General features: G+C 43.4%; 1 protein-coding gene and 1 long non-coding RNA gene across 3 annotated transcripts; one reads left to right on the top strand and one right to left on the bottom strand.

Annotated features, from left to right (window-relative positions):
• Positions 1-24,817: 24,817 nt before the first annotated feature.
• Positions 24,818-80,262, bottom strand: LOC133279870 (uncharacterized). Its single transcript, XR_009747000.1, has 3 exons — positions 80,222-80,262; positions 27,869-27,931; positions 24,818-25,170 (listed from the first exon to the last, which is right to left on the bottom strand). It is a non-coding gene; the product is annotated as an uncharacterized LOC133279870 (long non-coding RNA).
• A 760-nt stretch (positions 80,263-81,022) lies between these two features.
• On the top strand, positions 81,023-101,051 carry GPR139 (G protein-coupled receptor 139). Of its 2 annotated transcripts, XR_009746930.1 has the most exons (3): positions 81,076-81,214; positions 83,993-84,148; positions 86,542-87,953. XR_009746930.1 is itself a non-coding variant. In XM_061473501.1 (2 exons), exons 1-2 carry the CDS (start codon positions 81,094-81,096, stop codon positions 99,958-99,960), a joined length of 1,056 nt encoding a protein of 351 aa, XP_061329485.1. In that variant the 5' UTR covers positions 81,023-81,093; the 3' UTR covers positions 99,961-101,051. The 2 variants fall into 2 exon arrangements, 1 of the variants encoding a protein (XP_061329485.1); XM_061473501.1 differs by lacking the exons at positions 83,993-84,148; positions 86,542-87,953 and adding an exon at positions 99,026-101,051 and having other exon boundaries at positions 81,023-81,214.
• Positions 101,052-107,258: the final 6,207 nt, after the last annotated feature.

The raw sequence follows: 107,258 nt of genomic DNA, 5'->3' as shown, positions 1-107,258 counted from the left end.
AATTTTACAGTGGATCCATAAATCTGTTACGTTTCAGAATAACTTACAAAAATCTCATTCCTGTCTTTTTCTGAATCAAAATATTTAATAGCACATTCCCAAGCACCAGCTATGTTTGCCAAATGTATGTCATGTAGGCACTGTACAGTCAGTATTTCCTGAATACTGAACTGACTCCAAGAAGTAAAAGTAATACATGAGTTATTACAAGAGTAATACATGACAACAGCCATGGAAGAATCACCTTAAAAGCAAAGAATAGAACAGATCTGTGACTAATTAAGCGCATCTATTGATGGTCCTATAACAGTATTAACTTGGCCCCTTTGGTTGGCAAAGGTTTTTCAGATGAACAGTATAGCATGGGGAATGTGCAGACACACAATTATGGCACAGCATAGCTGGAGTACAATATACCCACTATCTTTAACAGACCTAACAGTGATTACATCTATTACTCACATCAGCTATCATTTACATTATGTGTTGTCCCTAAGTGCCTAGCATAAGCACAGAGAAAGCCAAACTCAAACCCCCTTTTCTCCTCTAAAGTTACCAGAAGATCAAACATAGTAACTGGCCAGCTGATGTGGCTACACTATTAAAAGGGAGCACCAATTTTCATTTAAATGTACAATAAAATAGCAAAAAGGCTGCAATGCTTTTCTGAGTTAAGATGAAAAACTAAATGTGAGGGCAAGTGTATGTGTGTGCTTAAAGATAAAGAAGCAGTTAGCCTAAAGGGTGAACCACATGAACTCTGCAAGTTGGCAGAAGATTTAGAGAGAGGCAAAACTCCCAATTTACAGAGCTCACCTCCTGCGGCATACAGTCTATGGCAGTTATAATTTCTGAAAGAGACTGTGGGAGTGCTATTAGACCAAAGTGTTATTTGGAGAAAAGAAACAAAAAGCAAGAAAATATATTTGAATATGTAGGTCTGCTGATGGTAGATGTCTCTGCTGATCAATACAAATACATTTTGGAGGAAATCATGTTAATTTTAATGTCAAAGTAAAGGCTGATAGTAGCAGCAAGAAGATGCAACTTCTTCACTTTCTGAGTGACATGATACTGTTGACAGTGTTACATGGGATAATCTCTCCCCCTGTGTCTTTTGGAGCTTGACACAATCTCCCACTGGTTTTGGAGTAGATAAATTCGCCTGGTGAGCCATGAAGACTTTCATTGAGGTCACAGCTGGTTATGTAGAACGTCGTGGTGCAGCTGCAGTCACTTGCACTTTCCAGTTTGTTTCTGACTCCCTCTGCAACCAGACCTCAGTAGCACACATCACTTTGAAAATATAAGACAACCTAGAAGCAGGAGGCTCATGGTATCAACCCACCACCAGTAGTGCTCAGTGAGGCATGCAGGCTGCTGGTTGCATCAGACATCCACAGATACAGCTATGCTATTCCATCCCTAACATGGCCTGCCACAACTCACCTAGTGCAGGAAAAAAACAATCCCTCCAAACTTGTAGCCAAAGAATGCTCCTTCCAAGCCATTCATACTCCATACCCTGTGATGTCACACTCAGTATAACAGAGCTCAGGGAAGAAGGAAAAGGGAACATATGTTTGGAGCAATGGTGTTTTGTTTTTCCAAGTCACTGCTACACATGATGGAGCTCTGCTTTCCTGGAAATGCTAAACTGCCCAACTATGGGAAGTGGTGAATGGATTCCTTGTTTAGTTTTGCTTGTGTGTTAAACCACAACAGCTGCTCTCAACTGTGCAAAGCCTGCGATGGAGTCTCTGCAGGTCTTTGGAGTAAAGTCTATAGATACAAGTGTCCTATTAACATGACATACTCAGACAAGTTCTGTTATCAGAGGCACACATTACTTTCTCAGGCACTTTATACATCTCATTTCCCGTATCTGGCCTTCGATATATTCTACTTGCTGGTAAACATGTAATAACAGCCAGGGGAATGGCCACTGTCAAATATCCAGGAAAAGGAAAAGAATATGATGTTTCCTGAGAGGACAGAACATCCACTGAGATGGGGGGAATCTGGAACAACAGGTTTGTCTCAGATGATACAGAGAAACTCCTATGTGAGCATAGATGTGCCTCTGGGAAAATGAGAGGGTACAAGTGGAGTAGCTCTAGGCTGTACGGATGTGATCATCAGCTTTGTATCTCCCAACCCCAGAGAGCTGTTTTCTGGCTGTGTATTAACTCCCAGGGAGACTGAAATTATGTGGTTGGAACTGTTACAAGTAACCTTATCAGAAAAAACTCTCATACCCAAAATGATTACTTTCTTAAACAAGCTAAGGACTCTTCTTACCTCCCTGTAACACCTCAAACGGTAATCCTGCAATTTAACAGATTACAGTGCTTGCTGAAGAGTCTGTTTTCACTTCGAAAATGGTCCCTGACAGTTTCTGAACTCTCATTAAGAGCATGTGTATATTCACAGTTGGGTGGGCACCTCCTAAACTGGCAGGTTAATACACCATCAGACTTTTCTACACCAAGATTTCACTTTTCCTTATTCAAACCTCAATCCCAAAAGGGATTTTCTGTTACCAACCTTGTAACAGTGGTCTGGACCAAAATAACTTGGTGACTGCAGCCAGATGGTCTGGTGGGAGGACTGCAATCACATACTCAGCAGCTCCTGTGGAGCGAGGCCTTCACTTACACATGGCAATCACAGGAGGGAAAGTTACTTTGCTGTCTAAATGTATGCACTCGAGGTAGGATACAGATGAGGTAACACTGGCTGAGATCAATAACAAAACAAAACACTATTGATTAGTGTTGGTCAGTGGCAGTATTAGCATTGGTTTATCTATACCTCTATTACACACATAGGGCACAGCTACACCCCAAACCAAGTGCAGTGCAGAGAGCTCTGAACAAGTAGCTGTTTCCAGAAGGCCAAAACCAGAAGCCAAGTAGCAGCATTAGCAAGGTGCTGGGCCTGAAATCATTAAGCCCTGCTGACTGCAGCTGATTTTAACCAAACCAGTGCAAGGGGACATGGCACCAAATTCTACCCTGACTCCATGTTTCAAGCCACTGTAAGTTAGTCTGGTTTGCAAGGTGGATGGCACTGATGGATCACCTCCTAACTTCTCCAAGCCAGACTACCTGGCAGCACTGCAGTGGTTACTATGCTTCCCCGGATGTGAGAACTGTTCCTGCCAAAGTCTTCCCTGTACCAAGACCATGCTGAGAATTAACGTTTGCTAGACTTTATTATTACAACAGCTCATGTCTTCAGGGCACAGCACTGGATTATTACTGCTGGTATGGTCTTCCTCCCATTTAGGATCACTGGACCAAAGATGCCCTTGTAATATCTGTGCCACAGAAGCTGCCCTGCAACAGTCCTCAGCACAGCAAGATGGGGAAGCAGTCCCTTTGCAGTTTGGAAAATGTCCAAGAGGCAAACTTGTAGGGAGCCCTGGGGACTATGAGGTGCTGTGGTGGCAAAATGCAAGCAGAATGAAGTTTTAGCTGAGAGATACTGCTAAAGGCAAGGAAGCTGCAAAGAGGTTCAGAAAGCACTTTCTGGAGACTGGTTAGCAGGACAAAGAGGATGGACAAATGGATCAAAGTGATGAAAAGTTCACCAGCTCTAGTTTTGAATCTGAACTCTGTTCCTAAGTTCTATCCGTGTGGCAATCATGCACACTGACCACAAGGCATCAGGAGACTCTATAATCCAGGTGGCAACCTGATCAAGCCATTGCCTAAAGGGGAGGTAGTTCCTGGATGCTTCAATACCTCTTCATCCGGGATGAAAAAGAAAGCAGAACTGTTTCTTTTACAGCCAGGCTACCACTGAGCCACATTTCCAAGCAAAAGCAGTGATGTTGAATACATTCCTTGAACACCTCACTAGCTGTTCCATATGCTACCATGACAGCAAATCAAAGTGAAAATATAAACTATAGTTGCCTTTCGTGCAACTATCACCCTCTGTCTTGCTACAGAAAAAGAAACAAGCACTAGCATTTCTATTTGGGGGAAAAATACAACAAAGTGAAAGGAACCAAACAAACAGCTACAGGCAAACTTTGCGGTACACTCTTCAAGTCTTTTGGGTCTTAGCAAATACCTTACACAAAGCAGAACAACAATTTGTGAATTCCTGCATTTTCTTTCAATTTGTCCTAAAATACTATCAATCACACCTCGGCAGACACACACACTGCTACAGCTCCACCTTACCACAGTGATCAACTCCATGCTGAGGCAACAGAGGTGATCAAATGTTTTGCTTTTGCAGTGCTTTGGAAAATCCTGTAGGTCTACCAGGAAAAGAAAATTCCAAGCTCGAGGTCCCTCAAACCATAAGCAAGCAGTAGAAACGGCTCACTCTAAGCTGTCCACAGCAAATGTTGCAGCAACATTTTCAGGGCTGCAGAACAGAAGTTTGGGCTGAGCAACTGAAACGCACTATGGTCCAGAGTCCAGCTTGTTTGGTTAACACACAGGTCAGGCCAGCTGAGAGATGTGCTTTCTGTCTCATGCCCTTTAACTCAATGATATTCTGGGAACACTAAGCCTCAGGAAAAAAAGCAGAAATTATTCAATTTAAGAGTGTGATGGCCAGTCTTTGCTGGCCCATTGGCAGTCGTACTGAGCCAGTAACTGATACAAACTGCTGCTGCTTATAACATGCTTTCTCTACTTTCTAACCTAGGCAGTATCATCACAGCAACCTCCAAGAGTCACAAGGCTGTGGCTGACAATAGGGGGCTGGGACAACAGTTGAGCGGGAGCGGAAAGGAGGATGGGCTACATTTGGTGCAAGCCTATTGACATGTCTTCTCCTTGCGGGCTGATCACACAACAAAAATACACATATAAATTGGTTTGATTCATATCCAGGACTCAAGAGCAGAAAGGTTAAAGTTAATATTTGCTCTGGACCACAGCTGCACCCTGTTACTGATACATTTACAGGGTAAATTTAAGCAGTTCTTTTTTACACCACTAAGTTCAGGAGAAGGATCATCTGTAAAGGGGTCAGTCAGGGACAGAGTATTTTTCATGAAGCAGTTATGAAAAATAACTGCAGCCTGGGAGGAAGAAAGCCTCCAGAAGCGTGAAACTATATTCCAGTTCCTACTGCCTTTCCTGCTTCGCTCCCAAGGCACACCACGCAGGCTGGCAGTCCTTCCCCTTTCCACCATTAAATAAGCCTCCAGGTAAGCAGACACAACAGTGCAACAGAGCAGCACACTGTCAGAATTGATTCCTCCCAGCCTTCAAGCTGACTTCTTGACTTTGCTTTATTCAGTTAATGCCTATGACTATTACAGCACAGTTACTACATGTATTCTCTTTTGATCTAAACTTCTCTACATAATGGTGAATTTAGGCTACGTAATGGGAGAAGAAAAAAAGAACAACAGTAAATAATTTTTTTCTTACAGAAGACTATTTGCTGGTAAATTGCTGCCATTTTGCTGTTTTGTTTGAATAATTTTCTGTAGGAGAATTTTAAATGCCTTGTGCATCGGGAAGGGGCAGCTGCTCCTTCTTCCAGATGGGTATTATGGTACGAGGCATTGATGTAATTTGGAAGATGGACTATTGACTGTTGTGAAATGATGCTGAAAATGATGCAATCAATTTAATTCTCTAATGGCCTAAGGAAAGGAGGGGAAACTTTCTGGGCATTGTTTGACCTGCCTTATGAGAGGCTGAAAATCCTGTTCTGAGTAATCAGAAGATGGATCTCATTTTATACAACTTTTTTCATTCAGTAGCTGAATGAGGAAGAACTGAATCTCAATTTATAATTCTAGTTCCTTCCACTATTACTCAAAATGAATGAAGATGACAATTTCCATTCTAAAACCCAAAAAGCTTCAAGCCTTTAGATGACTTTCAAGAGAACTGCAGGATAGTCTAACTACAGTCATCAAAACTTTGTTGGTTCAGCTGGATCTTGCAGAATTGTGCTGGTTTAGCAAATAATTTGTGGGAATTAATTAGTTTGAACTTTTTAAAAAAGAAAAAAATAAAACCAGAGATGACTATATCATAGAATGAAGGGAGACTGGTTCAGTTCCCTGTTCTGGCCAAGTCAGGATTATCTGGGATAAGAAATTACCTAAGCACATGAACGCCTATGTGCCAGTCAGAGCACATGGATCTTGGTGTCCCACACAAAACTGGACTTTCATCCTGGAAATTAAGTGACAGCAATTCCACATTCATATAAAAATAGAGTTCACATTGCTCCACAGCAGAATTAATGTGTTTCAAATCCTGAAAAGCTGCTGAAATTGGAGTTGCTGCCCTTTCAGCAATAAAATACTGACATCAAAAGAGAGGGAAATTGTCACTTCCTCTTGATCAATACACAATACAGGGTGCTTCAGAGAGTGTGTGTACTAGAGAAACAATCACTTCTGTTGCATCATTCTGTTCAGCAGAAGCTGAAGATCATGTTCCTCCTTTTTAAAAAAAAAAAAAAAGTAGTTTTTTAAACAGGGAAGCTATGAAAAGAGTTTTCTAACACCTGGTGAATTGAGGTTCCAGGGACACATTCAATATAGGTATCAAAATAGCTATCATCTAAACAAACCAGCACTAAGTTCAGAGTGTTGTCTGATGCTCTACATCTGAAGAGCTCCTGTGCAGCTGCAACAGGAGCTCCTGAATGAAACCCTGGGCACTATGACTGGATTGCCATTTACTGTATCATGAATTATCCCTTTGTTACAATCTTTGGACCTTAGACACATTAACATGAGCTGCTCTCAATCACAGCCATGTTCAGGGAGCAATTCTAATCCAGATTTGTTTGCCTGCATTAGCTTGGTGCTGTCTACAAAGGACAGGTTGGCTATAAAGTTTTGGGACTAGGATTCATGAATTCTGTTTTTAACTCTCAGATCCACTACATGTTTCCTGAGCAGGTCAATTAATTTCATTAGCACTTGCACCTACTCCAAACATACACTAACTGCTTAAACTGTAAATTACCCAAGAGCAGGACCACCTAAACACTGAGTAACCTGTAACAGCTGGTAGAGAGTAGAGAACAACTCACAGCTGGACTCCAGTGCAATGCTGCATTACAAACATGAAGATACCAAGCAAGCTGCTCCCAGTCTGCACACTCTGGGCATTTCTCCCACTGTTTCACTGGCAGTCACAGGCTGAACATGCAATGAGATGCTCTGAACTAAAAGTCAGGCTTGAAGCTTCAGAAACCTGATTTTTGCATAAGGACATGCAGGGGAAGCGTCCTGGACCTGATGCAACCTTGCTAGTTTAGCCTGCCTCCCCTGTATCCATCACATTCTCCCTCTATAATGAGCCTTCAGGATAAACAGTGCCTCAACATTTTTGATTAAATGCTTTTCAAGGTCTTAAAAGTCCCTAGCAAGCAAGTTAGTTTGGTCTGTGATACTGCATTATACAACAAGTATGATTGATTCAAACAAACCTTTTCCCCTTCCATTCCACAGCTATTTCCACTAGTATTTTGATTCTGGCAAGAAGTATGACATTATTGATTTACTCTGCAAAGCCTGGTCTGGAGCCTCATCTGCAAAGGCATTATTCTTTATTGCTTCAATAATTTCACTGAGTGCAGAGAACTCCATTGTATTTATTTTACTTAGCATTTAGTGATTCTTTAAATTTTTTATGTGCTCTGAAGCTGAGCATCAGCCATTAGCAGAAATGCACTGGAAGGTAACCAGAAATTCAGATTTCTCCATAGACATGGGACTACTACTCTTGCTGATTCAAAGTACCCCACAGATGTTTTGCTTGGTCTGGGACACTGACAGCAGACTGCATTTATGCAAGATTTGAAGTGATTATGAGGAACAGGCAAGGAAGGGAAATTTATTCTGAACTCAGGACAACATCAACTTCCATGCTCACATAGCTCCTGGTCAGCAGAAGTAAAAGCAGCATTTGATGCCTGTGGCAGGCCCACAGCAGATCCTAGCAATGGGTCTCAAAGCACCTCTATTTTACCTCTTTTCCTTCCCAAGTCCTCTGTTTATGGTGTTGGATGCACAGCAAATTCCAGGCCGCTGAAAGATCCAGGGGTGCCTTGAGTGTATGTTTCTGGCAGATTTCCTACTGTGGATCTGCCCATGAAGCCTGTGAACATGTGGGGACTCTGAGTACAGACTCTGCATTTTGACACAATATGGAATTTGGTTGTCTGCTGTCCCCTTTGATCTCCACATCAAGGCAGAAGTCAAGACTGCAGCTAATGCACTGATAATGAAGGGTGCCAAAAGGGTTCCTCAGACAGAGCTTAGGGTAACCCTTTATAAACCCTACATGACTGGAGTATCTTCTGCTTTTTGAGAGGTGAACTGTAAACCCAATGGGACTGGAAAATGGGTCCTGGGAAAAGGGGCATCTACAAAGCCAGGCTAAGAGGTATTCATCCTAAGAGCCACTTCCACATGAAGGAGATAACAGACTGACATTGGGCTCAGACACATGCTGGAGGCTCGAAGTAAAGACAGTACTGTATCCTACTCAAATAAAGGGAAGCCCAAGAACACATAAGTACAGCATGGTGTGACTTGAAGGAGCTTTGGTCCAGCAGTTTTGTAACAGGCCAAGATTTACCAGGAGAACCACTGATCACTCCTTATTTTCATTATTGCTATTTCTTTGTGTTTCTGCTACATGATTTAACCCAGCTTGCAGGCTGAGGACCAAAACTATTACACTAACACAGAACACCTCCCACTCTGATTAGAGATATGAATGAGCTGTGATCTTCACATTAAGTAACATTTTAAAGTTTCCAGGATACTGCAACAGATGGAGTTATTTAGCAGCCTGAAAAGGTCACATCTATTCTGCCTCACACCAGTGTTTACAGAGCACAGTTGGCATCAAAAGCAATAGGTCATGTATTTTCATGCTATAAATTTTGGGGGCACAGACATTAGAAAAAGGAATGTGTTTGCAAAATAACAAAACTGTGAATGGAGCAAGCGGACAGCAAATGCACCCTCTGTCATGTAACAGTGCCCATTCACTGGCCCTAAGAGGAATATTGAACATTTTCCACAGCTGAGGAATCAGACTCAAGACTTGAATACTGAGCGGAGAGTGAATCCCTAAACTAAGATTTAATTATACACAACATGTGCCCAGAAGCCATTCTGCATCTCAACCTTTGCTTTACAGCCAAAGAAATTAGCAGGTTTGTGTGAGGTGTCAGGCAAGTTCATAAAACTGAAACCCCAAAGCTTCTCTTTGTCAAGCTGCCAACTTGTCTGGTTTGGGTAGCAAAGGGTGTTTAAAAACAGACACACAAAAAAAAAAGAGGACAAGAAGACAGTGTTATACCCCAAGATATTGCACTGTGATGCTTTAAAGATCTATGGTCTTACAGCAGATTGTGTGGTAATTTTCCCATGCAGAAGATAAATATCTTTAGAGGTTATGTTTAGAGGAAGGAGAACACTATAGAATGTGCAATGCTGCATGCATATTCTGAAACTCAATATATAAAACCTTTTCACATACTTTCTCTCCCTCTGAGCATCTGGATGATCTGATGCAAAACAGCTGACTCATTCCCACCACCACTACCCTGCACTGTATTTCCACACAGGGTAGAGGTAGAACATCATCCCTGACTCACTTCAAGAAGTGCTTCATGATCCACCTCCTTCCCTACTTCAAAAGCAGGAGATCTGTTTTTAGAGCAATGGAAATTCCATCCCAAATCGTCAAATAAGCAACTCTCCCACGAAGGCACACAGACCTGATCCTGCCTGAACGCACAGAGCCTGGATTGCCAGTGTAACTGTGGTCCTCCAGCACAGCTCCGGCGCATCACTCACAGCAAGCACATACACAGGCTGTTGAAAGGTTCAGAGCAAAGCCAGATTAAAACACTAAGTTCTGGTTTTGTGTAAGTGAAAACTGGGTTAGCTCCACTGAAATGAGCAGAACACTAGTGAAGAATTAGGCTCAAAATTAAGTTTGTCATGTTCTTAAAGACTGTCCCAATGGTTTTAAACCTATTTCTTTGACTGTGCACGTACTGACCTTATTTAAGAGACTTTTCAGTAGTTCTATTCTGCACATCTGTTCAATGCAACAACAGGGCAATTACAAAAGCAATCTCCAAAGATACTTGTAGTATTTAGGACTGACAGATTCTCGCAGGTGACAGCTGTTCTGCCACGCTGCCAAGTCCACAGCAAGCTTTGTTTCCCACCCAGAACAGCTCCAGGAAAACAGTACACAAGCTACAAGTCACTGTAGTGAAGTGGAGACTTTGTCAATGGGTAAAACATCCCACAGTCCTGCCAGGGCACAGAGGAGGCTCACCTCACTTCCAGCACTGCAAGCTCTGTGGCACTGCCCTGCTCACATGCCAGCAGCCCATGCTTTCTGGACATAGAAAGCATGCCCTTTCTTCCAGACACATTTACCACATACAGCATCTTTCCAGACACCACTGGGAGAAATAGAGAGCAGAGGGGTAAAGCGAGAGGACATTATTTTTGTCTTGTTTCTAATGTTATGGATTTAGCCTAAGACTTTACTTAAAGGGGCACACTCCTGCTGATTTGAGGAAAATTGGAGACGGTTTAAATACTGTTTTTATTCTTTTCTTTAAATTAACACCCACATTTCTTTTCCATTATTTAATGCAAACCTTGCTGATAACAGCTGGATGCTAACTGCCATCCTGCAGGTCATCAGCCAGCACTGAAATAAGTGAAAAACATTGCTTGCACAACTGCAGTAGCTGGTACTGATAAGACCACACCAACAAATTGGGATGTGCTCTGGATCACAGCTGCTCTTCAATGTTCCATTAATGTCTGCACTGCTTTAAACCCTCTCTCTTCTGATTTTAATCCTTAGGACAGTCAATGTCATTATGATAAGTGATTTCCCTGTCTCCAACCCTGCTTGTACTGTACTGAATTATGAACTTTAAGAAACATCTTTCCAACTGACTCATCAAACCTTTCTTTGCTGAGGGAGCTCAGGCTTTTAATTTTGTATCAGAAACAGGTGAAGTCCTGAGCCTGTTGTGAATAAACTAAGTTTACTGAAATTTTCTAAGTGGCTCTTCTCTAAGAAGTCACTAAAGCAAATAAATTTCTCTGTTACGTAAAGAGGTATACTTCCTATGAAATACTAATAATTTCCTGCTTTCATTATTCCAGTATCAAAAGTATGCTGTAAGTAAGCTTTCTGATCTAACAGACCAGTCTGAAGGTCTACATGAAGCTCAGATGTAACGCTCCCATATCCAATGTAATATTTACCACTACTTGCAAGTGTTATTCACAGGTTATTTGACTTTGGATTTGTGAGTCAAAGGGATGTATCTGCTTGCTGCTTGCAATGTCCAACCCCTGTGAAAAGACTGGAATATACAGAGTGAAGTTAGGTGGTTACTTTGCTCCCTCTTTGCTGTTATTTTCCTAATGGCATTTCCCCCCATCCTAAACAGTACCAGCTGTAGGCAGCAACCTGTCAAACTCATTTCTAGAGGCCTCAGAAGTGCTGGTTACAGACAGTCAACTTCATTTGTTGACTGCTAAGTCCTGTAAAAAAAGAACAGCTCCACAGCTACAGCAGCATCTCTTCAAAATATGACTGCCAATACAGTGGCTTTAAAAGCTCTTGCCTCACTATTTTAAAAGGTCCAGAATATATACTTTAAATGCCCCAGAATATATATTTTTCTTGCTATATCAAACTGCTTTTAAAAAGGAAAAGAAAGTGAAATTAATTATTAGTGAGGAATTAGATAGGGGACCTATTCTACAAGGACACAGAAAATCACTGCACAACACTGGAGAGCAGCCACTCTCCTCTCTCACACCAGCAAGTCAGTTGACTGAAACCATCATTTATTATTGCATTTGCATCGTCTGAACTGAAGCAGTGTATTAATGTGCTTTTTCAAATAAGAAATGGTGGAGATCTGTTTAGCACTTTAATAAAAAGATGAGGCATGTGTTGACTTCTGAATTCAGTATGCAGGTAGCATTGAGTATTTCCCCTGCTCTGCAGCAGGAGGGCAGGTTGGGGCCTCTCCTCTCTGTCCCCTGCCAAACGTCTTCTCTGGAAGTTGCTCATTTCTCATAGAAGCTCATTACCTTTAATAAGACAGGAACAATGTTATTAGACTACAGTGAGCAGATTCATCACCCTCTTTGCTAGCCTGTGTTCCCCACAGCCTGTCCTCATTTGGCTGTTTTTCCCCCAGCAAAGGACAGCAAATCAAGTCCAGAAAGACAGCAGCCCTTGGATATTTGAGTTATTTTTTTGATGCTTAAATGACTATTTTCAAGGGGGCCAGCTTTCACAAGCTCAGTTCATTCCCACTACACTTGTGCTTTTACTCACAAGCATAGCACAAGCTCCTTTTGCATTTTATCTGACTTCATGTGTCATTTAGTTAGAAAGAGGTGCCAAGTGTTACATTTTCCATGGCTAAATATTTTATAAACTCTGTATTTCACCTAGCCAGGACACACTGACCAATCCAAAACAGAACCTCATTCTTCTGAAAGTCTCTGTTAAGAAAACAGGAAGAAAACAGGAGACCTCAAAACTACACTAATGTAGCACCAATCACCGTGAGTGCAAAGTGCTTTGGAGGCTCTGACAGCCCTTTCGTTCTGACTTCAAAATTAAGGGCATCTGAGCCCTCAGTCAAAACTCTTCACAGTCACCTATTATAAACTGATCTTGGAGGAGTAGCAGCAAGGACACAGCTATGCTAGATGAAGAATCTGGCCCCAGGAATACAGTGAGATACCCCAGGATGTTTCCTGTATTAATCTCCTTCAGTAAATTTGCCTCATGGTTTGAGGCAATTGAGACATTTTTTTAATCTGATGTCAAAACAGAAGAGATTAACATGTTTTCTGTCAACAATTTCTGTGTTTACTGCATATCCAATTCCTTGCTAGATGTGGGTAGTGTTATACCCAAACTACCAATGTCTGACTCTGTCTGGATTTAGAAGGAACATAAATCTGGTGACCAATAGCAGATCCATTCTGCTTGAAAAATCTGATTTTATTTTCAGAGATTAGTGCTGATTCACAAAGTAACTGAATTTTAAAGAGCACATTTTCAGATGTTTCGATCTTACGAGTGTTTTTAAATTTAAGAGCTTCATCCGCACTGCAGAAACATTCAGAGAATAAATACAAAAAAGGGAATATGAATTAATCAGGGCTTGGTTCCTGACAGAAGCTGAGCATCTGCTGAGCACACAGATCAAGTTTCCACTGGGAAATAAATAAAAATCAAACTCTAAATTAAATAATTCTGTGTTACAAGCACTCAGAACCATTCAGGACTCAGCATTTGTGAACTAACATAAAGATAATACTAAAGATGTTCAGAGCTAACTGCTGTAAGCAGCTTTTTCACAGGAGTCTTAACATCAGTAAAGCATAAGCATTAAGGAGCCTGGGACTACACCACAGAAAGCAGGAGCTGCCTATTTGCAGTAACCTGCATCATGCCCAGTTTTGACAAAGGACTGGGGCTATTTTACAGTATTCCATTCCATAAAATAGGTCAAAGTATGATAATTACTATTAAATGCAGCTGGGTTTGTTACAGAATTCTTCCTGGTCAACACACAAATTAAATTTTTGAGATCAAGTTATCCCAAGTAACAATTCTCAGTGATTTAGCTCTGTGATTCATTAGACTCCTTCTATGTTGATTATGAAATTTTTGCTGCTGCTTGAGACTTTCCTGTCATCTCTCCTCTTCACAGTTTATAACAACAAATCCCTTGCAAAGTCATCTCTGTGCTTTATGCTGTGTGTTAAGGACACCCTCCCACCTGGGCCACTCAAGTCATTAAGGGGAATCTGACAGTGCACATATTCTCTTCCCCTCTCTTGCCTCTACAGAAGTATCTTAACATGCCTTATAGAAGATGGTACTACAAACCCATGTATGAATGGGGCTGAGAAGATCATTTAAGAAAGCAGTCTCTCACTACAGGTGATTCATTGCTAATTAGACCTTGAGGGCAATATATTATTTTCTACCTACATACTGCTTTAGGATGCCACTGTTGCCGACTGATCCTTTCACCCTCCCTGTTTTCTTTCAAGAGAAAATCTCTCAACTAAGCAGCAGCCTGTTGATAACCTTTTAGCATATTCCAAGATATGATCAGAAAATAAAACCAACAGGGAAATAAGCACCATTACTAATTCATAATTGAAAAGAATGACCAGCCTAAAACTAAATCTCTCACATGACTCAAACAGTACAGGAGCATAATTAGTAGCAAAATGCAACATTATTACAGCATTAATGCAGAGCATTGTATGGGAATACTAAAATCCCTGGAATGATTTAAAAGCCAGCTGACTTGACTGTAAATCACCACTCAGTTACTGGGTCTGCATATATGAACTGTGCTGAAAACTGGAGAGTGGTAAAACTCCAACATCCCTTTCATCATCGCCTCTCCCCTTCCATCTCTCCCTCTTCCAAATATGAATTTTCATTAAGTTTCTGGCAAAATTTATGCCCTTTTCCATCTAAACGAACTATTCTCTTCTAGCCTGCACTAACTCTGGTATGACAATTGCCTTCTTGCTTTTTCACTGCCTTTAATACTATACAAGACTGATCAATTATTTTAAAACAGACTAATTTACAACTAGAATACAACAAAGATGGTGCACACCATCTTGCCAAAAAGAGAGGCTAACAGTAAAGGTGATCAGTTAACACAGGCAGGGACAGACCCATGATTTAGAGTAATTTTTATTACCCTTCCTTCCTTAATCAACCATTACTATTGATTAAGATGTAAAATGGATCCAAGGGCGCCAATCTGGTCAGAAGTTGGATCAAGTCACTGTTTTGTGAAGGTTAGAAAAATCTCACCTGAGCCACAAATGAAGATAAAGTACCAAAATGTCAGCCAGGCTGGGATAGCCTGTTCTTTTCAGAATTAAGTAACTGCAGGCTTCAATGAATTTTTAAGTGACTAAATTGGGCCCACTTCGATACAGTTCTGCCTTTCTAGTCTGCACTGCTGTACTTAGCTGTTCCTCCTCCTACTTTGGAGGAGTTTTATGGCCTTCTGGAAATAGCTATCTGCAAAGTTGGTGCTTGCAAAAAAGCACCTAAAATTCTCCAAGGTCATCTCTGAAAAAGTATGTAAAAGAGAAAAAGTCTTACACAACAAACCTCTTCCTACTCTATACCAAATTATTTCCATGCCCTCTTTATCCTGCCTAAAGGAAAACTTCATTTCAGAGGGTCATTAGTTCTCAAGAGCAGGAAGGATGCTCTTGGACTTACACAGGAGTTGCAGACTTAACAAGCTAGTGATGGCATGTTAGACCTGGTGTCCATGATCATCTGTTAAAAGGAATCTGAGGCTGGCAGCAATGGAACAGTAATGACTGGAGCACTGCAGCCAGGTTTTGATTTCCATTGCTACCTGACATCTCCCCACTTGTCAAGATCAGCTTCTTTAGGTAAAAGAAAAAACTACTTTGTCCCACTAATTGACAATCTCTGTGCTAGTCTTTTGCTCTCTGTACAGGATATTCCCTGCCTATCACAGCTAAAATTGTTTTATCATTTGTCTGTTTCAGGAGCATAATTAGCATGGGACAGGGATCAAATTTTCTTTTATTGTGCAGATGAAGTATTTTCTCAACATGAGATAACTGGCTGTATTAGTTACCAAGATACAACACCCCGAGAGGTTACTAACTACAAGCCAAAGCAAAACATCACTTCTCAGAAGCCAGGTTTGCCAGAAGTGACATCTATTGCAACGGTTTGCACAGGCACTTGCAATCAGTGAATGATGTTCTGCACACATACAAGCTTATATGAAATCAGGACCTAACTTCAGAAACACAGACTGAAGCATCCCCTATACTACTGAGGTATCACACAATGCCGAACACATTTTAAGATGCTCTTATTTTCTACCAGCATTCTATGAAAATACATGCACTCTTCATAAAATGAGAGCACAGCAGAACCTTGGGTTTACTCAGAAGTTTAGTGGCATTGCAGTATATTCCCAAATCCATGATCCCACCACATCAAACATACCACACTTCAGATTGGCATTTAATATTTGTAGCCTCCAGGAATAACAAATGAAACTAATGAAGTTTAATAATTCAAGAGGCCCTGGCATGCCTGACTGCTACAGAAAGGCTCATTATCTTTCTCCTCTTCCAAAGCTCTTCCTCCCCCCAATTTTTTTCCGGAAAACTTCATAAAATGTAAATACATCAAAGAAACATTTGGTTCATGTGTGTTGGCACAGAGTAACTTTCAATGACGATCTACTTCAGTCTTCAGTGGACTGTTTAAAAGCATGAGTATTTTTAGAAAATTATTGTTCTCTTCTTTCCCCACATTTCCCAGTCAGGGCTATTATCAAAACACAAGTATAAATTAATTATTTAAACCTGTACTAGTATCTTAAACTGACAGAAAAACAATTCAGCAGTTAAGAGAACATAAACTTGAAAAAGTTTTATCAGAAGCACTAGACTCAAGAGGGTAAGTACACATGTGTAGTTTGCCCTGGATGCAAGCTATTTAGTGTGAAGTGCTCCAGACTGGCAGGTACCAGGCAGGAAGCAACATGCAGCTGTTTCTACCTATGAAAGAATGTACATCCAAATTAAAAAATGTAATATTTCCAGCTTCACCTATTCACTTTCTTCCAAAATCTATTTTGAATCAACACTCTTGCCAAGGTGAAGAGTTAAAGAAAATACTCTTTAAGAGATGATTAATTTCCTTTACAGTACAGTGAAAAAATCGTTAGAGCCAGAGGTTGACTTAAATTACTTTGCTAACCAATAAAGAGAGCAGGTTTTTAATTAGGTCTCCCAAAGCTCATTCTTCCTTCATTATTTATAATTCTTCTTTTGCACAGTGTAATTACTACCACTAACGTAAGTATATCATAAAGAAACACCTACACACACACACACATAGGTATACAGGTGAGAACATCATGTCATGTTTCCTCCTCCTGCACAGGCATTTTTACCTAACAGTAACTGTGCAAAGAGACTTTGCACGTGGAAACATCAGCTTTGCTCTTCTTCAGATCTCTCTTTTCCTGCGACATCTACAAGATACATTTAACAGACAGGCTGCTAGGGCACCCAGTGTAACCATTACCACAGCATTTCTTTCCATTGCCTATTGCCATTTGGCATTTATGCTTTGACTGGAAGCTCTTACAGGCAAGGCTGTTTTCTCTTGTACAGTGCCTTGCTCACTGGGCCCTGACCAGCAGCGACAGATTCTCAGCAGCATCATTAAAACCACAATTTTTTGTTTGTAAAATATGTATGTTTGCTTGATAGAATAACACTGAACGAGGCTGGCTCCCATTTTCATGTTTGAAATTACTAGAGATGGTAGGTTTCACTACATATAGTGTGGGATGTGCAAAGAGATAGATAAAGGCTGTGAATTATTTACATATTTACTATTATTCATTTCAAATGAGTCGCCTTTGCTCACCAAGTCCCATGTCTGCTTATTTACTATGAGCATCAGGGAGACTGTATTAAGCCAACAAACATCAACCCAAGGAACATGTCAGACTTGCGTCTCACAGAGGACCAGATGTATGGCAGCACTGAGGAGCAAGCTGGGGGAAACAGTGCTGCGACATGCAAGAGAGGTACCTAAGCCAAGCAGCTCTTCTTGAATTTCAAGCTATCATTCTTTGCAGGTGGAGATGGCTACTGAATACAGGAAAGTAGAATATAAGCCTACACACCACTAAAACAAATTTACTTCCCATGCTAAAAGGACTGTTTGCCAAGTATTCAAGTGTTGAACCACTGCTTATCAAAAACCTGCAAAGGCTCTGCACTTTCCACAGTACTTGTTTTTGTTAAGAGTTTTTTGGACAGACTTTGTTGTTTTATGCATTTCACCTCCCTGTAGTTCTGTTGTGCAGGTTTATTCCTTCTTCCTGTGCCCAGAGAGAGAGCATTTAAGGGCAGTAATTACACAGGCACAGCACATCCTCCTTCTATTGTATACTGTGCTTTTTCAAAGTTTAATAAGCCTCTTAAAAAAAAATGAGCATTCCTGTTCAGTTGCATCTGAGTGTAATGAAGTTGGGTTTATTTTTCTCTTTTTTTCCCCAAGAGTTGAATTAATTCACACTAGTACCCTGCCTATGCAGATATACTGCTGCCTCTATCTATGCACAGGGAATAAAAAACAACAGTTCACAGAATCATTCATTCATGCTGTAGCAGTCCTAAAAGCCTGACACTGAGCAAGCATTGCCTTTGTATCTAAACAGATCAAGCCTTTGTATCCAAACAGATCAAGCAGAGCATCTCCAGCTAGTGAGCTCACATTCTCACAAGAAAGTTTTTAGTTTGGGTTTTTAATCTTTGGTTTGGGGAAAAAGTTTACTAGGCTCAGGAATGACTTCCCTCCATGTACTCTGCATGCACAAATCAAAAAAAACTGATACCAGGCCATGGAAAAAAATAAATCCTGGGGGAAGAAGAAACAAAACCACATTTGCTTTTTGCCTTAAAGTATGTATAAAGAGGGAGTAGAAGGCAGGCAGGCTATCTGAGCAGCTTATAAACATATGGTACAACAGCTTCCCAGTGGGAACACATAGGTTCAGTTTTCTGCTCAGATACGCTGGCATGCAAGGTCCCTCCTGCAGGAAGGACACTGACAAGGGCCATTTCTTTGCAGCGTGGATGCAGAGGAGCAATTCAGGATTATCAGCCCCACAAAACAGGCATCTTCATAGCTACAGTGAAAAATATACTTAGAGGCTTTTCTGACACATACCCACCACAGATCCAGGGACCCACACAACATTCTTATGGCTCTGGCTATCTACACCTGAAGTAAAGGCCTCTGGGACCACAGGTACAGGCATCAATTAGTACAGATCGGTGCCTACATTGATGCAGAGGCCTCCCTTTTGTTCAGATCAGCATATTTAGGTTAACTGGGGGTAAAACTGGACAACAGAGAGGTCAGACTGTGAGGTGGCCAGCAGCAGGACAGACACACTGTTTCCAGGAAATGCAGGGAATTGCTAGAGATCTTGACTCACTCAAGAGAGCTTTCTCCCCATGGGGTTTGTAAGATTTATCCTACCTAATTCCCAAATGATTCTTGTTAACAATCTGGTTACTTGCCTTCTGTCAAAGTCTGATATAAGGTTTCACTGCCTGAAGTGGGTCATATCTTTATGCAGAAGGTTTTATGTTTCTACAGGGAATTACTCAGCAGAAGTTTGGATTCTCAACAGAATTACAGTACACTCAGATTTTCCCCTCAGTAATTCTGTAACAGGAGCCCTGATCCTTATTTTGGCAGCCTGCCTCATCTGACTAGTAGCTCCTCACACATTTGAATTTTGCATTCCTAGAAATCTCATGTTTAAGTCTTCAAAATATGCCATCTTTTCAGAACGTATCTATTTATAAGACAGCAACAAGAGCCTTCTCTACTTAACCCTGATATGTTAGAGCATAAACTGCTACAGATACTTAACAATCAGACCTTGCAGGCACACTTCAAAAGAACAGTCAAAAAAACAGTTAATACAAATGTATGATGCACTGAGATACTTCCTAGCTTACTTTGCTCATGAAGAGCCCTGATACAGAGCTTGCGATGACCAGCAAGTCTTTTCTTCCTGACTGAGCAGAGGTAACTAATACAGAAACCTGCACATGTACACACACAGCTTAAAGGAGGAAAGACCTACTTGCACTATTGAGATCCACAGACATCCAATGCACAGTATGTTCCTGCCTACGAGCATTCAGTCATGTGCTTGCAGCTCCTGGCAATGCTTGTAATCGCCCTTAGTTGATTTGCATGTCACATTTTAAGCACTAGAGATGAGCGCAGAAGTGGCCTCCAGGATGGAATCCTTTTGAAAACACTGTATATCATGGCAGTGGGGATAGATGAAGCAGTTCTCTGACAATACAACAGCAAGAAGAAAGTTCCCTCCAGTAGTTCTACTGCTTCTATTCCATAGATCAAGTACCAATTTGAACAATGATAACTTCACTTAATCCAATACAGTTGCACTGGGAGGAAGAATTATGCTACTGTGTCTATACAAAGGCCTGTTACCTGCTTGTTGCAAAACCAGGTGCCTTTTAAAAATATATATTGCTGAATTCAGATTTGGCAAGAGTAAAATTGATATTCTCATCCAGCCACCATCAATGGGACAGATTCCAATAGTGTTACTGATATGTTTTTGATAGTCTATTACTTCTGCAGGGCTATTGTTTGGAGCATTTACTGCTCAGTATAAGTAAGGTTATCCAGAACCTAAACCCTTTATTAGTTATTCACCTACTAGATTTTGTAAATGGCCATCCTTAAAACTGCCAAAAGTATACGCAAAAGTAAATATCTATGAAGAGTTATAAGTGTAATGCTGCCAAGCACTGGCATACAGGCTTCACTTCCTATTCAGGATTTAACATTTGTAATATCTGCTTAACTTTAAACACATGCTTAAGTCTCAACAAAATTAGTAAGCATCAAATGCCATACCTTGAATAGATGCTTCTGTCCAGCAAGTCCCTTGGATCAGAGCTCTAACATTTACCAAAACAAGTTAATTCTTATCGACTCACCAGAAAAAAAAAAAAAATTAATCCCTTCAATACTTTTTCATGCAAATTTTAATTACTTTTTCAATGTCAAACCTTTAATTAGGCCATTGCTAGGAAGCAGGGTGCACAGGCCATTAGCAATGCAGTCACAGAACAAAACCCTATTAAGAAAATAACACTTTCACTTCAGTAGACTCAGAAATATTCCAATGTAGTTAATCTGACTCTCAATATTCTAAATAAAAGCAAGGAGATACAGTAACAGCACTGAGTTCTGGATGCCCTCGATGACTGTTCATCAGAGCTGTAATTTCTACATTTATGCTACAGTAAAATTGTACAGAAATGCCAGAGAGAGTCTAAGATTACTGCAAAGAAGATAGAATATTATTTCATTTTTGCTATTGTTATGAAATTTCTGTCAGAAGAAGCACTTTCTTCATTTGCCTCCACTGCAAGGAAACAAACTTTTCTCCATTTTGATACTAGCAGAACCATGAACCTGCAGTACTGAAACACTGAACAAGCAGATGAACCACTTTAACAATCGCTTACTTGAATTACCAAGTTGATAGGCAATGAACTGGACTTTTCCAATGCACACAGTAGTTTGTAGTACCCAGAAATAACTCTAATCAGTATTATAAGCAGTGCTATACTCTTGGGTATTGGGAAATGCTATCCTCTTACCTGTTTCTTCAGACACACTTGTGCTGTCTGCAGGGTTCAAGTTGACTGAAGAGAATTCAAGCAATAAACACCATCATAAGGGTATAGCAAAGCAAAAAAGATGGAAAGGAGAACAATGATTAAAAGAGAAAAATATCATTACATTCAAGTTATAAAAGGCTGAACAGAAAACAGATTTTACAATAAGTGGAAAAGCAAGAAAGTTATAGCTAGAGATTAAAAAAGTACAGTGCCTAGACCTTGATGATTCAGAGAGTTTACTTGAAAAGCCTGAATTGCAACAGAAGCTCCTCCATTTGTATCAGTAATGGAACAATAACCAAGCCTCTGGGCAAAATATGAGAGCAAGGCACATCAGAGCTGAAGTGCAAGACATGAAAATTTTGTGCTCAAATGTTTTTATCTGAGGAGGTTATTGTAAACAGTTTTATTTTAGGAACTGTCCTCTGAGAAGCTACTACACAGAAATGCACACAAAAGAAAGCAAGATGCTCCTCTCTATTTGAACTTCGCTTTAAGAGAAAAAAATGCTGTGTGCTATTTATAAAGAGTCAGAGAGCCAACAGCTCTTACAGCGTACTTTAAAAAATCCAAAATAAACAACTGATGCTCCTACAAAACTTATGAAGAGCTGCAGAGTCTCTCACTGTAAAGTTTTCAGTACAAGCCATGAGAGTTCATTTTTGCTTTACACTTTCAAAAATACAGACGAGTTCAATTCCAGTTTTAATACCCATGGTCAAACAAGTCTGTGAATCTCATGCACAAGAATTAAGAGTCTCCATGCATCTTCTATCTCTTCAATCAGCAATAAAATGCACCTTAATTGTTTTGGATATTAATAATACTATTTAAAATGGCACTGTCAAAATTGTCAAGTGGCAGAAGTGCAGACGCTAGACAACAGGGTGCAGTGAATTTTCTGGGCAACGAGTATTGACAATTTTAGGAATATTAAATTCCACAAGCATCAGTGCTCTGCTGTGACTTTGAGGCTAGCTGGAACAATGAACCAGCTCATGCTAAAGATGACAATACAGAACATTAATCCAAGTTCATCTTAGCTGTTTATGCGACTCCAGTGCAGAAGTTGCTCATGCTCTGCTCTGATATCTGGGAATCATCCTGAACCTACAGCACTAACAGAAGATAAACTCTATTTATTTAACAACCATTTTAACTTCACAAAACGCATTTCTAGAGTCCCACTCCCCTCTGATTTCCACCTGAGAGCAACTCACCTAATGAGGTACTGGAATGGACAGTGTGAGCTAAGGCATAGGCCCAGGGACATGCTTTCTCTAACGTAGCAGCTGTATGTTTCTCCTCTTGCCTTCAACAGGTTATTTGACCATGCTGAAACGCACCACAGTAAAAACAGTGTTTGCAGATTTATCTTTCCCACCACAGCATTTAATAATTCTTTTTTCCTACCATAAAGGCCTGTAAAAATTTTCCACCAGCCACTTCCCCCTTCCCCTCAGATGCTTTAACTCTAGCTTCTTGGTTTAGTCCAGGGAAGTCCAGAAAATAAAGAAGGAGCTGAACAACATCACCCCCAAACATTAACATGCTGAAAAATCACATTAGACTAAGGAAAAGCTTCAGACTCCTTCCTTCTGAATGGGCACTGGAAGCAGTGGGCACAGGCCAGTGGGCACAATCCAGCTCACCCCACCAGCACTGCAGCTGCCACCACAGCCGCCATGCAGGGCTATGTGGTGGGGGAGAGCCACGATGGCAGGGCTGCCCCCCCCTCAAACATCCCATGGGCATCATGGTGAAGATCTCACTGCTGGCAGGAACCCTCTGGGGAGCACGTGCCAGAGGAAGCTTGTTAATGTGTTGCACAAACAGCACTCAAGCTTTTCCTCTCATGTGAGATAAACAGCCACAGGAAAACAACCTGCGCAGAATGCAACCTGAGGGGCAGCTCACGCTCACAGCACATGCCTTTTGTAAAGCACACGGCAGCACTGCTGATGCTCACAGGTATGAGCGCGGCTGCCCTACCTCCACCCCGCCAAGCCCTCAGCACAGCAGCTGGAGCAGGCTGCCCCCTCCACACGAGGCCTCAGCAGAAGCCCAGCTGCCCTCAAGTACCACAACCCCGCCGTGGCCACCACAAATCGCACTCCTCAGCCCGCGCCTTTCTGGCCACGTTCTCCCCGGCATGCCCCATGCCCAGAGGGGCCCCATCAGCCCGCCCCACCCCTCTTTGCCGGCAGGGTCGGGTGCAGCAGCTGAGGTGATGTCGGCTGGGGCTACGGCCTTTGGCCGGGAGAACCCGGCTGAGGCGGGTGGCAGGGAAGGGTCGCCTTTAGCCATTACCATCGATTGCAGGTCCTGTCTCCGCTCTGCGTTTTCTTCACATCCCCCTTGCAGTCCTTAATAGGCTCTGTTGTCCTCTAAAGACATTTCCCTTAGCCTGTTGGCACCCTTCTGGTTCTAAGAAACCCAGGAAAAGTAGCAAGCTGAAGGGAGTTAAAAGCAAGCAAAGAGCCCAGTCGTGCTGTCCTAAAGGCTAAATAAAGAAAAACAGCCTGACACATAGCAAAATATACTGATGCATAGCAATTTCCTCCTAACTCCAGAGTTCCGGCTACCTTCCTGTGTTCCTGACTTTAAACGAGTCCTCAAGCACCACTAGTGACGGCCCTGACCCTTACCTGTTATTGAACAAACAGCCCTCATCCCCAGACCAGACCAAAAAGTGAGCATAAACAGGTATATGTTGATCTAAACTGCAGGCCCCAATGTACTCGTTATTTTCTCAACAAGGATAAGAAGATTCCAGTAGCTACAGCTTCCCTTGGAGAGGTCTCCTCTGTCTACTTACCTGCTGCTTACGGAATAGCACTCTGCAGAGGGTTTGCTGACCCCAAATATGAACCGAGATTTAATGACACCATCAAGCTAACCTTGCTGATGTCCCGGGGGGATGATGGTGTTCTGCCCTTGACAGTTCTCCTCACAGAAACGTCTCAGTTGCTCTATAGGAGACAGCAATAAATTCAGTGACATACTCAGAATGTACAGATCCTGAACCAAGTGTAATTTCACTGACATGCATGAAGTTACATCAGAACTGATTCACCCCAGTAAGTTAAGACTTCTGCTGTCTGCATCCTCATTGCCCTTGAAAAGCATGCGCACCGTCAGCCCACAAGGACAGAGTCATTGCTTGCTCAAACTCAAGCCCCAGAATGGGCTCCCATGGTCCCAAGCTCACCTGGTCCCTCGGGAGGTTGTAAATGCTGTGTTGAGGGGCTCACTGCACCACAATGGTATGTCCAGATAGGCTAGGCAAAGCCTCCGTCCTGCCACAGGAAGGCAGCGAACACATTTCCACTGTTCCTGAATACAAGCTGTGAAAAAGTAGCCTCTGGATTGGATCTGGGGGCTCTCATGTCACATAAAGTAGGAATTAGTGACCCAAAGGACCCAAGTTGTTTTGGTGGGAACACTTCCCTAAATGACCGATTTTTTATTATTTTTTTTTTTTAGGAGGAAGGAGATTGACTTTCCAAAAGCTCTTTTCTCGTTGGTGCTAAGGCAGTGTGCCCTTGGCTTCTTGTGATCATGGGACATTCAGCAGTAAGCACTCTCTGAGTTTCATTGATATTTTCAAGGGTAGGAGAGAACTTCACTCTGTTCGAGTACCACTCTGCCAAAGATTAAAAGCTTATGAGGGTGCCAATTATATAACCTGACTGAGCTGCATTGTCAGTGAAGAGCTTTGCAGGATGCATTCTGGCTTCACGGGATGGAAATTCAGCTTTTATTCAAGTAGTCTGATTTGGTGATTTTACTGTTTAATCCATGTAGCTGCTGTGATCAGTCAGAAGCAGTAACTGAAAGGGAAGCTGCTCAAATTAATTCTACCACGATTTTACTGTGTTGATGCTCCTGTATCTCTTGGGTAGCGTGCCAGAAAGACCATTTCAAGACAAGACTTGATGCATGCTGCACTGGAGACAACATATGCTTACACTGTGTGACAGAGCCCAAAGCTGAGATGTTGGACAGGACCCAAGTAGGTTCCCACAGTGCAGTGGGCACTTCAGATCTGGCCTGGAAGTTGCATAGCCACATTCATGCTGAATTATATGCAGATCAGTAAAACCTGTCTCCTAGCTTATTACTGTAGGCCCTGTACCAAGTCATATACAACCATACTGTAAGCTGACCGTGTCAGTTTAAGAGACCATTTCTTCTCTTCCTGATCCGTGGATACATGGACTGTATTAGACTGCCTTAGGTTGCCAGGCCTTTGGGACAGGGACAGTCCTTTGCTTACAGGTCTGGGTGATACCTTCCATCTTGTGGTCTCACTCTTGAACAGTGAGTTGCAAAGTGCTCCTGCAGTAACAACAGCTCCTCCTTCTGTAGCAGGAGGACAGAGCAATAAAACTGCTGCTTTTATAGGAACAGAGAAAAACTATCAGCAAAATGTATCTGAAGGAAAACCAATGCTGAGCTTATTAGCCAAGTTGCATACAAGCTTAAAAATATATCACTCTAGATCTGGAAATTTATGTTCAAAGCCACAAATTCAGAGTTAATTTATTATACAGTAGATTTCCAGCTCCACTGAGCTTAATGGGATTTGTTATTCTGTTAAATGGGCTTTTCCCTCAGAGCACCTTGTTTCATTAGACCATTTAACAGAGCTTTTCGTGAATAAGGTGTGTAAACACAACACAGCCACACCAGCTGGCCCTTTGTTTTGCACACTGAAGTGCTAATTCCTCTTACTGGCTGTGAGTGCACATGTACTGCACTCCGTGCATGAGCGTATGCATGTACTATGGTCATGGAGGCAAGGGAAGGTGGTGGGATTTCTCTTACCCGAAAGCCAAAGAGGAACTGCAGGGAATTTCACAGATCCCTGAGAGAAGGCTTTGACTTGCTAATGGTCTCCAGTATGTTTACAGCTCAAATTTGGAACCACCTTCCTTGCACTAACAGAGTCAACAACAGGTTCTACAAGAGCCAGTTAGCACTTTGGGACTTGACAATGTATACAGAACTGTCTGTAATTAATAACACTTAGATCTGTAGCAGGACTATGTGGACCTGACAAAATCAAGGCCTCAAGACTCCCTCTGTTTCCTGTAAAGTGTCTAAAACGTAAGCGTCAACACAGAAAAAGAAAACACAATGAAGGCAAAAGATCAAGCTCCCATTTCCTGCGAGTGAAACCACAGCATGGAAGCAGCACATGACCCTGGCAACAAACCCAGGAGTGAACCCAAGCTCTGCTTTTTCATTCAGCACCTGAATAAAACTCCTGTTCTGATGGTCCCACCCCAGTGTGCCCAAATTACATGCTGGCCTTCTCAATGTCTGTCTCTCTGATGAGAAAAGAGATCCTTCTATTCCAGGGCTAATCAGAATGTTAATTTTCTATCTACTTCAATTTTTCAAAATGAGAGTTCTTTGCCATTCTGACCAGCAAGTTGACAGTAAATGCTATAACCCTTAGTCAAGCAATACATCCATTAAGGAAACATTTTGCACCTTTTTTTGCTACAGTCTTATACTGCACAACTGACTGACCTCCACATCATTACAATCATTTAATTTTCAGATACAAGATTGTGATGTTTACCAAGGAAAACTTCAAAGCAATTTCAGCAGCTATTAGGCATTGTCAGTGAAACTCCATTTATGGTGAAGAACAAAATAAACCCCACAAAAATGTCAAGGCAAACAAGAAAGTCAATGTCTCAATTCCTGACAATAACAACAAATCTAGTGTGAAATGGCATGAGTTTTCCCCGGATATCCATTTTGTAACTTGTACAGAATAGACATCTTGTTGAAAATAAAATTAATGTACAGAGCAAGGACTGCACAAATTAATAAAAGCTGTGGCACTTGAAATGGTTTCTTTCTCTGTTGCTTTCATTTGTGTATGTATTCATGACTGTGTGTAAATCTAAATATATTCCCAAGCCTGAGGGCAATGTTGATTCAGAAAGGCAGAACACAAATTAAAGAGTCAATGAGCTGTTGAAATAAACGACAAAACTCTCTTGACTTCAGCAGAGACAGAATTTTGCCCCAGATGTTTGGGCCAAACTTATCAACAGCCAGAAGGCAGTAAATTTGATCTCTGAAATCCAGTGAATAGAAGGAGGAAAATGGTCTCCAGACTGTTCATCTGGTCTGTAAAAGTTTCCTGAAAATGTATCAGACAATGCTCAAACTTGCTTTCCTACCCCCACCTTGTCGTACATCTGGTGACACCTCTTTCTCCACTACCTCAGGGATGGTGTAAGCTCCTTAAGTAGATGTGTCAATCTAGAGTTAGGTGGAGTAATTACAAAGCTTCATGTGACATAGGCCAAATCAGAATTTACCTTCAAGATGTGACAAATGACCCCATGCTTACTTTGTGTTAAGAGCATGCAGTGGGAGGACTAGTGCAGACGAGCTCATGTGGTATATACATCCACCCATGGCACCATGTATTGTGCTATATACACAAGGCTATACTGGTTACGACTACTCCATCCTTGAATTTTCTCATCTTCTCACACTTACCCTTACAGCTGCCATCCTGAGATATAGAGAAGAAGCATGGTCTCACATTTCCAGATGGAGGCACTGAAAAAAACGGAGACCATAATTCAACCTTTTTAATGTATTAAAACTGGTTTCAGAGCCTGTGTTAGAGAGAACATAAATTTCATGAAGTGTGCAATGAAGCCTGCCAAGATATCTGTTGATCTCCCTTGGTGGCCCACCAACGCCTGCATGACAATGGTGTCCTTGCAGTTTATTTCACTCTAGCTGCTCTGGACCATGCACTGAAGAGCAATCTGGACATCACTGTCAGCTCCCTCAGAGACCAAGAAGCCTGGACAATTTCACTGATGTTGCCTGTGCATATTGTTAAAGGACTGTGGAAGATGTCCTTGGAGGTCTCAGGCATTGCCCTGACTCTCAGGTTTTGACCACCCCAAGTAACCTAACCACAGACTGACCACGGAGGGAGGCTGTGAGGCTGCACAGGAACAGCCATTCTCTTGAACCTGGCTATGGGTTCCTGAAGCATCCTGGAGGATGGGGACAGCATGGCATCAGCTCCTCAGAAACCCTAAATGCCCTTGCATTTCTGGATTTGCACCCACTGCCGGTGATCCAGTGGTCCCTGGGCAAGCTTGTCTACTGCACCCAGACCAAGGGGTTGGCTGACTGCATCGGGAAAATGAGGTGCAGCAGGACAGGCACTGGTTCCAGCAGGTTGCCTGATCCTACAAATGAACCTTCTTTCTATTGGCATGAGCACAGATCTTCTCTCTTCTTGTTATGGTGATAAAAAGCAGCACTAATACCCAACAACTACCAGACAGGTAGAATTTAACACCATCATTATAATAACAACAGTCTTCAAGCAGAGTGGAAGTCACAGCAGAAGAAAGCACCAGCTTAAGGTGGAATGATGCATGCCTGGGACAACCCCTACTGCTCTCATTTTTGTGGTATTTATGTTTCATTACCTAGTAGTTCAGAGTGCCTCTGGGAGTAAATCCCTCCTGGATGAATCCCAAGGTCACTTCCATAGCTGCAGGTTGGAGAAATGCACTGAAGCCTGGCCAGCTGATAATCTTTTGCCTTGCTTATGCCAACTGAATCCTTTCTTTTCTTGGACAAACTTATCTGGGAGCTAGCTAGACTGCAGGCCTCTGTTAAATAATGATGATTATGTTCTTTTTGCTCAATGCTGACAAAGAATTATAGCTCCTCATTTAGAGCTCATTTCAAAACCATGAGATTCTGTAATTGAAAGTGGCTGAAGCTAATTTGATAACCCAGTTCTGAAGACAGCCGACTAACTACTTTCCCTTTGTCCTTTCAGCAGTAATGGCCTTGTCAGGAAAGTCTTCTGTGCTACTTTTAAGAGGGCAGTTATGATGGAGGTTGAAAACTATTGTTCCGTGACAGGCTGCAATTGCAACATTGCCTTCAAGTTCCCAGCAAGGCCAGGGGCATGGCAGGAGGTTCAAATGCCTTCCAGCCGCAACTGCTATCTAAAATACCCAAGTGCTCACTCTCTTGAGGCTCTGGCTATTGCACTCACCAAGGTGCAGAGCTCTGACCTGGAGAGCATCTGACACTTCCCCAGTTGATGAGGATATTTGTTGGATTCCCCCAGGACGGGACAGAGAAAGGTGTTTCTGTGCCCATATAATGCCTGGCAGCTCCCTCAGAGCTGCCACACTCTATGTCACACGAGACAGAGTGGTCACACTGGACCACTGACTAAATCCCACATCAGGACACCCTGAAGGCTCCTCCTCACTTAGTGCTGCCATTAGCTGCTGTACTGGGAGGCTACTGGTTAGATACAGCAAATCCCCTTCTTGTGCTTAAGCCGTGCATTAAATTTCTACAGCACAGACAGGAAGGAGAGGAGCTCTGTTTACCCCAGTGGACAGCCTAGAGCAGGGACACATGCCCACACACTGCTGACTGCACTGGCAAAATACCTTCAGTAAGGAACACACGCCAGCAGGATTCCCTGGCAATGCTTGCTGCCCTGAGAAAGGTCAAAGCAGCCTAAACAGGCAATACAACAAAAGACGGAAGAGAAAGCCTAAATGCAATGTCTGCCTAGTGCTCTATCTGCCAAACTGCTGTCTCTGCTTTGCTCTTGTGATTAACAGCCCTGATCCCTGAACACATTTACCCCGCTACAAGCAGTAGTGCAAGAAGCCCCTTTTACTCTGATTCTTGTCTGTAGCCTGTTCGCATCTGCATCTCCGAGTGCAGTGGGCTCAGGAGATGAGTCTCCTTATGCCTCCTTTGCAGTGATCACCGAGGGAAACCTGCCCATTACAGGATGTGCATCTTTGGTATCTAAGTAAATATTTCCAGGTGTACTGTGGATTCTGGGCCTTCCCCCTGGTAAACGGAGGAAATGTAAATAACGCAGCAAACATTTCTCTTGCCATAGCCTAGAGCTGTGCTCAGAACTGCTCTAGCTGTTGTAGTAATTAGCATAAGCAAATTGCTAAATTGTGTGCTGTGATAAAATGATGGATTACAGCATGGAAGAAATCATTAACACATTGATTAGCAGCACATGCCTTCAAAATCACTATCTAAGCAAATTCTGAGGATTGTGGGGGCTTTGTAAATGTTACAAGCACTGCCTTCCATAAGCAAGAATCAGGAAATGCTAATGTATAAATTGCCAAAGTACCACCATCAAATTCTAACTATTAAAGTTGGTTCTCAAATGGTTTCTAATATTTACTGCAGGCTGTTCACATGGGGCTCCTGTTCTGTGTCTCCCAGTACTCAGAGGGAAATGGCTGTAACAGTGTCTGTCCAAGGCAGCATCTGACACTGGGAGCTTCTCCAGGTTTCCTGGTGCATGTCCCCCTGTATCTCTGCCTCTGCTGCATGTATTTTAAGCATTGCACAGCAGTGGATGGTGCAATGGTGTGGTCATACCACACAATGTATACCTCCTAGCAGAGCAAAAAGATCATTTATGTACAGCATGATAATACCATTGTAATTTTTTTGCAGAATAGTTTTGTTTTGAATGTAGTGGGAATCTCATTTTCTTCTGCTTTATTAAAGGAAATGTTTCCCTACACTTGCATATTGAAAGAAAAAAGTCTGTGTGGTTCACTGGCAGCATCTGCTGCTAGGTATTCCCTTATGGTGGCTTTAATAATCAAAATCAGCCTGTTATTGCCAGAGCTAATAGAAGTAGCTCTGGCAATAACTTCTTATTCAGCACAAGTACTCTGCAGTTTATAAAATTACTCATTTGAATGGGTTTCCTTTTATTAGGATTAGCAGGCCCCTCTACGCCTCCCCCACCTCTTATTTCAAATGAAACACACATATTGAATTTTAATACATCACTGTTACAAAAACGTGTGTGTCAATAATGGCTAGCTGCTGTGCAACAGGAATACAGGAACCCCCCCCCCACCACCATAGCTCTGTGTCAGCACATATACCTAATCCCAGAGGATTCCCAAATTCATTATCAGCAGAACATAAAATCAATACAAGGCTGTGATTTCACTTATTGACTTGGGTACTGCCATGGTAAGGAAGATTATACCTGTAGGTGCTTACTGCCAGAAAGTATGAACACTCACAACCACCGATGGTGGAGAGGATAAATCCATGTGCAGGGACACCAGAGGCTCTGTCTGGGTTGCAGAAATGCTCAGCTAAGTCCTTCCCTGCCTTTAACCATACTCAGAACTCAACTGGTGCAGTTCAGAGAACAACCCCACCTGAAAGAGATCTGGTTATCACAGCTTGGACCTCCAGAGGTCCCCCCTTTGCTCCAGTGCATCCCCCTGCCTGTGTCTTCTGGCATTTCCAGCACTTCTCTCTCTATGTATGCAGAACGCTCCTGCACCTTCTTGTGTTTTTCCTTTATTTCTGACACCATTCTGCCTTCTAAAATGTGTTGGTCTCTCCTATCAGCCATTTGCCCAGTAGGACCCGAGGTTTAGCTATTCTGATTTTACAGATCCCACAGCACACAGGTCATTAAACCTGTTTTGGGTCCTACAGTGGACTGGATGGGAAAAGATAGTATCTGAGAAATGTTTGCATTTGTTTTGCCAGAGGTAAATATCAGGGATTCCCTCTGTTTCACTGTGAGATTAAATTATGGACATGGAAATTAGTGACCAGTGATTTCATGGCCTGCATCCGTAAACGAAAGAGAGTTTCACTAAGAAGGTAATTTATTTCACTTAATTAAACCCACTGATTTGCAGTCTGGATCCATTCAATAAAATGCCTTTTAAATAAATAAAAGAATACCTTTTGAAATGGAAAGATTTGCAGATATGATCTTCAGTTCCTGCTGCAAGGCAGTTCTTGGAAATCAGAGGCAAAGCACTCTTCTCCAAGGAGAGTCCATTTTATGAGTGCTTCGTGGCTTACTGAACTGCTTACTGCTTCTCTCCCAAGATCTACCATCTAATTGGAATGCCTTTTTTAATTTTTTTTACTAATTAGGCAATTTTATACATAGTTCTAAAAGCACCTCTCAGGACAGCATTAATTTTAATAGCATCTTAAAATGACGAATTCAAGATATGCCACTAAGTGAATATATGTAGTTAATAGATTTTCTTCTTGCTGCACTTGCTTGGCACTGCATTTGTCACAGCAGTGTCCTGTTTTGGCACCATTCTCATCCATTCCTTGTCCACTGATTTTTATAATCACAACATATCATTCACTAGCAGGATAATTTCTGCATTACCATACAGGCAATGTCACATACTTAACAAACTCTTCATAAACATTTACATCAGGAGCTGTCTGTGTTAGACATCAAATGTTCTCTTCTGGAGGAGTCTGCAGTTTCACCTACTGTTATGGTAAATCATCTCCCAGAAACAGCCTCAGAAATATCCTGCACAAATTTAAGTGTCATAACTTCCACAAACAGCCTTCACATAACCAGACACAGAAAACTGTCCAGATTCTTCATCAGCAATAAGGAACCTGCAGGCTGCAGACAATGCTGATGAATACAGCAGCCAGCCCCTCCACTAGATTGCACCTCTCAGACCAGCCAGACTAATAGCATGAGTCTAATAGCATGAGTCCCTGTTTTCCTATTTTTAGTAGGATCTTCCCATTTTCGTCCTTCTTCAGGGAGTCTGAAGACACTTGACATTGTTTGTGGCTGTTTGAAGAATACATGCTGTTTCACAGTAACACAAAGCAGCACAGTACTTCCTAAATTTGTCTTCCATCCCCTTTGAATTTGGAAAGCTGGTTTGTTAAGCCTAGACTTTTGAGTACTTATTCAAATGGAGCTTGCACGTAAAAGCTATGCAAGAGCAGAAATGAAGCTTGCTGCCATTAGTCCCAGAAGAACACAGACGCTGAAAATCTGAACCCAGGGAGGATAGCTATATTTTCCCAGTTAAATTTGAGTGATTTCACTTGAGTACTTACACACTTTTTTTGTACTTCATGATAGCAGTAGCCACGAAGAGCACAACACTGCAGAGTTAAAACTACTTGCTGTGCTCTTCAGCACACTGAAACTATTTGGTTGTCAGCTAAACCACAACACTTGTGTCCCTTCTAGAACCATCTAAAATTTGATTAATTGAAGAAGAGGAAACAAAACCACTGGTAAGTCCTTTACAGCACACAAAGCAATTGCTTCAGTGTTTTATTTCAACTTGTCTCCCTGGAGCCTAGTAATAAAGACTACAACTGAAGACCTGCTATCCAGCTGGGGCCAGGAGTAGATATGAACAAGGATGGAGGCTTCAAAAGGGCTTGTGTTTTCTGGCCTATCTTCTCACTGTTGATAGAACATAGGGCAGTGGCACGGAACAAAGAGGAAGAGCAAAGCTGATTCGGCAGGTCTGGGAATAAGCCCTCAGGAGGGCCAGCTGAGAGCAGCTGTCCTAGGGACCCTTGGAGAAACCAGAATGGAGGACCTCATATACGGAAAGACAACATCTCTGTAGCTTTCAGGAGAGGAGGAAGACAACAGCTGGCCTGGATGCAGGAAACGGGAGGCATGCAAAGCTGTAAGGCTCGCACTGCACACAGGTTTCCCCTTCCCTGGCTGTTTGCATCACTTCCCAGCCAGCCCCTGACAGCAGCTACCTACCAGGTGCCAGCTTACACCTACAGCAGAGAGAAGGATTTCAGGACACAGCATCCTCCTTACTCAAAATGCCATAAAATTGTGGTGCATTAAACGTTATAGTTGATGAAACCCTTGTTCCACTGAAAGCGATTCCAAAACTACCTCTGACTTCAATGGAGCAAGTATTTTTCCCATCCCACTCTCCCTCTGAGCAGTTCTGTTTCCTGTTATCACTCATTCGATTTTTATGAAGCTCTTCCAAACATTTGCAGAGGAAGTTAACTGATTTCATATCTTCTGGTTTTAACACTTCTGTAAAAGAATTGTATTCTTTGACCTAAAAGGAATCTCTGTCAATATACATTTCAGGTTTTCCATCTTGGACAGTTCATTTTTGAAAGAATCAATAAAGGTCATACTATGTAAAAATGCACAGCCTGAGCAGAGTGCAGAAAAGACCACAGAACTGCTCAGTGTTTCCACAGCGATGCATCTATTTCTTTTTTATCAGCAGATGGTACGGCTGACATCTGCAAAAGCAAAGGGCACAGCTGGGTTACAGCTCAGGTTGTGGAAAGCAACAACATCTACTATGTGTCACCTGTCTGGACTACATAATTCATCCTTCTCTGAGAACAAAGTGCTTCCCCTATGAATAGAAAATGACCGTGTTTCCTATTTATGACAAAAGTGATGCCTCGACCCTTGTGGGGACAGAAGAGCAAGGAAGGACCTGTAGCATTAACAAACAGGTATGATATTCATAACAAAAAGCAAAGCTACCAACCTTCAAGGTGCTTTATACGTTCTGGAATTGAAACCCATTTTATGGAAAAAGTTAACTTAAAAGCAATAATCAGGATTTTGACAAAAAAAGCCAAGACTTTTTCCTGTGGGAATGCATTTGTTTCAGTACTGCATCATTTGTTAATGCAATGGCAATGTTTGCATTGAGGATGCTGAATGATGTGGCCTTGGAGTGGCTGGAGCACCATAGTGGCAGGGAGGGCTGGGGGAAAGGGATGCCCACATGCCACATGTCCAGGTGGCACCAACAACGTGCTCCCCCTGCTCTCTGTCCCCAGCTGGCTGCAGGTACTGATAGTCATTTCAAACAGAGAGAGAAACAGCTTTCAGTCCTGGGAAAAGAGTTAGTAAGCAAACCCAAAGAAGGTTTCAGGAAGTTTCCAGCCACTCTGCAGAAACTGGTGAATTTTAGATAGCACTAATTGTGTTTTTTCTGGCTTTACTGTCCAGCACTGCTAAAATGAGCTTTTTAAAGTTCTGTTGTGATTCAGTCCGTGCCAAGTGCTTCCCAGTCTGGATTCCACCTCAGGTATTCTACTTCTGTGCATTACTTGAATGTACTGACCCAATATACAATATTACAGATAAGGGATGTCTGTGGAGAAGGATGTTACTGAATGCAGAACAAACAGTTGCTGCTGTCAGATGCCCCAGTTCTGTGCATTCAGAGCAGCTGATAATTCAATTTGATGTTTCCCTGGAAGCAGGCAGAGGGCATGCACTTTCAGAGGAATAGATGGCATGACTGCAAAAGCACCCCAAAGTTCAGTCCCACCCTCTTATTTGTACTGTATTAAAGATACTCTGAATGTGTGCTTTCTGTCAGGGACTTTTCTGCATGCTGGTGATAATGTTGCCTTGTTCAGAGGGGTCAGCAAGAACAGTACAGAGTATTTTCCAATTAAATGGTCAGAATTACTTAGCTGAGTCCTTTTATTTAAAAAATAAAAGGGTTGTTTAATATCTCAGCAAAACAAGATCTCTTTGGCTTGATTCAGTCTTGCATCTAAAAGCAAAAAGGGCAAAAGTGCGAATGGCATCCTGTCCTTGGAGTGGGGAAAAACCCCAAAAGTGCTGTCACACCTTCCTTCACTCCTCTTAACTCAGATTTTAACTCCTGATGTTATAGTTCAGCACTGAGGTGCTCATGCCTTGAGCATGCTTGAGTTTCCATCTGATGTATGGCATTCTCTCAGCACTATAGCACTTCACAGCTTGATGTAAAACTGTAGGAGTGCTCACAGTCTTCCAGAGGGCCCAGAAATTTGTACAAAGTAGCACTGAGATTAGATATAAGCAATAAGCTATAAATAACTCACACTAAGGCACTCCAATCACTGCCTTGTTATCATTTTATATATAGCTAATATTAGTAACTATCAAAAGGGTAATACTATACTATTAGACAATTTATCTCTATCCCCTAAATCAGAGAGGCAGTTGATACCCAGCTCATGGATGCGACTGATTAGCAGAAATGACAAGGAACCATAAAACAGGACTTTCATGCATAACTCATGCCTGGGGCTGTCCTTGGCCTCTAGAAATTGGGAAGGCTCTCCCCATTCTTACTTGTCAAAGCAAGACCTCTGCGATTACTGCAGTGAAACCTGGGCTGGGGACACCCTGGGCACCTTTCTCAGGCAATCAAGCCATTGGTCTATAATCTCAAAAGAATATAGGATCTTTGTTAGAATGACACTAATTACCACAGGGAGTATCTCAGAACTGAAAAGGAAATACATGTATTTTAGCAGCCCAGTGACTTTGGAGCCAGTGCTGTCTCCAGGAGGAAGGGCTCCAGGACTGTGTCCTCTGGAGTTACAGAGTAAGACCCTGAATTCCCCAGGCACAGATCAGTGTGTGACTGACACTGCAAGGCATTTGAGGAACTGCAGAGTAGTCTCTAGCTGTTCTTCCTGTTTTCTCTGTTGGACAGAGAAACTTTTCCAAAGCAACTGAGACTGTACAGTAGATGGATGATGGCTTACAGGGTTGGGTAAGAGCAGGAAGCAATAAACTGGCTGGCTGGATTAATACTATCATTAAATAATAGCAATATGTATTTCAGAGCCTCATTTTGCAGGACTTCCAGACCTCTCATTTTCTGCTCTTGATTCACTCTCTCCTTTTAACAAGCCTGTATCTTACCTTGTGCTACCCTGTCTGACATTCTTGAACACTCCTCTTCCTGCCGGTTAGGGATGAAGAATAATGGACAACTAAGTGTAACTATCCAGTGTGATGCTATCAGATGCAGCATGGATTTAGCAATAAGCATTATGTGCTATCAGCATTCATTCTGTTTGAAAGGCAGGTCCTGCCTTTGAGCACTCCTTGTGTGCACTTCAAGAAGCTTGTGAGCAGAGCTACAGGAAGAAGACATGGGAGACTTCACCTTACATTGACACTTCAGTAGGAGAACAGTTACCTGCTAGGATAAGATGGCTGCTTCATTAAGAGGGACCCCCTCTCCCTTGTTCTGAAGGCATGAAGGCACTCCTGCTTGGCTGGGACATAGCGGCTCCTGGGCTTCAACCACTGCATATTGCAGTGTGGAGGGGAGCAGGGCCAGTCAAAAGCACCTTCGGGGACTGCAGCAGGAGCTTCCCTCAACCTCCACCTCACCTGGGCGGGATGCAGGATTGGGCTCCTGTGTTTGGGGAATGCTGTGAATTAAAGGCCATTTTTCAGCTGAAATCAGTGGGAGCTGTGATAGTGGCTCCTGGCCTCTGTCTTTCCCTAAAGCAGACCCATCCTGAGGAGAAAAATGTGCAGCAGCACACTCAGGTATTTGCCTTCTGGACAGATTTAACTGGACTTTGCAGTGCCCATCATCCTCCCTCCTCAGCTCCTGGTGAAAGGCAGGGCAGTGCTCCTGACTCTGACAGCCACATAATCATAATAAATGCATTTGCTGGTAGAAATTAAACAACAACAGGTGTCCTTCAGAGCCCTCAATGACTGTTAAAGGAATTTACATTTGTGAATAAACAGCAGTCGAAATTATTTGTCTGACAGCTTCTCATTATTAAAATTCAGGCCCCGCTTAATCCTGCCCACGTCAGTGGGACCCAAGATGACCTGCTAAGTGCGGTCACAACAGTTAATGTTACTTAAGGGAAGTTTTAATGGAAGCAGCCTATTTTTTAAAAAAATAAGAGTATAAAAATAATTTGGAGCTGTCTTTGTGGCTGTGGAAGTCAATGACAAAGTCCCCTGGCTTTCAGTGAAGCAACGAAGCAGAACTTTTAGACACTGTCTACAAATGCCCTATGCAACATCAGAGTTTTGGGGACTTACACCAGGAGGAAGTTTGGTCCTATGCAGTGAGATGTGCTCCACCAAACAGTGCCCAAACAGAAGCTGCACTTCCACTAGGAGGAAATTCCTAATCTGCTAGACAGCCTTCCTGTCACCTTGACAGTCCTTTTTTCCCCTCTGCCAGTGGCCCTATGTACCTCTAATGTGCTTTTAAAGCTTAATACTCTTGGAAACTTTCTCCCTAGTGCTGTAGTTAAATTACCAGATTTGTGGTGTAAGATAGCCCACAATGCCAAAATTTCAAGCGAGACCTTAAATGCAAATCCTGGTTACTTAGAAGAGAGCCTGTACCACATATGCTCAATGAGGCTTACTATGAGGAATATTAAGTAAGATGAGGAAAGTTTTATGCTGACCAGCTTTCCTTTTCTTCCCATTTCATAGGTAAAACAATGCATTTGCAACAGATCTGTCAAATGTAAAAGTATTGATTTTTGAAGAAGCTTGCCCACAGGTGGAAAGTAAGTCAAAGTTAAAATCAACAGGGATACCTCAGGACTTCTCCAGCTATATAAATATTACAATAACAGAACCTTTAACACACAAAAATCCTGTACATCAGATGACAAAAGCAGTTTAAACTTACTTTTCACTTAAATTTTAAAAGGCAAGGTAAAACATCAATCATCTGCCACTCTAGATTTTGAACAGTATGATATTTCACCAGAGTACCAAGAGTCCTACCAACGCCCAGTAGCCTCACAGGGTGGCACTCAGCCACTGATGTAGCAACACAGGACACACAGCTACTTGGGGGAGATACTCTTGTCCCAGTAGCACAGAGAAACACCAGACTGAGAAACATCATAACCTGTCTGCGGCCACCTCCAAACACTTTCCACCTGCCTGTAAGCCATTCGCCCAAACTCCAGAGTCACATCCCGCACAGACACATCTGAAGAGCTTGGAAAGTGTTAGTGCCCAAGACTAAGCCTTCCTGATGGTTTCTCACCTAGTGTTGTTCACTACTGTGGTTTGGTGACAGGATAACTCTGTTCTGGGCCTTCAATCACATCTTTGGTACTCCTGGACCCATATTACACCTTTTCCCATCTTGCTTTCCTTTTCTTGTTTGTCAGTGATTCCAGCAAGGGTCTAGCATAGCTCCTTATTTGATTAAGTTGCTCTGCGCTTCTGATTATTTTATCTCTGTGATGTCTGGCTGAGTTAGGCTGGAGGTAATAAAGAGCATGATTTTCCAGGGAGGAGCAGACATGGCTGCTGCTCTGACCTAACCCCATGTTTCCTGGAGATTGAAATGTCTCCTTGTCTCAGATCACTAAACAAAGATAGCTCTACCTCTCAGGCACCTTATTGTACCTGTATGAATTAAGTGATTATTTTGTTATTTATGAAATTCTGCTAGTGACCTAAAGAAACACTCTGGGATGTTGGGAATATCCCATGACTGACCACAGAAAGGGAATGGGCAGGTGATCAGCCTTGTAGCTGGCGTGAGAGTTCTGGTGTGGCACATATTCCTGGGAAGAAAAAGGACAAAAGTTAATCTTCCAAGTTTCTGCCTGTCTTACCAGCAACCTTACATTCAGCCAGAACTTGCTTGTGAGAGAAGGTTGGCAGCTCTTCTGTTCCCGCTGGGTCTGAGAAAAGATTGTTTTAAATACTTATGATGCGCTTTCAGACCATACATTTTTTGCAGCAGTTACACTATTCCTGAGAAGTTGCTCAAATGAGACTTTTCAATTGCTTATGTGGGAGGAAGTATTTGGCAACCGGACAAAGAAAAACAGATTCTTTTAGGACATGCTTTATCCCCAGAGTGCAATTGTTTTGTCACACATTTCTTTCACTTTCTCAAGGTTGAAAAGTTTTGGCAGCAATAACTGTAGAGCTTGCAAAAGACATGGTTTCCAGCACAGCGTGTCAGATGAACCTAATGAGACAGATCCTTGGCGGCTGTAAGCGGGTACAGCTCCATTGACAACAGTACAGCAAAACTCATTTACACCTGCAGAAGAAAAGCCCCAATATGTTTTAAACTTGGAGGTTGCAATTACTCTGAATACAGCTTAACGGCTCATGCCTTTACTCTCTTTCAATACTGTGTACAATGCCATTCCATGAACTGTGGTAATGGGATATTTTTGGTTGGCTTCTTCTTTCTCCTCATCTTTTTATTGGAAATATCCATGCAATTGCCTGTAAACTGATTTCTTTTTACAGCTCTTGATGTAAAATGACTTTTTAATGGTATTTTTGTTGCATCTGCTCCTGATGATGATCAGGCCTGAGAACAGTAAACTTTCTCCAGTACACTTTCTTGACTCGAGGCTGGTAATGGTCCTGATGCTCAAAGGACTGGACATATGCAGAAGTTGGGACCGTCAGCCTGATCTGTATAAGTGTGAGCATATTATTATGAATGCAAAAAGCCGTATGTTCTCACCTGCATGCAAACTGTCCTTTCTTAAGGGGCACAGGATATTTCCCTCTGTAGTAAATGAGGCTTTACAGCCAGTGTCACACTGGGTGTGAGATCATGTGACTATTAGTTCATATTGACCTGACAGGTAAGAGTCTAAATATTTTGCTTAATATACTCAGCATTCATGCCCAGGAGCAATCACACACATGTTTAGGAATTTCCCACGCAGGCAAATACCAAATCTGCCAGCGCAGCTTTATGCTCACTTCTACTTCAAAAGATGTACACAAACAGTTGCAAACAATCCTAAAGTGACAGGCACCAACAGCATATGCAGAGGCTTTACACCCACAACAAGATCTGGAGACGTGCTGTTAAGGGTTCAGTCAGACTGTGTAACTCCCTGGTAATATACACCTTTGAAAAGTGGACTCCGTGGCCTATTCTGCTTACCTGGAAAGGCAGGTCTCCCATTTCCTTAGTAGAAGGTAATAATCAGGTCCTGAGTGTTAAGCAGAATTCAGAATTCCTATTTTTCATATTTATTAAGATTTCCCAGTGTGTGGGCTCTCCAAAGAGTCATTAACGGATGTGTTCTTTACACAAAATTCAATTTAACTAATTTCCTTATAAGCTTCTCCATACAGAGCTTCCCAAAATGTTTACCAGTGCAATAAACCATTACAGGGACTGTTTCAAGTCATTTGCCTCCAGCCAAAATAGACATTTTGGGACATTTTGATTTCTGCTGTCTAATAAATGAAGTGCTACAATTCTAAACTTAATATCTGGCATCACCATTATTTTTCCTTGCTTTACATCCTTCCTAAAGGATGACATCCAAAGATAAATTGTTGTAATATTTTCTGCACATGGGGAAACATCTATTTTTTCCTCCAGGTTTGTCTTTCAAAATGACTTACTCTAGGTTGCCTTTTACTGTTTTCCCATGTTTAGTTTATAAAAGCTTGACCCCAATTAGAGGCTAATTCACTGAAGCTGAGAAATGTTCTGCAGTAAATGAGAAGTGTGGATTTTTGGACAGAATCCCACTGACTGTGAATGGACCTTGTCCTTGAAGAGCTTTAATAGGCTTGACATTTCTTATTTTATTTAAAACATTGATGCTTTTAAATATAATTCATAGTTTTTCTTGTATTTGTAATTCTAAATGCAATCATGAAAATGTCTTATACTATAGTATAAACACTCCCCACCATCACCAAGAATATTTTCATTGATGCAATCGAGGACCATACCAGCTCATTTCAGACTGGACACTTCAGCAGCTCATCATTTTATTACAATTGACTTAAGTTTACGGTCTCCAACTGCTAAGCCTGCAGGATGTAGCAAAACTCCCGGTAGTCTCTGACACTGAGTCCATCCTGTGGGACACAGATGCTAACACCTGCCACACATTCTCATGCCTCCTTCAGAAAGGATTCCAGTGTTTATCATTCATCCCTCACCTCGCTCCAGCCTTTAGTTGCCATTACCAGCACCAACACTGCCACTGTTAAAAGACATTTCAGCTGGAATCACCAGCCACTGCCAGTGCCAAGACACGTAAAAGCTCTTTGACCTTAAACCCTTAAACAAGGGTCAGAGAAATAGACTGTAAAAAAGTAGGGTTTATTTTTTCCTCCACTTTTTTTTAATGAAGGCCACTATGACGCTCTGGGGCTGGAGCAGCTCTGCTATGGAGACAGGCTGAGACAGCTGGACTTGTTCAACCTGGAGAAGAGAAGGCTCTGGGGAGACCTTAGACCTTCCAGTGCCTAAAGGGACTGAAAAGAAATCTGGAGAGAGTCAGGACAAGGGGGAATGGCTTTAACCTGACAGAGGGGATATTTAGATTAGCTATTAGGAAAAAGTTCTTCACTATGGAACAGGTTGCTCAGATGAGCTGTGGCTGCCTCATCCCTGGAAGGGCTCAAGGCCAGGCTGGATGGGGTCTTGAGCAACCTGGTCTAGTGAAGGTGTCCCTGCCCATGGCAGGGGGGCTGGAACTGAGTGGTCTTTAAGGTGCCTTCCAACTCAGACCAGTCTATGATTCTGTGATTCATTTAATGATCTTATCACCTTAGTCTTGCCATCTTAAACACCAGCAAAAATGAACGCTGCATCTCAGACATGGTTCCCGTGTCTCTCTATGAAGACCTATTGCTATGGAGCTGTTTAACCATTCTAGCTGCATTCATTCATTCATCACGTATTATGTCACTTATCTCTTGGGTTCTTGAAGCATTACACTTTTAAGACTCATATTGCACAAGTTGTAAATACATTTGATAGCAGTTTCCCTGCTACTGAAAGTAAAAGTAAGAATTTGGAAATGGAAAAACACTAAGCCCAAGCACACTTATAAATATCATACTATACCAGTGATACCCTGGATAACAAATAAATGCAAAAGTTAACCAAGTTTCAATGTGTGCTCACTCAGTACATACAATTTAAGAGTCTCCCTTTACAGGGAATGCCATATTTCAAAGCATTAGTTAAATAAAGTTAGAATATTTTATATCTTTAAAACCTAATTTATATCTAGTGCAGTCCATTTCCATCATCCTTCACTGAATATTCCCATGCAAAGATTCAAGATTGCTATGCTCAGAACAGCAAAAGCATCCTGGTTACCCAGGATCCCAGCCTGAGGGGAGGTTATGCCAGGCCTTCTGCAGTCCCAATAGTTTGCAAAATAGTTCGCAAGAGTATGCAAATCCAGCTTCCTGATCCGTTGCCTCCAGCAGTGCCATCTTCAGGTTTAAACACATTTTTGTAATTTGACAAGGGCTGCATTAACCTAAGAAACCTTTCTGAATCTGCTGTGATTCTTGCTCCAGAATTCTCTTGGATATCCAATACTGCTATCAGACATTATATAGACGTTCTAAAGGAGGGAGGGGATGTCTAGCTATACCTTAGTCCTTTCCTAGAATCTATAAGATGCCTTCACTGCCATTTAGCTCAAGCCTAAGCCCGCTCTCAAACCTAGAGTCACTTACCAGCCACACTTCATATATCAGCATGCACTGAGATGCAAACTCAACCTGAGCTCTCTGGAGGGATCAGTCTCACCACCTTTGGCATCTCTGCAGAGGCTCAAGCACTCTTGTAACCTAGGAGCAGGCACAGAGTTGTGTATGCTTCATCTCAGTCTCAGTTCTTCCTATGCCTAGACATAAAGGCAAAGTGAGAACGGAAAGCACATAAGCTGTTGGGCTTGGCACACCTGAGTCTGCCTGAACACCCGCTGCCCACTTAAGGTTTTCAAGAGGTCACAACAGAATCCCAAGTGCTATCTCGTTCTTGGCACCGCTCCCCTCACAGCCTCTCACCTATGTACATTCCATGTTTTCCAAGCACTGAAATTCTTATGGTCATCCAAACTCTCACACCTCTGACCAGCTCACCTGAGCCAGGACTTCTTGCGTTTTAACATTTCAATAACCACCTAGTCCTGGGATGTGTCTGCTACCTGAAGATAATTTTAAAACCTCTTTTTGTGACAATCCCTCCACAGAGGCAGTGACCATCACTTCAGCCACTGTTCCCAAGACAGACCCAAACTGCCTGAAGAGGTAATTTCAGGTCATTTACCTGAAATTCCCTAGTGAGTCAGGAGCAGATCTGGCACCTGAAACTAGAGCTGCCAAGTCCTCCTGCCCTGCTGTGACACCCCCCAAATGTTGCTTGCTCTTTCATTGCTGTTACTGTGATACAAAGACTCTCAAATCTGGTTTGCTCTCCAAAATGAAATACTGGTGCAACTCTGACCCCCTAGAAGTACCAAACTGCCTGCTGTGCTCAGGCAGATAATCTGTTTCCAGAGCTGCAGGACTTTAGCAGAAGAATCAGAAAAATCAATGGTTTCTCTTGTCCAGCCCTCCTCTTTAGAATTACAAGGAATTTCCAGCCTCCTGGTTAACAGAGACAGTATACATCAACCCAAACACCCATAGGGCAATAAAAAACAGCTCAAAAAAAGATAAAGCCTATTTATCTGCAAGGAAGATGTGTCTGGAAGAATAATAAATGATACATACTGAAACCATGAAAACTTGCTTATCTACGTCAAAGCTTCCCAAAGAAACTTTAATCTTCATTTTGCACAGAATTAATATGATAACCCTGGCTATACCAGGCTCTGAGCAGAGGTTCCTTCCTGCCCACAGCGCCAGCCAAGCTCCTCAGTGACACTGCCAAGAAATACCAGGAACACTGAGGCTCTCCCAGCTCTCCTCCTGACACCTGTATATTCACCAGGCCCAGCAAACACTACAGCAGCAAGGAGCAGAGATGAGGAGAAAGCCCTCCCTAAGGCATCCACTATGGTACAGAGGAAGGACCTGGACATCCAGACAGTGAAGCAAGACCTAAACTAAACTTTTACTGCTGTAAAAGGGCTGGGTGTGCCACTTGTGCCTGGAAATGTGATTGTGGAGAGTATCTAAAGGGAAGGGATCTTGCCAAGTCACACAGACACTGCACTGCTGCATGACAGAAATGTACCATGACCAGCAATAAACTTTAAGAAATGTTTAAGCATGGCAATTAGTTACCAAATTAGAGCCATTCTTGATCTTTCTCTTTAGCTATTTGCCTTTACAGAAAGTGTCAACTCTTAAATTCTGCCAGAGTACATGCAAAAAAAGCTTCTCTCTCCCTAACACCATGCAGACCTGAAACTGACACTAGAAATCATTCCTTACTACCAGTTTCAGAGCAGCTACATCAGCATTTTATAACTTCAACAAAATCTACCCCTTCCTAATGAAATGTCCCAGTGTTTCCCCACGACAATAGTGCCTCTTTCAGCAATGTTTTAATTCAAAATGGATCGCCTGTCTCTGTATTTTGGGATTAGTTTGACTACACACATCAACACTATCAATGCATAATCACGGTTTATGAAGCCAATTTGCCAAAAAGTGACTTTATACAAAGTCAATGTTTGCATGCCTCAGTAGCTGGTACGTGCTCAGCTGCACTGACAGTGGGTTCTGAATAAACGTGGGAAGGAGATGGCAAGAGCACCAGTGACTGAGTTATGCAAAGCCCTAATAGTGTTTGCATAAAATCTACCTGATTGGCTCCCTAATGACATGCTCCTCCAGTTTCCACTGATTGTATCTGCTCCTGCATTTGAATCAGAATATGCAACCTTAACACACATATTTATAAATGCTTTGATGGGACCTCTAAGATAGAATCATAGAATAGTTAGGGTTGGAAAGGACCTTAAGATCATCTAGTTCCAACCCCCCTGCTATGGGCAGGGACACCTCACACTAAACCATGTTACCCAAGGCTCTGTCCAACCTGGCCTTGAACACCACCAGGGATGGAGCATTCACAGCTTCCCTGGGCAACCCATTCCAGTGCCTCACCACCATCACAGGAAAGAACTTCTTCCTTATATCCAATCTAAACTTCCCCTGTTTAAGTTTGAACCCATTACCCCTTGTCCTGTCACTACAGTCCCTAATGAAGAGTCCCTCCCCACCATCCCTATAGGTCCCCTTCAGATACTGGAAGGCTGCTATGAGGTCTCCATACAGCTTCTCTTCTCCAGGCTGAACAGCCCCAACTTTCTCAGCCTATCTTCATACAGGAGGTGCTCCAGTCCCCTGATCATCCTCGTGGCCCTTCTCTGGACTTGTTCCAACAGTTCCATGTCCTTTTTATGTTGAGGACACCAGAACTGCACACAATGCTCCAAGTTGGGTCTCATGAGAGCAGAGTAGAGGGGCAGGATCACCTCCTTCAACCTGCTGGTCACGCTCCTTTTGATGCAGCTCAGGATACCGTTGGCTTTCTGGCCTGCGAGCGCACACTGAGGCTAGCTGATGTTCATTTTCTCATCAACCAACACCCCCAAGTCTTTCTCCACAGGGCTGCTCTGAATCTCTTCTTTGCCCAACCTGTAGCTGTGCCTGGGATTGCTCCGACCCAGGTGTAGGACCTTGCACTTGGCATGGTTAAACTTCATCAGGTTGGCATCAGCCCATGTCACAGGCATGTAGAGGTCCTTCTGGATGGCATTCCTTCCCTCCAGCGTATCAACTGGACCACACAGCTTGGTGTCATCGCTATAGGATACATACAAGTTGTTAAAAATGAGAGGTTCTGTGGGACTGTCTGAGACAAAAGAGGGATGTTCCTGTTCCTTCATCCTGGGAAGGTTTCCAATCCCACTATGCCCTTTTCTGCTTTAAAAGCTCAGTCAGAGCACCATTGGTTATGATGGTTTGTGTAGGCTTGTCTTAACCAAAGGTCCCTGTGAATGCTGCAGACATAGCACCCTCCATAAACCAAAGCACATCCTGAAAAGTTTTGCATTTTGACTTCACTGTTTATGCCCATATCTTGGAGTAGCTGAAAGAGCTGCTCTTCCTGTTGCATCTGTATCAGTATCTTCAAGCAAACTAAATAAAAATAAGATTAAAAAAATTAAAATTCTTCAAAGCTCCATTTGGAGGATCTCATCTGAGGTGTCTGGCTCTTGGAGGTTGAGCTACTGCAGAAAGAATTATATCAGGGTCAAAGTCTATCTTATCTGGTCTTTGTATTGCAGCCATATAATGAATAGAAGCAAATACATACAGAAGAAATTAAATTGAGCCTGTGGAGTTTCCTTTATTTTATTCAGGACTTGATTTAACGCACTCCTTTCTAAATAGATTATGGTACTGTACTTGTATCTATTTGTTTTTTAAATGCCCTTCCACTGTCAGTAACTATAAAGTAACCCTGGATTACATAGGAAATGTGTTTTAGCAGAACACTAATGAAGTGATGAAGTATTTGAAGACAAGAGTGTACCTTTATATGAATAGCTGGAATTAGCTTCATGTTACATGGTAGGAAACACGGCAAGTAACAAACTCATTGTCATCTGCTTTTTTCCCTTTAGTCATATTGCTAAAAATTCATTAGTACAGGGATCTCTGAGAAAGTCAACACCCTGCCCAACTAAGGAACAGTGAGGGTGCCAGAATTAGCCAGTTTCTATTATTTCTGCTTGATTAAATGGATTAAGGGCTGAAGATCATGCGGTGCATCACAACAATGCTCTGTATTTTTTACATCTGCTAGTAAGAGCTGACATTTACAGTCTACTGAAGTACAGGACGCAGCTCTCATCTACTGTAAACTAGTACAACTCCACTGACTGCAGTGGAAAGTACTGGTTTATACCACTGGAGCACTGGCTGTAGAAGCTGGGATAGGTGCTCACTGGAATCAAATGTTTTTTGCTTCTCAGTTTTCCTAGCTTTGAAAGTCTTCCTTACAGCTAGCAATATATCATCAAGGCTATAAAACCCCTTTGAAGAGTAGCACTACTCTTGCTCAGGATTTAGGATTCCACCAGGTCAGTCAGACTTTAGTTTAAGAAACTTAATAGAACAAATATTAGTTATTAGTGACTTTTACCCTTAAGAACACCACTGCAAATCTGATACTGGATGGATCATTAATCAGGTACCTTTGTTTTAACACTACTTTGAAACTTCTGCTAGAGTGAAAACAGAAAAAAAAAGGTATGCACAGCATCATTCCTCACTTTCAGTAATGTTATTTACCACCCCATTATGGCACCAAAACACCATCCAGATGTTATTGCAGCCCTTTCAGATCTTTATACATATGTCTCAATACAGAGAAACTCACGCTGAATACCTAACAGCAATTTCAAGAGACATCTGCAGCCCTCCTTATTCCATTTGAAATCTCTTCAGCTATTCTGTCTGAGGCTTTTTCACGTTCTTTAAACATGATTTGGCAAAATAATTACAATCAGAGATCAGATCAGCAGTCTTGGTCAAAATGAACTGCTTTTTATTTGTTTGAAGGTATGTATTGCTCCCTGCTTCATTGGATTTCATTTCCGTGTTAGTGAGCACTTGTGATATTCATTCTAATCTTGTACTTCACATCTTAGTATTAATCTTTATTTCTTCTGTCCTTGATCAGGAATCCCAAAGTTAAAAGATTCTCTAATCTCAGCAGAACAGTCTACTCATGCTTGTTGTATGTATTAGACTGATATCTGAGAAGTACAAAGTGTTCCTCCCCAGGAGAAGGCTGATGGCAAAGTTACTTCTCCCTACTGCTCATCACTAGGGCTTTTCTCAGGAGAGAGGGACTCTTTCAGTAATCTACTTTGTAGATTTAAATATCATTCCTACTCCCAGAACACATAGCAAAGCAATCATTTGTGTCAAAGATGCAGAGCAGGACACAGTCCCCTCCTGTGGAGCCAGGAGATAGCTGTGATATCCCACAGCCTCCCAGAGGTCAGCTTTCAGTGCTGAGGTGATGCTCCCCTTGCGCTGGAGTTTCACAGCCATCTGAAACCCAGCAAGAGCAACAGCATAAACGGAGCCCACTCATCCATCCCACACCAACCCAGCATGGTCAGCTACCACTGTGGCTGTGCACACTGTTACTCAGTACTGTTGACACTTTGCTGGGGTAAAAGCAAGTGATATGGCAACAGGCTAGAAAGAAGGCAGCTGAGTTCAAGAGAGAGAAAACAACATTGGATCTGGCTTCAGACATCAAGTAGTGGAGGTAACACTCCAGAAGTGAAGTTAATGAAAGACATAAATTCCTCTTCCTCCAATGGACTACTGCACAGTCTATTCACTGTACTCCAAAACAGGATACAAAATTTTCACCAAACCAAGAGCTTAACTGAGAACATAAAATATTCCTGAACAAGGTAAACTGAGACCTGTCTGCCTTAGAGGAATACTGGGGAGAATCTAATAGCAAATAATCATAATATAAGCAATTAGAAGATGTAGACTTCTGCACCTACATTTAATCTGACCAAGGATTTCAAAGCTACCAGACAGCATTGTGAAGGAGCCTTATCAGAATTTAACTTTAAATGCTCCATCAAGAGAGGTGAACAGGTTAGGTTGCTTTCCACTCATTTTACTGGGATAAGAAATCTACTGCAGCGCAAACCTTGGTGTTGGCAAAGGGACTGTTGAGCATACAGCTCTACAAAGAGATGGTTATATAAAGAGATGGTAATATACAGAGATATCAAAGTACAGAGCCCTCAACTATAATGAAAAAGATACTCATAGTCTACATTTTGAGGATAGCAATACCCTTCCCCTTTCCAATCTCTCCATTAGCCTTCACCTCTGACTCTTGTTACACTGGTCTCAGCTACACAGATATGTCAGGTTGGGCTTGTCCTCCCTAGCATTTTTCCATTTGGAACCATGACATTTGACATTTTAGAGTACTCAAAACAGAATTAAAGAGAACAACTTGGTTTAAACACAACAGTAGAAACAACATTGAATAAACAATGATGACTGCTGTAGACAGCCTAAGCAAATGCCTGTCTTACCAGGGTCCATCCAACCACCTACGCACCAGAAACTAGGTTTGAGTCTTCTTCCTCGTAGGTTCTGGAAAACTGTCTGGAAACTATTATAGCAGTTTCTTAGATACCCGTTGTTCCCTTTTTCTCCTCACCTGAACTGTCTCATCTGCAGTTATGAATTCAACAATAAAATGTAGCTTAATCAGAACTAACCCTTGCAGATGAACAAACCCCTTCCACTGCTGAACAGAGGACTGTCTTCAGCATAACATGCAAACAGCAAGGGTGTCAGTATAAAAAGAGCCTGGTAACAAATCTACAGGTAGAACATGCAGTATTGCAGGCAGCTCTACAAACTTCATTAAGTCTCTAAAAGCTTATAGTCTAACACAAATATATACCTGACCCATCATTCTCGATGTCCAGTGTTCAAAATACCATCTCTGGAAAAGCGCATGGAGGATAATAAGAGGTGTAAGGAAATCACGACCCATCCAAACATTTCTGAAAGCAGTTTGTCCATGTTGAAAGCAGCTCTGGGTCCTTTCAGGTATTTTTTGGTGTGTCTTTGGTGCTATAGCCCATGTGCTGTAAATCACAGAATAAGACTAACTAATTAGAATGAGATTAGCTAACATACATTTTCTCTACACCACAGCACCATGGAACTATGAAGTGCCTCTATGGTCCCAAGTCCTGCAAAAAATCGTAGCCGGGAGGGAGTTACTTTTCTGTAAGCATACAAAATAATTGCTTTGTAGCCAGACACTCTGATTTGAAAATTAGTTTTTCTTCTCATTTCATCATTCCTTTTATTAGGACACACACTACTCCTTGTCCCAGCAGGCAAAGTCATGCATTCACCAGAGGTGACCTGGGAGTAACTGCCTTTACTTATCTATCTGTTGTGCAGGATATAAGAACTGGGGAGCCTGCCTGCTGTTTCACAGAAAATAGGATTCATCATTCAAGAGAGTCATACTATACTTACATTGAACTATGCCAGTAGCACCTAATGTGGAGAACAGAGATAGCAGATAATGCGCTCAGCTGAAAGCTAGGGAGCTGAAGCCACTGCAACTTGACCACTCACAGGATGAAGCTTTACCATTGAAACACAGAACTTGGGTGACTTGGCTCTCAGGACAAGGAGCAACATATCTTTATGCTGTCTAGTCATTTTGACCATAATGACAAGTGAATGACATTATCTGGTGATGATCACACTTTCTTCTAGACAAATCTGAGCACTCGGATGAACATTAAGCTAATTTGATACACATTGATTGAGGATGAGGCTACAGACAGTCATCTTCTTTCGCTGTGCTTCAGCTTCCCATTTGTAAAATGGATATAATATTACTTCAGAGGTGATGCAAGGACAAGTAATTTCAAATTTGCAAAGGTCTTCATAACTGCTACTGATGGGAATAGGAATAACTCTTATACAGCTGTGATCCCGATCAGGACAGCACACAGTGCAGCCTTCCCCGTAACACCACATGCAGTATGCTTCAAAGTGCACTGTGCCCAGGGGTTGGGCTACAATCCCACAAGCCCCACCAAAACGTATGAATCTAAAAGTTTTCCTTTATATATGATTTTCATTTTTTCTTAATGCTGCATATACCTGAGAACTATAGATACAGGTAACTCCAAAAAACACAGCCATCTTTGTTGTATAGCACAAAGTGATCTTGAAATTCAAGATCCATCAAATCATCACAGTTCAAATCATTGCACATTGGGGTTCTTCCATCTAGATAAATTTTCTGATTAAAATTATACTCCATTGCTAGCTAGTAGTAGAAGAATAGGTCCATATTTACAGGTTGATTTGCTCATAAAGATTTGATAATACAGTTTATCTCTTGATGTCATGAAATAATATTTAGCATCCAACTAACACAACCCATCCAACTGAAAAGTTAACTGTATCAACATATAGACATATAAGCATGCCTAGAAAAGTTCTCGTATTAGGTCAGTGCTAACCTAACAACTACAGAGTACTTTCATGGTACACGAAGAATCTTAACTTACACTTAGATCTGCACAGAATGAATCAAGAATTGATTCCTACAAATAATCAGGCAACTTTAATACAGGACTTATTTCAGTGATTTCAGTGGAGCTGTCCTGAGCTGCACCAGCTGATGCATCAACTCACTGCAGTTACTTATGGTTGTAAAACTGCTGAATAAAAGGCTCCAGAGAAAAATGTCCCAGCACATTACTCTATTACTTCAAAAGTAGCACTGTAAATCAGCAAGACTATCTACATGGGGGCTTAGACTGAGCGGGTTCTTAGCTTTGTGTTAGTTCATTAATGCCAGGGAACAGTTGGGGTGTCGCTACTCTGTGTATTTACTACAGAGTAGTTTGGAAAAGCATTTTATATGCTGCAGATAACTTTGCTCAGTATCTAGGCTTTCTAATAACCAGTTTTGCTTTGCAAGGATATATGAGAGCTATAAACAATGATGATACCTGCAGGTTCATCTTTTATTATTTTTCCTTCATAGCAAAGCAAACTCCAGCATAGGAGTACATACAACAGGCAATAAAAATGGGGAGCAGAATACAGGAGGCTCTTATGAATAAAATTAATAAATTCATGTGAATCTATGTCTACATTGTTATGCTGATGTATGCAGTTTCCTTCTGTTCATTTATGATGCCACCAGGTTACTTATTGGTACCCACACCAGGGTATCATCCCCCACCAGGCATTACTGATTTGCTTGGGTGTTTTGCAATCTAAACACAGGCAGCTGCAGTGATGCTTGCAACCAGTTACTCCAGAGCAGAGACCTCATTCTGACCTCCTGTTCCAACAATCTCTCATCACCACAGCACTCACTCATTGGATGTTGTAACTGATGCCACCTCCAAATGTCCCAGCAAAGGAGGCAAAATACCACTTTGTGCTGGTGGCAGGAAGAGAATGGCAGGGGGTGAGTGAACAAGACATCTTTCTGTGAGATCCATGATTTTCAGAGTCTGGCTGGAAACAAGTCAGGATGTGACAGAGAGGATGTGCAAGGGAAGAGAGTGTTGGTGGCAAGAGTGGGAAGGGAGATGCCAGGGAGGATTAGGAAGCTGTCAAGAGAGGAGGGCTGGGAGGGGTGAGTAGGATTTTTGAGGGGGGCTGCTCAAGGGTTTGGAAATGAGTAAGGCATAGCCCGTCCCTGTTTCCAGATCTTCTGTTCCTTCCCCAGTGTCCCAGGCACAGGATGCTTCTTGCTGTCGTAGTCCTACCCCTGGCCAGCCATTATCTGCCAGCACCCTCTGCAGTGAGGCTTTGGTAAAGGACCAAGGAGGGACAAAACTCCAGAGATTCCTGTTCCTGCTGCCAGGGAGATGGGGAAAAGGATGAAGCCAGTGCTGGCAGCACAGGTAAGAGTCTTTCAATCCCTCCTCCCCTGGCAGAGAGCTATAGGATCTGGGAGCAGGGCTGAGCTCTTCCTATCCCTCCTTACGCCTACCCCTGGGCAAGGAAAGATGTCCCCTGCAGCCTGCCACACCAGGCTCCTGCCTCCTTTGCCCGAGGTTTGGACCAGCTCTGTTCTCAGTTCAATCTCAAAATATTATATTCAGAATTACATAACTGAATTCATGTCTAGTTCAGCCTAACCTCATCAATGATTAAACAATTAAACTTATTATTGCTACTTATTATTGCTTTTCTATCTAATCCAGGAGGCATCATAATGAAATAGCATGTCTGGAAGAAATGGAAACAATTGAGCAGTTGCAGACAGAGGTCCAGAGGAAGGATGAAAACCCAACAGGGGCATTTAATGAGCACCTGGGCTACCACTTCAAAGAGCTTCCTTCTTTCAGGCTCTTCAACTCCCTCGGCATCTTGCAGAAAAAGATCCTCATTATCAGTTACCAAATGCTGGTTCTAAGCATGATGTACACATTAGTGCAAACATAACATCAGAGAAGCTGAGGTGCTGGATCCTTCCCATGTGCAAGTAATGGCTACCCCAATGCTCTGAACTGATGATAGTTTGGGATCTGGGTAGCAAAGAGATGGCCCTTCCTCCAAAGCAGCTCAGCTGTGACCCAGTGAAGTCCATAGAAGGGTTCAGGTTTTAGGAGCCACCAGAACATACCTACATTGTTGCAGCCAAGATCCATATGGGAGTTGCTTTTATGTAAATGAGGATATTAGGTGAGAAGGAATTACCAGTGAAAGCACTTCATCTATGGAGAATGCTTTCCTCCTTCTTCTGCCAGATTTTCTTGTCATGCTGTGCCTATCTTTTCTCGCAGGCATTTTGTAGACTTGGTCATTTAAGGACAAGGAGAAAAAAAATCGGTAATGTGCTACTTTGGCAAGGCTCTGAAGCTCACCTTCATTTAAAACCTGCCAGTTGTCCAACCAAATACAAGAAAGTTTTCATTAAAATATTGTCAAAACACAATTCATTCTTCCAAAAGATCATACCCTTGTTAAAACAAATCAATGCAGAACTGTTAGTGAAATCTCTTAATGTAAAACTAAGATGCCTTTTTCAAATTTTCTAGAAATCTGGAGGAGGTTGAATTAAAATTCCTGGACCAAAATCCCTCTTTAAATCAGTTGTTCTACACAGCATTCAAAACACAGGCTCTCATCACCAGCTATGATTATATGCAGCCCAGGCAACAAATATTATTTGCATAGTTGGCATCAACAAAGCCTGAACCTTTTCCTTTAGCTCAGTTAATGCCATCTAAAGCTAGTGCAGAGCATAAGGCTACTTCCTCTACACATCTGCTTTGTTTTGGTTAAGTTTCATCCTATCATTTCCAGCAATCACATGGTATAATTATCTGATGTATAATTTACACTGTTATTCAGACAGCATAAATAGTTTACTTTATTGCTGCAGGAGCACAGCATGTCCAGATAACATCAATATTTTATCTATCTCTGTTTATGTATATATTTGGTTATCTAGGCGTTTAGTAATTATTACAATAGCTGAGAATAAATAGGAACTGGAAAGGAGCAAAAATAAAGCTGGAAACAAAATGTGTCTGAAATGGAGTCTGCTCTTCCTCTCCTGCCTGCCAAGTGACTCAAAAAGAAACTGTTTTCAGTGAATTTCCAAAGAGTTAAACCCACCTCCATGGCATCAGAGAGCAGATGCATAGTTCTCATTAGTGGTGTTTCTCACATTTCCAGAAACTCTAACGACTTGTCTTAACTGCCAGGTCTGAATTGAGCCACTTGTATTTTCAGGGTTCTTAAAAGCAAATGAGATCCTTAAGGGTGTTGTTTTTAATCATCAATTTAAATTCCATCATCTAGACAGTGATAAAAAGCAACACCCAAAATTCAAGCAAGAATGACGGTTTGACAGCTTTCCTGGAGTTTCATGCAAATAGACGTGTTTACAAGGAGTGAAACAACTTCCTCATTTATTAAAAAGTGACTTGGGTAATTAAACAAAAATTGGAAAATTCTGTGTTGCCTCAATTTTATCTGTATACAGCAATACAAGCATTAACTGACACATTACGTAGTGATGGCAGCTGCTGAAGCATTTAGCTTTTAATGTAGATTCCAAGTGAAGTGGGCTAAATAAATGCAGAAAGCAGCAGAAATTTTCAGAAAGTTTATGAGCTTGATCCTGCATTGCTCATGCATCAGGAGCTTGAGCAGATTCAATTTCATGTGCAACTATATTATATGAATTGGTCAATCATATTTACTTTGGACTATAAAGAAAGAAAAAGAAAGATTATTATGGTGTCCTCAACATAAGAAGGACATGGAACTGTTGGAGCAAGTCCAGAGGAGGACCACGAGGATGACACAGGAGCGCAAGCACCTCCTGTATGAAGACAGGCTGAGAAAGTTGGGGCTGTTCAGCCTGGAGAAGAGAAGGCTGCGTGGAGACCTCATAGCAGCCTTCCAGTATCTGAAGGGGGGCTACAAGGATGCCAGAGAGGGACTCTTCATTAGGGACTGTAGTGATAGGACAAGGAGTAATGGATTCAAATTTAAACAGGGGATATTCAGGTTAGATATAAGGAAGAAGTTCTTTACTGTTAGAGTGGGGAGGCACTGGAATGGGTTCCCCAAAGAAGTGATAAATGCTCCGTCCCTGGCAGTGTTCAAGGCCAGGTTGGACAGAGTCTTGAGTGACATGGTTTAGTGTGAGGTGTCCTTGCCCATGGCAGGAGGGTGGGAACCTGATGATCTTAAGGTGCTTTCTAACCCTAACTATTCTGTGATTGTCTGATAGATGGGAGAAGGAAAACACAATCAGCACTGGTAACTCACTGTTCAGTTGTCCAGCTCTCATCAACACACAAAATTAAAATACGTTAATAATAATGCAGGTACAGAGCATAAACATATGATTATGCTACAATCATATATATTCACTCAAAAATTACTTAGTTTTTCCCTTTTACATATAGAAATTATTTCTGAAACCTAATAATACTCATATAGAAATAGCAATGGCTGATTGCAACAAAACTTCTTCCCTGCAGCTGCTCAAATTTTGTCAAGTTTTAAAAGAGAATCTAGGGTTTTTTTCACTTTGTTAGCTAATGGAGAAGTAAGGGAGGTTAAAGATGCAGATCCAACATCATAATGACAAATCGTGCTGAACATTTTGGAGTTGCTCACTTGTGGAGTTGGTTGAAATTTTAAGCAATCAACTTACTAAAAAAAAAATGGAAAATCTAAATAGTAAATAAATTTAAAAAATCCACTTTAAAAATCATTTTTTGCTATGTCTTTTTCCTTCCACACCATTTTCACGAGCTTCCCAAACCCAAATTTGCTCCCTTAGCTCTCCAGGTACTGTAATACATCGACACAGCTCTCCTGTAGCAGTACCTCATCTTTCATGCCACTATACAACCACCATAAAGACAGCACCCCTTAGTGGGACTGCTGTCATGATGTGGTATAAATTATTATAAGGATTGCTCAGAAAGGGAATTTCAACTCCCACAGCCCTTCACCTTCTCTTCAAGAAATAAAGTGGTTCTGAAAAATGGAGTAATATGATTTATGTGCAACTTTAAGGGTTTCTTTTTTCATTTCACCTAATTTTTCTAATATTAAATTGTGGTATTATTATAGCCTATGTAATATAAGGGTGCTTAAAGAACAAATAAGTACCAAAGGAAGCAGTTTTCTGGGACATATATATAGGCTTGTGCAGGTAGCCCATCATTACTACAGTTAGCATTACACAGTTCCCATCCCACTAGAATATTCAAGTGCAAAGTACTGTAGGCAGCAAAAGAGCTGCCCTGCCAGCAGGCCATTAGTTAGTTCATGCCAGACACTACATACATTATTTGTGGCAGGCTTCTACTTTAAGAATAATCATAAAAAAGCTTATAATGAGAATAAGCCCCAAATGGTCCATCACTAGGAACTGCATGGCTTTTGCAAATACCTCAGCCAGCCAGCCTGATGTACTGTACTAAACAAGACAACAGCTGGAAAAAATACTGAGGTCTCCAGCAAAATAATGTGATTTATTTAAAGAAAGATAATGTTCAACTTCTTTAATGTCACAAAGCTTCAGAGCAGAGAACTTCTTTAAAACCAAGGCTGGGAGACTTCACCACCAGGTGCTACATCTTGGTCTGGGAATGGATTAATTAAAATTGTTCTCACCTTAGCATTCACATACTCAGGAGCCCCAGCCATGAACAAATCCTTTGTGCAGTAGGTCCTACAGAAATACACAGAGAGCAGAGAGACCTGAGTCCATTCTGCCTGGATCCACTCCAAACCCAGGACACCCAGAAATGCTGGTGCAAAACCATCCCAGTAGAAATTAATCATTTAGGTTAGAAAGTTGTCTGATTGCAACTTTAAAGCCCCTCCACATGCATGCACTGTGCACACAGATACACAAGCACTTGTTGAAAACTGAAATCTAAAACTGTCAATAGTGAAGATGTGGCAGGGAAGTGAACTACAGGCTCTTAAAATGATTATTGAACATGATCTATTATAGAAAAGGGAGAAGCAAAACCTAAGCTTCACACTTATGGATTTTTTCAATTTCCCAAACAGAGCTCAGCCTCTGCATAAAACAATGGTGTTCAGACTGCAGCAACAACTGCCACACAATTGATGAGCTCAAGAATAACAAGCTGACGGGTGGACTTGGTATCCCCACAGCCAGAGCCTAAAGATTTATTGCACTGGAGTGGTGCATGTCAGTTTTCTTTATCACTGGAGACCCACAGCAGATTTACACATGATGACGTTAATTGAAAAGGAATAAAGCCACACATTCTGCTAACAACTGGGGATCTCTCAGCATCTCGCCATCCAGCCTGACTGGCAGCCCAGCACTCACTGCTCTCTCGGGGGCAGGCACCTGGCAGAGAGAATAGCCCTACAGAGAAACAGGATCACAGCTGGGCTCTTTGTTGAAGGATGCTCTAACCCAAATGCCAGCTATTTCCAAGGAATCTATTAATCTTCTACAGCTCTAACACAGAGTCATTAAATGCATCCCTTTCCTTGCTTCTCGTGACCAAAATAGTTAATGATGTCTTCTGTATATGCCTAAGAGAAGATGGGCTTCCTCCTTGTAATTCAGTTTACTCTGCAGAAAAATAAGACAGCCCTTCCCCTGCTTTACAGCAGTCCTTGTCTCTGTAATATAACCTGGTTCGGGTCTGACTTGAGCCTTCCCACTGCTATTTCCATTACTAGCAGAGAGCCAGTCTGTTTTCTGGGTCGTTTGCCAAGTTTGTGGAGACACTGACTGCTAAAAAGAAAACCCTCAAACCAAGCAGAATAGAGTAAATAACTTGTTCTCTCTCCTGTGTGTTCAAAAATAAATGGGAGTTGTGCTTGATAATCTTTCCCAAAGGCCAGTGCTTCAGCAGGATCATAGAGTCTGCTTCCACAAAATACAGTTTCAATCCTGGAAACGAGTAAAACTTTGTCTGCACGGACACTGAATTAATCCTGTCCTTAGACAGGGATTCTACTGAAGCTGACAGTAGGAAGCATCTCTGCAGAGGTGACCCCAAAGGACAGGTCAGGGTTCCTGCTCCCTACACCACCGCCTGGCCAGAGAAGCAGGTCATCAGGGTGGGACATGCCGGCCTCACTCTCTTCTCTTCAGGCTGCAGATACTCATCTGGGAGCTCCATCACTGCTGGAAAGCCCCAGTACAAGGCCCTGTCCGGCCCAGGGGTAGACTCAGAGGCTCTCATTAAGAGGCTGCTTTCCCAAGCTCCACGTGTATTCCTGATTTCAAGGGCGAGTTCATGGTGTCTGAGAGGTTTTTCAGGGTTATTCTGTTCTGATGGTTACCTGTGAGCCTTGCCACTGACTCAGCCTTCCTCCCCCAGTGCCAGGGACTGCCCAGCTCCCTGCAGAGAGGGACAGAAAATGCCATCCCAGGCAAAAGTAGTTTTATTAAGGAGAAAAACCTTGTTATCTCTGCCCGGATCTTATTGGCTTTTTGTTGTTTCCATTAACTTTTATGAGTCTAATAAACATGCCTGACTTTAAAAAATAAAGTATTTCCCAGTCTTGGAAATTGGATTTTCCACCAAGTCCAAATGTAACAGCCATTTTAAACTGCTCACCAAGAGAAATCACTGGAACAACACCCTGGAGTATTTTGTATTATTTCACTGTGAATAACATGTAGATGATTTGGAATATAGCCACTAAATTAATTGTGTTTACTGTTGAATAAACCCTGTGAAAGAGCAAAAAGAGAAGAGTAAAAACATCTTTACTTCTGTGATAACTTTACTTAAAGTCTTTTCTATCCTGCTGCCCATTGGCCAAATCTTTTAACTTGCTGACTCCATTCGTTAGTGCATTAAACCTATTTTGTGATGGTAAAAATCAGACTTCGAAATAGCAAGACTAATGCAATGACTTGATGAGTCTTTACATAAAATCAGCTGGATGTGTTAGTGGTGCCCCTGTCGCAGAAACTTGTAAGTGATGTCAAAGAAAATATATCATGCCTTGATGTAATCTCGTTTCCCTTCCAGTTCTCCTTCAGAGCTCACCAATCTCACAATTACTGGAGCACAGTGGTAGTTGAAAGTCACCCTTGTTAAACCGGCCAAGCTTCAATATATGCATGTCCCTGCAGCCCCATTCTGCACCAGCATATGGCTGAATTAAAATAGGTGTGAACCCTCCCAAAAACTTGAAAGGTCTTTGCAAGGACTAAAAGTGTTGCTACACAGAAGATGGCAGCTGAGAAGAAAAATCAAGCTAATTGAAGGATTGCAGGACCTGAAAGGCAGTCCAGTTGTCCAGAGGGCTCTAGAAAATGAGGTCACTTGGACCACATTGAATAATTACTCACACTGGGCTAAATACAGATGAGGACATTGGGTCACTATCCAAAGGCAACTCCACTGACTTTTAATAGGTCCAGGAAAGAAACAGAAAATTACTAAAAACCTGCATTCCTTTCTGAAAATGCAGGACTTATTTAAATGCCTTTCCAGTAATCCCAGAATTATCATTTAGAAATAACCCAGGTTTTTATTTAACCCCTGTGGAATCCTACTTTATCCAGCCTATTCCAAAACAAACCTAATCAGTTTGCAGCTACTGCAAAAGCCCCAAGAAAAATGACACCGAGTCTTTGATGAAAACTGAGCTGCCTTTCCTGATGATTCCCATATTACTGCACTGGGGTAAGTTGTAATGAGATACTGGAAGTGAGATGAAGGCCTTCCCCTCTCTTCAGCTCATGTTCAAATTATTCTTATAAAACCATTTTGCAGCAAAACCATATTTGTTTGGCCCAGGCCCCAGGGCAGAAATTCTCTATCTGATGTTTAAATAACAACAACCAATTCACAGGACACGGGTAATCTTGGATCAGCTGCCCACAAGCTGTTTTAAAAAATATTAAAAACTCTTCTCTGCACACTACTCAGCAGAATGCAAGTGGGCTGCACAACAGCGGGAAAACTGCAGAGCTGGGAGAAAATGGAGAATCAGACCAAGAGGCTTTGTGACACTGTGCAATCAACAACTGCAACCCCAAAGAAAAAGCTATTTAGAAGTCTACTGCCAATGAAAACCTTTGTCTTTACACCTGTAAGCTGTGCACAGTAACCAGCTTGCTCCCACCATATATTTCATTTTTTTATCTTCTGGCTGAACTGTTCAGGTTTCAGCTCAGCAGGAACACATCTCCCTTCAGTCTACCTCTTCCAAAGCAGAACAGGACATCATGTGAGAAAAGTGCCTCTGAAGACCCTGAATGGTGTGGCTCAGCCTTCCTTTGAGGCAGTGGGAATGCGATAACCATACCTCCAGTGATTAGGTCAAGACTGCACCAGTACGTCTCTAAGGTCAGACTCTATTGACTGCATAGGAGACAACCCTTGGAACAACACAGAAACCCCCTGTAGGTCAGGAGACACTGGTCTCAACTGCACCCACCCCGTGCGGCCTCCACCTACCCCCTAGGTGCTGCGTCCTGCAGGCAGGGCTGTGACTGTGCCCTGCGCAGCTGAACAGCAGCAGCACCAGCACGACCCATGCATTTAGGTGAAGCTCTTCAAGAAACAGCAATAATCTTTCCTCAGAACTGTAAAACCACCCAACAGAGTTCCACTGCGGAGACAAAATTCCCCATAAAAATCTATATGGCACCCAAGTCATCTCTGCAGAGCACTCTTCCCTTCAGGCTCATTCCAGTTTACAGGCTGAGTACTTTTAGATGAAAAACAAAAAGCACAGTAATTTGGTTTTGCCTCATAAGCAAAAGTTAGTTACAAAAACTATTTTCATACAATCTGGGATATTGTAACTGGGCTACACAAAATACCTCGCTTTCTAACTTCCATTTCTCAGTGTTAAGATTAATTCTGTCCTTCGCTCTTGCTGTACGTTTCTGTAGCCAGTGGGCATTGCTGAATCATAGAATCAGTTGGGAACTGGACATTTGGGTGGTTTTCTTTCTGGTCACACCTGATCAACTTCTGAATTTCAAAATATTCCAGTAACTGCATATTCTCAATAGGTGATGGTAAAGGGGCATTATACAACTACTATTGCTGCCACCCACCTACAGACTGGCTAACAAGAGCCTTCTATCATAAAACTACATTTAAAGGATTTGGTCAGACCTCAGCTGCAAGGAAGAAAATTCCAAACAAACCTGCTGATTTCTGTGACATTTCAGCGACTGAGTGTAAACAAGATGCGAGCGTGGAGCCATCTCCTTTTGATTGCCAACAGCTTTCTTTCATCACTAGCGAGTAAGACATGTCAGGCAAGGTGGCCTCTGCAAAGGCACATCCCAGCCAAAGTTAGACCTTTCACTTGGGGAATATAAAAGCCCCAAGCACAAAGCTGTAGGATCCCCTCCAGCAATAATTCAGGCTTGCTGGAGACAACCAACTTAATGCAATCTTAATGTGATAAACTGCTAACTTGATTGGATTCAATGAGATGTAAATTATTAGATTCAATAAGTACACAGAGACCATTTCACCTTTCATTCTGCTCAAGAGATTTCTGCCTCCAGTCTCTTCATCATTCTTGTTAATTATGTGCAATGCATCACAGAGATGGGAACAGTTTGGGACTTCAGTTGTCCTCTGGCTCCTCACAAGCCACCACAGTGTTTCCTTCTGTAGTAAAGTGTTCTATTGATAAAGACCTTTTTCCAGGATAGCAGCAATTGCTTGTGAAAGCAGCATGATATGTGATCACTTATGATCTTCAGCATGGTCAAATCTGAACTAAAAACTATATTCATCCAGATTTCTTCAAAGTTCCTATATGCTTAAGCCAGAGAGTGTCTTCTCATGTGGATTCATTTTCAGTAACAAAAAACTTTGTGGCCACAAGCAGACATTTATAACTTCTCATTCCCTGAAAGATTCTTTAAAATCTGTTCTGTTGCACACAGAAACCACTGCTACCATTCCAAGAAAAGGAAAAAAACATAGTGCATTTTGAAAACATGTAGATATTCACAAAAAATATGAGTTCAAACCAGTGCCTCTGAGCTTGTAAAACTCAAGTGGGATGTACACCCCCCTGTGGCTTGTAAACACTTTGAAAAGATTTCTTCTTCTAACCTTTTCCAGGTTCTGACTCAGACAAGTGATGTTTCTTAATTTTATTTAGCTGGTGTATTTCTAATCAGAAAAAAAGGGCAGGTTTACACTTTGTGCACTCTGCAATGCTTGCCTTCTCTTCACCCTAAGTTTTCCCTGTCTGCTATTGACAGGTTTTGAACCTTGCACGGTATTTTCAGACATTTTCGATTTACCATGATGTTATCATAACTACCACCCTTTCTGACAATTAATCTTTGCTTTGATGAATGCACACTTCCACTTTACGGATGTTGCTTTTTTCCCCATCAAACATGTTCTTCTTAAAAATATAGTCTTTCATCTTAAAAGCCTTTGAGAAAATAACTTGAAATATATAACACATAATCTCTTAGTCCTATCAGGAACATCACAGTGTACCACTTAGCAGAGGTTGTAGGTATTCCTCTACTTCAGGTATCTCTGAAATGAATTCTTTAAACAAAACATTCCTACTCGAATTGAATTTGTTCAGCCATTTTATACTGAATAACACTCTGTCAAAATCAAAACTCTGATTGATGCTTTCAAAGGATTTGTTTAAGAGTTCAAAACCCAAATCAGAACAGTTAAATTCAGACTCCGTATTTCATGTTAACTTTTTCATTTTGCCTTAAAGGAGTGCTTGAGAGATCTGAAGTGATGTTATGAATGTTCTCCCCTAATTCCCAAACACAGCCACCCAGCACAACATTCTTCCTGTCCTCTGTGATATTATTATGTTTCTGTGACAAAAGGTAACCAAAGCATTACCTAAGCAGAATAGATCTCTTGGGAGAACATCTAGTAAACAGAGCAAGGGATTTCCAGTTCCTCTCTAACTCAATAGCCCTCAGATGAGCAGTGCAAAGCCTAAGCAACCACCCCACCACCACCCCCACCCCCCCCCCCCAAGCCTGCAGCAGGCAGCCCCCTTGCACCCACATTACAGCTCCTCCTTTTCCTAGGTTCATTTTCTCCCAGTTTGGCACAGATCAGAGCTGGGCAGGCTCTGCCACCACTGAAGCCAGTTTTTCAGAGTCCCAGCTGATACCACACGAGGGACAACAGCAGCACCATGGCTGCCATGGACTAGCTCTGCAAATGTTTTACAGCCTCATGAGAAGGTGGACTGGCTCTACCATCTGCTAAGAATCCAGCTTAGGTGTGGAGATGGCTTCTTGGTTTGATCATCTGGCCCCAGATGACTACAGGATCGCATATGGTCCCTCTTGTGGGGTTTTCAAACTGATACCTAAAGCACTGATGCCTCCAACTTTGAAGTTATTATCTCTGTTTCTCCTCTTTCAAGTTAACACAGAGCTTTTGGACATTTTAATGCGCAGTTGCTAAGCAGTGGCATGGCTAAGGAGCCAGTAATATCAGTGGTACCTTTAAAATGACACTTCTGGGCATGTAAGAGCTGCTTATGCTGCTCTTTCTGCTCAGACTAGAACTGAGTTTCACACTCCCTCAAAAACACAACCTGCTAGCTGGCTTCACTGGCATTCCTCATTGGATTTCTTTTCCTATACTTGCAGACAGGTGAGTTATTTCTAGTTTATTACCAGTAAATAACTAGCAATTGCATTACAGATTGGAAAATCCCTTTGTGATCCAAAGCCACAAATGCTGCAGCATGGCCATACAGATAGAGACTGGTTCAAGGCAAAATCCACTGAAGTCAAGAGACAAGAGAGGAGGACGCATCATGAGCAATTGCTGCCCAAGAATACAGGTGCAACTTCCACAGGGAACTTGTGGAAGCACCTCTAAAATACTAGTGGTGTTAGATTTGGGAAAAGAAGGCAGAAAACAAAGGAAGAGATAAGGAAATCTCTTCAGTTCTCAACCAGGATTGCTCCAGTCATCATCTCATGGTGAAGGAAAATGTGAACCTCTTAAGGTCAACCTGGTTTGAGGGAGCAGTGCAGAGCATTTTGAGGCATGAGGTAGCTCCAGAAAGAGGTAAAGCCTGAGCGGGCCTTTAGCAGACAATATCTTTACAGGCTTTGCCTCCAGAAAATTAAATTCTTATCCAGAACTGTGTATTTCCTTCCTGTTAATAGTCCCTCTTAAAAGCCCAAAGGGATGGTTAAAGCTCATTCTGCTATATTAATACAAATAGGGACTTTTATTTCCCATTGACTTATGTGCTAATACTTGGCCGTATTATCACCAGGTGTCAATGCATAGCCCAAAGGGTAGGATTTGAGCCCAGCTTTAATTAGTTTACTCTAATGAGGTAAACTACATCCCACCTTTCCAAGGAAGTAATTATTTGCACTCTTCCTGCTTTTCAGTACTTGCACCACCTTCTTCATTTGCAATGGGGGTGGAAGCTGGCTTATTCAGAAATGCAGCAAAACCCGCATACACAGAAACAAGGGGGAAATGCTCCTGAAAATGACACAACAGACCAGACGTAAACAGTCAAATCAGAGACAAGACGAGCTGCTTTTCAGACATGTCACCTCATTAGTGTCCAGCTTTGGCAGTGAAGAGGGCAGCCAGCCACCCTCTGATTCTTCAGCCTCTGTCCCTGAGGCACTCTGCATATTGAACATGACATGGCCATTCCCAGCATGTGAAACACAAGCGGGGCACAGCGAACTCTGCACCATGCAGAGAGGCTGGTGGGGGATGTTCATGGGGCAGAGCACATCTAGCAAGGCAGCAGGACTCCAGGGACAGCTTGGGTAGATGGGACCTGCTGAATGCCAGTGCTCTACTGGCCTGGCAGGGACGCAGCTGGGATGGATGGAAGACAGAAATGGGTCTACAACAGAGCAGGTGAAATCTAAAGTAACAAAAATGTGGACTTTGAAGCTCTTTCCACTTCTCAGAATGAAGGAATGAAACAGGGCAGTTTCCCATACTTGGGGATTCTTCAGCAAGCTATTTTTATACTAGGATCCAGAGGACAGGGATACAGGGCAATATGAGGGCAATAACATAATAACATGAAGGACCCCCAGGCTGGGCCTTCTCCCCATCACTTCCCCTTAACTTCAAAAGCTTACAAGAGTTTAAAACCAAAATAAATAAGAAACCCAGACCTTCAAAAAATATTGGAGCATCAATTAATACAGTGCATTCAAGAGAGTTGGGGATGAAGTCTGCTAAAGCAGAAGTTTTCAGTTTTTGCAAAAGAACAGGCAAATAAAATAGGGGTCATTTTTCTTTGAAGTGGTTTAGCTCCTGCTTTCATGCAATGGTAGTCCCTGCAGGTGCCAAGATGGAGCAGCTCCTGCCTTCACGGGACCAAAGAGACCATGGCTGCTTTATTAATAGGGATTTTTGTCTCCATATGAAGTAAAGGCACATTTTCAAAAAGCATTCATGGGGGGCTTTGGCAAAGTGATTTGGAAAAGCCCAGTTGTTCATATCCCATACAGACACCTAAATATCTTGTGAAATCTTGCTCTAAATAAAAGTCCAGCAGGACCTCCTCTGGCTCAGTATACTCTAAATAAGCCATTCCTGGAGATTTGCATTTTCTTCAGGAAAATGTATTGCTGCTGCAAAAATTTCTCACATGTTTTAAAACCACCTCAGCTATAAAAAAGGATTATATTAAGCAAGGGAGAGTCATGAAATAAGAATGATGAAATACTTCCAAGCCTTATCATCAATAAAACTGTAAAGTTAGCCACACCAGTTCACTTCAGGGCATCTGCTCACATGTAATTGAATGATTGTTTTAATTTTTCATTGTTTAAAACCACTCAACCACTTATCAAAAGCCAGCACTGCTCTTAGAACTGAGCATAAAAACTTCTCGCTCAGCTCCACTGAAAAGTTCATAATTTTTTAGGGATCCTGGACACTGTGAGAGCTGCAGAAATGCAACAGTCAAACCAGACCCTGAGGTTTCCCAGGCAGAATTCCCTAAGTGGGATCAGATCCTGAGATGTCTCCTTGGGACCATCGCTTGCTTTTATCAGAAGAAAGCAAGGTGCTATTTCCTCCCCCAGTCTTTTAATAGGGAGTTTTCCTCTCTGGAATTTTGTTCCTTTAAGGAACCTCAGAGGCTGAACTTTGCCTGACATAATGCAGATAAAGAAAACGTGTCCTTCTCCAAATAGATTGAGTATAGGGATCATTTTCTCTAGGGTCAGAGGTTTCTGAAAAGCCTGGGGTGACATCTACCAGTATTGGCACTGGAAACATACCAGTTACCTTGTTAATACAAATGATACCACCAGTTGACACCTATGAGGTTTGAAGTCCTCAGCTCAGTGCTGTACAAAAAAAAACCGACCATCACTGCCCCGAAGACCTTCTACTCTATAAAATCATGGCAAAAAAAGAGAAGAAAAGCTTTTCTCACACACACAACCACTAACATGAATGTCCCCATTTCCACTAGCTGGCCAGATGTGGCAAGGTGGATGCCACAAGGGTGGTGCCAGCAGAGCCGCACAGTGCCATGGTCTCTTCCCTTAATACCAAGAAGTATTGGCTGTGCTGCAGAAAGAGGGGCGTAGTCCATCTCCCCACTCCAGTCCCCCCACTCTAAATACAACCCTAGCTAAAGCAGGGGTTGAGGCAAGCTGCAGGGGCTGACAGCCCATGGGCAAGTACATAAGAAGCAGCAAGAAGCATCAGTCAGAAGAGCCAGATTCCAAGTCAGTGGTACCAAGTTTGACAAGGTGATTCAATATAACCTCAAAACTTCTTTCAAACCAAAGCCTAGATGTGTGTTTTAATGCCCTGCTGATTACAGCCAGGAGGTGAGGTGTTCAGGTGAGCTCGCTTTGTCGCAAAACAAGACAGCCAAAGGAAAGGAAGCCCATATTACCTGCATACACAGAATCATAGAATAGTTAAGGTTGGAAAGGGACCTTAAGATTATCTAGTTCCAGCCCCCCTGCCATGGGCAGGGACACCTCACACTAAACCATGTTGCCCAAGGCTCTGTCCAACCTGGCCTTGAACACCGCCAGGGATGGAGCATTTACCACTTCTTTGGAGAAGTGGGCCAGATTCTGAGAAGCACTTGTTTTTTCTCCATTGGTACTAAGGCACAAACCACTGCAGCATGTTTAAGGTCTAGGCTCTATTTTCCAGGGCAGCTTTCCCTGCAGCACTCTTCCCCAAAAGAACAAAAGCTTGCCAGCCACATCTCCAAACTAAGAGTGTGCATGTAATGGGTGTATATTATGTCAATCAAAATGTCTGCACCTTCCATATTTTTTAAATCATCCCCTATTGTTTTGTTTATCTTCTTTGTTTAATTTCCTTTGTTAAGAACAACTCAATTCTCTAATGTAAACACTGGGTCAGAGCAAAAACTAGAATGTTTGAGAAAAGTAATTCAGCTTCTCCAAAGCAAATGTCTCCTGTTTCCCTCCCAGAGTATTTGCTGAATATCATCTGAATTCACAGAAAGCTTCAGATCTGCTGAAACTGCCACTGTTGGGTTTGGGGCTTTTTTAAAATAATAAAACTTAGCATTCACTGAAAGGAACTTCCCATTATGAGGCTGGCTGTACTGTGAGATGGGTTCTAAAATGATGAGATGTCAAACAACAAACATCAGACTCTTCACTCCATGGACTGTGAACCTTTACTAGTCCCTCAGCTCATCTCTGCAAGCTAATCTTTGGTACTTTGCAGTACAGAAACTTATTTTTTCTTGTAAGTGAAACTGAGAATCTTATGTAATTGAATGACTCCAGCACCAAATACTGTGATACAATATCAATTTGGAAAAGACTGTAGATGTCTTACAGTTAAACCCCACCGTTTCCCTGAGTCTGGATTCAATGTGTAGAATTACTGTGAGCTTTCTCAGCACAGCAGATGGTGGAGTCTCTAGGAAACCAGCTCCAGGTCCCCGATTCTCCTTCCTATCCATACCCTGTACTACATTTAATAGTCCACTATTTTGTCACTGGCAAGGAAACTACCAAGGATATATGGGGAGGAAATGGATTCTCTCACACCACCTTCCCATGCATGAAATCCAACTTATACTCAACAAAGACATAAGCAGAATTGTAAGGGCCACATTCTCATGCAGATGCTCACCACAGCCTTCCTTATCCTGGGGACACTTGTTGGGGTCACCCACAACCAAAAATTAGATGCCTGCTCTTCCCCATCCTTGTGTGGTACATACATGCTGGAATCACAGACAATAATCCACCTGAGATGATAGCAGGGGCTGAGAGGCCCCAAAGTTATACCAGCCGGATGGCAAAATCGAGGCAAGCTGCAAATTCATAAAATTATTGAATCCCTAGGGCCCAGTGCAAGTCTAATTGTCTACATTAAGTCTTTGAGTGCAATTACCAGCTCTAATGGTTGCAGGGACAGATTCCAAAACACTGCTATTTAAAACTTTCAGAATTGGAGGGTCTGGGGTAATGCTAAAGCCAAGAAGGTCATCTCTATTAAAGAAGAAATCAAAATTGTGATTACATCTGGGCCATACTTACTTGATACTAGAAATTAAGTGAATGTTATTCCAGGACACACAACCTTGAAAAGGAACAATCTGGATTTTTTTTTTTTTTCAAATACTGTTTGTGTTTGATATCCAGACACTGGTCATTAGATCTAGTTTTATTACAGCCATAAAAGGAGTGAGTCAACAGCTTAGTCACATCAGGCAGGATATGCTTCAAGCACTGCCTGAATGAAAGAATGGAGTTAAACACTGAGAAATACAAGGTAATTAAGAACCCTAATATTTTCTTCCCTAAAAAGCAAGAGGTAACATACAGGAAAGTCTTCGAGTAAGACTGCACAGCATACTGGAAGGGAGCAGGGTATGGATTTAAAGGAAATAAACTGGACATATCAGCACGCATTGGGATGGCAATTTGGTGGCTTTCAAAAGTATCAGGTGTCTTTGTCTTGTAAAAGAAATGTAAAGAAAGAGTCTGTTTTTTTTCCTACATCAGCATAAAACCTGGCACCTGTTGACTCCATTTCTGCAGATTATCCAATTACCAAAGGCAGACACTGCCAGTGTGAAGTCTGGAGGATAAATAAGAGAAACAGGTCAGCAGGCTCTGGGAACTTCAACATGCCATGTGAGTATGGAGTGACCTTTCAAGAGTGATCCTGAAAAGAGTCTGATGGATACCTTAGAGCATTATTTATTTTGAATTAAGCCAGTAGCTAAACACTGTGCCCGCAGGAAGAGAAAAGAGACAGTGAGTGGGATGGGAAGAGAGAAAGGAGGGAAATCTTTGCAGATAAGTCAAAAAGATCGTGTCACTGCAGGACTAGAAATAAGTCTCTCACAGACAGCCCGGCATATTTATGCCACTCTATGCTTGACTCCAGCAGGCTGGAAAGTTGAAGTGAGCTTTTTAGAATGTCATTTTATTTCAGTGTGGGTACATGGTTAAGACTCAACACTGAAGGAGTTTAATGAAGCTACATTCTCAAGGGAAACATAAAATATATAGGCAGTCACATATGCTCTCCTATCTGATGGCAAGAACTAGTATTTTCTATTGCAATGGAAAATGTGAATGGGATTAGTGGTTTGTGAGTAACAGATTGAAGAGCACCTCTCACAGGAGGTGGGGTGGGAGCCAGGGGACTGCAGATCCAAAACCCATGGGGTTCTCATAGAACAGTTAGGGTTGGAAAGGACCTTAAGATCATCAAGTTCCAACCCCTCTGCCATGGGCAGGGACACCTCACACTATGACAACCATGGACTTGAACACCGCCAGGGATGTCAACCTGGACTTGAACACCCCCAGGGATGGAGCATTCACAACTTCCCTGGGCAACCCATTCCAGTGCCTCACCACCATCACAGGAAAGAACTTCCTCCTTATATCCAATCTAAACTTCCCCTGTTTAAGTTTGAACCCGTTACCCGTTGTCCTATCACTACAGTCCCTAATGAAGAGTCTGTCCCCTTCAGATACTGGAAGGCTGCTATGAGGTCTCCACGCAGACTTCCCTTCTCCAGGCTGAACAGCCCCAACTTTCTCAGCCTGTCTTCATATAGGAGGTGCTCCAGTCCCCTGATCATCCTCGTGGCCCTCCTCTGAACTTGTTCCAACAGTTCCATGTCCTTTTTAAGTTGAGAACACCAGAACTGCACACAATACTCCAAGTTGGGTCTCACGAGAGTGGAGTAGAAGGGCAGGATCACCTCCTTCGACCTGCTGGTCACGCTCCTTTTGATGCAGCCCAGGATATGGTTGGCTTTCTGGGCTGTGAGTGCACACTGCTGGCTCGTGTTCATTTTCTCATCGACCAACATTCCGAAGTCCTTCTCCACAGGGCTGCTCTGAATCTCTTCTCTAAAGAGATATGAGATATGAGGATACGAAGAGATATGAGGAAAAGGGAATATGCCACCAGAGGGCAGTGAATGAAATGGGTTGGGTTTTGTTCGTAAGAGACAAGTTCTAAGGATAAAACAACTAAGCCATCTAAATTCTACATGTATGCTTACAGACACAGCTCACAGCCTGGTTCACTTGTTGTTTATATCAGTTTGGTGCTGGAATGGCTTGGTGAGAGTCAGCAGAGATGTGCTGATATAAAATCACTTTAAGGAAGTGACCTGTCAGTGCCATAATGTTTGGGACTGAACACATGTGAGGTAGTGAAATAATGACGCAAGGAAGAAACATTCACCTAAATACATCTAAATACCTAAAAAGCCAAAAGCTTCCAGCAGAGGTAAAGCCTCCTCAGATACCTTACATGTTATCTCAGCCATGTAGCCAGGGACCTACATGAAATAGTCTTAATTCTCACAGACCCTTGGCCAAACTCAGAGGACAACAGTCTCCCCCTAGAGCCAGAGGCATTCTCTTGCCCTGCCCTGCTGGGACAGACCATCACGAAGCTTGCCCTTGCAAGGAAGGTGTGGGCAAGACTGGAGGACACATTGCCATCAACTCCAAGGGCTGGTCTGCATCTGGATTCTGTCTCAGTGGGACATAATGACTACAAACAATGCTCCACCTCTTCAGTCTTCCCTTGCTTTCAAAGCATCCTCCACCCAAGGGAATATCCTTCCTTTGAACTGGAAGATGATGGGGGCTGCTGCTGTAGCTCTGCTGTGTTACTCTGCTTTGTCCTCAGAGTGCAATTATCCGAAACACAGAGTCATAAGACACTATTTACAATCCCTGCAGCTTTTTGGCATCCCAGTGTATTGGCTTACAGACAGATTTTGTAGTAGGATGCAGCAGATAGAGCACTCTAATTACAGATTTACATTAAGAGGAAGGTTTAAAAGCTAATAGGACATTATTAGAATAAGGATCCCTAGGTGTTCTTCCATCTGAACATCTGCCATTACTAACTAAAAACAAGTTAAAGTCAACCTTTTTAAAGAGAAATCAGTTATTTACAGAAACTAGATACTACCCTAATGTTCAAAGTGGTGCTGATCTACAAGAACCTTCCCACATGCTAGATAAAATTTAAAGCAGATTGGTTATAAACTGGTACCTGCGCAAAAAACGCCTTTGTAAAAGAGAATCAGAAATTTGACTCATGCACAGCCTGTTTGTCTCTCTCATTAGTCAGCTGCCCAGCACTTCCAAATGACTGCCACATACAATGATACGTTACCCACTTTCTGAGATTGGGGTGTCATTTTTTCCAGATGCAGGTCAGAAATTACATTTTGAGTGACAGATGAAAATAATCTTATTGGAGCTTCTGTCTCCCCTGTCTGCAACCTTGATTGCTATTGAAGAGTCACTTTGTGGAAGCACACAGAATCTGCATCAAACTAACTACACGGGAATGTAAGAGTAAATCCTGGAAGTGAAGGCATACAGTTACAGAGAGAAAACAATTAGGCAGAAAATTACAATAGAAAATTGCCTTGAAATCCATTAGCTACCTCAAACTGAAAACCAAATGCTTATTTCATTGGTCATTGTACAACCATCACAAAACAGAACAAACCCCTGAAAATGAGGAAACACTTGAGTGTCTGAGCTGAGGAGTATTTTAAGATCTACCACCAGTATCGTGCAAAAGAAGTGAAGTTCAGAAATATGTAGGTTCATTCAAAGACTAAAAAGAGAGTATTCAACCCACAGCTGCAGGCAACTCACTGCTAGCACAGTACTCCATCAATGCTTATACACATCCACAGAAGTTTACACCTGCATTATCTAGGCCAGAGGCACTGGCCTGTACAAAGAGAGGAAAAGGGATGAAGTCCTCCTGATAGCTTTCCTTCCCCTCTCACGCAAACCCAATTCCACTGACAAAAAAAGGCCAAGTCTGATTCAGGAATGCAATACTGCCATTGATCCGACAAAGCCTGTGCATATCAACCAGCAGGAGCAGCAACACAACTAGGAACTTCAGGCCTCATACTGGAAATGTTGACCACTGACAGCTTCCACTGTCTCCAGGTGAAAAGTCAGTGGCCTCTTTGGAAAATAATGTTCTGTTCATGACATACCTGGAAGAAGAGCCCTGTAGTCTGGTAAGTACTCTAGTGTTCCCAGGCCAACAGCAGTGCAAGAGAAGAGTCAATGGCAGAAGAGTCTCTGCTTTTATAGCAGTGCCCAAGTTGGACTTCAGGGGCTAATAGCAAACACTTGTGTGACCCTGCATTTGTGATTTCCATAGGCTGTATTATTAGAGGCTTCAGTTTGGTGTATGTTTTTGCAGTGTGGGAGCAATAAAGAGCAAAGGCAAGAAACAAAGAGCCTCCGGGTGCTGACATAAAATGAAATCCTGACTTCTAAGTTCAAGGTAGGAAAATCACAGCCGTATGTCTTTGTCAAAAGTGTGCCCAAGCACTAATATCATCAAGGACAGAAACTTTTGCCATTCAGTCTTACCACACTCTCTATATTATGCAGAGCCTATGTGGTCTTAGGTGTAAAATAATCTACTAACCCTCTTTAAAACATGCTGGCAAGCAGGATTAGGCCCCCTGTAAGTAACTTTAGATTACCGCTGCCAAATCCATAGGGAGACCAAAGCTTTCTTCAGGGCACTATCTGATTAGAGCAGAAACAGTTGTCAGCCTCTAGGAAACTGCAAATCATTTTTTGTTCAAACCCACAGGGATTTTTGCAAGGCCTGCTGAGCCAATTTAAACAGGGGAAAAAAAATCTGAGAACCTTGCAATAATATTCTCTGCAATTTTCTAAAAGCCAGATCCTGCCCACCCCACTCAGTGAAGCAATTTTACTAACCTTAATGAAACTGGTCCCCACCTAGAAAGTAGCCTTATTGCAGCTCGGCCTCCGCTGCTTGCTTGTCTCAGCTGAGTTGAACCACATCAGTTAGTTTGCAGTTACATCCCTCTCCCTGTGAATACTGACAAGTTCAATTTTCGGTTTCTTTTTTTCTTCCTTTCTTCAATGATGTGTTTCAACATCTTTTCCTCCTGCCACAGACAAAGCTAGGTGAGCTGCAGAATAAACATAAGGATATCAGAGCGCTGCACCTGTCTATAAAATGACATGAATTTAATCAAAACCATTTCTAGTCTCAGGGCTCAGATACACCACTGGTCCTGCTCCTCTTCCTCCAGGTGACTGCTTGTTGTGCCTTTAGTGTAGGCTTGGACATATGCTCAACATCACCAGCAAGTAACTAAGCAGAGATGTAGAGGGACTACATTATTTGATTTCCGATTATGTACAGCTGTCTTCTTTTTTGTGCTCTCACTGGCCTTATGGATTACAGTAAAACTGTGGCTAACCTGAGCCAGATCCTGCTTATGCCTCACTTATGCCAAGGTAAATTAGGAGAAACTGTGGCCCAGTCAGTGAAACTACATGAGAGTAAGACTGGGTACAAAGCTCATTAATGTTTTTAACGGCACTGCTGTTTGAATAAATGCTAGTTCTCTTTATCTAGAGCAAAAACAATAACAAAAAAGACAATCCCAAGGCGGTAAAATACATGTCCACTGACAGACAAATTACTCTTATTGAAGACTCAAAATAGATTTTTTTTACATCAAGGAAATAAAAGCCAGATAAACAGCAGCTTTTATGGTCACTTAAAACATCCACCTGCAGGAAGGTATTTTTGCTGTATCTGCCAAATGTGGTACCTAAAAATACCCACAATACCCAGAAAGTTAGAAAAAATTAGTCTTCTGCTTCTGGTATGTTTTATAATGGTTACCTATGTTTTATAATGGTTACATCTAATTCAGAGCGTATCAGACAAGAAAAGGAGTTCAAGGAAGACAAAATCTTTAATCTAGTTAATTAATAGGAGGGATAGCATGTGAAAACCATATGTAAAATGAGAACATAATCGTATTCTGCTCAGGCTGCTGCTCATTTGGTAGACAGGCAGAAGTTAACAAGGGGCCTTGCAATCTATTTAATTGGCCACAGGATCAGAGTCTGCATCAGCCTTTTGTCCACGGAGCCACGCTCTTTTGTGCCTCCTGCCCCTCCCCATAGAAAACAAAGGTGATGCTGCAAGACCCTCCTTCAGCTCTATCAGGCTGTCAGTAATAAGCCACATACAAGTCAGTGGAGAAGCTGCCTCCAGCACTCAGCTCCTGCAGCTGCAGGGATTGCCGCTGTGCACACCCGTGACAAGCACACCAATGCCAAAACCACCACTCCTGACAAGACACTCTCTGTAGGAGCCTCGTTACCAACCAGTGACAACTGCTCCATACAGAAGTCATTCCCAGCTCTCATGAAGAGGTGCATTGATTTTGCTGGTGCTTGTTATGTTCCAGTAATGCGAAGGCATCAACAAGTACATATGGGGAAGGAGTGTATTTTTTTTCTTGAAGAAAAGCTCCAAATCTAAATGAAAATCATATAGCTTTATCTTGAAATGTGCAAGGAGGATTTAACCAAACCAGTAAACATGGCATTTACATAGAAAACTACAGAACAAAGTATGCAACTTTGTGACTTAATCTTGAAATGAGGTCTAATGAGGTTTAGCATGATGAATATGAATGCATTGTTGTAACAATAACATTTATTGCAATTGTACAGATAATTGTTACAATGATTTTAAAATAAGAGATAATCTAATCTGTTTTCACTCTTTTTCTTGGCATTCAAAGGCTGGGATTGATTTCTGCACAGTAATGCAACAAGAACGTTTCACCTCCATTTGTTAGACCTTTGCACACTATCTTTTCTACAGTTAAACCACGTGGAATTTCCAGCCCAAGCAAAAACTTCAATATTCAAGTACTTCATTATTCAACTTTTAAAAATCCCAGCAGAAGAGATGCAAAGTGTCTGTGACATGAATCTCATGTGCTTCCTTTTCACCTTGGGGAGAGGATAAATTAGCCTCAGTCTTTACAAGTATTTATCAAGTAGTTACATTTTAATCCTAATTTATTTATGCCTGAATCCAGCAAAGCATTTAAGCATATCCTTATGCTAAACATATGAATTAGCCCAAGCCCATTAACACTACAGTTAAGCATCATGCAAACTCTGATGGATACTTTTCACTTCCTTATCCTGCAGAAAGCATTTTATTTATATTATAATGAATTAATTTTACCTGAAACACCACCTATATGTTGATGGTTGCGAAAATAGTATTAATTTGTCATAACCACTGCAAACTGGACAGGTGAAGTGAGTTTATCTCAGGGCACATTTCTGCCCCATGTTTTCAATGTAACCTGAAAAGACTACTATGGAAAATCAGGTGTTATCACCTACTGGTTAAATGCAAACAAAACAGAGTTACCTTCCTTTGTTTTGCAATGCTTCTTTAAAACAACAGATGCTCCGTTAAATCTCATGTTCAGGCATTTATCACATCTGTTTTCTGTTCCCTTGCAAAGTATACTCACAATAGTGCTCAAATGAATTACAATGAGATTCGTCAGTTGAAACCTAAAAGGGAGTTCTGGGAATAAATATTTAATTTTAGGAGGAAAAACATAGGTGTTTAATGGCTTTAAACATGTTTTCAGATGGTTCAAATAGGCAAATGGTTCAAATAGGCAAAGCTCCATTACAGCCACAGTTTGAGACCTGATGTAACCTTCGTGAGGTCTCCAGAGAGATGTAAGGCCACAGGAAGAGGAAGTGGAGTCTACAGGGGTGGGGAGCCTGAGGGTACAGGCCGTGAACCCACAGCACAAGCAGGAGAAGCCTTGATGCACCAGTATTCTGGCCCTGCAGCCTTTTCCAGTAATCACCACCAGCACAAGAAAAAATTTTCACCTTAAAAATGAATGAATCTTCGGTGTTCTCTTGTAAAACTGGAGCCTGCCTATTCAAAGGCACTGAGGAGGCTCCAGTAAAGAACTTTCATAATCACATTTTCTTCTTAACAGCTTTTGTGAGAACACAGGAAGGTCTTTCTCCCCTTCCAAGCCTGAAGAGACCTGGAGAATGGTATTGACAAAGACAGTCCTTCAACTCAGGAGTAGAATTTGACTCAATTATTCTGCAGGCTAACAGTAAGTAAAGAGAAAAATATTGCTTTGAAGAGAAGGGTTTCATTGCAGCAAAAATTATATACAAGCATCTAATAAAGTATAATCTAAGACTTGTCATTCATAAGCTACCATTTTCTCTGTAGCAGCTCTGAAACGAATTCCTGCAGCACTGCCACACAAGTAAGACAACCTGGATCAGGTAAACCAGTTCTATTGCCAACGTCCCTTCCTCTTGTAACTGTTAGCCCCCTTTTTTTGTCCAAATTATACTTCTTCCTTTGAAAGACTCCTCTATCGTCACAATGCCTCTCCTAATCCCTTGTACAGACTCCATGCATTTGTCTTCCAGTTTTACCCTTGCTACCTTCCAGGCATGTTACTCATGCCAGTGTCTTGCAACAACACAACATTTAGTTCTTCCAGACTCTTTGAGTCAATGCCTCATTTCTCTTGAAGTAACTCCTGCTTTCCTCCACAGCATGAGTGGAGGGGGGTGTATGTGACTAACATACTGTTCGATCTTCCTTCCCCAAGGACCACTGCCTTGCAATTTACAGGGAGGCTCAGTTCCTCTGAAAAACAGAAAGCTAACCAAGTTCAAATAGCTCTAGAATTTTAAAAGCAAAGTACGCTTATCTCTTGTGTAGCATGTCATACAAAAAAATAAAGAGCTCTTTGGAAAAAAAAAAAAAAGTTACTCGTTGTCTGAGCACACAGCTGTTTATGAGATGAGATTCAGAAACCACCCTCCTTAAAGCTCCAGAGGAATTCTGCCTTCACTGCTAATTCACCAGCAGAACACAGTGCTCTTCTCACTGAGGGCCTGATGTTACATGTAAATGTCATCCCTTCAGAGAGTAGCTAGAAAACAACAAGAAGTTTAAAGATAAACAACTTCAAGTAGAAGCAAACACTGAGGTTAAGTTTGGATTGGATTTATTGAAATTTCTTTTATGTCCAAGGTACTGTTACTGCACAATTCAGAGAGCAGAATAACCAAATTCATTTCATTGAAGCCAAAAACTCATCTGAAGTTATCTGAAGGACAGAATGCTCTCAAATAGCCTTTTACACGCTGAACAGAAGAGCAATCTTTGAGCCTTTATTTCTTATATATTACAATGTATTTTGTTAACTTGTCTTCAGTGAAACAAAAGCAAATCAGACCTCGAAACCTGGTCCATCCTGTTCTTAGAATCTCTTGGTGCAGCAAAGCAGAAAAGTTCCTCAAACTTGAATCAAGCTAACTGAGGTACCAGGAGCAGATTCATTTTCTCTGGCCTTTCCATTTGCAGGGCAGGCCAGAGGAAGTGTCAGAGAACATACCCAAATTTTCCAGTTTTTCCCCTCGTACAATGGGAACACATCAGATTGCAGCTGCAAAGCTCTAGTGAGAGCTCAAGGTGGGAAGATGGCAAAAGATTCTTTCTCTTATGACCAAAATCTCCTCTCAGCACACGAGCAGCTACCTGAACAGCGCCCTGGAGACAAGTCTAACACCAAATAAATGAATGCTACTATTACAGAAACCTCTCCAGGGGAAGTCCTATTGCTCAGGATGTTTAAAACTAGGCCAGACAGAACCGTGGCAGCAGCACAACAAAAAATGGATGGCAGAGGCACTTCCTTAGTCTCCAGCCTCTGCGGGATTTCACGGCTGTTAATTGGGAAGTTGGAGAGACCCAGGGCACTGCAAACGGGATGCGAGGCTTTTTAACCAGAGCTTGCTGACTACTGCTTTACTGCCCTCTGCTTTTGTGTGCTGCTTTACCGGTAAACTTCACATAACTTTTAAACAGGGGGTCACGCTTTCAACCCTGCTGATGCACTTACTTCACCCAAGAAAAAGTTTTAGCAATCACCACTTCCCTTTTGGGAGGCAATAACAATTCTCTTTCCTCACCAGGTCTGTTGGAGGAACATAAGAAGAAATTACACTTTTCAAAATAATAAGAAAACCCTGTGAGTTAACTGTCTATAAAAAAACCAAGCCACCCAGGCAGAGCTGAATTGACAAGGCCTTGTGCTGTATAATCACAGCCCTCCACACACCGCTTTATACAATGTGTTGATCATTTGAATGAATAGATTCAAAAGACTTCATTTTAAGAACACATGAACTTAAAGGCCATACTAGCAGATTGTAACCATGTTTAAAGCTAAGTTCACAAAGACTCCAACTGAATAAGAGGAAAAATATACTTTTTCCAGCATGCTTAACCTGGGAAGCTTAACTGGTTTCAGTACAGTTCAAAAAGACCTCTTCTGTTAAAAACCATGTGAATAATCTTGATGAGACTCCCAGCAAAGTAACTTGCCCAAGCCCTTGTAGGACCAGAACCTTGCTTGTTCCTTGCTATGTTTCTAAACAGAAGCTAAACTACATTTCAACAACTTCAAACAAGCTCATGGAAACCCAAAGATATACCTGTCATTGCTTAGTCACCTGACGGACTGTTATAGCACTTGCCCTACTAGTGCCTTTCACCTGTAGCACACATTTCACGCTGTATTATTGTTATGTTGGGTGTTTTCAGACAGCAAGAGACCACATCTTTATTTAGCTTTATAACTCACCCACTGTACATTGTGAGCATCTCAACAGACCTGTCTCAGCGACTAACTTCAAAGGTATTGTGCACATAAACCCCCTTGCCCTGCTCTGGCAGCAATCCAGGGGATGCTTTCCATGGGCAGTGCCAGGCTGTGGGACTCAACCCTACACACTGGGTGTCAAAAAGTCAGTAAAAGTGTAATCAAACATCTATTTTATCACTAAACTGTAACCTCCTCAACACATCAGTGTCCAGCCCACTGGTAGGTAGCATAAAACATAGGGCTCTAACACCTTAATGTAATGAGTGTAACTCTATCTTTGCTAGTTACACAAAGGACTACTGAAATACACAAGTGCTAAGGAAAGGGTGGAAACGATTTTAGACATCCTGATTCCCTTTCTGCTTTACCTCACAGGAATTGTACACACACCTGGGGTTCCTGGGTGGGGAGGAGCACGGTGTATGTCACTGCTGACCGTGTCTCTCTGTGGGGAGAAGAGGGACAGGGTAATTAACCCCAGGTCTGTGTTTCCGTTTTGCGGCTATAAATGCTCATTTCTGGATTTACTACTTTCCTTCACAGCCCATTTTGAAGCGCAACCGGGGCTGTCATACAGCTCCACACCGCTGATAAACCCTACCCGCCTCTCTCTCCCCTACCGACTTGTGTGCCAGCTTGGGGGATTCCCTCGCTGCTCTTCTCCGTGGGGCCGGCCGCACCGGGGGAGGTTCAATCTCACCACCGGCCGGCCCGGCTCAGAGCCGGCCACCCCCGTGCTGCCCCGGGCAGAGGGAAGAACGTCCCGGGGAAGCCAAAGCGCAGCCCCGAGGCAAGGTGCCCTCAGGATGCTCCTCAGGCCCTGCTCCGCCGGGCTACCCCTCCTCCTCGGCCCCAGACCTGCCTCTGCCGAGCGGGGGGTCCCAGACTCCATCACTCGAGCGGCGGCGGCAGCCGGGGTTGCCCTCAGGCGAGGGCTACCCAGAGGCGGGAACGGCCTGAGGCAGCGCCGGCAACCGGGGCTGCACTGAGCCGGGAACAGCGCCCGCGGAAGGCTGCGCTGAGGCGGGGGCTGCCTGAGGCGGGAACAGCCTGAGGCGGGGGCTGCCCTGAGGCGGGGGCTGCCCGCCCCGCCCCGCCTCCGGGAGCCGGCTGGTCCCGCCCCCCCCGCGCCGCCGCGTGCCGCGCGGAGGCTCGCCGCCGCTGAGCGCGCGAGGGGCGGGCGGGCCGGCCCGTGCGGCGGAGCGGGCGCCGGCAGCGCGGCCGCGGGGAGAGCGGGTCCATGGAGCACAACCACGTCCACCTGCACAACGGCTCCCTCCTGGCGCACCACCGCTATGGCTGCGGCCTGGGGTACGCACCTGTCGTCTACTACAGCCTGCTGCTGTGCCTCGGGCTGCCGGGTGAGTGCCGGGCTGCCCCGGGAGCTGCCGCTGCCGGGAGAGGCTCCCGCAGAGCTGCCGGTAGCGCCCGCAGAAGCGTCCTCTGCCAGGCTGCCTGCGGCGCGGTGTGGTGCGGGATGGGCGCGCTGCGGCGTCCCCGGGAGCGGGTTCTCGGCGGGGCTGAGCGCGGGTGTTCCGTAGACAGCGCCTTCGCCGCCCGACACGCCGCTGTCCCTGCGTTTTGGTCGCTCGCCGGGGTTTGTCCCCGCGTGCCCTCGCACCGCTGCAGTCGCTTTCTCACCCGGGCTCGGGCGCTCTGACTTTGAACTTGACATACAAAGTCTCAGCCTGTCGTGAAGTTCCGGCCGTTATCAGTTTGGCGATGTGAAGACAGAGCGGTACGAGGACAGCAGGGTCTGTCCCCTGTCGATCGCGGGCCGGGCTGGCTGTAATGAGAAATGTAGCTGAGGAGGTTTTGTAGTGCAAATCTGGGGCAAGGTTGGCTTTAGGAGCAGCGTGCCGCCAGTGAGGAACTAGGCTGGGGAAGGAGCATGCTGTCAAGAGGTTAGCAGAGTTTTGTCTTACTCAGGGGGCTGTGTCTACAGCTGATGGAGCAGGACAGTATCTAGAAAAGTCTGGTGTTGGGGTCAGTGCCCTGCAAGGGCAGTGGCAATACTGACACTGAGATCCCCGAGTGCACATACAGGGCTCAGAAGAAAGTCCCAGCTCACAGGCACCAGCCTACAGCCTGCATAACCCTCAGTGAAATCCCCTACTTAGAAAGGGGACAAAGACAATATAGAGATGCTAGAGATGAGAAAAGCAAGAGAGACCCCAAATGGGGAAGGAAAGGATCTTTCAGGCTTGGGTGTGAATACCTGTGAAGCACCATTGCCAGCATGCACATATCCACAGCCACATGAGCATCACATCAGCATCAGTGTGTCAGCTGAGACAAGGGAATGAGCAGGTTTCACCTCCTGGAGGGGACTGTCTGAGGCTGTCAGTGAGACATCTTGGCACATAGGACCACAGGGTCCACAGCACCACTTCTGCAGGTAAAGACTGGGCTTCAGTAGGCAGAGCTGCCAGCCCAGCACAGCTTGGGTGGGCAAACATCATGGCTTGCTCCCTCGTTTAACATCTCCAGCCTCAGAGTGACCTACAGCGATCCCAAGGACAGGCAGAATGAGTCGGGGAAAAGTTAGAGCAATGTGATGCACCAGGGTGAATCGGTATTTTAAGGGTGCAGTACAAGAGTTTGGTTGTGTCTATGTACAGCTACACGTTTAAATCGCTGTGTGAAATGACAAGCAGCAGTGACATTTGGGAGTCTACAATCTCTAAATGTTTTGTTCACCTAAATTCCTTCTTCAAGCAATTAATTCATAGAAAAAAATCTAATCAGACATGAAGAGCAGCCTACTACAGCAGGTACCTGCATGAAGTGATGTTCTTTGTGGTGGGGTTTTGTTTGGTTTGGTTTTTTTTATGCCTCCCTGGATTATAATTAAAATTTGAAGATTGGCTAATAGTTCAGACTAATACTTCACAAAACTGGGAAGTTAAGTCCTGTATTTCCCCACAGAGGATGTAGGGCATAAGCAAATGTCTCTGCTCCACAGTATTGATGAGTATCAGCTCTGACCTGAAGGGACCCAGCCAGCAGGGGTAAGGAGGTAGTTTCCTCTTCATTAGTGCCTTAGATGTCCACAGTAATGACAAGCTGTGTTTCAACACCTGCCCCTAGGAACTGACCAAGACCCTCTCAAGATTATCAGGTGAAGAAGTTGTTATGAAGCAGTCTGTAGCTAAACTTGCCTTTGTATGTCTTCGAAAGGGGGAAATTCTTATGTGCACAGACAAGAAAGATCACTTAATGAGTGTTCAGCACATACTTGCACCAGCTCCCTAGGGATACTGCATTGTAATTAGAGACCTAATGCTGTTACTTTAAGAACATGGTTAAAATTGGTGTACAATCCACATCAGCAATGGTGACATGCATTTCTTGGGGAATCAGACATCAGTTGATTAGAGCAGTGGCACCAGTGGTAGTACTTAACAGAACTGACCAAAGCATTTGTTGGTGAAACAGTGCTGGGTTCAGTGGACTCACATCAGGTATGAATGTGTCAGCTTGTTCAGTGCACATTATCTGAGGATAACGTTGGCACTAACACCTGAAAACACTGCACATGTACAGTGTACTGAGTGCATGAGAAATTTATGATTCTCATGTGAAGACTGCACAGAGATGAGAACAAGCTGGATACGTTTAGGGGAAGACTCAAATAGCCAAGCTTCATTGAGGATATGTTACAGGGTGAGAGCAGTGCTAAAAAGAGCTTTTCATGTTTTAATTTGAAGCTGCTTTTCCATTTTCTGACATTAGAAAATTGGAAAGGTAGCACACTTAACTACCTGTAGAAAAAGAACCCTAAAGTCTGTGGGATCAGAGCAATTAGCTTTGTGTGGTGCCAAGAATTTAAGAGAAAGTGTCTAGGATCTGTTCTCAAATACAGCACTAGTGCAGTGTTTTGCTGAAATGCAAACGGTTTACTCCTTGCCACAAATCTTGATGACAGACTGATGAGAAACCAGTTAACTGTTTCTGCCTTTCCTGCTCTAGTGTCTGAAGGAAATTTCACTAACTCAACAACTCCACTTTGAGGCCAAGTGATGCCAGGCCTGATTGTGCAGGCAGAGAAAGCATCCTTTCCCCTCCCTTGCGGAACCCAGGCATCTCAGCAGATCCTGTTCTCAGCAGTGACTTTTTCTCCCTCCCTGTTCAATCAGGCACCAGAAAGTCTGAGAAAGGCAGAGACAAGAGAGCACAAAGTGAACTCCTTCACCCCTGCTCTGGCTGTGGCACACAGAGGCAAGTTGCAAGCTGTGCCCTGCAAAGAGGGGCAACCACAGGGGCATGAGTGCAAGCAGACCCTGCTGCAGCAGGTACTGTGTCCCCAGGTGGTCTGGTACTGTACTTCAGGTACAGTCTGCCGGAGGTGATCCTGCCTCCTGATCAGCAGGGATGAGAGATCTCTTTTCCCTCTAAGCAGATACTGGTGAGACAGAAACTGTTTTCTCAGACTTGTTCTGAGTGCAGATGTGCAAAGGTGTCCCACAAGTGTGCAGTTGTGCTGCCAGAAGCAGGCTGTGTGAGACAGGGGGAAGCTGCTGGTGCAAGGGTGGGGAGCAGAGAGAGGCAGTAGCACTGGAACTGGGGTCATACTCCCATTTGTGGGGGGAATGGTATAGTTTACAGAGCTGTTCTGCAGCCCCTGTTCTACCATCCCTGCACTCCCTTTGACTGTCACTCAGAGAGAACTTCTCAAGCACCTCCAGTTAGCCAGGAGGCAAGAGCAGGGCTCCAGGAAGGCTTAATGGAAATGTTTCTTGCTTTAGTGAGAGAAAATGACAGAGAAGAGATGTTGTGGGATGTGAGGAAGAGAAGAAATTGCTTTGATTCAATCTAGAAGGGGGCTGGTAAGGCGAGAAAGGAAAGAGCAACAGGTACCAACTCTTAGTCCATCCCTTTGTCAGTGAGAGCTGCACAAAGCAGTTTCACCAAAGAGCTCCTGCTATGGCTGTGCTTCTGAACATGGCCATGAAGGTCAAGAAGAGAAGCAGCAGCGCTTTCTGTAGGCACCTGGCTTTGACCCTGATTCCTGCTTCGTTAGAAGGTGCAGCAGTGACAGAGTTGCCTTCCATGCACTCACCTTCCCTGTCGGGGTGTAGTGTATTGCTGCAGAAAGGACAAAGTGGCAGCATTTCACACACCAGGGCCTGGCATGATCCCTTCTTTCCAGGGGTCTCCTCCTCCTGGAGAGAGAGAGTAAAATCTGGCTTTCTTACTGTGTGATCGCTGGTTCCACTTTGCTCCCTGGTCAGTTGCCTACCTGGGGAGCAACTCTGCTTCAGGGGTCATCACATGCCAGTGACACAAAGTACGGACATACCCAGCATCTCCAGGAGGTTACAAACCAATGTCCCAGGGAAGTACCACTTCAGACTTTGAAAGTCCACAAATGCTTCTTTTCTTTGTGCTTAAAACTGATCTCATCTAAACGCAAATTCAGGATTGCAAGCTTGGGAAAGCAGGCTGCACACACTTGGTTGTAAGCAGATAGCTCTCATGTCAGACCTACTGCTGAACAAGGTGTTGTGGAGGTGGGGACAACCTGTATCATTCAAAGCTCAGCCATGCACAGACTGTACTCAGTGGCCTCCACACAGAGGAAGAGAAGCTGTAGTCCTGACCTAGAGGAAGTAAGCTCAGCAGGGTGCCTGACCTTTATAACACACTGTCAAAAGATAGGTACAACGTTATGGACCTTCCTCCAACAGACTGGGTGTCCTCGCACAGCAAGCCAGATGCTCCCTAGGGTGTTGGATTGACACTCAGGAGCGTAACATTTGCACTGTGCCATGCAAACCACAGTACAGTCACAGGCAAACTGAAACAGTGGAGAGCTGGTCCTTCTGCAGCCTTCTCCCCAGATGCAGTGTGGAATAAGGAGGCTACTCAGAAGGAATGCAAGCCAGGGTCATCATCCTGGCAAGGCGGGTAGTGCTGGTGGGCTGTGCATGCCACCATGCAACAGCCCAGCTGTGCTACCTCCACTCCCACAGTGTAGGGGGAATGAGACCTGAAGAACACTGCCATCTCTGTACTTATAGCCATGATCTGGTTAGTACCACGAGTAGGAAGGAGGACAGGTAGCAATGTTTGTTGATGACTCACGTGGCATGTAATACCCAGTAAATACCAAAGCAGGCAGAAGGTAGGTGTACATACAGCTCACAGCAGTGCAGAAGTGTGTCTGACCTGTTTTGGATTCCTGCCATCTACTGCCTCGTATATTCTGCAATCACAGTAGAGGCTTCTGATTAAAGAGAGCATTTCCAAAAACCTGAATAAATAGCCTTTTTCATAAAAGAACACCTGAACAATAGAAGTGCTAGAGGAAGATCTGAAAATACGAGTGGGAGAATTGTTACAAGCAAAGTTACGACCTTGAAAAAACAGCAGTCTTTAGCTGTTGCTCATTAGATATAGTTCATACAATGAATAAGAACTGAACACTCCTGAGGCCTAATTCAACCCCCCTTTTAAAGGCCACACTTTCTCTGACTTAAAATCTGAATTGGACACAAAGCCAGTACATTGCATCCTGCTTAAAGGAGGGTAAATAAACTGGCAGAACTTTAGCTCAGCTGTCAGAGCAACTGAAGGGCACTACAGTACATTGCAGTAGCGCTACTGGACAGAGGGAAACAAATCTGCTGCTAATGTGCTTTAAATGAGTCATTTCCTATTGTAAAATGAATGCTTTTTCTTTAAGGAAAGAAGAATCATTAGGAAAAAGAATAGTTTCATTACAGTGTCTCTGCACAGAACCGGCGACAGATGGGAGTGATTTAGTTTGGTCACTATGTCTGTAGACTGTGGCCACTAAAACCTTGCATCCTGAATGGCAGCGTATGGCTGAGTCCATGCTAATACAGAAGAGGACTTGATTGCGCATCTCTGAATGCCACTACAGAGTACAACTGCTAACTTTGGTTTTCTTCTGCCACATCAGTAGGAAACATCACTGTCAGGGCTGTAACGATAACGAGGTGCAATATTTGGGAGGCTCAGTAGACTATGAAATGCACAACCTTGCATGGCAGGCTGCTAAAATGGATTGGGAAGGAAAAACTCCAAAGGAGATTTTTCCTTGAAATGACGACACAAAAGAGAGAGCACAGCCAGTTTTCACGGTAGGTGGGTAATGCAGAGCCCCTAGTCGTTAAGAAGTCAAGCATTCAGAAGCACTAGGCAGTCTAATACCCTGCTGTTCTTCATCCCTTAGTTCTATCCTCCTCCTCCTCTTTGTGCTCCCTTCTGTAAAATGGGGGTGAATCAGTAGAAACAAGCCAGCAGGAGAAGGCCTTCATTCGCATACATCAAAACGATTTGCTATAGGCAACAAACAACATGGAGATATCTGTCCTGACATGATGCGCTCTCTGCTTTCTCATGCTAAGGGCAAAACACTCTCTGGCCTATAACCTTCTTTTTCAGGTGGTCTTTTTGAGCCTTTAATCTCTTTCCCCATTAACTTTGAGACACCAGAAAAGGAAGTAAAGCCAAAATTAACCTCTTGAGCATAGGAGGCCTTGCACACAATTCCATTTTTATTCTGCAGTGTAAAGATACATCTGTATGTAAGCATCCTAAACCCTAGTGTCTGGAGTGCTGTTGGTGCTGTTCTAGGGGTGACCTAATGGGAGAAGATGGTATTGGGTTCCCACCCAGGACACCAGAATGATTGTGCAGAGGAAATGGAGTAGAGGCAACCAAGTAGGACCAAAATTAGCAGTACAGAAGATGACTACAAGGAGTTTTATCCCTTTATATATGGAAGAGGAGAGAAGCCTGCCTATGAAACACTGAACACATGGTTTTCACTGAAATTGTTCTTTTCTACCATCTGAAACTGAGAGTCCCTGGAATAGAGAGTCATTTAACTTCTCCATCTTTTCAATCGTATGGTGCATTGACTCTATGGACAGGTGCACTAGAGGTTGCCTTTGGTTTCAAGACAAATTACCTGTCAGTTACATCAGACTAGGACATTTCACAGACATTTGTTCATTCCAAGTGTGTGTCTTCCTCAATGTCCAGACTAGCACACCAAAGAGCGATCTATCTAGTATGGATGCAGTGTATTCTGTGTGGGGGAAATAAAGCCAAACTGTGATGATTTTACACAGCTTGTAATTTCCTGCATATTGTGTAAAATTGGCAGAGTCTCTGAGAAAGCTTGGCCATGGGGTTTGCAAGCATGAGCTCCTATTGCATTAGCTAATGCTTTAGGAAGACATAAAGACTAGGTTTTTTTTTTAGTAAAACCTCAATCAGAAGTAAAATCCTCTTAATTATTCATGTTCAGTAAAGAGTTCATGCTGGTGCCCTTATGAAATCACGTCCTCCCTCCGTCCTAGTCATCCCATCAAATACCTTTGGCACCTGCCTTAATGCTTTGGTGTTCGGTATCAGAAGGGTATAATGCCATCTTTGAGCTCAAGTTACTCAGCTTGAGACCTCTTAAACTTTACTGACAGGCTACATTTAGAAGCCACAGACACCTGCCAAATGAGTTACCCGAATTGCCTTGAAAATTTCCTTCTGTCCAGATATGTTACATGAATAACCATCATTTTGCAGATCACTTTTTCCTCCTCCCAGCATGAATTTCATGAGAAAGCTTTACTGCTGTGGTGACAAGATGCAACACTAGATTGTGAGATGGGTGTATTAAACATTTTTGTCCTGGTGTGAGTGCCTTTTAAGAAAGGCTTCAAGGCGGGGGAGAAAGTCCAAGTGTCATTAGAGGCTTTCTGCACTGCTCAGGACAGGTGGATGAAGAGGGTGAAGATGGCAAGAACCAGATCCCTGTCACATTTACATGTGTCATCAGTGAGCATGTACTGGTCCTCCCCACATCCTAGCCTAGGGATCCTCTGGGCCATTCTAATATTGCAGAAATAGCCCTGTTTTATAACAATTAGGGAAAAAACCCTACTCCAATGGTCTAGGAAAGCCAAAAGCAACACAGTGTAATTACACCTGTCCGCCAGACAAGTTACTGCACTTAAGCCTGAGTGGTTGGCAAGGCTCAAAGTGCATACCCACCATTGGCATCTCCACGCCATTACCACATGTGCCCTCCAACAGAGAGGAAGTGCTTTTGGCTGGATTAAAATCTTTCTCTGGCCTCCATGATGCACTGATGGCTAGTGCCAGCTATGGAGCAGAGTACCCCATTCACTGCATTCTTCCCCAGAGCCACCTCAGCTAATAACACTGTCAGTGAGAAAAACAGCCCTGGAGGCCAGACTTCCTCATCAGAATCTGGCCTCTGACACTAACTCTTTAATTCACTAAGTGCAAGGCCATGCCGTGTTTCCTCTAGCATCTGGGCAGGAGTCTGATCGTCCTCTACCTTCAGGTTCACTCCAACCATCAAAACTGGCGCAGTCTGTCCCTGTACATGTGATTTCTAAGCACAAACCACATGAGAGCCTTCCAGCAAGGTTCAACACCTCCTCCAGTGGCAGTCCTGCATCCGTGCCCCTACAGTAGCTTTTGTGATGATCATTTTCCATCTTAGAGCCCTCTCCATCCCCTGGGAGGTGATGCAGGCACCAGCAGAAGGGGCTGAGGGCTCTCCCCTCTCCCGAGGGCGAGCAGGTCTGTGCCATTCAGTGGGTTCAGACAATTGAACAACAAATAAATCAATTTATTTTAAAAGTCAATCCTCACAGGAACTCTCAGGGAAGGAAAAAATTGTATTGCACTAATTATACTCTATAAAGTATCTCTTTACACTTCACAATGGTTTAAGGAAGGATCTCAGAATACAATAATAAAAGAGAGAAACAAATTACATTAGCCATGAGCAGGCACCATTCACAGGGTCTGTCCCTATATGCTGTAGTGTTGAGTTTGGCCAATACCAGTTGTAAGAGGAAAACATGTAACTACCCTATCTTCTTCAGGGGCAGACAGCATCCAGGGGTCATTTTAAAAGACCACATAACCAGCTATAGCCAACATCAGTAATAAACACGTTTCTGTTACCACAGCATTTTATTTTCTTAACAGTTCTGTTGTGTAGCTTCCGTCAGAAATCTCTCATTGTCATCATCTTCTCCAGAGAGCCCACACACAGAGTGAGTGCTGAATACCATCCTCATCTCCAATCTGGTAGCTATTGGCAAGTGACTGTGTTCGTAACCATGGTCAGATTTGGCTGCCGGACACTGTACCTGTTTACATCTTAATAACATTACTTCCTAGTTTAGAGGAAATAATCTATTTCCATCTAGCCAAGACATTACCTTTTTTCACCATATACTTTCAGCATATTGTACTCAGAGTTTCTAAATCTAAGGAGGAGGTGTTACATACATGTTTTCTATAGCAATTTAAGTTTTCCATCTCTCTGTGCCAGTCAGGTGACTAACACAAGGCCTGCAGAGTAGTTTCATGCCCTGCACAATAATTTGTAGGGATCCTAGCAACAACTGCATTCGGTAAAAGGTGTCCATTATAGTCAGTGACCTAATGTTTATCACACTCAGTAAGCGACACTCACGGCTACTTCATTTAGGTGGTTTATGATGCTGAACTACTGAACCACACAGCAGGCCTTATTCCCAACTCAGCGGTGCTACCACTTGCGTTGTAAAGGCTATTTCACTGCACAGGCTGCTGTGTACATGCAAAATGCTCTCAATAAAAAAAAAACAACACCAACAAAGCCCAGAAACCTGCCTGTTTCTTCTTTAGAAAAACACAATTGCTCCTGCTTAAGCTCACACACTGTGATAATAGTCAGTGGAAGGAGCTCTGCGAATCCCCTGCATTTGAGCTATGACTATAATCCATAAAACAAGAAGGTGGAGAAAAAAACTGTGTCTTTAGGTCACAGGCACCGCTTTGGAGAGACACAGAAGGCTGAATGGGGTCTGCAGGCAAGGCAGCATGGCGTTGGTATGGGAAACAGACCTAAATTCACATTCAGTCAGCTGATCGGAGCTAGCCTAGCCAGAGCCACAGCCGGCACGCTTCAGCGACGCGAGGGTCAACGGAGATTAGGAAAATCAGAGGGGATAGCGCAGAGACATCGCGATTCCCGACATCTCCCGATCCCCGAAGCCCCAGCAGCCCTTGCGAGAGAGAGGCTGACGTGGCGGGGGGCGTTCCCACGGTGACGGCGACCACTCCCCTGCTGCTTGCCTTGAAAAAGCCTTTGAGAGGGCAGCGACCTGTCGCTGCCCACCGGGCACAGGGAGGAACAAGCAGGTCGTGTTGCTGGTGTCCCAGACTGCGCACCAATATGGTTGCCTCCAGAAAGAGAGCTTGCAGTAAGGTGACTACAGCAACTCAGACAGAGACCCCGTCCCAGACCGTGGCTGTTCAGGTCTCTGGGTGCAGGGAGTGCCAGAGCCTGCTGCTGCCGGGGGAGGGAGGACAGCATTCCACCTGCGTGAGGTGTGAGCAGGTAGAAGATCTGCTTAGCCTGGTGGCAAGACTTAAGGAGGAGGTTGAGACACTGAGGACCATCAGGGAGTGTGAAAGGGAGATCGACTGGTGGAGTAACTCCCTGGCGGGCCAGTCAAAACGGTTCCAGGGAGATACCCCCCAAAAGGGGAAGGACCCCCTGCCTTCTCACACAGAGGGGGATGGCCTGAGGCAGCCCCTGCCCTGTAGCTGTTGCGCAGAGGTAGGGGACCAAAAAGACGACGAGGGTTGGAAGCGAGTTCCGGGTCGACGTCGTGGGAAACCCTCCCCCCTTCCTGCCCTGCTTCCCCAGGTGTCCCTCCGTAATAGGTTCGAGGCCCTGGATCTTGAAGGAGAGGTAGGTGAGAATGTGGGGCAAGGCCAGCCCACAAGGCCACATAGGAAAAGGGAGTCGACTTTGCACCTCAAGACTGCCTCTGTTAAGAAAGAAAGAAGGGTCATTGTAGTAGGGGATTCCCTTCTGAGAGGAACAGAGGGCCCGACATGCAGAGTTGACCCTCATCATAGGGAAGTGTGTAGTCTGCCTGGAGCCCGGATCAGGGATATCACCAGGGCGCTCCCCAACCTGGTGCACCCGACAGACTATTACCCGCTGCTGGTCTTCCAGACAGGTGGGGAGGAAGCTGCTTCCCGCAATCTGAGGGGGATGAAGAAAGACTACAGGGCCTTGGGGCGGATGGTGAAAGAGTCTGGGGCTCAAGTGATCTTCTCCTCTCTCCTTCCATCTTCCACTGATGATGTGGGAAGGAATGGGAAGATTCAGTTCATGAACAATTGGCTTCGAGACTGGTGCTACAGGCAGGGCTTTGGATTCTTTGATAACGGCTGGTTTTATAGGGCACCAGTCTGGACAATGACAAGTGAGAAAGGTTTGTCTCACAGAGGGAAAAGGATGCTGGGGCACGAATTAGCAGGGATCATTTGGAGAGCTTTAAACTAGATTCGAAGGGGGATGGGGTTGTAGCTGGGCTTGCCCCAGTGGGGCAGCGCTCCAGAATTAATGAAGACTGGGAGGCCTCCTACAATCCTAGGGTGAAATCGGTGTGCTCAGCTCGCTCCCTGAAATGCCTGTACACCAATGCGCGCAGCATGGGAAATAAGCAGGAGGAGTTGGAAACCTGTGTTAAGTCAGGAGATTATGATCTGGTGGCAATTACAGAGACGTGGTGGGACAGCTCACATGACTGGAATATAGTCATGGAAGGCTATGTCCTTTTCAGGAAAGACAGGCCAGCCAGGCGGGGTGGTGGGGTTGCTCTTTATGTGCGGGAGGAACTACAGTGCACCGAGCTCTGTCCAGGGACAGATGATGAGCAAGTTGAGAGTCTGTGGGTGAGAATTAAGGGGCAGGCTGGCAGGGGGGATACTGTTGTAGGTGTCTGTTACAGACCACCGGATCAGGGTGAGGAAGTTGACGAGGCCTTCTACAGGCAGCTGAGAGCGGCCTCACAGTCACAGGCCGTGGTCGTCGTGGGGGATTTTAACTTCCCTGATGTTTGCTGGAAGGACCACTCGGCAACCCAGCCGCAGTCCAGGAGGTTCCTCCAGTGTATGGATGATAACTTCCTCCTGCAAATGGTGGATGAGCCGACCAGGAGAGGAGCGCTGCTGGATCTCATCCTCACTAACAAGGAGGATCTGGTTGAAGCAGTAAGGGTTGAGGGCTGCCTTGGTTGCAGCGACCACGAGATGGTGGAGTTCAGGATCTTGTGTGGCAGGACTAGTAGAATACCAAGTAGAATTGCAACCCTGGACTTTAGCAGGGCAAACTTTGGCCTTTTCAAGCAATTGCTAGGGGAAATCCCATGGGCAGGGCTGCTTGAAGGTAAAGGGGCCCAAGATAGTTGGTTGACATTCAAGGACTGCTTTTTCCGTGCTCAAGATCGGAGCATCCCGACACGTAGGAAGTCAAGGAAGAGGGCCAAGAGACCTGCGTGGCTAAATAGGGAATTGCTGGGTATGCTCAAGTGGAAGAGGAGAGTTTACAGGTCATGGAAGGAGGGGCTGGCCACTTGGGAGGAATATAAGGCTGCTGCTAGAGGATGTAGGAAGGCAGCTAGGAGGACTAAGGCATCCTTAGAATTAAACCTGGCAAGAAGGGTCAAGGACAGCAAAAAGAGCTTTTTTAAATACATGGCAGACAAAACTAACACCAGAGGCAATGTAGGCCCACTGATGAACGGGATGGGTGCCCTGGTGACAGAAGATAAAGAGATGGCAGAGTTACTGAATGCCTTCTTTGTCTCTGTCTACTCTGCTGCGGGCAGTCCTGAAGAGCCCTGTACCCCTGAGACCTTAGATGAAGTCAGGTCGACGGAGCGGTTTGCCTTAGTCGATGAGGAATGGGTTAGAGACCAGTTGAGCAATCTGGACATCCATAAATCCATGGGTCCAGATGGGATGCACCCGCGGGTGCTGAGGGAACTGGCGGAAGTCATTGCTAGACCACTCTCCATCATCTTTACCAAGTCTTGGGAAACGGGAGAGGTGCCTGAGGACTGGAGGAAAGCAAATGTCACTCCAGTCTTCAAAAAGGGCAAGAAGGAGGACCCGGGTAACTACAGACCGGTCAGCCTCACCTCCATCCCTGGGAAAGTGATGGAACACCTTATCCTTGGTACCATCTTAAGGCATATCAAGGATAAGAAGGTTATGAGGGGCAGTCAACATGGCTTCACCAGGGGGAAATCATGTTTGACCAATCTCTTAGCCTTTTATGAGGAAATAACACGGTGGATGGATGATGGCAGAGCGGTGGATGTGGTCTACCTTGACTTCAGCAAAGCATTTGACACAGTCTCCCACAGCATCCTCACGGCTAAAATGAGGAAGTGTGGACTGGATGATCAGGTAGTGAGGTGGACTGCGAACTGGCTGAAGGAGAGAAGCCAGAGAGTGGTAGTCTATGGGGCTGAGTCTAGTTGGAGGCCTGTAACTAGTGGAGTGCCTCAAGGGTCAGTACTGGGACCGGTATTATTTAATATATTCATCAATGATTTAGATGAGGGAATTGAGTGTACTATCAGCAAGTTTGCTGATGACACTAAGCTGGGAGGAGTGGCTAATACGCCAGAAGGCTGTGCTGCCATCCAGCGAGACCTGGATAGGCTGGAGAGTTGGGCGGGGAGTAACTTGATGAAATATAACAAGGGAAAGTGTAGAGTCCTGCATCTGGGCAGGAACAACCCCAGGTTCCAGTATAGGTTGGGGAATGACCTGTTAGAGAGCAGTGTAGGGGAGAGGGACCTGGGGGTCCTAGTGGACGACAGGATGACCATGAGCCAACACTGTGCCCTTGTGGCTAAGAAGGCCAATGGCATCCTGGGGTGTATTAGAAGGGCGGTGGTTAGTAGGTCGAGAGAGGTCCTCCTTCCCCTCTACTCTGCCCTGGTGAGACCGCATCTGGAGTATTGTGTCCAGTTCTGGGCCCCTCAGTTCAAGAAGGACAGGGAGCTGCTGGAGAGAGTCCAGCGCAGGGCAACTAAGATGATTAAGGGAGTGGAGCATCTCCCTTATGAGGAAAGACTGAGGGAGCTGGGTCTCTATAGTTTGGAGAAGAGGAGACTGAGGGGTGACCTTATCAGTGTCTATAAATATATAAAGGGGGAGTGTCACGAGGACGGAGCCAGGCTCTACTCAGTGGCAAACAATGATAGGACAAGGGGTAATGGGTACAAACTGGAACACAAGAGGTTCCACTTAAACTTGAGAAGAAACTTCTTCTCAGTGAGGGTGACGGAACACTGGAACAGGCTGCCCAGGGAGGTTGTGGAGTCTCCTTCCCTGGAGACATTCAAAACCCGCCTGGACGCATTCCTGTGTAACATTATCTAGGTGTTCCTGCTCCGGCAGGGGGATTGGACTAGATGATCTTTCGAGGTCCCTTCCAATCTCTAACATACTGTGATACTGTGATACTGTGAGAGTAAGGGCTCCTCCTAAAGGATGACCCCTCTCAGATACATAGGATCCCCATGGCATGAATTTCAGTGCTGCAGTTTGTTCTCAGAAGATGAGTCAGAGATGTCAAAGCAGAGATTCAAGTATCCCATGATGAAGCCTGCCTGGGTTAGAAGGTTGCTGTATTTTGAGCAGCATGGACCAATTGTGTTTGTGTGTCAAGAGGCATTCTGAGGTTGCGTCTCAATGTCTGAAGGGAAAGACTTGAGACTGGCATTCTTATGGTTACTTATCATCTGCTAGTGGCATCTCAAGGCTTCAGCTGTCTAGTCCCTAATCAAGTCCTAGGTCTCAACTACGTACTTATAAATTCAGAATGCTGCACTGCAGCAAGCAACAGTGGCAGAAATTCCCATCTATCGTCCCCTAATCAACTCCCAGCACAGTGATCAATGTCTTTTAAATTCAGATGATCTTAACTACTTCGTATCTAGAAAAAACACTGCAAGAAATGTGCAGTACACCATGCAGGACAATTTAGGGGCACTGACCTATCCAGTAGCTGCAGCTCCCCAGTTACAGTAGGGATAGACACTTTTATAGCGCCATCACCATCTCTACCATAGTCTTTATCACTGACTACAATATCAGTGCAAAAATTAGCATAAATTAAGTTAAGATCTGGTTGCAAATACTCTTTCATCACCTTTCACCTGGAGTAAATAATTTTTGCCTACAGGAGAGCTTGTGGGGCACTGAGTATGCACCCAGGAGTCAGCAAGGTGCTGGCACAAGGACACAGTTATTCATACAGTGTTGTTCCCACCCATTTCCCATTTTACTGAGCTTTAGACAGCGTTTGAGGACACACCAGTGAGGACACTGGCTAGGAAATGGGTGAAGGACTGAGACTTGTCCACAGCTCATCTTCCCTTTCCCTACACATCATGCAGCAGGAAAAACAGTCCCAAGCCCTGTGCTAAGGCACTGTGATATTGGCAACTTTCTGCTGCACCCCAGTGTATGTCTGCTTTTATAAAGTAAATGATACTACAATATTTCTTATCATCCAGCCAGAAAAAGCCCTAATGTGATCCCAGAGAAAGCATTTCCAATGCAAGATACTGTAACCCCTTGCAGAAAAATGGCATGTACTTTGTCAGATCATTTTTTTAATCTGGCTCACCAAGCAAAGCTCGCTGGCAGTAAGTGAATAACTTGCATTTCAGTACATGCTATTACTGCTATTGCTGGGAACCCTGAGAAAGACAGGGAGAGGGGGTACACAGGAAAGGAATGCTCATAAATCTACTCCTGTAGGAAAGTGAGAGTGGGGTTAGAACCAAACAGCAGGATCCCCACAATGGGCAGAAGGGGTGGGGAGCAAAGCTGCTGTGCCTGGACATGGTATGACTTCAGCATCCCTGCAGGATACCCTCTGACAGGCAGGCCAGTGTTACCAGCAGTGACCAGTGTCCTCAAGCATTCCCCTTGCTGCACACTGGCTTCAGCTGCTGCCACTGGAGTGAGTCAAATCGAGAGGATTTAAAGAGAAGATGAACCCTGTGGGTCACATCCAGTAATTGTGAAGCCAAGTCACTCAGCCTGGCTGGCCAAAACCAACATTTGCTGCAGAGTCAAGATAAACATTCCAGCTTGAGGATTTCCTTGACAGTACATCACTCACTGTACCTCTACAGCACAGCAGCAGGCATAACAGAGGCATTTCATAAGCAAGTAAGTGAAAAATGACACAGCAGTTCTAGCTGTATTGCCCCCCATCTCCTACGCCTGCTCTGGGTGGAAATCAATGCAGTTGCATTCATGTTAATAGAGGGCAGAACTGGCAAAACCACCCTGCTGAAGGCGATTTGAGACAATGTTGTTGGAAAGTTCATGCTTATTTCTTTATTTAGGGAAGGAATCAGTTGATTGTCATGTTTCATTTAGTTTTGTTCCAAGTTACAAAATTAATATGAAGTTAATACGAAAGCAGGTGACACGAGGGCTATTATTCAATATCATTCACTCTGCTGCAGTTCATTTCCCTGGTGGCAGAAACCTGCACCCAGACAACAGGCTTTGAAGGCATTTATGAAGGCACAAGTTTTCTCCAGTGCCAACACTTCAAAAAGAATGAGCATTTTCAGTTGTAGGACATATGTTCTAGGTCATTGTTACCTTAACGTCAGCAACTTCCTTTCTCTCTGATTTAAAAGAATCCTTACAGTTATTGTTGATTTGTTTGGGAAATCCATCAAAGCTGACAGAAACGTTTGAAGCACTGAATTCACAGAAGGGGTGATTTATAGAACACTTATGAAAATGTCAAATACAAACATTTGGCAGTCTCTAGTACAGTAAACCTCATCCCTGATTTTTAAGCACTACTTCAGGTATTGTAGGCAAATGATACAAACTTCTGATGGGAACAATTTCACATGTCTCACTCCAGCCATACTGCTAGTAATAATAGGATTTTTTTTCCCTATTCAAGACTACACAGTAAGTTCTATTAAATGTGAGCAAGTGGTTAAAGTTCAGCTGCACCTTAGTGTTCCAGGAAAGCTCTCAAGGACTGCAAGGGCTGTTTGCAGCCATGGTGAGCAGCTCTGCCTGGCCATGGGCTGTAGGACTGAGTCCTTCCTAGAACATCACTTATAGTACCGGTTCAAGCAGGCACCAAAACATATCACAGCTTTAGAAAACTGAATCAAACCAGACAGTGAAACAGCAGAGATACGACACTCACTTCACTGCAATATTTAGTGTCATGCAATACATCTAGGCATGGTTTAGGTGATGGGTCTGTACTGTGGCCAGAAAGTTGCAAGCAGGTGCCTTTTCAGGAAACTCAAGGATGTTTATACTTAGCCTGAATCAGAACATGCATCATGTCTGAGGCGACCAGCAGCTGTTCCTTAAAGACTCAGCTGTATCACACCAGAGGAAAAATGCCTTCCAGTTGAAGGACTTCTAAAGAACAGCTCGGGATAAGCAAACAGGTCTGTGGAACAGACTGTTTCAGTGGTGGGAAGGGAGATGCTTTTTCAGAGCCTGTCTGTAAGAGATGACAATTACAGGAAGCTCATCCTGGGCAGAGCTGAAAACTTTGTATGCTGTAACACAGCTCCAGCTCTCAGGAGACCCAAGGATGTGCTTCCCAGATAGCCCCTCTCTAGATTAGGTTCCCACTCAGTCAAGGGGGAATCACCTAATCCAGGTAGCTTTTCAGCTCTTTCTAGACAGAGTTCTGAACTAGAACAGGGAAGCACCATGAGCTAGGATAAGGAACAAAATGTCTCTCTCCACAGCCCACCCCACCCTACCGATCTGTCAGTTGTTTAAAAAGTAAAAAAAGTGGGAAAATAAGAGTGTGTGTGAGAGATACCAGTTTCTTTCTCCTGCTGCCCTTCCTCGCAGTGTACAGGCAGGGGCCTCAGCACCCCCTGCTCACAATGCTGCTGCCATGCCAACAGCAGCAGCAGGGCTCACCAGTGAGCAGCAACAGAGCTAGGGCTATGACTCTACATCTGCTCCACGGAGATAGCCAAGGGATGTTGGATACCACCTAACCCCATGCCTGGAGTCCCACATTCCTGTGTCTCTCATCCCAGGCTGCCAGGACACTGAGTGTCAGTGTGTCCCACAGCTGGGAGCAGGGCCACATGCCCCTCATTGCAACAGCTTCTCTGAGGGACCCAACCGTAGTGCTTTCCTTTTGGTTTCTTGAATTTCATTAAAGGTGGCCATGGTGATTGGTGATTGAACAGAGCTACTGCTCCAAGCAAGTGCTCAAGAAAGGTAGTGTTATGTCTTAACTGCCTAACTCTGTGTTTCTGTTTCCATAGCAAACATCTTGACAGTTATCATCCTTTCCCAGCTCGTGGCTCGCAGGCAGAAGTCCTCCTATAACTACCTTCTAGCTCTAGCTGCTGCTGACATTCTGGTTCTGTTCTTCATCGTCTTTGTTGACTTCCTCATGGAAGACTTCATCTTAAACAAACAGATGCCTCAGGTACTGGACAAAATAATTGAGGTCTTGGAGTTCTCTTCTATCCACACCTCCATTTGGATTACGGTTCCACTAACAATCGATAGGTATATTGCTGTGTGCCATCCGCTGAAATATCACACAGTCTCCTACCCTGCTCGTACTCGAAAAGTCATTGTAAGTGTCTACATCACCTGCTTTTTGACCAGCATCCCCTACTACTGGTGGCCTAACATTTGGATTGAAGACTACATAAGCACATCAATGCATCACGTCCTCATCTGGATCCACTGCTTTACCGTTTACTTGGTGCCCTGCTCCATCTTCTTCATCCTGAATTCCATCATCGTGTACAAGCTGCGTCGAAAGAGCCATTTCCGACTGCGAGGGTACTCCACAGGGAAAACAACAGCTATTTTGTTTACTATAACTTCTATTTTTGCCATACTTTGGGCACCAAGAGTAATCATGATATTGTATCACCTCTACGTATCACCTATAAACAACAGCTGGGTGGTACATATTGTGTCAGACATCGCCAATATGCTCGCGCTGCTGAACACTGCAATTAATTTCTTCCTCTACTGTTTTATTAGCAAAAGATTTCGCACAATGGCAGCTGCCACGCTGAAAGCCTTCTTTAAGTGTCAGAAGCAACCTGTGCAATTCTATACAAACCATAACTTTTCCATAACAAGCAGCCCTTGGATTTCCCCAGCCAACTCGCACTGCATCAAAATGCTTGTTTACCAGTATGATAAGAATGGAAAGCCTATAAAAATATCACCATGAAAAGGGCAACAGTTTGAGTTTCTGGATGCAAGTTTTCAAGTGGTTACATCTTCAGGATGTAATTTGCTGAAATGGCTGTTTTGACAAGTGGTCATTTGATTTCATTTCCCTGGGAGACCGATGGCAGATCAGACTGTTAAGAAGGGATCAGGAGCACTTGATTTTAGGAGCAAAAGTGAGAAGGCAAATGCCTCCATCTCTTACACAGCATTTTGAATATGCTTCAGAGTTCAAGTCTTAGTGTTCAATTGCACTCAGATGCTTTGCATCCCAGCACCAGTGCAGTCTGAAGTCATTGGAGGGGGGAAGCCACAACAGTGTTTAATTACAACTTTTAAAACACAACAACCAAACCTGACTTGACCTTGCAGTTCACTATTGACAGAGCAAATGGATGCTTTTATGTACTGTGGAAGGTGCCATTTCTGGTGTGTGCACTTGCCAAAAAGTGATGCGTTGTTGCTGACACAAAATACTACCACAGTCTTGCTATCAAGACCTTGCTGCAGGAGGCAGCCTGCAAGACACAAACTGGGATATGCCCTTTTTGGCTCACCTGAACAAGGCTTGAGGACTGTTATAGTACCTGTTATAGCCTTGGCATGGAAAGCAATCCTGCAAGCTGCCAATAGTGATATGTTTTAATTTGTTATTTAAGAATGAGACCAAGATAGGAGAGCTCAAGGGAGGGAGGGAGGTTTCTAGAGCCAAGAACAAAAGCAGCATCTTTTCCCAGCTATTTCAGTTATGGTGTGTACAGACTTTCAGGTGTGAGGCCAAGTCCTGCCTAATGCAGAGATCCCACTGAAGCTGTTCCTGCGAGGTTTGGAGTGATCACAGCCTTCAGGTTCCCTCTTAACCAATAAAGACTCTCTGTTATCCCTGTGTTCAGGCCTTTAGGCATTAACATATAAAAACCTGAGTCAAAGATTTTTCTCCTGACGATTTATGTCCTCCTATTGCAGATTTGCCATTTAATTGTTAAAAAAACAATTTATGAAATAAGTCTATTAAATATCCAACAGCAGTAAAAACATAGATCAGCTTGGACTAAGGCTTTTGAGTATTTACCTTATCTAAATTAGCTTAACTTCTCCCTGACACTCAATCCCAGTAATGCTGAGTGTAGAAATTGAGAAGAGTTTTACAGGAAGGCGGAAAATGTATTTCTTGTAATTTCTCTCCTTCTCAGACCACATACCACCTTTTTTACTTCTATATTAGACACTTAATGCAGCCTTACTGAATGTGAGAGCAGACTTCCTTGCGTGGTGAACACAAGCACAATGTGGTCAGTGGACACAGCAGCTTCCCAGCAAATGAGAAGTAGCCTGGTGCTAGCTCTGCATTTGTGCCTGTGCCCATCTCCATTTCCATTTCCAGTGGGGCATCAGGGGCTAACATCAAGGTCCTCTGTGAAGGGATCCAGTCAATCCCACTTTGGTGGGATACGAGGGCTGAAAGCATCTCTCTAAACCCCATGGCTGGCTCAGTTTTGGTGCATTTCCCCTAAGAAACACCAAGTTGCAAGAGTCCTACTGAGGACAGCAGCTTGGTTCCCTTCTGCCACAAAGGTTGTGTTTGCATACCTACTTATACTAGCATCCTGCAAGAGCAAAACCCACACCAGACCTGAGCATGCCTTCCCTAGGAGGGAACAGCAGCACAAGCCATGACGAGCAGGACCCTAGGCAAAGGCTGGCTTGTGAGTGGAGGGGCTTTCTCAGGACAGATCGAGGCTACTCAGGTCAGTCAGGAGCACAGAGACAGAATGCCCAGTGCCTCGGGGGGCACTACCCAACCCTCTTCTACCAGCAGGGCAGTCGGCGTTGCTGCTCAGCACTCCTCTGCGAGGTGCCGGAGCACCACAGGGACCTGCTCTGGTTAGAGTAAGGAGAAGGGGAGCTGAGAGCAAGAGGTGACCCTTTGCACCCTCACCCACCAAAGGGATGCTACCCACCGAAATCTCCCCAGATTGAAAGGAAAATGAGGAGCTTCCTCATCCTGTGTAGGCTGCTTGTCCCTGTGATCTCAGCAAAGCTTCACACTTACTTGCAATAATAAAGCATAAGAGGGATGCTCAGCCTTGCTGTGTTTGCCACGGCAAGGTTGAAATGATTGCTCCCTTTACCAGAGTTTTACAGAAATTCAGTTTTGGGGCCATGCCTTTTACCCTCCTCTCAGAAACCTCCCTCTGATCTTTGTCATTTGATAGTAACCAAAGTTACCTTATGAAAAAGGTACTGTATGTTTCATTTTGGGAAAACACTGTATTTTTAACATTTTTATTCTAAATCTGTTATGAGGAATGCTTGTCTGAGTTACATGTGAATGAGTCTGAAGTGCAATATCTGTATAGATAAGTGGTTCATTTTGGAGAATGTATCTATTGAAAAAAAATATTTATACAAGAAATTCACTATTTACTTAATATAATAGTAACCTTACAGAAAATAGTGAATGTTTAGGGCTTTTATTTATTAAAAAGATTCAATTAGGTGCATGGCATATGCTGCCAGTGATCTGTTAGTTTCTGTAACATAACGTTTATCCTGCAAACAAGCAGTGTCATCTGATTTTTCCTGTTCTGATGATGTATTTTTGTAAATTACCGTATCTGAAAACAAAACCTTTCTGTGAATATTTTATTTCCCACTAAAAATAACCCTTTAAATTCTAACTTCATTTGAAAAACCTCGCCATCCTTTCCCATATGGTTTTAGAAATGACAAGGTGCAATTTTCATGTGTGGTGTATTGGTCATTTCATTTCTGATAATTTAGGGTTTTAAGAGCTTACTTCCAAAGCCCCTTGTAGTCAATGGGAAGGTTGCTTGTGGGTTTTGTGGTTGGTTTTTCCAATCCCCATCAATTTATGAGGGCTTTGGATCAAGATGTATCTTGCTAATGGACATTTGAAGCCTTCTTAGAGTCCAGTTTGGATAACAAAGCCTTGACTTTTTAGTCTGCCATATGGAAGCTGCTGTTGATAATACTTGCCTTATTTTTGGTTGTGTGAAGCGTCTTGCAATGACTGTTGCTAACTAGCCAATGTCTTGCTGTATTATTCGTACCTCCTGATTTTCCAATAGTAAAAACCAAGCATATAGTGCCATTATTTATGGGAAAAGTATCCTGGAGACAAAACCATCTCTGTTGTAGAGATGGTCTTTTGTACTCTATTTAATTTATATTTCAAATATCTACAATTAGAAAAAATAAGCTGTGAATGGACAGTTTTACAATTACTTACAGGTATATGTCCTTGAAGACCACAGATAGGAACAAAATACTTTTTAGACAAGTTGCTGGTATATAAAATTATGGGACCTATCACCTATTCAAATTGTGAATATTGATATTTTCATAAGTAGACAATATATTGTGTTTGACAAACTTGTTTGTATTATAATAAATTATGAGATGGTGCATAACTTACCACTGTATTTGGAGCTATTGTTTGATTTATAGATTCTTATGACGTACTTTTGATTTATAGGCACTTATACTATAAGTAAGACCAGTCCTTGGCAACTATTACTCAGTAAAACATTACAGATTTGCATGTTGTTACATATGTGAACATGATCAACGTATTATACCTGTTGCCAGAAATAGAAAGTGCAAGAAAGGAACTGTGATCAGAAAATACAAAATTCTAGAGTGGATTCAGGACCTCATGGGACTGCCTGTGGAAGAAGCCCAATATTTCTTCAGATAAGAAATACCAACACTATGCAGAATTCGGATCTCCATCAAATGTAGAACTTTGCGTGCTCAAGCTCCTGCTTCTCTGGAGACATGACAGGGCATTAGAAGAATATTTTCATTATTAAAACTAAGCAGAAAGTGGACTAGAGAAGGAACTGATTAGAAAAGTCCAGTGTCTTAGAGATCAAGAAATGTAAGGTTAAACATATGAGAGGAGAGGGTGATCCCGGTAATGCCCAACCCACTTGTCAAGTCTTGGCAACAGGTTTTAAAGGACAGCATCAAAGAGAGGCAAGTGGGGAAGGCACACTGCTGAAAGGGGCTCAAAGTGTCAGATTTGGTGGAGCTTATCAGAGCTGTTACTTACGGAGGGAGCCTGAGATCTGCCCGTCTCCATACTTTCATTAACAGCCGTGGCATGCAGAGTACTGATGAAGCTCCCGGGTTATTAAAAAAGGCACTGTATTTCCTTCAGTCCCCCGCTGGCAAGGTATTTCATGTAAGAGCCGGATGACCTTGCAGATTCGAGTGATAAAATGGGATGAATTCAATACTAATAAACAAGGCTCTCCAGTTGTCTGCCTGTAACAATACATTTGCTATAAACCCTCAGTAGTCAGAAACAACCAAGAACCCAGTTGTGCCAGCTGGGCTTGAATGGCCATGAGTCAAGCAGCTGAGAAAAATCCTAGAGTTTAATCACAGACATTTCTAAAGCTACAGCATAGAATTAATTACATTTTACAAGACTTCACAGGCCATATGCATTCATACGTATAAAGGGATAAACAGCAATAGAGAAGAGCTTGATATACAGAGGTAGAACAAGAATAAATTGTTGTGAACTTTCCTGAGGTAAATCTGCCCTGAGAGTTAGAAGACAGTCTCTAACTACCAAAGCAGGGAGTCTCAGCAAAAGCCTTTCCAGCAGCCAAGCTCTCCCCACTGGTTTTAAGTGGAGTTTCGGGTGTTCATAGGCAGGATTGAGACAAAGCAGGCAGCAGGATGGACCTGGATTTAGTGTAAGGTGTCCCTGCCCACGGCAGGGGGGTTGGAACTAGATGATCTTAAGGTCCTTTCCGACCATAACTATTCTATAATTCTGTGATTCTCAGAGCTGGTAGTCCCACACCCCTAACCTGCACCAGCTAGGCAGCTCAGCAGGTCCCCAACTCAGCTTGAAGGTCATCAGGGGTGTCCCCCAAGCCTGTTCACCCCGCTGGGGCTGCTTCAAGGGAGATGGCCAGCATGAGAGCCATCAGCTATTCAAAGTGATTCCTGTGTGCAGGCACAATTAGCTCAGTAGAGGTCATGGAGGATGCTACGGGTGGGACAACTTGCAACTGACTTCTGCCTCAGCTGTTCAGTTCTCTAAAAACCTCTTTATAGCCACCAAGCAGAGCAGAATAAAAAGCAGCCTCACAGAGTCTTGAACTGTTAAATAGTAACTGCTATTAGCAGGCTGGGGCTGGATTAGGGAGACCTGCCTTTCTGACAGCGTGCAATTAATTCCCAGGAGTTGCCAGACACAACAAGGGGGTTGAAAGGCTCCAGCCTTTTGTAATAAATAGGCTTCACAACTGAATTTACTATTACCTTGTTACAAGGGACCAAAGACACTAATATTTATTACAATTACAAAATCGTGTAAATAGAAATATTAAAAGCTCATGTGTTCCTGCCTTACTGACAGGGTAGAAACCTCGCTCCATCCATTTCTCTCCCTCAGCACCTGCTTTTAGCAGACTAAATGGACAAGATGAACTGCAGGCAAAAGTATGATATTGAATATTACAGTCAGAAGATTAATTTGGTGTAACAGAGTGTACCAGAGATCTTCAGCTGCACCTTGCATTGGCTGGTGGTGTACAGCAGCACAACAAAACAGCTCCTGGCCTGAGGACTCTGCAGGGACATTTGGTATCCAGGAAGACAGCCTAGTGCTCCAGGAGGTCCGTCAGGTGCAGGTTAGGCTTGGAAACAGGTCATGAGGAAAGGCAATAAAATAACATGGAACAGATAGGCACCCTATGATGCTGTCCTCACCATGGAAAGGAAAGTGGTCTCAGGACAGGTCCTGCTACCAGAGCACAGCTCCTAATGGGGCAGTGACCGCAGGGTGCGGACACAGCACTGCAGGTGAACAATGGCCTTCATATCCCCAAACAAAAAGCAGCAAAGGGTTACTGTCACAGAATGGATCAGCTTTTGGTGCCTTAAAACATCTGTGACTCCTGCCCTTGCAGTGTCGCAGCACAGCAAAGCATCCCAGCCATGGGAGAAGTGCCCTGTGTCCCCTTGCCATCCTTGCAGATTCAACTTGCAGGTGGGATTCTCTTCACACAATGGAGATGCCCATCATGTAGACAGCTCCCCATCAGTGGCTCACCCAGACCAGCAAAGAAAAAGTCATCTCAGCTGCTGGAATTGCCCAAAGCACAGCAGAGGAGCCCTACGTGCCATGCCCCCAAGTCACTGTCTTCATTGTAAAAGTGAGGGCAAGCACACCCTGCCTCCACCAGCCATGCTGCCCACCTAGAAAAGGGCTTAGAAAACAGGTACAGAATTTACATGAGCTAAGACTTTACCCTGCTGCATTCTACAATGGATTTTTCAGCCCAGCCTCAGGACAGCCAGGCTTTCCAACAACAGTTACAGACATTCAACCTTGTGAATTAAATATCACTGTAAAGCGAGTGACAGGCACTGGTTTCCAACAGTACCTTACTAGTAATTTCTTACAGTCATCTTTGTCAATGGAACTGATTCTGCTGGACTGAGCTCTCTCAGGTTTCTGTCCTGCAGGTAAAGACCTTCACAGCACTGCTGTGTTTCTGGGGTGAAAGAGGTAAAGTAAGAGTCTAAGTCTGAGATGCTGTGTTCATGAGGAAATCGATCAGAGCCTCTGACTAGCACACATCTAAGGTATTTGGGTACTTGGGACCACATGACAGTCAAATCACACAGCGATGCAGCCAAACCAAATTGTGCATTTAGCAAACATTGCTTAAAACAGCCTTTAGTAGAGATGTGTTTCCCTGATTTACTTCTATATGAAGAAAATGAAGAAAAAGAGCACACGCTGTGGAGTTTTTCCTCTTTTTTCTTCCTTTCATCTACTTAGGAGTTCCACAGAAAGCTATCTAATTGAACCACAGGCGGTCTCAAGGAAGGGATAATTATGCCCAATAACAAAGGAGCAGTATCAGAGGGATCATCAGTATTACCTCATCTTTCAGCTCTATCACTAGGGGGCTCAATTTAAACAGAAACCACCCAACCCCCCATGTCATGCTATGAATCCCTAACAGGTCCTACTGAACAGGGGTCAAACGATGCCTTAAACACAAGCAAGCATTCATCTAACAACAAGTCCATGTTGGTTGAACATGGATGTTCAGACTGCCCTGGCTCCCACAGCAGCTCCTGCTCTCTCTGCCTTACCAGCTCCACTCCTGCCCCAGATTGGCTCTTGGACCCATCCATCGCTGCCTGCTCTTCAGTCCTGTTCTTCCTCAGCCTGCACAGCCCCGGCACCCCCCGTTTGCACTCCTTTCCCTTCTCAAATGATTCACACTGTATACATCT

This window comes from Pezoporus flaviventris, unplaced genomic scaffold, assembly GCF_033815535.1.
Source record: "Pezoporus flaviventris isolate CSIRO_AGI_PZ_B2104156 unplaced genomic scaffold, CSIRO_AGI_Pfla_v1 ptg000078l, whole genome shotgun sequence".
Lineage (NCBI taxonomy): Eukaryota > Metazoa > Chordata > Aves > Psittaciformes > Psittacidae > Pezoporus > Pezoporus flaviventris.
Note: the sequence above shows the minus strand (reverse complement) of the source record. Positions and strands in the feature narration are given on the sequence as shown.

Excerpts from the sequence above, each read along its gene's own strand:
- GPR139 (XM_061473501.1), top strand. The coding sequence starts at position 81,094 with ATGGAGCACAACCACGTCCACCTGCACAACGGCTCCCTCCTGGCGCAC. Across the intron at positions 81,215-99,025 it reads GCTGTGCCTCGGGCTGCCGG|CAAACATCTTGACAGTTATC; the intron begins GTGAGTGCCGGG and ends CTGTTTCCATAG.